At 38.7% G+C, this 118,412-nt stretch overlaps 9 protein-coding genes and 1 pseudogene across 17 annotated transcripts; 3 read left to right on the top strand and 7 right to left on the bottom strand.

The window, feature by feature from the left end:
* The first annotated feature begins 4,722 nt into the window (after positions 1-4,722).
* Positions 4,723-5,757, top strand: LOC121766737 (cyclin-dependent kinase G-2-like). The gene has a single exon (XM_042162993.1). The coding sequence runs from the start codon at positions 4,723-4,725 to the stop codon at positions 5,755-5,757; it is 1,035 nt and encodes a 344-aa protein (XP_042018927.1).
* A 2,077-nt stretch (positions 5,758-7,834) lies between these two features.
* Positions 7,835-10,214, bottom strand: LOC121767987 (annotated as a pseudogene).
* Positions 10,215-18,935: 8,721 nt separating this feature from the next.
* LOC121769187 (translocase of chloroplast 34-like) lies at positions 18,936-21,848 on the top strand. Of its 5 annotated transcripts, none has more exons than XM_042165912.1 (8): positions 18,936-19,029; positions 19,407-19,510; positions 19,674-19,781; positions 19,883-20,007; positions 20,118-20,394; positions 21,108-21,176; positions 21,258-21,419; positions 21,524-21,848. In XM_042165912.1, exons 2-8 carry the CDS (start codon positions 19,412-19,414, stop codon positions 21,599-21,601), a joined length of 918 nt encoding a protein of 305 aa, XP_042021846.1. In that variant the 5' UTR covers positions 18,936-19,029; positions 19,407-19,411; the 3' UTR covers positions 21,602-21,848. The 5 variants fall into 5 exon arrangements, with proteins under 5 accessions (XP_042021846.1, XP_042021845.1, XP_042021847.1 ...); XM_042165911.1 differs by having other exon boundaries at positions 18,942-19,029; positions 19,404-19,510; XM_042165913.1 differs by having other exon boundaries at positions 19,015-19,135; positions 19,404-19,510.
* A 14,042-nt stretch (positions 21,849-35,890) lies between these two features.
* LOC121769063 lies at positions 35,891-44,011 on the top strand. 3 transcript variants are annotated; one of them, XR_006043468.1, is made up of 8 exons: positions 35,891-36,171; positions 36,541-36,658; positions 39,208-40,560; positions 40,637-40,705; positions 40,779-40,977; positions 41,564-41,658; positions 42,046-42,097; positions 43,918-44,011. XR_006043468.1 is itself a non-coding variant. In XM_042165733.1 (7 exons), the coding sequence occupies exons 2-6, from the start codon at positions 36,656-36,658 to the stop codon at positions 41,632-41,634; spliced, it is 1,695 nt and encodes a 564-aa protein (XP_042021667.1). In that variant the 5' UTR covers positions 35,891-36,171; positions 36,541-36,655; the 3' UTR covers positions 41,635-41,658; positions 42,046-42,179. The 3 variants fall into 3 exon arrangements, 2 of the variants coding, with proteins under 2 accessions (XP_042021667.1, XP_042021666.1); XM_042165733.1 differs by lacking the exon at positions 43,918-44,011 and having other exon boundaries at positions 42,046-42,179; XM_042165732.1 differs by lacking the exons at positions 42,046-42,097; positions 43,918-44,011 and having other exon boundaries at positions 41,564-41,843.
* LOC121769064 (WAT1-related protein At2g39510-like) lies at positions 41,968-44,360 on the bottom strand. 3 transcript variants are annotated; one of them, XM_042165737.1, is made up of 8 exons: positions 44,230-44,360; positions 43,952-44,082; positions 43,786-43,848; positions 43,408-43,524; positions 43,089-43,329; positions 42,849-43,010; positions 42,608-42,759; positions 41,968-42,522 (listed from the first exon to the last, which is right to left on the bottom strand). In XM_042165737.1, exons 2-8 carry the CDS (start codon positions 44,029-44,031, stop codon positions 42,351-42,353), a joined length of 987 nt encoding a protein of 328 aa, XP_042021671.1. In that variant the 5' UTR covers positions 44,032-44,082; positions 44,230-44,360; the 3' UTR covers positions 41,968-42,350. The 3 variants fall into 3 exon arrangements, with proteins under 3 accessions (XP_042021671.1, XP_042021670.1, XP_042021669.1); XM_042165736.1 differs by lacking the exon at positions 44,230-44,360 and having other exon boundaries at positions 43,952-44,215; XM_042165735.1 differs by lacking the exon at positions 44,230-44,360 and having other exon boundaries at positions 42,849-43,329; positions 43,952-44,215.
* Positions 44,361-46,469: 2,109 nt separating this feature from the next.
* Positions 46,470-49,582, bottom strand: LOC121769547 (chloroplast processing peptidase-like). The gene is made up of 5 exons (XM_042166387.1): positions 48,927-49,582; positions 47,977-48,114; positions 47,265-47,351; positions 46,896-46,963; positions 46,470-46,815 (listed from the first exon to the last, which is right to left on the bottom strand). The coding sequence occupies exons 1-5, from the start codon at positions 49,350-49,352 to the stop codon at positions 46,683-46,685; spliced, it is 852 nt and encodes a 283-aa protein (XP_042022321.1). The 5' UTR covers positions 49,353-49,582; the 3' UTR covers positions 46,470-46,682.
* Positions 49,583-49,808: 226 nt separating this feature from the next.
* Positions 49,809-59,233, bottom strand: LOC121767596 (nifU-like protein 3, chloroplastic). The gene is made up of 4 exons (XM_042163901.1): positions 59,049-59,233; positions 58,880-58,976; positions 58,405-58,691; positions 49,809-50,194 (listed from the first exon to the last, which is right to left on the bottom strand). Exons 1-4 carry the CDS (start codon positions 59,127-59,129, stop codon positions 50,003-50,005), a joined length of 657 nt encoding a protein of 218 aa, XP_042019835.1. The 5' UTR covers positions 59,130-59,233; the 3' UTR covers positions 49,809-50,002.
* Positions 59,234-80,189: 20,956 nt separating this feature from the next.
* On the bottom strand, positions 80,190-82,785 carry LOC121768621 (glutathione peroxidase 1-like). The gene is made up of 6 exons (XM_042165149.1): positions 82,660-82,785; positions 81,848-81,924; positions 81,660-81,721; positions 81,002-81,120; positions 80,538-80,705; positions 80,190-80,444 (listed from the first exon to the last, which is right to left on the bottom strand). Exons 1-6 carry the CDS (start codon positions 82,696-82,698, stop codon positions 80,412-80,414), a joined length of 498 nt encoding a protein of 165 aa, XP_042021083.1. The 5' UTR covers positions 82,699-82,785; the 3' UTR covers positions 80,190-80,411.
* A 2,773-nt stretch (positions 82,786-85,558) lies between these two features.
* LOC121768620 (probable phospholipid hydroperoxide glutathione peroxidase) lies at positions 85,559-88,082 on the bottom strand. The gene is made up of 6 exons (XM_042165148.1): positions 87,862-88,082; positions 87,187-87,263; positions 86,558-86,619; positions 86,235-86,353; positions 85,862-86,029; positions 85,559-85,769 (listed from the first exon to the last, which is right to left on the bottom strand). Exons 1-6 carry the CDS (start codon positions 87,910-87,912, stop codon positions 85,740-85,742), a joined length of 507 nt encoding a protein of 168 aa, XP_042021082.1. The 5' UTR covers positions 87,913-88,082; the 3' UTR covers positions 85,559-85,739.
* A 15,087-nt stretch (positions 88,083-103,169) lies between these two features.
* Positions 103,170-105,708, bottom strand: LOC121767569 (probable phospholipid hydroperoxide glutathione peroxidase). The gene is made up of 6 exons (XM_042163869.1): positions 105,465-105,708; positions 104,790-104,866; positions 104,229-104,290; positions 103,910-104,028; positions 103,452-103,619; positions 103,170-103,358 (listed from the first exon to the last, which is right to left on the bottom strand). Exons 1-6 carry the CDS (start codon positions 105,513-105,515, stop codon positions 103,326-103,328), a joined length of 510 nt encoding a protein of 169 aa, XP_042019803.1. The 5' UTR covers positions 105,516-105,708; the 3' UTR covers positions 103,170-103,325.
* Positions 105,709-118,412: the final 12,704 nt, after the last annotated feature.

The raw sequence follows: 118,412 nt of genomic DNA, 5'->3' as shown, positions 1-118,412 counted from the left end.
ATGAATGATCATTGTTCCTGAAGTTTTAGGTTTCAAATTTAAGCAATTCAATATATATGCATTATGAGTGTTGTGATTAATGTGTCCGTCGAGTTTGGACGAGGAATCTTGTTATAAGTGTATGTTACAGAGCTCGATTTAAACTTTTCTTACCCAAGTAATGGGTAGGAATGTGTAAAATAATACTATAATCAATTGTTGAAGATGACAAAACACAACGTTGAAACGAAACAATGAGGTTAGGATTTTGCAACCATGTGGCGGATCTACTGCACTGCAGTGACTTGGGTCATTATCGGATCAATTCAATAAGGTTAAACTCTAACTCAATCTAAAATTATCGGGTTCTTATCAGGTTCCAACCCATTAACTTTTTGTGTGTTTGTATCGGGTTATCGTGTAATGTCAAAAATTGTTAGCCCTATCGTTAATGTTAGTAAGTTACTATGCAATTTAGTTGAACGCGACACGATAACGACCAAAACATTACATGATTAAAACCTAGTGTTACACGATAAAATATGGCACAATTAAAACTTATTATAACATGATTAACATATTATCACAATTTAAATCTAAATAATAAAATTAAAGTATAATATTTTTAAATTAATAAAAATAATTAAAATAGTTAATAATTTAATTTCTTAACGAATAACCCGAACCTAACCCAAAATCATTGGGTTTTTATTCAGTTGACCCAACAAAGATTCAAACCCAATAAGACTTGACTCAAAGTCATTAACTTCATGTGTGTTTGTGTCGTGTTAAAAATTGTCAGTAATTTGAACCCCCAACCTTTTCGACCCAATAATAAACCAATAAATTTGACTCAGAGTTATTAACCTAGTGTGTGTTTGTGTTGCATAAAAAAATTATCTGCAATTTGAAGCCCAACAATTTAACCTTTTATTATATGCAAAATGGAGGATTGATATGCTGAGTGCTAGCTTGAGCGACCATCTCTCATCACATTTTTTCCTTTTATTTTTCTAATTTTCAATTTTATAATATGAATATAGTAATATTTTTCACCGCATTTACTGATTCTTATTTACACCGCCTCAATAATGTTTTTTTTATCACAATCATTAGGTAAGGATACACTCAACAATATCTATAATCTCTCTCTACCTCTCTTTTCAAGTTTCGGGACATAATTCTTAGTATTTTTTTTAATCAGCTATAAATACATTCAATAAATTTTCAATCTCCGTCGATAAAAAAGGATGTCAAATTTAAGAAGCAGAAGAAGAATAGAGATTTAATTCGATTGTTGCTTTGCTAATTGGGTGCGCAATTCGTTTGGAAATTTATCACAATTACTAATTCTCTTCTTTCTTGTCCATTTCTAATTCTTGAAAATTTTAAAATCCGTATGCACAAATTTGAGATTCTTGAAAATTTTGGAGAAGCAAGAAATTACAAGATGAGATGTTATGTTGAATTTAAGCTTGGAGAAAATGTCATGGAATCTCAATTTGAAGAAGAAAACAATAAAGAGATACTAGCATATTATTGTATAGTTTGTGATAAAGATTGTGCAGATTAGTTTTTTTGACTAATATAGCTGAAGAATAAGAAATAAGAGGCGATTTCACATTTTATAAAGAAATAAAAAAATAGAACTGAAAAATAGAAAGAAAAGAAGGAAAAATATGAGATTAGAGAAATAGTCGGTCAAGCTAGCGCTCAACAATATATCAATCCTCATGCAAAATGTATTCATAAATTTAGTGACGGAGGCCCATCAGGTCTGAAGGCCCATTATGGTCCAAATATTTTTCACTGTACAATTTTGTACATTCATCTTTGAAAATAGTACTACAGGCTAATTAATAGCAGTTGATTTAAGTTTTGCTTTTCTATCCATATGGTCTACAATTTTAAAATCTTGGTAGTACATTTTTTGTTTCCGTTGCAGCAAAAAAGACGATTCCGTCGCCTTGGCAGCCCTCACACTCCGGTCCGACATCATGTGAGGGGTTCAATCAGGATACGCAGTAGCCCGTTAAGGGGGAGGCCTTAACCCACTGGCTGCCAGAAGCTGGGAGTTGGGCCACGGGACTTGTGCGAAGGCATGGGCTTCTTGGCCCGTAGAGTGGAGGGCACTGCGTTAGGCTGGTTTCACATTTTTTGTTTCCGTGTTTTAAATTTTTGTAACGTTTTCGTACATTTTATTTGATTTTATAACTCACCTCAGTTTTTCGTATTTTACAAATGTTTTATATAGTACTCCAACAATTTTTCTGTTTCATAGTACTATTTCCTATTTATCTATTTCACATTTTTTTTTGTTTCAATGAAAATTTCTTCAGAATTACTATTATTCTTCATAAATTTATAGTATGTGGTGAAAGCTTCAGTTATAAAATTTTCTCCAAATTATCCTTCAACTATATACTACAGTATTTAATGTAGCTAATAGATTAAGTTGCATAAATGATCATAGTATTAAACAATTGATCAATCTTAACAAAAGATTGATAGTAATGATTATATTAAACAAATGTGAGTTTCAATTGATCTTAATTAAATTTAATTGTGAGTTTTGAATCTTTTGATAGTTAAATTAATCTAAGCTTGAAGAAATAAAACACTAAAATGGAGCAACAAGAAGGAAATTGTGCGGTATAAAATTAATGAAAATAGAAAATAAATATTCTTCTTATGACTAATTAAGTGATCATCGTTGGAAAAGACCACAATAATACACTAAAATTTTAATGTAGGAGTAATTTGCACGGTTAAGTTGAACAAAATAAAAGTCTATTTATAAAATCCTTACTTAAATTAAATCTTACTAAAATATACGTAAAACAATTAATTAATAGCTAAATAAATTTAATACATGGATGACATTTTTTGAAAGCAGCCCCCTCAAGTAAGGGAATATAATAATATTAAAATAAGCGTCAATATAATACTCCGAATTCAAATAGAAATTCTAATATCAATCTATAAATATTGATAGACTCCATTATAGGAGTAACATCATAGTCTTTGTCTATAGAGATGGAGTCACTGCCGTCGGAATTGGTGTTGGAGATTCTTTGCGGAACATGCTTGGGAAGTTTGGAAGATTGCAAATCAGTTTGCAAGAAATAATATACGAGCCGAATTTTATCCATCTTCACTCGGAAAGAAGCAATTCCATCTCCGGCTATTTCATCCAAGGCTCGAAAGACCACAGCAAACACCCTTGGGCCTCCGCCGCCCACATCAAAATCCTCGCCTCCTGCGACCAAGGCATTCTCATCTGCGAGAGACGAGTCCGCTTCAACACCCGCCTCTACGCATGCAAGCCCTCCCCAACCCCAAGCTCCGCTACAAAACCGTCTCCATGGCCGTCGTCGTCCTCCACGTTTGTACTGTACGGAGATGCAGGACCACTGCGAGGAGTTGGAAATGGAAAAAGATGGACTGCTGCTGCGCCCTTCCCTGTGGAGACAACGTCACCGCTTTCGATCCTCCTGTCACCACCGCCGGCCGATTCATGCACTGGCTGACGTGGAGCAATAAGGTGGTGACGCTGGACGTTAAGCAGAGGTGTTTTGTTGAATCGTGGAGGCTGCCGGAGAGAGTGAGGTATAAAGAGAAGAGGTTGGTGGAGTATAAGGGGGGATTAGGGTTAATGTGTCAAGGGAAGGATGCCGAGGAGATGGAGCTGTGGGCCAATCCGGAGAAGAAGATGGTTGTACGTGTCAGAGCTGATTTGGATCATCCCACTTTCAAGCACTTTTGCAACAATGACATCGTTTTCGTGACGACTGCGGATGCGGAAGGAGGCGCATTCTATAATCTCTCCAATTCTAGTGTTACTAAAGTGCAACTGCCTTCCCATCTTAGATGTCCCTACAGATTTCACCAACGAGTATTTCCCTTCAAATCCGATGTCAACATCGTTCATCTCAAACCTGTCTCCACATCAAAAACCACATAACTTCCCTTGTATTTTTTGTTTTACTCTATGTAGTTTCATTATGGTTTTGTTATTTTTTGCCAATTGTAATTAGGTCAGATTTCATGTTTATAATATTTGCAAATCGCATTATTTAGAAATTTACATAAAATCATATAGTATAGACATCGATTTTACCAACTCATCAGATCTAAACAATAGTATCCATTAAATTCCCAAAGAATGAGAATATATCGCATTACTTAATTAATCAAGAAATCCACATAATGTAGTTACAAACTAAAAATTGTTTTATGTTGTTGGGCGTGTTGATTTACAATGTTTAATTTTAACTTCTTTATGTACTCCTAGTTAAATATTGATATATATAAAATACGCGACCGATGCTATCCTATATAAAATTTAAATCCAAATCTCGTATTGTAAAATATAGCCTAAATCCAAAGATTAAAAAAGGAAAGGAAGATGAAATTAGTACAACTAAGCGGAATATGAAAATTGTTGCAACCGTTAGTATGTATATTACGTACTACTGTATATCATAACAACTTTTATTATTATTATTATTATTATTATTATCAAATTAATTAATAGTATATGCTGAACAAGGATATTTTTATTTCCTTCTATGTTTCAAATTCCAACGTATAGTTCCAAAAAAAATTGCAATCTTTCATTACCATCGCGTGAACTTTAGATATTGATACACTTTCCAAATATAAAATCTTATTACCTTAATCGACTTTAAGTTATAACTACTTCATCTGCCGCCGACAATCAAGCAAACGCTAGATTTGAGAATGGCAACTCAAATCTTGAACAACGATTCCAAACCCTGCCTTTCCGTTTTCCGTGGAAGAAAGGTTGCTCGCAGATCCAAGGCGCCTAAAGGGATCACAATCAAGAAACCAAACATCTCTTGTTCGGACAACAATGGTAAGAGGAAACCGGAGTCACAAACTACAACAAACGACGTCGGTTTCAAGAAACGAAGGGTGGATGTGTTTCCTGAGTGTGTGAGCGTCGACGAGTACAAGAGCTTGGGGAAAATCAGCTCAGGATCCTACGGCGTAGTCTACAAAGTCGAACACAAGAAAACCGGAGAGATCATGGCGATGAAGGAGGAGTTCGATGGCCTGTCTCCCTCGACAACGGCAGAAATCGACATCCTTAAGTCCCTCGGTGGCCACCCCTCCATTGTGCAATTCAAGGAGGTCGCGGTGGATGAGTACGACGGCGTTTATGTGGTGATGGAGTACATGGACACTGATCTAAGAAGATACATGTCTCTCAACGGAGATCATGGCCTTGCAATGAGCCAAGTGAAGGCGCTTATGAAGCAGTTGATCCAAGGTGTCGACTTTCTTCATCGGAACAAGGTCGTGCATAGGGATCTCAAGCCCGCAAATGTGCTCCTGAGCAAAGGGGGGCGGTTGAAAATATGTGATTTTGGGCTATCGGTTAGGGTTGAGGATGAGGAGGAGGAGTGCAAGGTGGGGACGTTGTGGTACAGGGCGCCCGAGTTGCTTCTTGGGGAGAGGAGGGGTTCGTGTGCTGTCGATATGTGGGCCGTGGGGTGCATATTCGCGGAGATGGTGATAAACGAGGTGTTGTTTCGAGGGGAGTCGGAGGAGGATCAGTTGCACGAGATGTATTGCATTCTTGGCCATCCTAGTGCTAAGAATGTTGAGATTTCTATTTGTTGTGCAAATTTGATGCTTTCAAGAGATGGATTTGATCTGCTTAAAGGGTTGTTGTGTTATGATCCAGTGAAGAGGATGACTGCAGAAATGGCTCTCAATCATGCATGGTTTGAAGATGAAATTACTTCATGATTTTGTTGAGAGAGAGTGAAACTTTCTTAGTTGGTATATACGTATGCATTGTGTTTAATCTCTAATTTTGATACATCTTGTTGTTGGCTTGTTGTAGCTCTGTCACTGTCACTGTCACTGATACAAGACATATCTTTCATATCTCCAATATATTAGTAATTAATATCTTTACAATATATTTTGCTTGGTTAAGATTATATTAGATTTATTTATTTGAGGATTCCACATTATAAATATGTGGGAATATTTCATAATTGACAATCAATCAAGAAATAAAATATTTTCACACTCTATTCTCTTTTTCATCATGCACAACGCACAAACCCTATTTTTCGACACCGGAGTGATCGACTGGCAAAAGCTCCCGCGACGTTCGATGCAGAATCTATCGTTGAGGAACTTCTTCCTTAACAAGTGGTGCTTTCATTCTCGAACTCATGGCCGAAGTCAATCTTCGTTCATGGCCGGAGATATCGCAAGCATCTGAAGGCTTGCAACTGAATTCAACAGCAGCAACGTTGGAGTATATCAACGCTATGCTCGCCCGACTCGAGACCCGATTGGTTGAGCATTAGCGCAGGGTAGCAGCAACGCTCCCTCCATTGCAACCCGAACCTGATCCACCCGATGCTTTGCAATGGCAGCAACCACAATGACCGGAGATACACGATTGGCGGTGGCAACAACATCAGCCCCACACGCAGCCGGTCCAGAGCAGCAGTCATTCCACGCCGATTATCAACAATGGCAGCCAAATTACCATCAGCCGGAAGTGCTGCACATGCAGCCAACGTACCAGCCACCGCAGTTCAACCGATCGCTGAGCCCCTGCACGACGTCTCTGCCTGCCATTACCCAGCCACGATCCGGTTCAACGCACCAGCCTCAACAGTCCCGGGAGTTTATTGATTCGGGCCAGCCGCGATATCTCAACAATATAACCAACCTCTTGGTTTGATCGCCCTCTCCTGCCCAACTTGCTGCCGTAAACGATTACAACGAGAACATTGATGATGAAAATATAGCAGCAGAGAACATTGATAATACTCCACGATGGTATTGAGTGAGGATATTCCTGAAGACATTAACGATGTTTCTAACAATGCTACTCGCAATGATGGTGTTACTCTTGATGTTCTAGACAACGAGCCCTATAAAGATATCCTTGTGAACAAAAATATGATGCCTCAAGTGCTCGTTGAGGCATATGATGACAAGATTGGTGATGGAATTATTGTTCCAACACATAGTGAATTGGAGATAAAATATGATATAGAGACTTTGCTTGAGGAGAATGTTGTCGGCTATGCGGATATCTATCTGTATTCACGTTAAGGGCATATCTAATAGAATTATTGGAGCAACAAATATTAAGAGCTCAAGGTCCTATATAAATATTATGTTCACCAACATAATTGAATCATGGTGCCAGTCTAGCAAGCAAAGTTTGTTCCATTATCGGCACCGACCGTGCACGTTTGATCCAGGAGGTTATGTTCGCGATGCTCTTCATTGTGTCGTGGTTACCACCTTGAGGACAAGGTGGATTTTAACCGCGGGAGAGTTGATACGAGACATATCTTCCATATCTCATATATATTAGTAATTAATATCTTTACAATATATTTTGCTTAGTTGGTTAATATTAGATTAGATTTATTTATTTGAGGATTCCACATTATAAATATGTGGGAATATTTCATAATTGACAATCAATCAAGAAATAAAATATTTTCACACTCTCTTCTCTTTTTCATCATGCACAACGCACAAACCCTATTTTTCGACGCCGGAGTGATCGACGGGCAAAAGCTCCCGCGACGTTCGACGCGAAATCTATCGTTGAGGAACTTCTTCCTTAACAGTCACACTATTTCAATTATGTTAAAATAAGAATCAAGAAAGTGATAGTTGAATCAAAACTTGGAGTATATATATTGATAGTAGAAGTCAACAGCAAATGCCAAACCTCTAAACTACGAAATCTTACAAATGAAGCAAAGAATTCGACTCAAACATATCAAAAGGACTTGTGGTACAAAGATTCACACTAACTTAAAACAAAATAAGACAAAAGTTAGGATCCTTTGGAACCAAACCAAAGGCAATCATCCTTGACAGCCTCATTTGCATATTCCTTAAACCTATACTCTTCTTGTTTTCCTGAACAGCTCACTCTCCCTTCGCTGTAGCACCGGCTGCAAAGGCTGAAGTGATCTTTTGTCTCCTTGAAACGCGGCCCAATTATGGGGTACCGGCAGGTACCACAGACATGCCTGCCATGGCGGCTCCTATCTCTGCCCTCGAGCTTCACCAGGGTCGACATGATGCTAAAGCCCCTTTCTTGATCATCAAACATTGCAAAGATCTCTGTCGAGGAAACCAACGAGTTATCATCTATCTCCCCACGAATTTCTGAGATCTCACTTATGCCATGTGTGGGAATGTAGATCCTCCTCAACAGCTTGATGTATCTCTGAGCGTCGGATTTCTTGACCTGCGCATTGCCTTCGTTCACAAGGCACCATAGGAGTGACTCGTATGAAGTTTGCTTCCGTTTTTCTACAGAGGCTCCGCAGAGAGGGGTGAGGACTGCGAGAAATATCCCCTAATCCACCCTCCCTGACTCGGATTCGTCCAAAACACAAAGGATTTTCTGGTTTATAGCTTTGACAACTCTCACAAAAGCTTCTGGCTTCAGGAAACTAAGCAACTTGTGGAGAATTCCTTCAAGTGAAGCTTTGTGTATGAACCTTTCCGACATGCCACTGTCGGAGTAAGAAATTGGGACATCCCCTTCACTCATTTCCATCTTGATCTTCTCAACCTCACACCGGTTCAATCTAGTGACCCTCTGGAAGTTTATGATGTCAAGCACGATGGCCAGCTCCGGCCTTAACGTGGTTTTCTCGCCCACGGCCTTAAACTTCGAGGGCTCCACAGTTACAAAGGCTGCCTCACCATTGCCATTACCATTCCCCCTCAACTTCCTTTTCTGCAGCTGCTTCAAATGAGCTATAGCATCGTGCAATTCCACTCTGTTTGTCATCTTTAAAGCTTCTTTCAAAGCTTTCATAGCATCCTCGGTTTCTGCAGCTCCTAACAAAGAGACGGCCTTGTTCAACTGTGCCCTCCAATGGCTCGGACAGACAGCCAAAACCCGAGTATACATCTCCGAGGCTCTCTGATACCTTCCCATATCCATGTACAATCCTCCCAAGTTGTACAATGCATTCACATGACCCGGTTTCAGATCAATCGCCTTCTGAAACTCCTTGATCGCGTTCTCATCATCGCCCATGGCATGCAACGCAGAAGCCAGATCACAATGTGCATCTGCATAATCATTGTTCATGTAAATAGCCATTTCTAAGGCCTTCACAGCTGCCCTATACTCCCCTACACCAAACAGGGCACTGCCTAAAAGCTTCAAAGCCCAGAAATGAGTCGGACAGAGGATGGCAGCCTCTCTGTAATGTTCACAAGCACCAAGAACCATACCTTCTCCCTCAAGTGCAATCCCCAAATTCACATGAATCTGAGGTAACAAATAAGCCCACTGATTCCCACCAGCTTCTGCTGCCTCTAAAGCAAGCAAGAACTTTGCTTTCGTCTCACTATGCATACCAAGAACATACAAACAATTCCCTGCTCTAAAATGAGACTTCACATCAAAAGGTGTCAATTCACTAGCCCTCTTGAAACTCACCATCGCCTCACCTCGTTAAACGGGTAATGCTCGTACAACACATGACTGATGGCCATTTGGCCATCAAACGCCTCAGCACACGAACGTACGTTGTCCGCACTCGACCTCAGTACTCCTAACTCCTTAACGAACGCTGCATAATCCGAAGAAGCCTCGTCCCATATCACTCTCTTGTCCGATATCTCACTAGACTGCGGGCCGAGCTCTCTAGACCATCCCTGATGGCCGGAAGAGAGAAAAACGTCTGAATTGTTATTCTTTATCTTCCCATCATTCAAGCTTCATCTGCTTCGTCTTCAACCTATTGATAAGACCCTCCAGATCATCTACGAGGTTCCACGTGTCATCGAACACAATGTTGTGGTTAGGGGAAACAGCCCATGCAGCAGTGCGCTGCTTCTTGTGAGGCTCCATCACGACGGAGGAAGACGACGCCGCCTCCTCCGAAGCTTTGATTTTATCCTCCTCTGACGCCTTCAGCTCGAGGCTGAGGGCTTCGAAATCTCTGTCCACGTCACCGTCGTCGTAGGTGCGGAGGAGTCCGTCAAAGGTGAGGCCTTTCTCGCCGTCGATGAATTCGCCGTAGGTGCGGAAAAGCTCGTCGAGAGTTGCGCTAATCTGTTCGTCGCTGAACCACAGCCACCACAAGCGCCGACATCTCCTCCCGCTTCAGGCCCCCGTCTCTGTTCACGTCGAATTGCTGGAATATTCACCTCACTTTTTCAGATCTGCTCCCTCAAGTCGTCATGGCTCGATCTCGCCCCCAATTTCAGGATATTCAATTGGGAATGCCGGTGGAAAAGTGATTTCGGGGGAATCAAATTGAGTGCAATGATGCTTAAATAAGGGATTGAATTGAGCTAGGCCTTTATACGAAGAATTTAATGAGCTGAAACAGAAGATTTGGGAAATTATAGCTCCTAAATCAGCTCAGAGAATTGAGAAATGGATTCATCCGCTTCTGAAAATGGGAAATGAAATCTATTTAAGGATTTCTCTCATGCGAAGAAGAAAAAGAATTTCTATATATCAATTTTAATTTTTTTACTTTTATTTTATCACTTGTACTACTCCACTAGTTGTTCCCTTATTCGCACTCGGATTAGTTGAAAGTAGCTTTCGATCCTCCTGTCACCACCGCCGGCCGATTCGTGCACTGGCTGGCGTGGAGCAATAAGGTGATGACGCTGGACGTTAAGCGGAGGTGTTTTGTTGAAGCGTGGACGCTGCCGGAGAGAGTGAGGTATAATGAGAAGAGGTTGGTGGAGTATGCCGAGGAGATGGAGCTGTGGGCCAATTTGGAGAAGAAGATGGTTGTACGTGTCACAGCTGATTTGGATCATCCCACCTTCAGGCACTTTTGCAACAACGACGTTGTTTTCTTGATGACTGCGAATGCGGAAAGAGGCGCATTCTATAATCTCTCCAAATCTAGTGTTACTAAGGGCACCCACAGTGGCGGATGATGACGCGCCCGAGCAGAGCTGATTTGGATCATCTCACCTTCAAGCACTTTTGCAACAACGACGTCATTTTCGTGACGACTGTGGATGCGGAAGGAGGCGCATTCTATAATCTCTCTAATTCTAGTGTTACTAAGGGCACCCACAATGGCGGATGATGGCGCACCCGAGCAGAGCTGATTTGGATCATCCCACCTTCAAGCACTTTTGCAACAACGACGTCGTTTTCGTGACGACTGCGGATGCGGAAGGAGGCGCATTCTATAATCTCTCCAATTCTAGTATTACTAAGGGCACCCACAGTGGGGCGGACGATGGGCCACCTGATGTCTTGGGCGCGCTATCGTCCGCCACTGTGGGTGCGCGGACGATGGACGATGCGTCGTCCTCGCCCGACAGATAGTCCGCGGAGGAAGCGCGGACGATGCAACACATTTTTGTTTTTTTTTTGAATTTTGTCTATTTATTAAACCTCGTTTCTCATTCTATTTTTTATACGAACATTTCTCGCATTTCTCATTTCTCTCATCTCTTACATTTCTCCATCTCTCACAAACCAAAGTGAACCACGACGACGACCAGAGTTCCTCGGAGGGCGGTAGTCCGACCTTGACTCAAGCCTTAAATGCAGCCGCTCAAGACGCAATGGCGGAATTCTTAGCCGAAATGCATCGCGAGGCGGCGGCGGCGACGGCGACGGAGCAAATCCCCAGGCCTATTCGACGTCGGACGTTTGTCCTCCGCGAACACGCCGCAGCTCACGAACGTCTAGTTGCAGACTATTTTGCCGGCGCGTCTCTGGTTCAAGGAAGTCCTCGCCGATGTCATGTATGCGTGCATTATCTTGCACAATATGATAGTCGAACATGAAGGTGGGAGCATCAAGGATTGGACCGATGATGAAGGTGCATCTAGCTCCTCCAGCACGGCGACCGTGCCCCTAGCTCGAGGATTATCGATGGGCTTCAATGAGGTTCTATCTAGATAGGCCTCAATGCGCAACCAACAAGACCATGCTCAGCTCATGAACGAAATGATTGAAGAAGTGTGGGCCCGTAACCGTCGTTGTTGAGTTTGCATATTTTTTTAATTCTTATTTTAATATATTAATTTTATAAATGAAATGAAGGTTTTTCCCAAATTTTGTATTTATTTAAATATTCAAATAAAAGAAAATGCTTAGGGCGCCCCTTAGGGCGGCTTATAGGGCGCCCCACTGCAGGTGAAAGGGTAGGAGGATAAAATGCTGACGTGACGGTGCATAGGGCGGGCTTTAGGGAGCCCCACTGCTGATGCCCTAAAATGCAACTGCATTCCCATCTTAGATGTCCCTACAGATTTCACCAACGAGTATTTCCGTTCAAATCCGATATCAACATCGTTCATGTCAAACCTGTCTCCACATCAAAAACCACATAACTTCAATTCCCTTGTATTTTTTGTTTTACTCTATGTAGTTTTATTATGGTTTTGTTATTTATCACTCGTATCATCTGGTACTTTCATCGTGTTCTTATCCTCTATATTTCCGCCATCAAGTCATACACCTACACTGTCTACCACCATCACCAATTCGACGGACAGTTCTCCTTGCCACTGCACATGTCGAGCCCCACATCGTGTTGGTACCCCCAGAGACAAGATGTGCAATTTGGGTACTCCTATTCAGATCCGGAGTACACACTGCCCCTGCAAATCGCACAGCCACACCCGCCAACGTGCTGGGACAATCCATGGCAGCCGCTCCAACAATACCAGCAGCCACCGCAGACCTACCAGCATCCACTCCAACACTTTTCAGTGTCCTATCCGCGCCCCGAACCTGACCCACCCGACGAGCCCCCGATGTACACCGTTGCACAGCCGCCTTACCAGCCCTTCCAGAAGCCATCGCCTCCATACCAACCGCCTTACGACAGTGTCACCGAGCCCCTCGGCATGCCATGTGACTCGGTGATGCCAAATTCGGAACCGAACCTACAGGTGCCACCCTTGGTTTCACAGCTCGAGCGCCTGATTGCAATTGGAAAAAACTTGGAGTCTCGGATGGATGCAAATGAACGCTGCTTGGGTGATCCTCACGCCGCAGCGAGTCCGACGAGCCATTGCCGCACAACCGCTCCATTGCCTGCTGCAGCTGCTGTCCCGTCCTTAAATCTGCCCCCACCAGTTCCTCCATGCAGCTCCGACATTAGTGGAGATAAGGGCGAATTGTTAGATGATGACCCGCCCCCACCAGCCGTGATCTCCCAGCCCGGTGGCCCCAATACCAGTCCAACATTTGTCCCTCATGTTGTACTTGCTACTGTCCCCAGTTTAATAAACATGGAGATTTCAGAGAGTGTGGAACGCGACTGCTCTAGTTCTTCTATCAGCAAGGGAATAGTTACCAAGGATATTCATGAGTTTGATGATATACTTATCCAGGCCGAAGGTCTTCACCAACAAAGAATTGTTATATGCAATGTTGTTGTTATGGCAAAGATCCTGAATGATACTTTTATTCTACTGGTTCTAAAGGAAGTCCATGGTGAATGGCGGTTTTCAACTATTGGGGTATGTGCAACACAACGATAAGGTGCATTTGATCCAGGAGGGTATACCTCGCAAAGATTTGATGGACAAGCCTTCACCGTCAAGAAGCCGAAATTGCCTATGCCCGATAGTCATATCTTGATAACCCTACCTTTGAGACGAGGCATAGAGGATCAAGTAGAAATAATGAATAAGGGAGTGTCGATGATTTTGGGAGGTCGAAGAAGTCTACTCGTTACAATTTCTAATTTCTCTATTGCGAGTTCGTTCGGTTGGACGGATGAGAATGGAGTACCATCTACATGGGATCTAGGGCCTCTTGTTGATAGCTCGTGTTCCTTGCAGGTGGTCGAGAACAATTTGGATAGAGAAGCCGCTCATAAGTCCTTTGTCGCCTCCACAGCTACCCGACCGTGAGAAATCCAATTTCTCGAGAGCATTATGAAAACTCGGAACATCTTGATGGTAGGGATGGTTTGAAGTGGCTTCAATTGGGAATTGCTCCACATGAGTTTCTTATTGCCATTGATGGCAGTTCTATAACTAGTTTTCCCACATATGTTGCCCACTTTGGGAGTGGTTAAGGGGTTGATGAGTTGTCTAAGTGAGAAACTCGAGCACACGTAATATGAATTTGGAGATGTAATTTTATTTGGTCGTGGTCAGAGAATAAAGATTGATGAGCATAAGGAGTTTTATGATGTGTTTCTTGATAGTCGGATTTCGGAGCCGGGATGCCTCATTGCTCTTTTGTTTCCACCTTGAGGACAAGGTGAATTTCCACCGTGGGGGAGTTTATACGAGTATATTCCCAATTATTTCATATATTATTGATTTAGCATATCTTTCCTATTTCTTAATCACTAAGTTAGGTTATTAGGGAGTATTATAAATATGAGTCTTTGTTATCTTTTGACTTAATTATTGAAGGAATACAATTATCTTTTATCGTATTTTACTTTTCTGCAATTTTCTTTTCTCAGTCTTTGTTCATCGGTTGCTCGGCGGAATTCCTTCCACGAACGGACCTCTTTTATCCGGTAATTTCTCGCCATTATTCTCCAATACGAGTTTACTCGTATCAAACTCCCTCCGTCCACGAAAAATAGAGCACATTTGTCATTTTTGGTTGTCTACGAAAAATAGAGCACATTTTAAAAGGGAAAGTTTTCGACAACTTCTCTCTTACTTTTTTTCCTTCTCTCTTACCACCCCACATTCCCCTAACACTACTTCTCTCTCACTTTTTTCCCTTTTATATTATATTTTTTTCCCTTATCTCTTACTAATAATATGGACCTCATATTCCACTAACACTACTCTCTTACTTTTTTTTTCTCTTCTCTCTAACTTTACCAATTTCACATTAAAACCAATGTGTCATATTTTTCGTGGACGAATGGAGCATGATTTTTAGGAGTAATAACATAGGAAGTAAATGACGTGATTACCCTTACCGGAAATATATGTACATTTTTTAGGAGAAACCTGCAGAATTGGTCGACTCCTATCTATTCTCTATCACTCTCCAGGTTTCTCCTTAAACCCTTCATCTTCTTCCCTTCTAGGAATATGTTTTTTCTACCAATTCTGCTTTTTAACAACTGTCAAATTTCCATTGTTTTTATCGGCTTCTTTCTTCTTGTTGTTGTTGGCTTTAGACTTTCATCGATTTCAGTTTCTTCATCCTAATTTTGCGGTTGAATGTATAACTGGAGGTGTTACATGTTAGTATTTCAAAATTAGAGTGGGATTTTAAAACTTGTAGAGATCCTTGTGGGTAGATAAATGTTGTTATAATCTATAATTTGTTGAAATTAAAGTTAGGTTTTCTTGAGATTGTTTTGAATTAAGCTTGCGTTTGGGGAGTTTTATGCTATTGTTTAGTTTTCATTGTATATTCTTCTTTTTTAGGATTTGATTTTTATAATTCTATTCTTTTGAGCAAAAATATTGGTGTGGAGTTTTCCCATTGTGATCCAGCATAAAAAATGGCGGCACAGTTAGTTAAAGAATGGACTGCAATTCAGCAGTTTCCGACAGCCACTCAAGAAAAGTTGGTTAATTTGCTGTCAAAATAAAGATGAAGGTTTGTGATACAGACCAAACAAGAGAACTCATCCCAAAAGACTAGCCTGTTAGGAGAGAGAGCTCATTTAGTCTATATACCCCACAACCGATGTGGGAATTGAGTACGTAACATTCGACCCTCCTTTAAGGGCCAACGTCCTCGTTGGTCACGGCCACGTTGGTCACGACTGGTTCTTTGCCAGGCCACTACTCCGTGGGCCACCACTCCGAGTGGTCACGTCCACGTTGGTCACGGCTGGTTCTTTGCCAAGCCACCACTCCGTGGGCCACCACTCCGAGTTCTCGTTGGTCACGGCCACGTTGGTCACGGCGGATTCTTTTCCCGGCCACCACTCTGTGGGTCACCACTCCGAGCGGCCCCAAACGCACTCGTTGGTCACGGCGAGTTCGTTGCCCGGCCACCACTCCGAGCCGTTTGGGCTCTCAATGAAAGCACCAATTGATACAGACCAAACAAGAGAACTCATCCCAAAAGACTAGCCTATTAGGAGAGAGAGCCCATTTAGTCTATATACCCCACATCAGTTGTTCTCACAACCGATGTGGGAATTGAGTCCGTAACAGTTTGATGTTTTGCTCAAAGCTGTGTGTCTTTGCTGCAATTCAGTCAACAGATTTATAAGATGAGATAAAGCTGATGCAATTGGACTGGTTTATTCTGAATCGATCATTCTCGCAGTTGAGTTTAGATTTCTTCAGATGTTTTAGTGAAACTTTACCATCTTTTGTAGAATGTTGACACTTTAACGATCCTTGTTATGGGGAAAGACGGTGTTGATAAATCTTCAACAGTTAATTCGATCATAGGGGAACGTGTGGTAACTGTGAGCGCTTTTCAGGTAAATGTAGTTTGGTTTTGAAACTTAGCCTTACAATTTGAGATCTATGTCTGATGTGATTGCTGAGTAACTTATAAACTTGTTTTTGCCCTTTACTTCAGTTGGAAACCCAAAGGCCAGTGATGGTTTCACGGTCACGATTAGGTTTTAGTTGAACATTATTGACACCCCTGGACTCAGTGAAGGGGCCTATGTCAACGATCAAGTTCTGGATACCATAAAAAGGTATTTTAATGGTACACATTATTGGTCTTGTTGTCTATAATCAAAAGGCACAGTTAGTGATACATTTATTATGATTGAGTCGTATCTTCCCTGTGGAGACAACGTCACCGCTTTCGATCCTCCTGTCACCACCGCCGGCCGATTCGTGCACTGGCTGACGTGGAGCAATAAGGTGGTGACGCTGGACGTTAAGCAGAGGTGTTTTGTTGAATCGTGGAGGCTGCCGGAGAGAGTTAGGTATAATGAAAAGAGGTTGGTGGAGTATACGGGGGGATTAGGGTTAATGTGTCAAGGGAAGGATGCCGAGGAGATGGAGCTGTGGGCCAATCGGGAGAAGAAGATGGTTGTACGTGTCAGAGTTGATTTGGATCATCCCACCTTCAAGCACTTTTGCAACAACGACGAAGTTTTCCTGACTATTGTGGATGCGGAAGGAGGCGCCTTTCAAATTCTAGTCTTACTAAAGTGCAACTGCTTACCCACCTTAGATGTCCGTACAGATTCCACCAACGAGTATTTCCGTTCAAATCCGATATCAACATCCTTCATCTCAAACCTGTCTCCACTTCAAAAACCACAACTTCTCTTGTATTATATTTTTGTTTTACTCTTCTTTTTGTATGTAGTAGTTTTATCATGGTGTTGTAATTTTTTGCCGACTGTATTAGGTCTGATTTTATGTTTATAAGGCCATCCACAACGCTGTTCCTATACCGTTCCTTAAACTACTATTTGCGGGCCCCACTGTACTTTTTTACTCCATTCCTTAACTAAGGAACGAAACCTGCAACCCTCCGTTTCTTATCCGTTCCTTAACCGTTCCTTAAATTACTATTCATTCAATTTCATTTTTTATTTTTATTTCCAACCCAATTCAATTAAAACAAACACACTTTATTAAATAAAATAAACTTACAACATAAAATTCGTAAAAAAACATAATTTACGTACGGGAGCGTCGTTGGGGCGGCGTGGCTTCTTCCGCCTCCCGTCGTCGATCTTCTTCAAGTGATTGTTCCAATATTTGACGCATTTGTTCAAAAGGATCCATTAGTTTGATTAAATTTGGGAGAAGAAAAACAGAGTTGATTTGAGATGAAAATTGGGGTGGAAATAGAGAGGATTTGAGAGGAATAGATGTGTGTTTGTGAGTGAAATGAGTATGAAATAGAGTATTTATAGAGTAAATAAATTTAAAAAAATAAAAAATAAAAAATAAATAAAAAACGAATACAAAAAACGGTAACAATACCGTTACAAAAAAAATTATTAAATTCGATTTTTTTAAAAAAATGAATTATTGCGTCACCGTGACGAAACCCACTCGCGGGGCAGCGAGTGGGTGTCACGCGTCGAATGAGAGCCTGCCACGTCGCCTCGGCGCGTGGCGGAACGTGTCGTGCCGCAACAACGACACCCGGAACGGCATCGGCACGAAATGGCGACGAAACGGCGGCTGCAACGCGTGCCGCCGCGGAACCGTTCTTCCGGAACGGCTTAGGCACCGCAACGGCACAGCGTTGCGGGTGCTCTAATCTTCGCAGATTGATGGAAAGTTTTATATTAATAATCTCAGCTTTTAATGTAGGGTACATATTAAATAATTGCATAACACGCAAACTATTATATTTTGATTATTTTTAAAATTTTAATGTTGGTCATTTTAAAATATACTAAAACAAAATTACATAATTAGTATCTAATATATTTTCTGCAAAATTTCCTTTTTTCCAAGCAAGATTTAACCCTTCCAACTCCAAAATCCAAGACTAAAGATTTAACTTGATTTATCACCAATTTACTCTCGTCAAATTATCAATTTGAGAAAGGTTTCATACTTTTTATGGAAGAGAAAGCAATAATATGATTAATTGATTGTAAATTACGATTTTTTCTGACTTATTTTGCCCTTTTTATAATTTGAATGACTAATCAGAAAGGTTTAAACAGTGACACAAACTTGTATTGACGAGTACGGCTAAATGTTGTTGAACCTATGAGTCTAAAAAAATAAAAAAATTAAAATTAAATATAGTCACATAAGACAATTAAGATTTTTTAAACTTTATAATTACTATCTTTTAAATTTTAAAATATGAGACAACCTAAAAAGAATCAATTTTTTATAACTTTATAGACAATTAAGTCATAGTAATAATTTTAACAGTGGTAGAACATGAACATTGAACACTATTACAAAAATTGGGGCACATGTTAATAACTGAGAAGTTTATTATTCTCAGAAATAAAGAGTAGACCGGTTTAACCGGGTTTACTATAGATAGGGCAGAAACAGAAGATTAGACCGGTGTAACCGGGTTTTCTATATTTTGGATCGCAGAAATATAGCGGCGGCTGGAGTGGTTGACAGATAACGTTCCCCCCAACTCTCGAAACTATCACTCGCCAGGTATCTCATAAAACCCTTCTCCTTCTTCTCTTAAATTTTTCTACCAAACCTGCTTTCTAACGAGTGTCAGATTTCCATTGTTTTTACTGGCTTCTTTATTCCTGTTGTAAGTTGGCTTTAGACTTTCATCGATTTCAGTTTCTTCATCCTAATTTTGATGGTGAATGTGCTACTGGAGGTGTTAAACGTCGTTAAAATCTATAATTTGCTGAAATTAAAGTTAGGTATTCTTGAGATTGTTTTGAATTAAGCTTGTATTTTGGGAGTTTTATGCTATTGTTTAGTTTTCTTTGTACATTCTTTTTTATTTGATTTTTATAATTCTATTTTCTTGAGCAAAAGATTGATGTGGTGTTTTCCCATTGTGATGACAGCAGAAAAAATGGCGGCACAGTTAATCAAAGAATGGACTGCAATACAGCAGTTTCCGGCAGCCACTCAAGAAAAGTTGGTTAATTTGTTGTCAAAATTGAAGACGCAGGTTTGTAAATTTGCTGCATTTCAATGAACAAAAAAAGAGAACAGGTAGATAAGATAAGATTAACTGATGCAGTAGAACTGGTTTATTCTAAATCGATCAATCTCACAGCCAAGTTTTTAGATTTTTTGCAGATGTTTTAGTGAAACTTTACCATCTTTTGTAGAATGTTGACACTTTAACGATCCTTGTTATGGGGAAAGGCGGTGTTGGTAAATCTTCAACAGTTAATTCGATCATAGGGGAACGTGTGGTAACTGTGAGCGCTTTTCAGGTAAATGTATTTTGGTTTTGAAACTTAGCCTTACAATTTGAGATATATGTCTGATGTGATTGCTGAGTAACTTATTAACTTGTTTTTTCCCTTCACTTCAGTCGGAAACCCCAAGGCCAGTGATGGTTTCACGGTCACGATTAGGTTTTACATTGAACATTATTGACACCCCTGGACTCATTGAAGGGGGATATGTCAATGATCAAGTTCTGGATACCATAAAAAGGTATTGAATGGTACACATTATTGGTCTTGTTGTCTATAATCAAAAGACACAGTTAGTGATAAATTTATTATGATTGAATCGTTCTTATTTATCACCCTTTTCTTGGATAGCTTTCTGGGCAGGTTTCTTATGACGAAGACAATTGATGTCTTGCTTTATGTGGACCGTTTGGATGCATATAGAGTGGATAATTTGGACAAGCAGATTGTAAAAGCTATCACCGAGAGTTTTGGCAAGCATATCTGGCATAAGGCAATGGTTGTCCTTACTCATGCTCAGCTCTCACCTCCAGATGCGTTGAGCTATGAGGAGTTCTTTTCCAAGAGATCAGAATCACTTTTGAAATGTGTTCGACAAGGTGCTCGGATTAGCAAAAAGGAAGTTCAGGTATACTGCCTCTGGGAATAAATTTTCACCTTAATTGTTTTTTATTTAACCCACTCTATTGCGTGCTGAGAAGCCCTTAAGAACGGCTGTATATTTCTATAGTATCCATTTAAGGGACTTATAAAAATGTCTACAATTATTTCTTTTCTCCTGTTATGACTCCGTGAGTCTAGGTTGCTTTAGCTTCTGTGTCAGTTATGGATTGAAAGAGATGTAGGATTGTGATTCTTGATCGACCCTGGCCTGTCAGTTTTGTTATGTATGCTTTATTATTCCCAAAACAATATGATTTCGTTCTGCAAGAGATGTGTTTATTTCGGCCTAGGAATAGAAAGCAAGCTTTTAACTTCATTGGATGAGGAAATAATTCTCATCAGATACCTGTGTCAACTTCTTGTTTTCAACTGCGTCCTCAATGTGCTGTTGATTGGTTTACTGCTATTTAAGTTAATGTCTGGCGATATACAAACTTTGAGCTGCCTTTTCCAACAAAGCTTTATTCGTTTTGAAAGTTCTTTCCAAAATCAAATAGTATTATGATTGACTACTGAACATGTGGTCTCTCAGCCTTTCAGCCGTGATGTTTTCTTATTAATAGTCTACTATTCTGGGATTTGGGTCTCTGTGTCACTGTTATTATTTTTCTTTTACTGGCATTGGCATTCTTGGTTTCCCATTTCCCTCCCTCTAACTATCGTTTCTTCTTATCTTAGAACTTTGCTATTCCCGTTGCACTGGTTGAGAACAGTGGGAGGTGTAACAAGAATGACAGTGATGAGAAGGTAAACTTCTTTCATGTAAAGAAGAGTTTTTCATCGTTTATGTTTGGTTTAGGTTCCTGAGACGAGTTTTGTGGATGTCAGATCCTTCCAACAGGTACTCCTTGGATTCCCAATTTGGTGCATACTATCACTGATGTTGCCTTGAATGGAAAAAGAGGTATTCTCATCGACCAGAAGTTGATTGAAGGGTCTAATGCTAATGACAGGGGAAAGCTGTTCATCCCCTTGATTCTGGCATTCCAAGTAAGCTTTTATCTTTTCTGTGTATTTCTGTAGCACTCTCTTGCTAACTTGCAGGTTCACAAATTTCTAGAGCACAATCTTATGTCTTTCTCCTCGTTGGACAGTACTTGTTTGTCATCAAACCAATTCAGAAGTTGATCAAGAACGATGCTGCTAAAGAGACCAAATCTTCATGGGCATGAATGATTATTCTTCTCTTGCTTGGTTGGTGTCTCTAATTTGAATTAGCCGGTAATCACATCGACCTTAAGCTGTAGAGTTGGTTTCGATTTCATTACGGAACTGTGTTTCTGCTTTAGTTTTTGGATAATATTATGGCTGTAGTAATTTTGTTGCTGCTCTTTGTCCTGGCTGCTACTGGAATGTCGAGGCTTTTGTTTTGAGAATTCATTGTTCTGTTAAATGGGTATTTTGAGGTTTTTATACTTATTTTGCTGCTGATGAAGGTTTATTCTGATAGACTAAATAAATAGCGCTCCCTTGGATGAAGAATACAATTGGTGAATGTAGTTTGAATGTATAAAGTTATTACTAAGAGTCTCATTTTGTATAAACTAGTATCACCACCCGTGCTATGCATGAACCATATAATTTTCACCTATTGATTACAATTTCGCAATAAAATCAACGAAAATAAAAAGCAAGATCATTACGTAAACTTTAAAAGAAATGTATAACAACCTTTTATTTGATAAATAAAAATATGTTTCAATTAATTAAATACTCCTATAAAATTAAAATCACAAAAAAAATGTAGAGTAGAACACTTTAAAACATCTAATACAAACAGAATAATAACATTTTAATAACTATATAATTCAATAGATCCAAGCCTCCTAGCTCAACTGGTTGGGAAGGGAGGCAAGGATATGGCGCCATCCAGGAGGTCCTAAGTTCGAATCCTGGATGGCGAAACTTGGGATTAATTTCCCTGTGGGCCTTGTTGCCTTGGGACTTTGCAAGCATACGGGTCTGGACCAGCCTGAGGGTGGTCTACTTTCAAGCCTGGACCCGCCTGAGGGTGGTCCGCTTACTCTCACGAGACCCGTCTGAGGGTGGTGCAGCAGCTAGTTCGTGGGACCACGAGGGAAAGGGAGAGGCCGGTGCTTGGCCTGGACCCGTCTGAGGGTGGTGCAGCAGCTAGTTCGTGGGACCACGAGGGACAGGACGAGGCTAGTTCGAGGGACCACGAGGGGGAGGGAGAGGCTAGTTCGTGGGACCACGAGGGGCTGGAAAAGGCTGGTTCGCTTGCCAATGTATCTCGAACTCCAATGTGTGTGTGTGTAGGTGTGTGTGTCCGATTTGTGTGTCCGATGTGTGTGTAAAAAAAAAAACCTAAAAAGGAATTGAAAAAAAAATATATATATATAATTCAATAGTAAAACACCGTCAACTTGACTGGCATAAAGATAAGTAATAATTTGACTGTACAAATGAAAATATTATAGAAGGTAAAAAAAGTTAAGTATATAAAAATAAATTTAAATTAAGTCTTAAATTCACATAACTCTCTTGATTTAAATGATATTTTTACAAAATATATATGTCTTTTTTTTCTTTTTATAAATATATATGTCAAATTAAAGATAATTTTATAAGAATTATAACGAGGTCTCAATTGCATAAGTTCGGATAATATTCAAATGATGAAATTTGAGATTTTTGTTTGTAATCTGATGCGAAGCATATGTTCTATGTTTTTCCCCTTAGACTACACACTTTTATGTGAATTGTAACTCACCAAGTCGTGCTTTGAGTGTAGTTTTGGGTGTTAGAAGCTGGAAAGTCGTCGGAAATGCACAGCTGAGAAGGCATTCGGAGTCCAGAGACTTTGCCCGGTCGGGCGATTTTCGTATTGCAAAACGCCCGGTCGGGCGTTTTCAGTTTCGCATGAGGAGAACAGATTATTCGCCCGGTCGGGCGAATTTCTCTTTTAATTCTGCCCGGTCGGGCGTTTGGTGCTGTAACTGCATTTTGGCAGTTTTCTCTCGGGAGTTTTGGGCAATTAAATAAGGAAGAGGTCGTGAGAAACAGGAAGGAGGACGGCTGAGGAAGAAACAAGGAGAAGGAAGAAGAGGAAGGGAGGATCCATACTCCATCCCGGAGGAGATCATCCATCATCTAGAGTTGGAGAACACCACGGAGTTCACGGTTCACGGTTCTTTTGGTGTAATTCATTTTAGTATGTTTGGCTAGATTTCCTTCGTTGCTCCGAATATGTTGTAGGGTGAATTGTTGGATACTTAGATGATTATTATGGTTTGATTTACGTGTGATTCTTGTTTATGAATTGTTTAATTATTCTACAAATCTTGAGACGTCTAGATAGGTAGAACTTTGTAGCCATTATTCTATTGCCTCTTTAGCATAGATTTTGGTCGTACTCATATGCAAGGAACTCGAGATTTGATACTTGTTCAGGGAGATAATCTCGAGTGGATCGATAGTTTTCTTCTATATTTTTGGTTTAGTGTCTGCTGCGCTTCCGCGTGGGCATTAAGTTAAAATGAGCTAATTATCGTGTTTGACAATCATAGAAGCTAAACTAAAGCTTACTGCGCGACCTAGCAGGAGTGATAGGTTAGTGACTAGAACTTGGGAGACGTGTTCAGCTTATCCTAGGTATACAATTCTCTTGAAGTGTTCAGCGGATAGGGAGCGTAAAACAAACTTAATCCTCTTAAGCATAGTCTTGATCGTAGTAATCCATCGAAGTATCCCAATTCGTATGCCCAAGACATATAGGAGCAATGATTTCTTCTTATCCTATTTTCTAGTTTTGTATTTTATTTATCTTTGTTTGTTTTATCCTTTCTTTATTTTTATCTTTCTCTAATTAAATAACCTACGCCTCCCTGTGGTTCGACACTCTTTTACTACAACTACATCTGTACTCTTGCAGAAAGTTGTAATTTTAGAGCTATTTTATTAAGCTTGTGTGTAAGTAATTCATTGATATAAAAGCTCGAAAATTACACATCAAGTTTTGGCGCCGTTGCCGGGGAGGCAACTGGTTATTTAATTTAGGATTCTTTTTGTTTTTATTTTTGTATAGTTTTCTAACATTTTATTTTCTTGTTTCAGAGTTGTAGCTAGAAGACTAAGTCGAGCCAACGACTTTAAACAAAGGCGCTAGTTGGGAGGCAACCCAATGAGTTTTTAGTTTTTTTTTTTTTTCCTCTCTTAATAAATCGAGGGTTTTGTTTGCTCAATTCTTTCCTTCGATGTATTTTTTTTTATGAATTGAGTATTTTGTTTTCTTTTTGTTGTTTTAGTTTTTCTTTTTGTAGGAGCAACATGGAGATAGGATTCACATTCGAGCTTATGAGGAAGCACACCTACAAAGGAAAATACATACATTGAGGACAATGAAGCATTCAAGTTTGGGGGGGTTGTGAATGATTTGGGATGCATGTTTTTTGGGTGTATTATTTGCTAAAGTGTTGTGAATCATGTAATTGACGGGTGCATGCTAGATCTTCGGCTTTCTGGTTGGGAAATCTTGCTTGATCTTACTTGATCTTTGAAGCTTAGGATGGATAGAATCTGTGCATGAATTTATTTGAAAGAGCATGTTGTGATTACATCCGATTTCTTGAGTTGAGGAGAGTATGAAAGTCATATGTCTTGTGGAAATTATCTTGAATTGATTTGCTTTATCGAGTTGCGTGCTTGTATTCATTTGTGTCAACGATATGGGAGGATAAGGCACTAGGATGAACTCTATGGCCAAATGATCACATGCCTAGTCCATCACATGATCCCCTAGAAGCCACCTTGAGCTTACTTCCTTATTCTTTGTGTAAACACTTAGCCAAACACTTAGCCACTGAAAAAAGTCTAATGTTAGCCTCATCAATAGACCTTGCTACTATTTGGGTGCTAAATACAAGTTGAGCTTGGTGTTTTGAGTTGTGAGTGTGGGGGTGGTGGACTGTAAAGAGTAGACTTCTCTAGACTTGATGTAACGTGAAAAGAATGAAGTTCTTAGAAAAAAGAAAAAAAAAAAAAAAAAGACGACCTCCAAATTCGCAAAAGTCGAGGTCTTTACAAAAACAGAAAAAGAAAAAGAAATAATAAGTTGATGAAATAAAGATAGAGCTTCGACAATTGTTTGATGTAATCTTGTCTAGAATAGATCTCAAGTTTGGGGGAGTGTGAGTTGGGTTGTAAAATTTTGGTTGTTCGATCGTTGGAAGGATGTTGTAGGAGGGAAGAATTTGGCACTCAAATGTGTAGCTTTTGAGCTTACTATCCATATTTATCCTACCTCACCCCTAGCCCCATTACAACCTTTAATTAAGACCTTGGACCTTATTGTTGATGCTTGTGGATGCTTTGTAAATAACTTGGTAGAGTTAGTGAAGTTTGATTTGAAATCCGCGAGTCTATGTGGTAAGTAATGCTTGACGAGTCAATGATGACGGTTTGAGTTGTATGATCACATGTTTGGACTTACCTTGAAGTGCACCTTGACTTGAAGTTCTAGGGGGATGAGTGATTGTTCTTGAGAGTGGGAAATCTCGATTGGAAATGTCGGGGGTTTAGATCTTGTCACTCACGTCCCTACATGATTCTTGTTGATGAAAATCTCTTTGCGGGTTAGACTTGGTTGAGTTTTTGTGCTTAAAATGTATCTTGCTCGGGGCGAGCAAGAGCTTAAGTTTGGGGGTATTTGATGCGAAGCATATGTTCTATGTTTTTCCCCTTAGACTACACACTTTTATGTGAATTGTAACTCACCAAGTCGTGCTTTGAGTGTAGTTTTGGGTGTTAGAAGCTGGAAAGTCGTCGGAAATGCACAGCTGAGAAGGCATTCGGAGTCCAGAGACTTTGCCCGGTCGGGCGATTTTCGTATTGCAAAACGCCCGGTCGGGCGTTTTCAGTTTCGCATGAGGAGAACAGATTATTCGCCCGGTCGGGCGAATTTCTCTTTTAATTCTGCCCGGTCGGGCGTTTGGTGCTGTAACTGCATTTTGGCAGTTTTCTCTCGGGAGTTTTGGGCAATTAAATAAGGAAGAGGTCGTGAGAAACAGGAAGGAGGACGGCTGAGGAAGAAATAAGGAGAAGGAAGAAGAGGAAGGGAGGATCCATACTCCATCCCGGAGGAGATCATCCATCATCTAGAGTTGGAGAACACCACGGAGTTCACGGTTCACGGTTCTTTTGGTGTAATTCATTTTAGTATGTTTGGCTAGATTTCCTTCGTTGCTCCGAATATGTTGTAGGGTGAATTGTTGGATACTTAGATGATTATTATGGTTTGATTTACGTGTGATTCTTGTTTATGAATTGTTTAATTATTCTACAAATCTTGAGACGTCTAGATAGGTAGAACTTTGTAGCCATTATTCTATTGCCTCTTTAGCATAGATTTTGGTCGTACTCATATGCAAGGAACTCGAGATTTGATACTTGTTCAGGGAGATAATCTCGAGTGGATCGATAGTTTTCTTCTATATTTTTGGTTTAGTGTCTGCTGCGCTTCCGCGTGGGCATTAAGTTAAAATGAGCTAATTATCGTGTTTGACAATCATAGAAGCTAAACTAAAGCTTACTGCGCGACCTAGCAGGAGTGATAGGTTAGTGACTAGAACTTGGGAGACGTGTTCAGCTTATCCTAGGTATACAATTCTCTTGAAGTGTTCAGCGGATAGGGAGCGTAAAACAAACTTAATCCTCTTAAGCATAGTCTTGATCGTAGTAATCCATCGAAGTATCCCAATTCGTATGCCCAAGACATATAGGAGCAATGATTTCTTCTTATCCTATTTTCTAGTTTTGTATTTTATTTATCTTTGTTTGTTTTATCCTTTCTTTATTTTTATCTTTCTCTAATTAAATAACCTACGCCTCCCTGTGGTTCGACACTCTTTTACTACAACTACATCTGTACTCTTGCAGAAAGTTGTAATTTTAGAGCTATTTTATTAAGCTTGTGTGTAAGTAATTCATTGATATAAAAGCTCGAAAATTACACATCATAATCAAAGGTAACTTTTTGCACACGATGGGCATCACAATCCTAGGTATAAGATATGTTAAGTGAAACCTTCATCCACAAGTCCACAAAAATCAGTCGCGGATATATGATTTTGATACTGGTGGGCTCAAGCCATTGTTAATAATCGTTGCATATTTTTAGTATTAACAATGCTAGAAACAGTTGCGACTTAAAAAATACTATATGTAAATGAGAGAGATGTAGATAAATAATTTGAGAAGAACAATATAAACTAAAGTGTATATAGTGACACTGACGGCATTGAAATAATGGAAGAACATATTTTTTCAAAATAAAACATAAATTTAATTTTAAAGATCATTTTTTTTCTGATTTAACAATAACAATAAAGCAAAGGAGTTATTATAGTTGTAAAGCTAGGAGTATACAAAAATTGAATAAACAATTTGGCAGGATCAGAAACCTGGTACCTAGGTTCTTATGCATAAGGCCATCTACTATGTTGTCTCTATACCGTCCCTTAAATACTATTTGACCACTATTTGAGGGCCCACTGTCATTTTTTCCTCCATCCCTTAACTAAGGGACGGAACCTGCAACGCTCCGTCCCTTAACCGTCCCTTACTTACTATTCATTCAATTTCAGTTTTTATTTTTTTTCCCAATCCAATTCAATTAAAATAAACACACTTTATTAAAAAACACACAACATAAAAAAACACACAACATAATTTAAAATACAAATTTAAAGAAAAATAAAAAAACTACTCCGCCGGCTAATCATCATCCGGAGGCGGTCGAGGTTGAGGGGGAGTCGGAAGGCCAAGTTGTGCTGCCATATGCACAATTCCGTTCCACCAGGCCGTGAATTGGGCGTACGAGAAGCGGGAAGTGTCCGCCATTGTGGCGGTCATGTACGCCACCATAAGTGTGTCCGAGCCTCCCCGCGAGCCCGATCTCGAGGCCGGCTGGCTTGATTCGCCTCGGCCCTTCCTTGCTCTAGCCGCTTTCGCCGCCTTCGTCCCTTGCGGCCGACGGCGCCCACTCGCGGATCCTCCAGCATCGCCGACCGTACCCGCAAACTCCTGGGATTCAGTCTCAGGTTGGCTGATGCCCTCAGCGGTGTCACCACCAGACGAGTATTGGCCACTCGCCGTATGCTTCGTGCGCTTTGAGGTTGAGCCCGAGCTGGAGCGAAAACCGCCGGCCCACCGTTCCTAGTCCTTGACGGCCTGCCAAACATCAACAAATCTGAATTGATGACGTTCGTCCTGGTAGTAGGCGCGCAAATCGGACGTCAAAATGTCGGTTGTCGTGGCGCCGCTTTGGTAGCACGCCTCTTCGGCCGAGTAGATGCCGTAGAATTTTTTGACCTGTCGGTCGACTCGGTCAAAGTGAGAGCGGATCATTTTAAATTTGCGCTTGTGGGAGCCTTTCGGCTTTATCTGGTGGTAGACCTCGCAGACCTTTTCCCAGAAACACTTCCGGGATTGTTGATTCCCGACGATGGGATCGTACACCGCCAGCGTTTCGAGGTTGTTGTACGGATGCCGGCCTAGATCCTCTTCTTCTTCTTCCTCCTCGTCCTCGCCGCCTGGGGTTGTACACCGCCTCGGCCACCTCCATCGCCTCGGCCACCTCCACCGCCTCGGCCTACTCCCGGCGGGTTAAACGGGAAAATCCAGCCGGATCTGGGATAATCCCTGCGAATACCGCGGGGCGGAGGGACGGACATATGCATCAAGGTCAAAATTGGGTGGTTGGTACCCCCCCGGCGTCGCCGAACCCTGGGTCCCCGACGTTGACGAACCGGAACCGCCCAATGTGTTGATCATGGTCTCCCAATCGCCGAAAGCGTTGAGATCCCACCCGCCGGAGCCAGAACCGCCGTAGTTGCTGTCGCCGTCGCCGGACATCTTGAGTTGTTATATGAAAATTTGAGAGAAAATTTAGATGATATGAAGAATAGATGTGTAGTTGTGTGTGAAATGAGGATGGGTTTAGGAGTATTTATAGAGTAAAAAAATTAATTAAAAATAAAAATAAAAATAAAAAAAACAAAAAAACGGTATTATTACCGTTACAAATTTTTTATTTTTATTTTATTTTTTTTAAAATTTGAATTTTTAAAAAAAATATATTTATTGCGTCATCACGTGACGACGCCCACTCGCGGGCCAGCGAGTGGGCGTCACGCACGACGCCGGGTCGCGCCACGTCGCCTAGGCGCGTGGCGAGACAGCCCGTCTCTTGGCTCGACGGGACGGCGCGGGACGCCGGCGAGACCCGTAGTGGATGGTCTAACTCCCAATTAACTGGGCTGTATTTGTTAGGTACTGCTAGTATTTTATAAATATTACTCCATCCATCCCACTTTAGGAGTCCCAATTTACCATTTTTGGGTGTCCCATTTTAGGAGTTCCGGTTAGAATATTCCATAAATGGTATTAGGCCGAACATTCCACTAACATTTTTTCACTCACATTTTAATATAAAACTAATATAAAAGAGTAGGACCCACATTCCACTATCTTTTTTCACCAACTTTCTTTTACATTTCTTAAAACTCGTGTCAAACTAAAATGAGACTCATAAGGTGTGACTGAGGGAGTATAATATATAGATTAATCTCAAATGAGTATGGCCAAAAGCCCAAAAGATCCCTTGTGCCCTTACGTACATCTGGTACGAACAAAAATAATCTACAGAATCACTAACCGATTCTTAGTAAGTACCACAAAACACATTATTTCATTATTGTATTTTTATTGCCAGTCTAGTAATTCTTATACCGTTGTTAAATACAGAATCTATCGATGCGATTTTAGGTAGCAAATCTTTAAAGAGAAAGAAGATCAATGTCGATTTGGTTTTTGTGGAAAAATGAAATTCGAAATGAAAAAGATAATGTGCTACTTGTTAGAGAATGAAAGCAATTCTTCAAATCTTACATTTAGTTGTGGAAAAATGAAATTCGACATAAAACTACATTTATGTCGTTTTCAAATCTTACTGCATCCTGTTTTAGGGCACCCGCAACGCTGTGCCGTTGTGGTTCCTATGCCGTTCCGGCGGAACGGTTCCGCGGCGGCACGCGTTGCAGACTCCGTTCCGTCGCCATTCCGTGCCCATGCCGTTCCTATACCGTGTCGCGTTCCGTTCCGAAGGAACGTGGAACGAAACGTTCCGCCACGCGCCGAGGCGACGTGGCGTCCTCCCATTCGACGCGTGAAGCCCACTCGCTGCCCCGCGAGTGGGCTTTGTCCAGGTGACGCAATAATTCAATTTATTTTTTAAAAATTCGAATTTAATAAATTTTTTTTTGCAACGGTAATGTGACCGTTTTTTTATATCCGTTTTGTATTTTTTTTTTATTTTTTATTTATTTATTTACTCTATAAATACTCCTATTTCATACTCATTTCAATCACAAACACACATCTATTCCTCTCTATTTCCACCTCAATTTTCATCTCAAATCAACTCTGCTTTCCTTCTCCCAAATTTAATCAAACTAATGGATCCTTTTGAACAAATGCGTCAAATATTGCAACAATCACTTGAAGAAGATCGACGACGGGAGGCCGAAGAAGTCGCGCCGCCCCAACGACGCTCCCGTACGTACATCCATCGTAACCGGGAGGAAGCCGCTGCAAGGTTAGTACGCGACTACTTCTGCGATAACCCGGTTTGGGGAGATACGTACTTCCGTCGCCGTTTCCGCATTGGTTCGACGACGAATCCCCCGGAAGCTCAACCGCAAGTAGTCCGCCTCGAAGTGGAGCGCATCCGTCTATACAAGAACGATTATCTATTCGTGCAAGGACACGCAACTCTAGTGCCCACACCCAACTCCAACAGGATCTAATTGAGCACATTTGGGCAAATTTTGGCGGATGAAATTATTAAAATTGTGTACTTTTATTTTTTTAGGATTTTAATTGTATGCTTTTTATTTTTTTAGGATTTTAATTGTGTGCTTTTTATTTTTTTAAGTTTAAGTTGTAATTTTTTTTAATGTTGTGTGTTTTTTAATAAAGTGTGTTTGTTTTTTAATTGAATTTAGTTGGAAATAAAAAAAATGAAATTGAATGAATAGTAATTTAAGGAACGGAGGGTTGCAGGTTCCGTTCCTTAGTTAAGAAATGGAGTAAAACAGTACAGTGGGGCCCTCAAATAGTGGTTTAAGGAACGGTATATGAACGGTATAGGAACAGCGTTGTGGATGGCCTTAAAAATCATTAATGTCGTTATTATCTGATGTTTGTAATACTTAATCTAATTAAATTTTATTTCGGGTTTATTACAGATAAAATCACATCACCAATTACAACTGCTACCATTCTCATCCTGTGTTGTCATACTTTTATATTGGGCTAACTGTCATTAAATCAATGAAGCGATATCTATATTTCGGTTTTAAATTAATTCGGTTTTTCAAATAGTACATAAAGTTTTTTTTTTTAATTTGATGAGTCCGAATTTTGTTTCCTAACTAACAGCACAAACTATTAGAGTTTGATGAACAATCTAATCATTGGAAAAATCTACACGGATTATTGTTTTAATCTATAAATTGTTAAACTGTCTGATATTGTTTTAAAATCATGTACTATATATTTAATATGGATTCTACACGGATTATTTAATAGATGCACACATAATTTAAAAATCCATTCATTATCATTGTTAGTTTATTTATTCTAAATTACTTGAGTTGAGTCGTATTTTATTTGGATCATTTTTTTCAGTGGCGGAGGGAGAGGGGACAATGGAGGTACAAGTGTACCCCCAATTTTTTTTAGTAATATTATATATTTAAAATAATTTGTTATAGGAATTTTATAAGTTAAGAAAATGCATTCTTTCTTTCCAATTCCTTTTTTTCCCTGAAGTTCGACAGCCACACCTCCTCAAAACCTTCATACCTTATTTCTTTTAAATTCTCAAGTTCATCACCGGTTTCACGGTTTGTAAAAGTAATCACGAAATTGGAAGGTTATCAAGGTAGCTCTTCTTTACTGAATTGTTTTTGAAGATTGAAAATTTATATATCTTAGGGTTTATGGTTTTTGTGGTTAGATGTTCCTGATTGATGAAATAAATGATTTCAGAGATGATTAACATGAATTGAGATAGAGTTTGAGATAAAATCTTGAGGAGAACTAATCTCTTTGTTCTGTCTCCTCCTAGTTTGGATTATTAAGCATGAATGCACAACATTAGAATTGAATGGTCAATATTTATTTTGACAAATTTTGTAATGACATCGTGTGCAGGAAATAAAATAAAAAGTAATGAGAAAACAATCCGATCTTCGACAATTTATGTCCAAAAGGAGAAAAACTCATGATAGTTCAAGCTCTCCGGCTTCAAGCACTCCACTTTCAAGCTCTCCACCTTCAAGCTCTCCGGCTTCAAGCTCTCTACCTTCAAGTTGAGAAATAGAATGGGTGATCAACATTTGAACGATTGTTTGGTCACTTTCATTGAGAAAGATGTGTTTCTACAAGTATCCGATGATGATATAGTGAATCGTTTTGAAGAAATGAAGACTCGTCAAAAAATAAATTAGATATAATGTAGTTTATTTTTGTATTTTGAAATGTATGACTCTAAAATTTGTATATTTCAAAATATATTGCTTTTAGTATTAGTTTTTATTTTTGGTATGTTATATAATGATTTATCATATGACTCGCACTCCCGAATATAAATTCCTGGATCCGCCACTGATTTTTTTAATAAAAAAACAAAACATATAAAATATCATTTACTATTCTCTTATTTTAGTTTCTATTTCTTTCCTACTTCATTATCTCATCTACTCATTTTATTTATATTTGACTAATAAAATATAACTACTCTTTTATAAAAAAAACACCTCAAGTAATATGAGTCAAAAAGAGTACGTCTAATTTTTTATATGTTTACCAAATTATGTCTATACTAGTAATATTTATCTATATATTAATGAACACTTATATAAATCGATATAGTTTATTACTATAAAGTAATTAATTTGGCTATAAGTAACTAATTTACTAAATTACATATTGTCATATTTGGAATTTGTTCTGGGAGAAAACCTAGTTTATCCTTTAGGTCATGATTTTCGGATTTTTTATATACTCCATAGTCCATATATCTATCAATATAATTTACATAAGTAATTAATATTACCTATAAATAATTGATTTACTATAATCCTTGGAATAGTAATTGGACTTGTTTTGGACGCGGACAGCTGCAACAGAAATCTGTGGCCTCAGGGTCCGTTTGGTGTCCATGTTGGCCCAACATATGTTAGGAGATAGTAACCTCCAATAGCAGGTTTGGCGTTTGGGATAGTAATCTTTGCTGTGTGTTTGGTTGTACAGACCCAAATCAACACCCTTTCAATAATCCGTTTGGTAAGCCGCATCGAAAGTATAGATACAAAATCTGATACCCGAATTTATCCTCGGTTAAATTCCTTATTACCTAAAGTACCCTCATTCTCATTTTTTGGCGGTGAACTCAAATCCTTCGTGAACCCTAGAGTCCGCCCCCCCAAATTTCATATATCCCCCAATTTGTGAATTCGACGGAGCGAATTGTGGAGCCATAGGGTTCGTCTGAAGTTCAACCCACACGTAAATATCAGGTAAGTCTGTCGGGTGTGCGATTGTACAATGACGAATTCGTCGCCGCTGAGAAATCACAGATGTTTCCATTTCGGCAATGGGTTTAGTTTAGGGTGCTGTCAATTGCTTTGTTGCCAATTAATCATGCGCGTAGTGTTTGATGAATGTTGAGCGAATTCGCAGCCATTTGATAGGTAAACGAGTTATCTTTGTTTTGGGTTGCAGCTATCATAGGCAGTCATGGCGTCTCAACATCACAGCGGTAATGAAACCGACGGCAGTCCAGTACCGGAGGGTATTGCCTACATCTTATCCCTTTACTCTTCGTCGTATCTATAGATGTCAAAGCTAAATACAGTTTATGGGCAGGTTGCTCTGATATGTTAACGAACAAAGGAGTAGTTGCCGCAGGCGCTAGACGGGTGTGGACTGAACGCGAGGAGGCCATCCTTTTGGCAGCTTTGAAGGAGTTGGCGGCCACCGGCTGGAAGTCGGATAATGGTTTTCGTTCAGGGTATCTAACCCGTGCTCTGGAGGCACTAAAACGTGAATTTCCCAAAACTGATATCGTCGTGCATCCTCACATAAAGTCGAAAATCACATCTTGGAAGAAGAATTACTATTCGCTAATGCAGATACTTGACCGTAGTGGAGTTGGTTTCAATGCGGATGGTGAGTATAAGATAGATATCGACGATGAGCAATGGGCACAAGTCGTGCAGGTAATACAATTCGTTCATTAAATTGGTGATTGATTTGGTTATATAGCTTATATGTATTTGTGAAATAGTCAATTGTTTAATCTAATTGCATACTTATACTGATTTGTGATAGGCATGCACCTAAAGATTTTCTGGTATAAGCCCTCTGACCATATGCATGCTTCTATTTGGTGTAAGTTATGTAAACTGTGTTTGTTTACATTGCATTGGCAGAAAGACAGCAATGCCAAGTACATGAGGAATAAGTCGTGGCCTATGTTGAATGACTGGAAGGAGCTTTTTGGGAAGGACCGTGCAGAGGGTCTTAAGGGCATGGACACTGGCGAGGCGGTTCAAAAGATTTATGGTCCAAGGGTTGCTGTGGGTGAAAGTTCAGCGAGGTCTTCCCCAATTACATTAGAGGAACTCTTCCCTGATGAAGTTTTCCCGAACGGTGTTCTGCCTGAGATGGTTGATGAGAGCACTTCCGCACCGCCCCATATACGTGTACCTCCAAGGTTGCAGAACAAAGCACCGAAGAAGAGGAAGCCTGAGGACAAGATGAGCCACAAATCCTATAGGCCATTACGGCTCTATATTCTATTACGAAGTTCTGTACGACATCTGATAAATGCGGAACTTACCTGCTTAGTTGCGTCGTTGTCGGACATTGATCGTCGGCGCAAGCTATGGCTTAGACGGTTGGACTGCAATCTACCTAAATACGAAACTGCGGTTTGAATACCAAACCCACTGCCCCCAAATGACTCAATTGAACACAAGCGATTCAATCCAACAACGACGACTAGCCGTTTTCACTCAAGACACCGCACGAAACGCCGCCGTGAATAGCAATTGGTGGTAGAATGTGGAGTAAAGTATGGATGTGAAATCATAGAACGGGGTATTGAAGTAAATTGGGTGAAATTTGAAATCTTCAAACACAATTACTCCTCCCTATCGCATGGTGGAGTGGAGACAGAGTTATCTCTGTTTTGGCTCGCCATATCCACGATGGAGTCGGGTTGTGAGATGTAAGGACCGGGTCTATGAGATAGCTAACATGGAAACCAAACAGAGAAGTTAGGGTAAATAGGGTGGAGTATCTATGCCTAACACGGATAACAAACGAGCCCTAATAAGATTGGTTATAGTATTATATTACGCTGCGCCCGCAGCTGATTATTCCCCGGCTTGAAATAGTGAGCGCGATTTCGCTCTGCGCCACGTGGCGGGAAAATCTAGGGGGTGCCTATGGTAGTCCGCGCCGCAGATGACTCATCGTCTCAGTTTAAAGCCTCACTCAATTTCTCTAAGCACAGCGTGTTTCTTTTCGCACTTTTTTTGTGAGAATTTCATATCTAATTTTTTAAAAAACCCAAAAACGTTTCTTTTCTTCTCCGACTTGGCGTGGACGGAAAATCTGGCCGCCGATCAGTGGAGATTAGTTTCAGAAAAAGGTAGTACGATTGCTAGAGCAAAAAATGATTTGATATTTAATACTAGTACTCTTGTTGTTGCTTGTGACTTTTAGTCCCTTTTTTTAGGGTTATGAACTCCATTTTGATCAATTTTTTATGATTCTCAGTCTCATTGTTCATTCATTGTATGTGAATCATTTCAATGTTTATTAGCATGTTTTGTTTTTGTGTAAATGTTTGATGTTTTTAGGGGTTTAAGAACATTGTGTTGGTTGAGACTGAGTTAATCTATTTTGTTTGCTTGGTTGAATAGATGTTAATTTGGATGGAATGCAGGAATGTTTTGGTTTTTAATTCATGTTATTTTCTGATATTCTGTTGACAATTGTCTTTCTATTGCATGGGCAGCCAGCCAGCCACAGAAGAAATTAGGCGCGATGATGCATTTATTCTGATTTTTTGCTTTTGAAATGGGAGTTCTTCCGTGACCTGAGATTTTGCAATTTCAAACGGAAGGTTCTAGATGGTAAAACTCTATATTTGCTCAGTTGAATTAAATTTGGTTCAATTGTTGAAGGGTTATTTTAGTGGCCGACTGTTCTTGTGTTGTATGAATATCGTTTGGGGTGCCTCATTGTGTTAAATGTTGTTAATCGTTATTTATAAACCCCTGCTATTGCAACCTATCAATGTATGCTTTCATTTTTGGATAAATGAATTTTAAAATGCTTAAAAGAGTTTGTTCTTGTAACATGTTTCTTAGTCAATGATTGACTTTGATATGATGATGAAAGTCTTGCTTGAGTAGTTGATACACTGATAGGACCTACTTCCTGTTGTGTATGTGTGGAATGTGGATATATTCTTACATAGGTGTAGATCTGCTTAAAGTCCAGCATATATGTTTTTTTGCTTATTTATAGAGGTTGACATCAAGAAATGTTGGGAGTTCCGAGTAGGCATAGTTTCTTCTCATGGTGTCCAGATGTAACTATTTATTAATTTGAATCAACTTGCTGGTTACCAAGATTATTAATATCCAGTAGAGATTATATCGTTGTGGCTATTAGGTCAGACAATTGTTAGTGAATGAATAAGTTAATGATTGGTCAATGATTATGACTAACGAACATGATTTAGATATTTTATTTTTTGCACTGTAATGCAGAAAAACCAGATGTTATTATATGCATGTGTTTTCATGTTGTGTGTACAATACATTAAAGTAATGAAAAAAGATGCATGGTATCCACAAAAAGCGATGCACGAAGAATAAGGGTTTATCACATTGCTTAATTTTTGTGGTATATGAGGGTTGAATATCAATAACTCTCAAAGTTAAAAACTACCTTTAGCTGAATTTCTTGAAATTTTTATGTTTGTAGATATCTTACCCCCTCATATGTTAGTATGATCTCAACTGGGAAGTTAGTAATGAAATCTTTACATGATAGCTCCTCGGTGCCATCATTTTCATAGTATTTCTTAATTTTACGCAATGCTCTACGAAATAAGCAAATATTCTGTGTCATCGTCCTTGATGTATTTCTCCCTCATCAAGAATATCAATTTATGAAAGCACAAAATTTTCTTTAAAGTTATTTTTGTGTACTTTTATAAGGGGTCTAGGCGTCTAGCTAGTATTCATCATCAATTGAAGCTAACCTTAGCAGTCATATGCATTTAGTTTCCGTCATGTAGATAGTATATACTGGCACATATCCTTCACATTGTAGGATACTTTGTGTTCAGCTTGAGCATGCTGTCCTTCGTTACAGGAATTTCCTAAACAGACCCATATCTCAGGCTTGTCGTTTAGGTTCACATGTTAAACAGTGTATTTCAGTTGAAGAAAGTATCCCTGATAAGTACTGTAAGTATGTAACAAAATTTTTCTGCCAAATATGTTGCCTTGTCCCGAAGCTTGTACAACGTTGAGAATGTGCTTCATAAACACTATTCACTATATTTTCTTTCTTCTTAGTCACTCACAGAATATAATTATTTGCATTATAATTATAGGCATCTTAACTTGGGTGTCTATTGAGATATTCAAAAACCCTTCTTCCGAATTGATATTGTGCTGTTGTCTGTAATCACTGATTCACTATTATCCTCAATTCTCTTCAGTTATGTTTTATTCAGTTTAATGTCAACAAGACGTGTTTGCATTAAATTCCATTGTATTTATATAGATTTTTGAGTCAATCAGGGTTTTCTTTCCATTTAGAGATTTATGAATAATATTGGAACCTCATGATAGCAATCGTTGCGGTAGTGAATTATTGTTGCACTGTTGCAGTTAGTAGTTAGAGTTTATTCGAGTCGGGATTTATTATTAATTTGTTTCAGATTAGGAGTCAGGTCCATTTTGCTTGCAATGGGCTTTAGAGATTAGGGTATTATTATTTATATTTCCTCACTGAGCTAGTAGTGTGTCTTTTTTCTTGGCGAGTTCTTTATGGATTTTTCCAGAGGCCTTGTTAAAGGATTCCTTTTGCAGGTCAATTCATTATTTGGGCTTTTTTTCTTTCTTTCTGTTCTCATGGCTTTGACTCTATCAAATTGGTTTGTGTAATAAACATCCGCACCAATTTATCGAATAAAGATGATGACTGACGAGAACATAAAGAAATCCAAGTAATTGAATAGAACTGTCCAGAACTGACAGAGATAAATGACGTGCTCCTAGCTTATTGATGAACTACATATAATAAAACCCTAATCTCTAAAGCCCATGCAAGCAAAACGGACCTGACTTCTAATCTGAAACAAATAATTTTCGACTCCTAAATAATTAGTCACTGCCACGATCACTATCACTTCCCTTGCTTGTCAATCTTACCGTAGTACGCCTTCCTCGTTAGTGAGTTGCTATGCATTTTGCATCATATATTTATTTGTTTAATTGATGATTCCTTATCCCAAACAATATAGAAACTTTTTTCCCCCATGTGAGTAACATTTTCCAAACTTAAAGTATCTGTGGCATTCAATGTTCTCTTACTCTAATTGGTTGGTATTTTTATTGTTGTTTACCTTTTAGTAAATAAAAGTCTCTCTTGGTGGTGGCAGTCTTTTCAGAACAACATCTTTTGGTTGCCCAATGGCTCTGGTTCTGTGGCTAATGGGGAGATCTGTTATGAAACTTCAACAAGAATAGATCAGAAACGTCCTCATCAGTATTTTATGGATTCTTCTGAGCAGGAGTTAGTTGTTAGCAAGAAGCAAGCAGTAGAGCCTTTTAAAGGAACTTCAGGACCTGTAGTTATGGAAAGTTCTTTTTGGCATGATGGTTCCCACTTTCAGTCTGAAAGTCTAATCCCAAGCCTGTTCACCCCCAAGCCGGTGCAGAGTTCTAATTTTTCTGATAATAATAATCCCCCCGTTACGGCTTCCATGAATATGGAAAGGAAGGAACCAGGGAACCAATTCGGAAATGACTCATCGGTTTGTTTAACCATGTCTCATGCAGTCAATGACACTTTGTGTCTGAACTCTGGACCTAGGAAAGTAAAAGTCAATGAGGTAAGGATACCAGAGAATTGTTTGCCTGAGTTTGTTGGAAGTACCTTTACCCGTGGTGAGAAGAATGATGCTATGACAAGCACATTTCAAAGGACTAGCAATAACATGTTTACTAGACCTAGTTATAATACTGAATTGGGAAATGCTATTTCAGTGGATCCTGCTTACAGTAAGCTAGACAAAAATTTTGTTTCAGTTGGGAACTCCTCCAGCAAGAGAGATGGAAATTTTATACTCTCCAGTCAGTACTACAATGGGATAGATAACAATGTGCTGTCTATTGGTCAGGCCTTCAACAGAGGGAATTACAACATTAATGCCCTTGGAGAGCAGTATGAAAAGGAAAATGGAAATTTTTCATCAGTTTGTCCTACATACAATGGTGGCCAGGAGAATCTATTTGCATTGGAGCCTTTCTACAGTAAAGTAAATGAGACTTTCATATCTGCAGGTCCCAATAAGGGGGAGACTCATATTGCTTTTCAAGGTGAGCAGGATGCAACTGTTGCTTTAGGAGCTCTCTACAATAAAGAAAATTCGAGCATCCTTTCAATGGTTGAGCACTCTAGAAAGGGCGAGGAAACTACCATATCTTTCGGAGGCTTTCAGAATAATGTTGAAGAGAGGGATAACTCTGGAAGGCTCATAAGTAGCTATGATGTTTTGCTAAATCAATCCTCTGCTCAGTCTTCCGGGGCACTGGGGCAAAAAGATTCTACAGATCAGCTAAGTGACAATGCTATCTCGGCGTCTTCGTTGCAGCCTGATGGTGCGCCTAAGAATAAGGATCAAAAGACCAAAAAAGGATCGTCAAATAATTTCCCTTCAAATGTTAAAAGCTTGTTGTCCACTGGCATTCTTGATGGGGTTCCAGTGAAATATGTTTCATGGTCAAGAGAGGTAAGGGGAGATTATCATTCTTTTTCCATTTTATTCTAGGTTACATTATCTTAACCATAAACATGTTTCCCTGTAGAAAAATCTTAGGGGAGTGGTAAAAGGGACTGGTTACTTGTGTAGCTGCCAGGATTGCAAGCTTTCTAAGGTTAACATCTTTCCTTTGTCATATGCTGAATTTTCCCTACTGCTAACTTTGTTTCCCAACTTATGATGTGCAGACTATCAATGCATATGAGTTTGAGCGCCATGCTGATTGCAAAACCAAACACCCTAACAACCATATTTACTTTGAGAACGGGAAAACAATTTACGCAGTGGTCCAAGAACTGAAGAGCACCCCTCAGGAAATGCTCTTTGACGTGATACAAAATGTAACAGGATCTGCAGTCAATATGAAAAACTTCAATATTTGGAAAGGTGAGACTCATCCATTTATTTAGAGCATCCGCAATGGGGCGGACGATAGGCCGCCCGATGCCTCGGGCGCTCCCAATAGATCGTCCGCGGACGATAGGGCATCGTCCGCCGACTGTGGGCGGAGCGGACGATGCAAAGCGTTTTTGTTTTTTTTTAATTCCGAAAAATTTATTTATATAAATACCCCCTACCCCACCTTCATTTGTAACCTTTCCATTCACTTTTCCACACTCAAATTACACTATAAAATGGATTCCGGTGAATACTCCTACCCCACCTTCATTTGTAACCTTTTTTATAATCAATGTAGGATTTGCCTTTTTTAATTAATCGTTGTATTTTGTAATTATTTTGCATTGACATATTTGAAAACATTTAAATTAATTAACAAAACAATAGTGAAACCTATAGGGCGTCCACTGCAGGTGGAAGGGTAGGAGGATAAAATGCTGACGTGGCGGTGCATAGAGCGGGCTTTAGGGCGCCCCATTGCTAATGCTCTTATACAAGATTTAGATTAGGTCATAGTGCTGTTTTTATTTTTACCTCTGGCCTGATCTGATTGAGCTGTATAATTTCATTTCAGCATCATATCAAGCTGCAACCCGAGAACTTCAACGTATTTATGGGAAGGATGACTTGATCGTGCCATCCTGATATGTTATCTTTCATGTTATCAAGGTCTGTTGATTAACTGTTGTCCACCTAGCTTGTCTAAATGACAGTAGGAATCGATCAACTCTGGAACATAAGATTTGTTGATCGTGAATCTATGTTGTATTTTGGATGTGTAACTTGTTTTTAACAGTACTGTTCAGCTTTATTTAATGCATATCCTCTTTCATGGGAGATCTTTTAAGTGATCATTAGATGCCTATTGTTCTGCTTTAACCTCATCTAGCTTAAAATTTTGTGCCCATTTTACATCTTGAAGACTTGCATCACATTTCTCTCCAGGTTGGATCATAAATCCACGTGCTTGCACTGTGATTGCAATAGTAATCTAATATTTGGATTACTTAGATATTCTGTTTCTAAGTTTAGATATTAATGTCTGTCTCAATGCAGCTCTTGTTACAATCTGCAAACTGGGTAGATCAGAAGAGCTGATCTCCATCAGGTACAGCGTATCTATCTAAGCATTTTCTGTCGTTTAGATGTGCAATCTTGCAATCCTCGTTTTTCTGTTTGAAGCTATTGTAGGCAGAACCTCTAGCAGCAACATGTTCGTTTCTGTCACATTAGTATCTTAAAACTGTTGCTGGAAAATCTCGTTGTTACGTTCTCCATAAATGTTTGATTAAGCCTGGTGTATTTATTTTCTTAATCTACATATATGGTATATATCTATTTTATTACAAAACTTGTTCCTCTTAAACAACACTGTCGCCAGAAATTGCCTTGGTGACAATCGTGTTGGAGGTCTGATTCTCTAGTGATTGATGGTTAAGCTCCGACTGAGGATAGGTCGATATGCTCTGATCTCGTGTCTTCCCCCATATAACTAGATACAGCCCAATTACAATCACCGTGGCTCCTGTTACCCTGCATTTTCATCACCCCTCTTTTAGCATACAAGTTAGATTTCCCAGATAAACCCTGGTAAAATTGGAATACCAAAATTACGTACTTCCCAACGTTGAGCTGCTCTGCGAGGATGAAAGAACTCATGACTGCAACAATCACCATGTTTAGAGGATTGAATGAAGTAACAAAAACAGGGCCTTTCTCCTTCATGATCACTCCTGATACATAGTAGCCAACTCCAGAACAGATCAGCCCCTACACACACACACACACACTTGTCAAAAAGTTATTATAAACAATTAGTTTATAAGGTGCAGAAAAATGCATATCCATTGTGTTCTTACAGAGTAAACAGAAGCTAGAAGTGTGGTGTCCCATCCAATAGACCAGATCTGAGCATTGCCTCTCGTGACCACGAGAGTGAGCACTGTCCCTTGCAATGCTCCGAGCATGCATATCAGGCCGGTGAGGGAAAGTCCAGCTGGGTACGACTTCAATGTGATCGCCTGTAATGAAACAAAGATAAAATTAAAAAAAAAAATTAAAATAAAATGAAAGATGATGGATGATATATCTATGTAGACCTGTAGAATGTAAAAAAAGGACCAACAGACACAAGCAGCTCCGATCATCATAGCTCCTTTGATAAATTGTTGGGGATCATTGTCTTGAGCAATAGATGTGGAGTTGGTGTTTCCTTTGGTCCATGGCAATTCTATAATTGAGCCTTTTACAATAGTCATTATCATTGCTCCACCTACAGTTACTATAGTTCCCATAATCTTTGCCTGGCTGTGCAGTCTTCTCACGTTCACGCTTTCGAGCCTGTGCCAACAATGTCGGAATGGGTTGATAAACCTTATATTCTACGTTGGCAAGTGTTGTTTAGTTCAAAATTGGTACCTCATGAGCCATGCTAATAGAAAGGTGAGGGCTGGAACAGTGTTACACATAGCCGCTGCAAATGTAGCTGTTGTGATTTTCAGCCCAATGTAGTACAAGTTTTGATCTATCACAGGCCTGCACTTGCACATGTACAGTATTACATAAAAAAACATGCAACCTTAAACATCATACTCCCTCAGTCCCACCATAAGCGAGACGCTACGTTTAAACACTCGTTTTGAGAAAATGATATTTAATAGAGAAGAGTTTCTCTACATTATTGTCTTCTTACCTCATTCTCATATCATTTTCTCAAAAAGAGTGCTTAAAGGAAGCGTCTTGCTTATGGTGAGATGGAGGAAGTATTAACATAAAGGAACTAGCTAGAGTAGTTACTCCAATAGAGCAAGAAGGAATATTTTGACGAAAATGGAGAGCGTCATTCTTGGCCTGATTTTCCTGTTTAAAACCAATAAACTCTCAATAGTAAGCTTCAACTGATACATGTATCATCTGATCTGAATATAGAGAGTGGAGAGGAAGAGAAAGATGGGAATCGAACCTCTCGAAGGCAAAGGCAAAAGGTGCTACAACAACCGCAGCGGCGATATTTCTGTAGACAGCAAAGGTGTAATGACTCATTCCCTTGTCCAGAGCTGACTTTGCTATTATACCTAAACCTGCATACCCAAACTGCAACAATATTACAGCCAAATATGGTCTCAGCTTTCTCACTAATTTACCATCCATCTCTGTGTGTGTATGTGTTTGTGTTCAATGTTAACTCCTCTAAGGTTTAATGATATTGATACATGTATGTATAAGTGTGTGTGTGTGTACCTTATGTATATATATATATACATATTTTGGTTTGGAGTTGTGTGTTGTAGTTTGGTTTCTGTCAGGGAATGAGAGGGGCGATGGAAGAACACGACAGCATTGAATCAATGGATTCCACTACTAGATGTATAACAGTGTGACAAACTAATACTTTTACAACAAGCATGTTAAAGTGAAACGTGAAAAGAAGCTTTAATTGTGAATATATATATCCCATTTCAATTATTTTAATTTCTTGCGGATTTGGATTATATGAACTGTCCTCCTTTAACAAGGATACAATCCTCATTTCAATTCCGTTAAGACTTACTAAACAGGCCGGTTATGGATATCATCGCGATATATAAGGTCCTACTCCGGTATACATGACTTGGTCGATATTGCCATAAATTCAGACTTAGCGCATTAGGTACTTTTCACGGGGTGCTCAGTTACTTAGATAATTGCCCAAAATTATTTGAAAGAGATTAATTTTGTTTTATTGGGAGATTTTTAGTAATATGACATGGAGATTGTACCATATATCACGACTCTACTAACATTGGTTTGAACTAAGCAAGGAGTAGTAAAATATTTATAAAATAAATTCAAGGCTGAGAACTGGTATGGACTGGTCCCCCTGAAACTGCTTAATTGGGTCTTAATTGCATCAAGGTATAATATAAACATATAAAAAACAGATCCACCAAATAAGCATAGGAGTAGTGATAATTGAAACCTGGTGCACATAAGAAGTATGACATCCTAATCAGATCTCACTAACAGCAAATTATAATGCATGAAGCACCATTAATTACGTGGTTGTGAATTATCTGTCCAAATAAGCGAATCAATTTGCCATCTCCAAATATAATATTAGTTGTACACAAGAAACATATTTTTTCTTGAAAAAGAAATCATATGTTGAACACTCAAAGTTGATGTAGCTGGACACAAATTAATATAATTCCGTTTTTTATGACAATTATTAATTCATGTCATGACAAATTTTAAACGACTCTACTATAATTTGGAATTACAATTTGTTTAAAATTTTAAATATACTTAATGTTAGCTGTTGTTAGTCAGAGATGTAAGTATTTCGTAATAGGTTGTAAGAGTGATTAAAATTGTTTAATTAGCCAATCAACAAGACGTTTTTTATTTAGTTACTTTTTTTGGTTTAATAGTTTAGTGCCAAACACGTATTCATTCTTAGCTAATGAAATTATTTCCAAACATCTAGCACAGCCCATTGTTGTGTTGTTGGTGTCGAAATAGTAGAAATTACATACATCATATAAATAGATAGATTATTATAATATATAAATTAATAACAAAGGGTGCTATGAATTCTGGTTTTTGATGGTGGCAGTAGCCAAATTTTTTGAGCAACTCCATGTGTAGCCATGTAGGCTTCGTTTATTAGTTATTACTACCACATAACATCAATAACCACTTTAGTTTGTTATACCCATGAAAATATTTCTCTTTCATTTCACCATCCTATTTTTTCTGTGTCTTATGATTTCAATTTGACCACCCACCGCATGTATGATTTGATGTCATTAATCTCACTATTTCTTTTATACTTGTTTCAAATTCATTACGTATTATAAGTATTGTAGTATAAAATTTTATACTTACTCATTTACTTTTGTAATATATACTTACATAATCAATTTCTTAAAGCAAAAACTTTGGTGCGGCCATCTCACGCAATTATTCCCATACAAATTAAATATAACTAAAAATGAATCAAAGAATCTCGAACAAGTTTAGTACAGTGTTAACAGGTGCCAATGCCAAACATGATTGCCAATTTAGTTGGGACCTAAATAAAAATATGGTAAAGTAACTGAATTTGACACATACAAAAGTCATAATTCAGAAATGATGTGTTTGTTCGGTTCTCCAATGAACTTTGTTAGAATGGAAAACTTTTTCTAGTGTATTTCTCTTCTTGTTGAGAGACATGTATACTATTGGAAGTGACTAGATTACAACATGGTTTTAATTTTCAATGTGTGCATCAACATTTATTAAATTAGAGAACTAATGTAATTAGTTTGTTGTTCTTTTCTAAAAAAGTTAGTTTGTTGTTTTATATCATGAATTTCGGAACATTTTATGTTGCTTTTGAGATAGATAGGTAGTTCCACATTTTGATCTTGTGGCAATTTGCCTTTTGTTTTTAATACAAGTATGGTGCATTAAGCTGAACTCAGCAGTCACTCTTTGAATATGGTTGGCTGGATTAATTACAACTAAATAGGTCTTAATTAAGATTTCAATTAGAATGATACATATTCGAATTTATTAATCTACAAATAGAGTGGTTGCACATTGCAATCAGGTGTACAAAACTTAGACCTATCTTTTTTTAAGATAAAACAGAATGAATGGAGGTCTCTTTAGAGACAAGAATTAGTTTCACCAATATCTAATTAAATAACAATCTTAGAATCGCACTTTCATTGACTAGCTACACTAGTGTCCTTCCTGTCAATGGCACAGCCCTCCGGGGATATCGTGCCACCGGCTCTAGTAGGAGGCCAGTAACGGAACACAGATCTTCCGATTATATTCTTTGAAGGAAGGGGGCCCCTGAGAAAGCATTCATTCATAAGAAAATGTTAACTGAGCAAGTATTTCCATCTCAATGTTTGAATGCAAGAAACTATTACCAGACATGTGAGTCATAGCTATTGTTGCGATTATCGCCCATAACAAAAACTGAGTTCTCCGGTACACGCTGCAAGGAAATATACTTATATGAGACCAAGTACACTTAGGAATAAACTATGCAGGTCAAAGTTCTAACGAACAAATTCTGTAAATGTTTCAGTTTTAAGTGTCCTAATGTCATATTCCTAATGGTATAACGTATTCGGCACAAATAACCTCATATTGCCACTTCTTGACTTACTTGAATATAAAAGCCTACAAAGATTGGACTAATTAACTCGTTAAGTACAGTATATTTATTTATTTGGCTGGTTTCAATAGCGAATGAGGTTGACAGGAAACAGTTAAATATGTGAAACCAACCATACCATTTGTGTCATTTCATATTTTGGTGCTTCAAGAATATAGTCTTCATTTCGCACAACTCCATTGACGATCAATTTCCCGTCATGAACCTGCATTAGAAAATAAACATGAACAGCTGCCTAAATGGAATAGGAAATACACTGGATGCCAAGAGAAATATATCACTACTGATTGTCAAATCATTGAGTTTGCAGCAACAAGATAAGAATGTTAAACGAAGACAATAGATTTAAAGTAGTATTACGATTTCATGCAATAAGGTTGCTCTATAGAATTGTAGCATCAAACTAATATCTGGAAACTAATAGCAAATGGAGATCATGTCCATCCTCTAGTGATGTTACCTAAAGGTTTAATAGAATAAATCGACGACAATATTATGCCTTATACATTTGGTGTATTAAGATTCCATTGCCAGCACTCAGCAGAGCAATTTAACTATATCAATAGAATATTCTCTTTAACATTCCCACATGTGCACAATCAAGCAACCAACAAGCTCAAGTTTGCTTTTACAACACCAGTCTATATAGATTCTCATATTTAAGAAAATCATAGGGAGCAGAACTACAGCAGTGGTTTTATCCAAGCAAATAAATTCAGGAATTTTAGCAATGCTCTACTAATTTAGCAGATAATTCAAATTACATTATTGGGATTCCAGCAACCAGAACTTAAATCCTTACCAAAAAAGAGGACATTTTCAAGTCTCACCTCAACAGTATCACCTTCTTTTGCAACTATCCGCTTGATAAAAACATCATCATCTGTGTAGCCAACTTCTTGCAGCACGGGTGGGCTTTTAAAAATTACAACGTCATTTGGACAGGGTTTTCGAAAATAATATGAGACCTGGAAATGGAGAATAGCTAAGTACTAATAGAAAAGGGGGCTCTGCGGTGGAATGCAAATAAAGAGTCAAGGAAGTAGTTCCATCAGAGAATTTAAACCCTTAAACCCAGAGGGCCTCATTAGTACACAACTGATTATGTGCACTAATCCGAGTATAAGGGATGACAGAGCATTTTTAGACAGGAAGATTTCATGGTAGCACACTACATTCTAGAGGGATGAATCAAGTAAATGACACGAGTTAAAAAGGCAAACACATGATACAGAGTTAGAAAAACTATTGGCAATGCATAAGACTGAAAATAACTTTTTTATACACTAGAATACAATAGCTATATAATTTGATCATCTGAAATTTTTTATCAACATTGAAGGATAAGTGATATGGGACTAGCCTACAAACTTTGATTTTGTACAGCATTAGGAGTTTAGAACTAGCCTAATCCTATAGATACACATTTTTTAACTACAGAACGTATCCTGTAAGAACCAAAACTCAGACAAAAACAAGATGCAGAAAACAAAGAGTGCCTCAATGTACACAATTGATTGAAAACTTCCTCTTACTTCTACATTATTTAAGCGAGTAAATTTTGAAATTTTAACCGTATGAGTCATACATTGCAAGATAAGTGATGGCAGAACTACAAATTCTCCACTATTTCCTTCATCGTGCTTCTTTTCTCTGTTTGTGCAATGGTAAAATGCTCTTTTAACATGAACAAGGCAAATCAAAATTTCAAGCTATAGCTGAGTAGTAATCACGAACAACACTAAAATTTAAATTGAACGAAACTTGTGAAGAATTATACCTTTTCAGCTATAAGTCTATCTCCAACATCAAATGTAGGATACATAGACAAGGAAGGAATATATCGAGGCTCAGCCACAAACGATCTGAACGCCAGCGATATGGCGACCACCGCAATAACAGTTTTGAAGTCGTCTGAGCTGAAATTCAACCATTCTGGCAAGAGACTATCACTCTCTCCTGTTCCGTCATCATCTCCATTGCTGCCGCCGCCGCCGCCTCCACCGCTGCTCCCAGTCTCAGGCGTAGTTTTGGCAGTGTCCTTATTGGAGACATTACAACGCAGGGGCTGCAAGCGATGTCTTCTAGGGTTAGGAGATGGGCAGCTGGGGGGGAGTTTAAATGGAGTTTGGGTGGTCGAAAATGGTGAGGTTAGGGTTCTCTGGAAAGAGAGTTGGGGGATTAGCCCAAGCTGCAAACTCATCATCTGAATTTGATTTTCCCCTCTCTCTCTCTCTCTCTCAAATTAATTGAAAGCAGAAGAAATTGACTTGGCTGAGTTGCAAGCTACACTATCCAATTTAGGTATTTGAGATATCAATCACAATAAAAAAACTCATCTTTTTGGAATTCAGCAGCTCTAAACTGTAAATAATCGTTTTTTTTTTGGTTTTGCGAAAATTTTGTGAGATGAAGGGCTTGGCTTGATTATTCTTTCATCTAATCGATCATAAAGATTATAATGATGGATGTATTTTGATAAATTTTGTATATCATGAGTTATATTTTACATCAAAAATTACAAGAGTATAGTAAGTTTGCTTCTACTAAAGTGCACTTGTAAATTCTGTAAATTTTTCTCATAATGATCGTATCAATATCGCATTAATAGTTGCTAATTTGTGGGGGTAAGTAGGTAAGCTCTAAAGCTACTAAATGAACCTTTCGAGCATGATTTTCCTCAATATAAATCAACAAAGCTCAACAGTCAATAAGAAGAATTCAGTTTCAGTAGAGAAAATATACATTTGTATCACTAGTCTAGTGTACATAGCTTTTCCAAAGAATATTAAAAAACTTGTGTGAGAAATAGAATCACAAATTCTCTCTGCTTAATTTGGTTTCTTCCATAACTCTTTAGTCTACCAACTGCACAGCTGCAATGACTGGTATTTTTTCTCTCAATTTCTGTGTGAGGGCTACACGAACTGTCATCACGCCAGCTGCAGGTCCGCTTAGTCTAACCTTTACGACAAGGTCGTTGATATGAACGAGCTCCAATTCTCCACCGCCTGTGCCTGAGAGGTACGGTCTAATCTCCGATAGAACCTGCAATATCCGATACATGATTGGGTATTATTATCTTCGTCACTGGGATTATAGTTTGAATTCCTTCATTTGGATACTAATCAACAAAGTTATCCCATACTGTTTTGTAAAAATTATCAAGAGCTTTAGCAATATCTGAGAGTTCCAATCCATTTAATGTCATTCGGTTGTTATGACTCATTATCATATGATTATCTATCTAGGATTAAGTTTTGAGATTATTTTAGTTGGAGATGGTGCCTATGACTTATTATCATATGATTATTTACCCACAATCAGCGTTTGCTACTTTAATGTATATAGTTTAATCAATGTGGATCACATTCCTAGCTATATATGTGATGGAGCTGCGAATTTTCGATGATGATGAATGCTCGTAAAAATAAATTACGACACAGAGAATTACGTGGTTCGATTTACTGAGGTAAATCTACGTCCACGGGAAGAAAAGAGGGCAGAGTTGTATTGCTTGATCTGATTTCTACAGCTTACAAATACAAACTTGCTATATGGTGTTTTATCTCTAGAGAGCTTAACCTTTTTTCTACCAGATCTAAGTTCTATTTATGTATTGAACTGAGATCGTGGCTTGCATCACCACCTTAAGTCGTGGAGGTCACGGAGGTCATGAGATCCTGCATGGCCACTAACTAGGCGGTGGCTTACATCATCAGTAATTATGTCGTGGATGTCGTGGATGTCGTGGAGGCTGCATGGGTCCACCACTGGATAGATCGTGTCTCCCAGTTCGGTATTGCCGAGCAGCTTTTGCCGATGCTGAGACCGAACTGCTGAACTATTGCCGAGCAGCTTTTGCCGATCTGAGAGTAGAGCTTGATGCCGACCTGAGGGCAGAGCTTGAATGGTTGGCTTTTACCGAGCTGTAGGCTGAGGCCGAACTCTTTGGTTGTGCCGAACCGAACTCTTAGCCGAACTCTTTGGTCATGCCGAACTGATACTCTTTCTTGGGCTTTGTGCTGGCTTGTTTAGTACGTACTCCATCACTACCCCCCCCGAAAAGCGAAGTGAATCACTTCGGCATTCTGGATAAAGGTACGGGGTAAGTTGATGTTTGTCTTTGGTCTTATGAAGTGAACTCTTCTTTGACCAGACTTGGTCCTTGGTCTTGACGAAATAAACCTCTTTGATCGGACTCGTCTGTGGTCTGATGAAATAAACATCTTTGACCGGACTCGTCTTTGGTCTGATGAAATAAACATCTTTGACCGGACTCGTCTTTGGTCTGATGAAATAAACATCTTTGACCGGACTCGTCTTTGGTCTGATGAAATAAACATCTTTGACCGGACTCGTCTTTGGTCTGATGAAATAAACATCTTTGACCGGACTCGTCTTTGGTCTGATGAAATAAACATCTTTGACCGGACTCGTCTTTGGTCTGATGAAATAAACATCTTTGACCGGACTCGTCTTTGGTCTGATGAAATAAACATCTTTGACCGGACTCGTCTTTGGTCTGATGAAATAAACATCTTTGACCGGACTCGTCTGGTGTCCTAATTTGGCGAGCTTTATCGCTCGGATCGGACTTTCCGCTGTCCTAATTTGGGGATCGGACTTTCCCTTGTCCTAATTCGGCGAGTTTTATCGCGTGGATCGGACTTTCCCTAGTCGTAATTCAGGCAAGTTTTATCGCGAGAATCAGACTTTTGTTGCAGTTCGTTTCAGACGAAGTGCTTGATTCTTAAGCCGAATTGTGGTCTTGTATCCTCTTTAGAAGCTTGGACTTCACAATCGTTGGCTTATTGCAGCTCGTTTCAGACGAACTGCTTGTTTAAGCTGAATTGTGGTCTTGTATCTTCTGTAGAAGCTTTGACTCACAATCGTGGGCTTGTATATGTTCTAAAAAGGGGATCAGCCTTCGAAGAACAAGATACCTCAGTTACATTTGTAAGAGACGACACTCACATAGATAGACACAACGCACGTAAGACAAACAAAAACGCACATAGGCAAAGAGAGCAAAGAGAGCAAATAAAAAACAAGGAAAGCACATAAGACTGACTGACTGACTGACCGGACTGTCTCTTACAAATGGAACTTCTTGAGGTTGGAAATGTGCCATGTTCGGGGTACCTGTTCTCCTGACATGTGAGCCAATTTGTAAGACCCTTTGCCGAGGACTTCTGACACCCGATACGGACCTTCCCATGTGGGTTCGAGCTTGCCCAGCTTTTCTGCTCGGCTTACTTCGTTGTTTCTCAGGACGAGATCTCCCACTTGAAATTGCAGCTTCTTCACCCTTTGGTTGTAATACCGGGCTACTTGCTCCTTGTACTTGGCTGCTTTTATGCATGCCAATTCTCTTCTTTCTTCGGCAAGATCTAGCTCAGCTCTCAGTCCGTCGTCATTCATTTCTGGGGAGAAATTTAGAGTTCGGGGACTGGGTACGCCGATCTCCACCGGAATTACGGCTTCAGTGCCGTACACAAGGCTGTACGGAGTTTCACCGTTGGAGGTTGTGGGTGTAGTTCGGTAGGACCATAGGACTTGAGGGAGATTTTCTACCCATTGTCCTTTGGCTTGTTCTAACCGAGCTTTTAACCCTTTCACCAGGATACGATTTGTTACCTCCGTTTGTCCGTTTGCTTGTGGATGAGAGACCGAAGTGAACCGCTGTTGAATATTCAGCTCTTGGCACCAATTCTTGAACGTCTTGTCGGTGAACTGAGTCCCGTTATCCGAGATGAGGATGTGGGGTATGCCGAATCGGCACACTATGTTCTTCCAGACGAAATCCAATGCCTTCGAGCTCGTTATCGTAGCTAATGGCTCAGCTTCCACCCACTTCGTAAAGTAGTCCACGGCAACGATTAGGAATTTCATTTGCCGAGGAGCTTGAGGAAGTGGTCCCACTATGTCTATGCCCCATTGCATGAAAGGCCAAGGGCTCTGCATAGTGGATAGATCGGTCTGCGGCATCTTTGGGATATTTGCATGGATTTGGCACTTCGGGCAGGTCTTGACGAGCTGCACTGCTTCTTGTACCAAGGTTGGCCAATAATATCCCCATCTCAGAACTTTTTTAGCTAAAGCTCTGGCTCCGATGTGGCTACCGCACGATCCTTCATGAACTTCTCTGAGGATGTAGTCCGTCTCTTCTGGTCCTACGCACCGCAATAATGGCTGGAGGTAAGACTTTCTAAAGAGGACTCCTTCATGAAGTTCGTACCGAAGTGCTCGGCACGTGATCTTCCGAGCTTCTCTCCTATCCTCGGGCAATTGTCCTTGATCCAGATACTGCAAGATCGGCGTCATCCAGTTCGGCGAGCTGGATACTGAATGTACCTCGGCTTCATCAATGCTTCGATGCATTAATTCTTCCGCCTTTGAGCTTGGATCTGAGGCCAACTTGCTTAAGGTATCTGCTCGGCTATTTTCCGCTCTGGGAACGCGGATTATCCGAAAATAGGAGAAACTTCGGCTGATGCTTTGCGCTTTGTCCAAATACTTCTTCATTCTCTCGTCACGAGCTTCACTTGTACCCAACATGTGATTTACTATGATTTGTGAATCACAATGGACTTTGAGAGATTTGACGAGCAGACTTTGCGCTAACTGGAGTCCGGCCAGGAGGGCTTCGTACTCGGCTTCATTGTTAGTAGTGGGGAATAGGAACCGAAGTGAGTAGGTTACCTCGTGTCCATCGGGAGCGATAAGCAGAATACCAGCTCCACTTCCCGTTTTATTCGAAGCTCCATCTACGAATCCGCTCCAGCAGTCCGGCGGCTCTTCTTCGGATTCCAAGGGCTGTGCTAGTTCGGCATTGGCAGAATTTTTCTGTTCGGCAATGACAGGGATTGCTTGATCGAACTTGGCCTCTGCAAGAAAATCTGCCAAGGCTTGTCCCTTGATGGCTTTCCGAGGTAGGTACTCGATTGAGTGTTCTCCTAGCTCTATGGCCCATTTGGCGATTCTGCCTGATGCTTCTGGCTTGGTCAAAACTTGCCGAAGAGGCAGATCAGTTAAGACGCGTACCTTGTGAGCATAGAAGTATGGCCGCAGTCTCCTTGCTGCATTTACTAACGCCAGAGCAATTTTCTCCAGAGGTTGATACCTTGTTTCTGGACCTCTTAATGCTCGGCTTGTAAAGTAGATGGGAAACTGCTTTAGGCATTCTTCTCGTACAAGCACCGCGCTGATGGTTTGATCCGATGCCGCTAAGTATAAGAGTATTACTTCGGCTTCGGTTGGAGCAGAGAGAATAGGAAGCTCGGCTAGATAACTTTTGAGCTCGTCAAAGGCCTTTTTCTGCTCGGCTCCCCACTCGAACTTTGGTGCCTTTTTCAACACCTTGAAGAACGGCAGTTGCTTTTCGGCTGCTTGGGAAAGGAATCGATTCAGTGCGGCTAGACATCCGGTTAGCCTTTGCACGTCATGTATGGACTTCGGCATCGCCATGTTCTGAATGACTTGAACTTTTGAGGGATTGGCCTTGAGTCCGTCCTTTGAAACCCAACAACCCAGAAACTTTCCCGAATCTACCAAAAAGGTACACTTTTGGGGATTAAGTTTGAGGTTGGCTTTCTTGAGCACGTTGAGAGTGGACTTGAGGTGGTCTTCGTACTCCGAAGTGCTTTTGCTTTTGACAACTATGTCGTCGACATACACTTCAACCTGCTTTCCGATTAGGTGCCGAAAAAGCTTGTCTACCATCCTTTGATAAGTGGCTCCGGCGTTCTTTAAACCGAATGGCATCTTTTTATAAGCGAAAATGCCGAAATCGGTAATGAAAGCTGTTTTCGGAGCATCACTGTCATCCATCAACACTTGGTGATATCCTTTGTATAAATCAAGAAAACAGAAAATTTCGAAGCCGATCAAAGCTTCTACTTTTTTATCTATATTCGGAAGGGGATAGCAATCTTTAGGACAGTGCTTGTTTAGATCGGTAAAATCTATGCACATCCGCCATCCTCCTTCTTTCTTCTTGATCATCACAGGATTGGCCACCCAAGAAGGATATTTCACCTCGAATAGTACATCCGCTTTTAGTAATTGGCGGACTTCGTCATGGATGACTTGGTTTCTTTCTGCCGCAAAGAGTCTTTGCTTCTGTTTTACTGGCCGAATTGAAGGATCAATATTTAACCGATGAGTGATTACCTCGGGGGGCACTCCGGTCATATCCAACGGAGACCATGCAAAGACATCTTTGTACTCCTTGAGGAGCTGAATGGTCTTTTCCCGGAGTAGAGGCGTTCCTGCGAAGCCGATCTTGACCGTTCTGGATGGATCATCTTCGTATAACTGAACGGTCATTGAGTTCGGCCCTGGAGTGACTTCGGTCATCTCGCTTGCCTCTGACTCCGGTTGCTGTGATTGCTATGCTTGATGGTGCCGAACTGATTGCTCGGCACTTCTAAGCGCAATCTGCAGACATTCTCTTGCTCTCTTTTGATCACCTCGGATGACCGCTATCCCACCTTTAGTGGGGATCTTGATGGTGAGGTGATAAGTAGAGCAAACGGCCCGAACTGTGTTGAGCCAGTCTCTCCCCAGGATGATGTTGTACGGGGACCGAGCTTTCACCACAAAGAACTCGATCATCGTACTGGAGCTAGTAGGCGCTTTTCCCACCGTGATCGGAAGGCTGATAATACCTTCAGGGCGGGTGTCTTCCTGGGCGAAACTTTTCAGAGGAATTGGAGCCGGACTGAGCCGAGCTGGATCCAATTCCATTTTATCGAAACATTCTTTAAAAAGAACGCTGACTGACGCTCCTGTATCCACAAATACTCTGTGGATCAGTTTGTTTGCCACTCCGGCTTGAATGACAATAGCGTCTTGGTGAGGAGAGATGGCTGGGACGGGATCGGCATCTGAAAATGTAATCACTTCGTCTTTCTTCAGCCTTTTATGTGTTGGCTCCTCTTGATTGGAACCTCTGCGTTCTGCTTTTAGGGACGACTTAGTCTTCCCGGCAGGGAGAGCATCAATAGTCTGGATTACTCCATCATATTGCGGCTCGTCGTCGTTTTCAGGATCCTCATGCCTTTTCGGATCCTGAGGATTGCAGTTCGCACCTCTCTGCCTTTTGTTCTTTTTCGGCTGCTTGCTTTGGTATTTTTTTAACGTTCCTGTTTTCACAAGAGCATCAATACCTGCAGCCAAATTTCGGCACTCCTCGGTGTCATGACCGTGGGCTTGATGGAAGGAGCAATATTGATCCTGAGGTCGCCGCGCGGCCGATTTCGTCATCCGCTTTGGCTTTTCGAACATATCGGAATGTAGTTCGAAAATTTCCGTTCTTGACTTGTTCAATGGTACGAACTGAGCGGGCGGCTTCTCAGGATTGAGACGTGGTCCCAATCTGCCTTGTACCGGTGCCCTTTGAATTCTTTCAAAAGGAGTTCGGCGAGGAAACCTCTGATCGCTATGATCGGGCTTCTTTTCGTCTCCTCTAGATGAGCTGTCTAAAGACCGTTTTCGACGGTCTGCCTCATCGGCACGGGAGAACTGGTCCGCAATGTCCCACATCTCTTGAGCTGTTTGCGGACTGCATTCCACGAGCTTTCTGTAGAGAGCTCCGGGCAGGATTCCATTTTGGAATGCCGAAATGACAAGTAGATCATTGAGATTATCTACTTGTAGGCATTCCTTATGGAATCTCGTCAGGAAGTCGCTGATCTTTTCGTCGCGACCTTGACGTATAGAAAGCAGCTGAGCCGAAGTGATCCGGGCTTCCGCTTTCTGAAAGAACCTCCTGTGGAAAGCATCCATTAGATCTCGGTAGGATCTAATGCTGCCTTGAGTGAGGCTGTCGAACCACCTTCTGGCGTTCCCGATGAGCAGCTCGGGGAACAGCTTGCACATATGGACCTCATTGAGACCCTGGTTCGCCATATTATATTGATAGCGTCCCAAGAAGTCATGAGGATCCTCTAGCCCGTCATAAGTCATTGACGGTGTCCGGTAGTTCCGCGGCAAAGGAGTTCGGGTGATATCGTCCGAAAACGGAGTCTTTAATGCTCCGTACATGGCGAACCCGATATCTCTTTGGTACGGAGGAGATGGAGTTCTCCTGTGGTTCCGGTACCGAAGAGGAACGGGAACATGTCGGGGTTGAGGATTCTTCCTCCTGGAAGACACGTTACTACTGCGGTAGTGACTTTCATGTCTGGATGAGGAGGGAGAATCCGCCGTTGTCTTCTCCGGCTGTTGGCTCTTCTGCAGGAAGGTTAAGAACTCCTCCTGCTTCTCGGCTAAGAACAGCTTGACAGCTTCATTTAAATCGGGCTGCTGGGAAGACTCGGTGCGATGACTCCTGGAGCGGCTTGTTCCTTCTTCGTGAGAACTGGAGACAGATTTCTCACGAGGCTGCTTTCCAGGCCTATGGGCTGCTGGATTAGCTTCCTCATGGTTATCACGGACGGAGGCACGGGTGTTATGTGATCTGGTATGCATTTTTTTGGGGTGGAAAAAGGGTCAAAAATTCGCTTTATCACAAATTTGGTTCTCTGTTTCCCACAGACGGCGCCAGTGATGGAGCTGCGAATTTTCGATGATGATGAATGCTCGTAAAAATAAATTACGACACAGAGAATTACGTGGTTCGATTTACTGAGGTAAATCTACGTCCACGGGAAGAAAAGAGGGCAGAGTTGTATTGCTTGATCTGATTTCTACAGCTTACAAATACAAACTTGCTATATGGTGTTTTATCTCTAGAGAGCTTAACCTTTTTTCTACCAGATCTAAGTTCTATTTATGTATTGAACTGAGATCGTGGCTTGCATCACCACCTTAAGTCGTGGAGGTCACGGAGGTCATGAGATCCTGCATGGCCACTAACTAGGCGGTGGCTTACATCATCAGTAATTATGTCGTGGATGTCGTGGATGTCGTGGAGGCTGCATGGGTCCACCACTGGATAGATCGTGTCTCCCAGTTCGGTATTGCCGAGCAGCTTTTGCCGATGCTGAGACCGAACTGCTGAACTATTGCCGAGCAGCTTTTGCCGATCTGAGAGTAGAGCTTGATGCCGACCTGAGGGCAGAGCTTGAATGGTTGGCTTTTACCGAGCTGTAGGCTGAGGCCGAACTCTTTGGTTGTGCCGAACCGAACTCTTAGCCGAACTCTTTGGTCATGCCGAACTGATACTCTTTCTTGGGCTTTGTGCTGGCTTGTTTAGTACGTACTCCATCAATATGCAAATGGAATATGACTAAATGAACACAAAAGCTTACCTTCTCCACATTTTCTTCATTCAAATCAAGACCTGTTTCTGTGTCAAGAATCTGCTCGACTGCTTCGATTTCAGGGATCTTATCGGTGAGACGGGTCTCGATCCCCATCTTAAGGGTCATGGTGGAGCTGGGGCAGGAGCCGCAAGCCCCTTGGAGCTTGAGCACAACAACAAGACCATCAATCTCATGAAGAGCCACATTGCCTCCATCAGCCATGAGCCCTGGCCTCACTTCATCCAACACCTTCTCCACATTCTCCTCAGTCAGTGGCAGCACACACACGACACCTTCAAATTCCAATCATATTTATCCATTCAATTCATGCTTAATTGCTGATAATAGCAAAAACAATTTCTTATGAAACGTGTTGGTAACCAAAATCTTATCAAAGTTGGGATCTTGTTTACCAATTACTACTATTAAGCTAACCCTTGATTTCAATTCAACACAATTAAACACAGGTATGTGAAATCACCAGCGCGATTCTTGATTGGGGGGGCAGGATTGAATCTAACAAAGTGTTTGGTGTGAAACTGGCCCCTGAAAAATGGGCTCCTCTCTGAAATGAGATTCTGTAATAGCAATCAACAAATATTAATAATAATGTGATGCAGAATTCATGATTTAGAAGCGTTTATACATACATGTGAGTGGGAAGAAGCAAAGCGCTGCAAAGGGAAAAACTGCGTCTTGATGAAATGGGTTTGTGCGGAAAGTGCTCCCATTTCCGTCAAATTTCAGGGAAGGATGAAAAACCCATGAAATTCTTAAAGCCCAGAAATGGAAAAGTGAGTATCTGGTTGAAGATGGTTGGCGGGGAATGATGCGATTTGTTGATGATAGGCTGAACACTAGGATTTAGTTTGTGGATAGCAAAATCTAAGATTCGTACGGATATTTTAAGTACTCCCTCCGTCCCGGACCACTTGCACTTATTTCCTTTCTGGGCGTCCCAAGTTATTTGCACTATTTCCGTTTTTAGTAAAAATTTTCACCTACAGCCGTAATATTTGACTTTGCTATACACTCATTCCTTAATCTCCGTGCCGAAAATGAAACGTGCGAGTAGTGCGAGACGGAGGGAGTATTTAATTACGAATATTTTAAGTATTTAATTAGGTAATCATGAAATATGGAAGGTAAATCAAATGCAACATCTCTTGAATATTATACAAACTCCAAACTATGATCTCAACATTTAAAAAATATCAACAGATGATAAAATAGTAACAAAAGAAAATGTCAACACAGTGTGAACTATTGATGTTGTGTTGATACTGTGTTGACATTTTCTGTTGCTACTATTTTGTCATCTATTAATATTTTTTAATGGTTCAGATCATAGTTTGAAGTTTGTACAATATATGAGTTTGCATTTTATCACTATCCACTAATGAATATTGTGTCTAATATCACAAATATTTTCTTTCTATTAAGTGTTATTTAACTTTATTCATCGAATATTTCGGCTTATAATATTATTTAAGCCTATACAAAATATTTTAGATTTAAGTTTAACAATATTAATTACTATTTTCTATCAAAAATATCTTTTCTCATAATAACATAATATGGAGTATTTATTATTTTTAAAATCAATTTAAATTAGCTATACACACTTATTATATTTAATACTAGTAAATATAATCGGTGTGATTTCTAAAGTAGCAGATTTTGATAGTTAAAATAATTATTGTTTCTGTTTTACTGAATATATGTTTCTATCAAACAGACGATAAAAAATAAATATGTTTTTATCAGACACACAATATAAAATAAATACCCGTGTTTAATGGAGATATGATAAAATAGAAAGTAGAATAAATTAGAAAAATAGATAAAGAATCAAATTATAAGGATAATAACTTATAGTATACAAAAGAGTAAAATACAAAGTTTGGGTGATTGTTTTTGTATTTAAAAAAAAAAGAAGACACATAGACTTTCTGAATTTTAATGGTTGAAGATCATGCTAGTTTTTGTTCGAAACTATGAGTTATTTTTTTATGTTGTTGTTATCAAAAAATTAAAAGAAATAATTTTTATAATAAGTAATACTACCTCCGTCCCATAATAGGAGTCACATTTGGTGTGAGCACGAACTTTAAAAAATGTAAATAACAGTGGATTGAAAAAGTTAGTGGAATATGAGGTCCACTTTATTGTATTAATTTTATAGTAGAATGTGAGTGAAGTGAGTTAGTGGGATGTGAGACATACTTGTCATTTATGGTAAAAGTGAAATGTGACTCTTATTGTGGGACGGACCACGGACCAAAATGAAATGTGACTCTTATTGTGGGACGGAGGTAGGGCATTTACTCCTCCCAAACTCAAGATCCACCCATGTTTACTAATGGGCCATATAGAATCTGGTTCAGAGAAGAACTTAGTAGTTCAATTCATTCTCGGATAGTGCGTGAATGGAAAACCTAGTCGTGGAACCATCAAGGAAGCTCAGCAAAATTTAACTTGTCAAGAGAAACAACCACAAGGTATTAGAATTATGCAAAACAACAACAAAACAAAGGTGATCCATCCATTTACAAAATGGTAATAAGTGTAGACAGTTCAAAACATAATAACAACAACAAAACAAAGGTGATCCATCCATTTACAAAATGGTAATAAGTGTAGACAGTTCAAAACATTCATTCAACTTGATGCCACATTCTTCCAAGTCTACATGTTTCTAAAAGATGCACTATTAGAAGTTGTTAAAAATAATGGGAAGAAATTCTCAAGCCGTGTACAGGCGGTACTCTAACTATTACAATCGAAAGGAAACTTTGCAACAAAAAGAGGAATGAAAATTACAATGGAAATAAAGCAAACCAAATTTATAAGTCGAGTCGAGGAAAGCCCTCTTTCCGCAAGACAAATTACGCCCCGGCTAGTGCTCACGGAATGGCGTATTGCCCCCAAAGATAAAACGACTTCCTCCTAGCGTGTAGAAGCACCTCAAACCCGCTAGGCACCGGCGAACTTGATGGAGTTCCGAGAATCGAGCTATGCAATGCTCCTATATGTGAACTAGGATGTAGAGAGCTAGAGAAGAGAGAATGCTTGTTGTGGTGTTCGTATGTTTTCCATCTACCACTCCATGCCTTATATAGGCTAAAGATGGAGACATGAAAGATCAAAGCATAAAGACACTACATAAATTATTTGGGGGTGAAAGGCCAAAGGACTTAGCCACATGAAAGGCCAAAAGTCTTGCCTTTATCACACGTGTATCAAACGTTTTTTTTCCAACAATCCCCCACATTGGTTAGAGCGCTGCAAGCTCAAACCAACACCAGACATGTATGCATGTATGCAGACTCTTTGCTCAATTCTCGAGAAATAATATTGCATTTGGAATAGTAGCTTGGGGCTTTGAACTTTCCATAGTCAACACTATCGGGCATACCGGCGGCCTGGTGGACGTGATGCCTTGAATCATTCCTCCTTGGTGTATACCGAGACAATAATATTGACACAATATTATTTACAAACTCATCAGTTCTCACGTTTGTGTCATTTACTGGCCATGGAACACCACTTTGGATTCATAAGTGATTCACATGTTGAAGTGGCCCACACTTCTTCACTTATATAGGTGATTCTTTTCTAGGTATCCTGCAATACCCACCTCCTCGAGGTTTCTAAGAATCATTAAAAGTCAAAACTTAGCCTCTTACCACATGCAGGTTACAACACTCAATGCTTTCTAAAGAATAGGCGAAGATTAAAAATCTTCCGAGTGTTACAACTAGATTCATATAGCTTCGTTTTCCCATTGAACCAAGCCCATGGGATCTCCAATCATATGGTTGGGTTACCACTATAATCATCTTTTAAGATGTGGTTTTCAGTCCCATTCCTTTTAGCAATTTATGCAATTGATCACGGTTTAAACCTTTCGTTAACGGATCCGCTAAGTTATCAACTGACCTTACATAGTCAACTGTGATAACACCACTTGTGATCAATTGTCTGACGGTATTATGTCGCCGACGAATATGTCGAGACTTACCGTTGTATAAGCCACTATGTGCTCTCCCTATAGCTGCTTGGCTATCACAGTATATCACTACTGTCGGCACTGGCTTCTTCCAACATGGAATACATTCTAGGAAATTTCTGAGCCACTCGGCTTCTTCCCCTGCTTTATCCAATGCGATAAACTCAGATTCCATGGTGGATCGAGCTATACACGTTTGTTTTATCAACTTCCACGAAACAGCACCACCCCCCACAGTGAACACATAACCACTGGTCGAGAACGAGTCTTTTGAATCAGAGATCCAATTTGCATCACAGTACCCTTCAAGTACTTGGGGATATCTTGTGTACTGCAGCTCAAAGTTAAGAGTATACTTCAAGTATCTCAAAACCCTACGCAGAGCTTTCCAATGTTCCTTGCTTAGGTTGCTCGTAAATCGGCTCAGCTTATTCACCGTACACGCAAGATCTGGTCGGGTGCAGTTTGTGATAAACATCAAACTCCCTATGATCTTTGCATATTCTTCTTGAGCTATAGGCTCACCCGTGTGCTTACTCAAATGCACGTTGGGTTCCAATGGAGTCTTAGCTGGCTCACAATCGAACGAGTGAAATTTCTTTAGCACTTTCTCAATATAATGAGATTGTGTCAGAGCAATTCCCTCATGATTCCTTTTAATTTTGATTCCGAGAATCACATCATCTAAACCCATATCTTTCATGTCGAAATTTCTCTTCAACATATTTTTGGTTTCGTTGATAATGGCACTATTGCTGCTTGTAATCAACATATCATCTACATAAAGACACACAATAACAAAACCGTTATCTGTGTTCTTAATGTAAACACACTTATCGCACTCATTGATAGTGAATCCATTTGCCAACATCACGTTGTCAAATTTTAAATGCCATTGTAATGGTGCTTGCTTCAACCCATATAATGACTTTACCAGTTTGCATACTTTACGCTTTTGCCCAGGCACAACAAACCCTTCGGGTTGTTCCATATATATTTCTTCTTCCAGATCACCTTTCAGAAACGCAGTTTTCACATCCATTTGGTGAATATCGAGATTGTGCAAAGCAGCAATCGCAAGAAGCACCCGAATGGAAGTGATTCTCGTAACAGGTGAATAGGTATCAAAAAAGTCATACCCTTCTTTCTGCTTAAAGCCTTGGACAACTAGGCGAGCTTTGTACTTATCTATAGTACCATTTGGCTTATATTTCCTTTTCAGAATCCACTTGCACCCTAAAGCCTTACAGCCTTCAGGCAAGTCTACTAACACCCAAGTGTTATTTCTCATGATGGATTCAATTTCACTGTTGATAGCTTCTTGCCACCACGCTGCATCTGGGCCAGACAGAGCTTCCGCCAATGACTTTGGTTCGTCATCCAACATAAAAGTTATGAAGTCGGGAATTACCACGTCTTGGTTCAACATCCTCAGGACTTGACCTCGTCCTTTTTGGAGGATTAGAACTAGTGGATTCATCCATCATTCTTTCACTAGAACGATCCTCTTGCCTCTTGCAAGGGTAAACATTCTCAAAGAATATAGCATTCCTTGACTCAATCGTTGTTCCTTCAGCCACGCCAGGCACAGCTGATCTATGGACTAGGAAACGATAGGCACTACTATTAAGTGCATGGCCAATAAAGATGCAATCGACTGTTTTAGGGCCTATTGCAACTTGTTTCGGAGGTGGCACTTCTACCTTCGCTAAACACCCCTACACTTTGAGGTATGAATATGAAGGTTTCTTCCCTTTCCACAACTCATAAGGAGTCACATCCCTATTTTTTAGTGGAATTTTATTCAGGATATGATTCGCTGTTAACACAGCCTCCCCCCACATGTTCTGGGATAAACCAGAATTAATCAACATAGCATTCATCATCTCTTTAAGTGTTCGATTTTTTCGTTCAGCAACTCCATTTGACTGGGGAGAATATGGAGCTGTGGTTTGGTGAATTATACCACTTGCATGGCATAATTCTGCAAACGGCGCTACATACTCACCACCTCTATCACTTCGAACACACTTAATTCGACAATTAAGTTGATTTTCGGCTTCATTTTTGAAGTCTTTAAACGCTTCAATTGCCTCATCTTTACTTCTTAATAAGTAAAGGTAACAATACCTTGTGCAATCATCTATAAATGTGATGAAGTACTTTTTACCACCTCTTGTTTGCACAAATTTCAAATCACATATGTCTGTATGGATCAATTCAAGAGGTTTTGTGCTTCGCTCTACCGAATGGAACGGCAGTTTAGCCATTTTGGCTTCAACACACACTTAACATCTTTCTTGTGAGTTAAACTTATCTACTTTTAGTAAATTAAGATTTACTAGTCTTTTATAGCATTTAGATTTACATGTCCCAATCTATTATGCCATAAATCAGAGCTCTCAAGCAAATAAGAGAACGTGTCATCTTCCTTATTGCTTATTCCTTTTCCACGGTGAATGACCGTAACATTCAGCTCAAAAAGTCCATTCACTAGGTGGCCTTCACCTATGAACTTTCCATACTTAGTCAATAAAACCTTTTCACACTCAAATTCTAGTGAAAATCCATGATTTACTAAAAGTGAGCCTGACACCAAATTATTTCGGATGTCTGGGACATGCAGTACATCCTTAAGGGTAAGAACTTTTCCAGATCCTAATTTTAGGAACACATTACCCACACCAACCACCTTAGAAGAGGCTTGGTTTCCCATACGTACTTTTCTACCTCCAACAGATTTGTAGGTAGAAAAAACACTTCTCTCGGAGCACACATGACATGTGGCACCCGTATCAACAAACCATTCATTTGGATTGTTACCATGGTTCACGTCGGAGACCATTGCGACCACCTCGTGATCTTTGTAGTTTATAACAACACGTTCAAATAATTTGCACAATATTGTCTCCACCAATAAGTACACAATTATATTGAACCATATGTGCATTGGTATATTCAACAACCCATGCATCCCAATTACTACTACCAAGTCTAAATTGGTCTTGCTTGTCAAATGACAAACGATAAACACAATTCTCAAGAGAATAGATCTCAAGGAATTAACCATTTCGTAGCCCATGAACATTGGTACTGTTCGTTTCTTCATTCCAGTTTTGGAGCTCATGTTTCCTCCAACTTTAATTGGTATAATCCTGTCTTAGAATAGTACACTAATTTGTCTTGCGAATGTTAGAAATAATGGGAAGAAATTCCCAAGCCGTGTACAGGCGGTACTCTAACTATTACAATCGAAAGGAAACTTTGCAACAAAAAGAGGAATGAAAATTACAATGGAAATAAAGCAAACCAAATTTATAAGTCGAGTCGAGGAAAGCCCTCTTTCCGCAAGACAAATTACGCCCCGGCTAGTGCTCACGGAATGACGTATTGCCCCCAAAGATAAAACGACTTCCTCCTAGCGTGTAGAAGCACCTCAAACCCGCTAGGCACCGGCGAACTTGATGGAGTTCCGAGAATCGAGCTATGCAATGCTCCTATATGTGAACTAGGATGTGTAGAGCTAGAGAAGAGAGAATGCTTGTTGTGGTGTTCGTATGTTTTCCATCTACCACTTCATGCCTTATATAGGCTAGAGATGGAGACATGAAAGATCAAAGCATAAAGACACTACATAAATTATTTGGGGGTGAAAGGCCAAAGGACTTAGCCACATGAAAGGCTAAAAGTCTTGCCTTTATCACACGTGTATCACACGTTTTTTTCCAACAGAAGTTTAGTTGTTGGATTAAAATAGAGTAAAAGCAGAGTATGGAGATGATTGCATAGTGGGTTGATTAGGATATTTGGCTTGATTTACTGTCTTGTTTAACAGTTATTGATATGGAGAGAGGTTAGAGATGAACGGTGTTGATATCGGATTTGAAGGGAAATATCGGTTGGTAGAATCTGTAGGGATATCCAAGGTGTGAAGGAAGTTGCACGTAGAATTAGAGAGATAACAGAAGGCGCCTCCGAAGTAGTCATGAAAATTACGTTGTTGTTGCAAAACCTCGTCGGATGATCCATGTCAGCTTTGATACGTACAACCATCTATCTGATTGGCCCACAGCTCGATCTCCTCGGCATCCTGAACTTGACACATTAACCCTAATCCTCCATCATGCTCCACCAGCCTCACTCTCCCAAGGTCACTGATGGGGTGCGTACTAAACAAGCCCAACAGCAATGACGGCCCATCAGCCCAAAGCCCAAGGAAGAGTATGAGTTCGGCATTACCAAAGAGTTCGGCCTCAGCCTACAGCTCGGTAAAAGCCAACCTATCAAGCTCTGCTCTCAGATCGGCAACCAAAGCAGGAGTATGAGTTCGGCATTACCAAAGAGTTCGGCCTCAGCCTACAGCTCGGTAAAAGCCATCCAATCAAGCTCTGCTCTCAGGGCGGCATCAAGCTCTACTCTCAGATCGGCAACCAAAGCAGTTCGGTCTCAGTATTCGACCGAACAAGGAGTTAGTGGACCCATACAGGATGTCCAACACACCCACTACCACGTGATGTCAACTCAGGCCACGATCGTAGGCCATGACCTACGCTACATCCACGATCTTAGGCCATGACCTACACGACATCCACGACTTAGGGTGGTGATGCAAGCCACGATCTTAGTCCAAGATATAAATAGAACTTAGATCAGATAGAAGAGGGTTAAGCTCTCTAGAGATAAAACACCATATAGCAAATAGCAAGTTTGTATTTGTAAGCTGTAGAAAACAGATCAAGCAATACAATCTTGCCCTCCCTTTTTCCCGTGGACGTAGATTTACTTCAGTAAATCGAACCACGTAAATTCTTTGTGTCATAATCTTCATTCTCTACCAGCATTTACAAACATCAGAAATTCGCGGATTCATCACTGGCGCCGTCTGTGGGAAGCAGAGAACAAAATTTGTGATAAAGCGAATTTTTGATCCATTTTTTCCACCCAAAAAATGCATACCAGATCGCAGAGTACCCGCATTCCTGCCCGTGAGAACCAGGAGGAAGCCAATCCATCCCATAGGTCTGGAAAACAGCCTAGGGATAAATCCACCACCAGTTCTCATGGCGAAGGAACAGGCCGCTCCAAAAATCGTCCCACTGAGTCTTCCCAGCAGCCTGATTTGAATGAGGCTGTCAAGCTGTTCTTGGCTGAGAAGCAGGATGAGTTCTTAGCCTTCCTGCAAAAGAGCCAAGAGCCGAAGACGAAAACGGAGGATTCTCCTTCCTCATCCAGACATGAAAGTCACTACCGCAGTAGTGCCGTGTCTTCCAGGAAGAAGAATCCTCAACCCCGACATATTCCTGTTCTTCCTCGGTACCGGAATCACAGGAGAACTCAATCTCCTCCATACCGACGAGATATCGGATTCGCCGTGTACGGAGCACTGAAGACTCCGTTCTCGGACGACATCACCCGAACTCCCCTACCACAGAACTACCGAACTCCGTCGATGACTTACGACGGGCTCGTGGACCCTCACGATTTCTTGGGGCGCTATCAGTATAACATGGCGAACCAGGGTCTCAACGAGGTCCACATGTGCAAGCTGTTTCCCGAGCTGCTCATCGGGAACGCGAGAAGGTGGTTCGATAGCCTCCCCCAGGGCAGCATCAGATCTTACCGAGATCTAATGGATGCCTTCCACAGGAGGTTCTTTCAGAAAGCGGAAGCCCGAGTCACTTCGGCTCAGCTGCTTTCCATTCGTCAAGGTCGCGACGAAAAAATCAGCGACTTTATGACAAGATTCCACAAGGAATGCCTGCAAGTGGACGATCTCAACGATCTGCTTGTCATCTCGGCATTCCAAAATGGAATCTTGCCCGGAGCTCTCTACAGGAAGCTCGTTGAGTGCGGTCCGCAGACAGCTCAGGAAATGTGGGACATTGCGGACCAGTACTCCCGGGCCGATGAGGCAGACCGTCGCAAACGGTCGTTAGACAGCTCATCGTCCCGAGGAGACAGGAGGAAGCCCGATCATAGCGATCAGGGACATCCTCGCCGAACTCCTTTTGGCGATCAGGGACATCCTCGCCGAACTCCTTTTGAAAGGATTCAAAGGACTCCGGTGCAAGACAGATTGGGACCCCGTCTCAATCCCGAGAAGCCGCCCGCTCAGTTCGTACCGCTGAACAAGCCGAGAGCGGAAATTTTCGAACTACACTCTGACCTGTTCGAAAAGCCAAAGCGGATGACGAAATCTGCCGCGCGCCGACCCCAGGATAACTACTGCTCCTACCATCAAGACCACGGTCACGATACCGAGGAGTGCAGAAACTTGGCTGCAGGTATCGATGTTCTTGTGAGGGCAGGGACATTGAAAAAATACCAAAGCAAGCAGTCAAAGAAGAATAAGAAGCAGAGAGGAGCGAACTGCGCCCCTCAGGATCCGAAAAAGCAGCCGGATCCCGAAGACGATGACGAGCCGCAATATGATGGAGTAATCCTGACTATTGACGCTCTCCCTGCTGGGAAGACCAAGTCGTCCCTGAAGTCAGAGCGCAGAGGCTCCAATCGAGAGGAGCCAACGCATAAAAGGCTGAAGCAGGACGAAGTGATTACGTTCTCGGATGCTGATCCCGTCCCGGCCATCTCTCCTCACCAAGACGCCATTGTCATCCAAGCCGGAGTGGCAAACAAACTGATCCACAGGGTGTTTGTGGATACAGGAGCGTCAGTCAGCATTCTTTTTAAGGAGTGCTTCGACAAACTAGAAGTGGACCCAGCTCGGCTCAGCCCGGCTCCGCTTCCCCTGAAGAGCTTCGCCCAGGAGGACACCCGCCCTGAAGGTATTATCAGCCTTCCGATCACGGTGGGGAAAGCGCCTACTAGCTCCAGTACGATGATTGAGTTTTTCGTGGTGAAAGCTCGGTCCCCGTACAACGTCATCCTGGGAAGAGACTGGCTCAACACAGTTCGGGCCATTTGCTCCACTTATCACCTCACCATCAAGATCCCTACTAAAGGAGGGATAGCGGTCATCCGAGGTGACCAAAAGAGAGCAAAGGAATGTCTGCAAATTGCGCTTAGAAGTGCCGAGCAGTCAGATCGGCACCACCAAGCATAGCAATCACAGCAGCCGGAGTCAGAGGCGATGACCGAAGTCATACATGAGCCGAACTCGATGACAGTTCAGCTGTACGAAGGCGATCCATCCAGAACGGTTAAGATCGGCTTCGCTGGAACGCCTCTACTTCGGGAAAAAACCATCCAGCTCCTCAAGGAGTACAAAGACGTCTTTGCATGGTCTCCGTTGGACATGACCGGAGTGCCCCCCGAGGTAATCACTCATCGTTTAAATATTGATCCTTCGGTCCGGCCGATAAAACAGAAGCAAAGACTCTTTGCGGCAGAACGAAGTCAAGTCATCCATGACGAAGTCCGTCAATTATTAAAGGCGGATGTGTTATTCGAAGTGAAGTACCCTTCGTGGGTGGCCAATCCTGTCATGATCAAGAAAAAGGAAGGAGGATGGCGGATGTGCATAGATTTCACCGATCTAAATAAGCACTGTCCCAAAGATTGCTATCCCCTTCCGAACATAGATAAAAAAGTAGAAGCTCTGATAGGCTTTGAAATTTTTTGTTTTCTTGATCTATACAAAGGATACCATCAGGTTTTAATGGATGAGATTGACGCTTCAAAAACGGCCTTCATTACTGACTTCGGCATTTTCGCTTATAAAAAGATGCCATTCGGTTTAAAGAATGCCGGAGCCACTTATCAAAGGATGGTAGACAAGCTTTTTCGGCACCTGATTGGAAAGGAGGTCGAAGTGTATGTTGACGATATAGTCGTCAAGAGCAAAAGCACCTCGGAGTACGAGCACAACCTCAAGTCCACTCTCAACGTGCTCAAGAAAGCCAACCTCAAACTTAATCCCCAAAAATGTACCTTTTTGGTAGATTCGGGAAAGTTTCTGGGTTGTTGGGTTTCAAAAGACGGACTCAAGGCAAACCCCTCAAAAGTTCAAGTCGTTCAGAACATGGCAATGCCGAAGTCCATACATGACGTGCAAAGGCTAACCGGATGTCTAGCCGCACTGAGTCGATTCCTTTCCCAAGCAGCCGAAAAGCAACTGCCGTTCTTCAAGGTGTTGAAAAAGGCACCAAAGTTCGAGTGGGGAGCCGAGCAGAAAAGGGCCTTTGACGAGCTCAAAAGTTATCTAGCCGAGCTTCCTATTCTCTCTGCTCCAGCCGAAGCCGAAGTACTATTCTTATACTTAGCGGCATCGGATCAAACCATCAGCGCGGTGCTTGTACGAGAAGAAGGCCTAAAGCAGCTTCCCATCTATTTTACAAGCCGAGCATTAAGAGGTCCAGAAACCAGGTATCAACCTCTGGAAAAGATTGCTCTAGCATTAGTAAATGCAGCAAGGAGACTGCGGCCATACTTCTATGCTCACAAGGTATGCGTCTTAACTGATCTGCCACTTCGGCAAGTGTTGACCAAACCAGAAGCATCAGGCAGAATCGCCAAGTGGGCTATAGAGTTGGGAGAGCACACAATTGAATATCTACCTCGGAAAGCCATCAAGGGACAAGCCTTGGCGGATTTTCTTGCAGAAGCGAAGTTCGATCAAGCAATTCCTGTTATTGCCGAACAGAAGAATTCTGCCAATGCCGAACTAGCACAGCCCTTGGAATCCGAAGTAGAACCGCCGGACTGCTGGAGCGGATTCGTAGATGGAGCTTCAAACAAGATGGGAAGTGGAGCTGGTATTTTACTTGTCGCTCCCGACGGACACGAGGTAACCTACTCACTTCGTTTCCTATTCCCCACTACTAATAATGAAGCCGAGTACGAAGCCCTCCTGGCCGGACTCCAGTTAGCGCAAAGTCTGCTCGTCAAATCTCTCAAAGTCCATTGTGATTCACAAGTCATAGTAAATCACATGTTGGGTACAAGTGAAGCTCGTGACGAGAGAATGAAGAAGTATTTGGACAAAGCGCGAAGCATCAGCCGAAGTTTCTCCTATTTTCGGATAATCCGCATTCCCAGAGCGGAAAATAGCCGAGCAGATGCCTTAAGTAAGTTGGCCTCAGATCCGAGCTCAAAGGCGGAAGAATTAATGCATCGAAGCATTGATGAAGCCGAGGTACATTCAGTATCCAGTTCGCCGAACTGGATGACGCCGATCTTGCAGTATCTGGATCAAGGACAATTGCCCGAGGATAAGAGAGAAGCTCGGAAGATCACGTGCCGAGCTCTTCGGTACGAACTTCATGAAGGAGTCCTCTTTAGAAAGTCTTACCTCCAGCCGTTATTGCGGTGCGTAGGACCAGAAGAGACGGACTACATCCTCAGAGAAGTTCATGAAGGATCGTGCGGTAGCCACATCGGAGCCAGAGCTTTAGCAAAAAAAGTTCTGAGATGGGGATATTATTGGCCAACCATGGTACAAGAGGCAATGCAGCTCGTCAAGAAGTGTACGAAGTGCCAAATTCATGCAAATGTCCCAAGGATGCCGCAGACCGATCTATACACTATGCAAAGCCCGTGGCCTTTCATGCAATGGGGCATAGACATAGTGGGACCACTTCCTCAAGCTCCTCGGCAAATGAAATTCCTTATCGTTGCCGTGGACTACTTCACGAAGTGGGTGGAGGCTGAACCATTAGCTACGATAACGAGCTCAAAGGCATTGGACTTCGTCTGGAAGAACATAGTGTGCCGATTTGGCATACCCCACATCCTCATCTCGGATAATGGGACTCAGTTCACCGACAAGACGTTCAAGAATTGGTGCCAAGAGCTGAACATTCAACAGCGGTTCACTTCGGTCTCCCATCCCCAAGCAAACGGACAAACGGAAGTAACGAACCGGATTCTGGTGAAAGGGTTAAAAGCTCGGTTAGAACAAGCCAAAGGACAATGGGTAGAAAATCTCCCTCAAGTCCTATGGTCCTACCGAACTACACCCAAAACCTCCAACGGTGAAACTCCGTATAGTCTGGTGTACGGCACTGAAGCCGTAATTCCGGTGGAGATCGGCGTACCCAGTCCCCGAACTCTAAATTTCTCCTCAGAAATGAATGACGACGGACTGAGAGCTGAACTAGATCTCGCCGAAGAAAGAAGAGAATTGGCGTGCATAAAAGCAGCCAAGTATAAGGAGCAAGTAGCCCGGTATTATAACCAAAGGGTGAAAAAGCTTCAATTTCAAGTGGGAGATCTCGTCTTGAGAAACAACGAAGTAAGCCGAGCAGAAAAGCTGGGCAAACTCGAACCCACATGGGAGGGTCCGTATCGGGTGTCAGAAGTCCTCGGCAAAGGGTCTTATAAATTGACTCACATGTCAGGAGAACAAGTACCCCGAACATGGCACGTCTCCAACCTCAAGAAGTTCCACTTGTAAGAGACAAAGTCCGGTCAGTCTGTCTTGTGTCTAGTTCGGTCATAGGGGTACATGTTTTTATTTGTTTGTTTTTTACTTGTGCTTTTTACTTGTCGTTTTATAAAAAGTTTAAAGTTTTTTTTCTTTCGTCTTTTTCATTTTTTCTCTATGTGTTTTGTCTCTATGTGCTTGTCGTCTCTTACAAATGGTACCGAGGTATATCGTTCTTTAAAGACTGATCCCCTTTTTAGATCGATTATTAAAGACTATTGTGAGTCCAAGCTTCTAAGGAGGATATAAGACCACAATTCAGCTTAACAAGCAGTCCGTCTGAAACGAACTGCAATAAGCCAACGATTGTGAGTCCAAGCTTCCAAGGAGGATACAAGACCGCAATTCAGCTTAATAAGCACTTCGTCTGAAACGAACTGCAATAAGGGAAAGTCCGATCCACGCGATAAACCTCGCCGAATTAGGACGACCGAGTTCGGTCAAAGAAGTTTACCTCATAAGACCGAGGACGACCATGTCTAGTCAAAGAGGTTTACTGCATAAGACCACTTCGGTTAACTGGGAAAGTCCGATCCACGCGATAAAACTCGCCGAATTAGGACAAGGGAAAGTTCGATCCCGGCGACAAAAATCGCCAAATTAGAACACAAACCAAGTTCGGTCAAAGATGTTTATTTCATCAGACCGAAGACGAGTCCGGTCAAAGATGTTTATTTCATCAGACCGAAGACGAGTCCGGTCAAAGATGTTTATTTCATCAGACCGAAGACGAGTCCGGTCAAAGATGTTTATTTCATCAGACCAAAGACGAGTCCGGTCAAAGATGTTTATTTCATCAGACCAAGGACCAAGTCCGGTCAAAGAAGTTTACTTCATAAGACCGAGGACAAGTACGATGAAATTTTTTCGCTAAGCTGTAAATACAGTGTTAGAAGCGAAAACAAAATTTCATTTATCAAATCTTGTTCGGCATACAACTCCGCTACCCTACAAAATGGCGTTACGCTATTACAAAGGACTATTCTACTGTCCAGGGTTGCTGAAGTTAAGCCACCTATCTGCAAAATCCTCTGGAAGCCGAGTTCGGTTGTTCCGAGCAGATGAAGAATAAGCAGGTCGACGAGATGCTATCCTCGACCCAACGCCTCTTCCCCGAGCCCGAGAAGTCCTAACACCTCGGCGATGAAGAGTCTCTGCAATAAGCATCTGCTGATCTTGCTCGCTCATAGTCACAACTCCTCGGCGAATTTCAGTCCGTCCCCGTCTTGACGATTCCGGTTGCTCCTGAGCCCGTTCTCGTCTTGACGTTTCCGGCTGTTCCGGAGTTCGTTGTTGGCTGGGAGTAGGATTTTGAACAAGGGAACCAGAGGTTTGATCTGGAGTGCGAGCATCTGTTGGCGCGATATGCCGGAGGAATCTCTCAATTGAGGGACGCCGGGCAAGAACAATGTCGTACCGAGAAGCCCAGCGCCGCAATGATTTCACGACTTGTTGGCAAGCCGAGCTCTCCAGCGCATTGTTCCTCCGGAGTACATTATACTCCTCCCACAGTTCGTCAACTCGTTCCTGAACTTCTGATACGGTCATTCCCCCGCGCACACGGATGTAATCCTCATACGCAGTCCTCTCAGCAATGGCCGTATTCAGCTCGGCCTCCAGATCTTTCTTATCGGACTCTAAGTCCTTGACATCGGCATCCAGCTTCACTAAACGAGCCAGAAGCTCGTCATTTTTCGTCTGATCGGCTATAGCTCTTCTCTCAGCTTCGTCCAAAGCCGAAGAGTACAGCCGTTTCCAGTGAAGTATCTCCATCTCCTTGGGTACAAAGCAGCTATATTAGTTCGGCAGCTGTACCGAGCAGATAGTAAAATACAACAGGAATAAAGGCGAGTACGAAAAGCTATACGAAGACAAGTATAGAGAATTTTTCATTCACAAGGAAAATTTTACACTAGGAGGGCATCAAGGCCATTTTACAAGGAAGAAACTAGACTAAGAGAAGGGAGACGAAATCATACTCCGCCAGCTTCGTCTCCGGCTCCTCGGTCTGGTACAGCTTCTTTCTCCTGGGCTACCTCAGCCTCAGCCTCGCCTCCTGCCGGCCTCGCCTCCGCCTCCTGATCGGCCTCCTTCTCCGGATGCCCGGCCCGCTCGACTTCGGCTTCCTTCTCCGGATGCCCGGCCTGATCGACTTCGGCCTCCCGCTCCAGCGGCTCGGCCTCACCCTCTCCGTTGTAAGTCGAAGCGGGTGAAACGGGTCCCACGGAGGCAAAGATAGCCTCCAGGTTCTCGTCCCGATCAGCTCGACAACTCCGGACTCGGTCTGCAGAAAGCAGGACCGAGGATGAAGCGAGCTCCTCAAGGAGCGGCAGATTCTGAAGCCGAGCTGCTATCTCTCGGCTGTACAGAGGCAGCACGACGTCGGCCCCCTGCTCGCCCTTATCGGTAATTAGCCTTACCAGACTACCGACAAAGGCCGAGAACTGGCTGCTCAAAAAGAGTTTCTCCGTGTAAACACGGAGAGCCTCCCCTTGGGCAACCACGGCAGCAGCATCGCTCCGCTTCGCCTGCTCTCGCTGGATGACGAGCTGGTTTTTGGCAAACTGAGCTTCATCCTGGGCCGAAATCCTAGCAGCTCTGGCCTTCTCAAATTTAGCCTCAGCCTGTTCGGCCCGATGACAAGCAGCCGCCAACTTCCTCTGCATCTCGGCATAGTCATTGGACGCTTTGGAGAGTTCGACGGCGACGAGCTTGGAGAGCATATCGTTCCTCTGAAAATGAATAAAGAAAAAGTCAACAAAGGGACCACAAAAAGTACAGGAAAAAAGCAGGGCCAGAAAATCAAGAAGAGAATTCACCTCGGCGAAGTCCGTGGGCCATAAAAACGGCTCACAGATATGTTCCGAAGGAGGCGCCAAGACCACGTCTTTCTCTGGCGCTCTCGGGGGCTTCTGGGCCTTCCCCCTCCCCTTTGCCGAAGTTGACTCCGGCTTCTTCGGATCCGAAGAGGTTTTTTGCCTTTTCGGAGTCCTCTCGGCATCAGACGCCGAGCTGGTGGTTTTCGGCCTCTCCGGCTCCTTGGACTCCGAAGATTTTCGGGTAGCCTTGTTCAGCATGAACACTGCCAAAAAGCAAGAAAGCAAGGTTAGTTTTCTTCGTTAAAGCAGTAGAACATAAAGGTAAAGAGAAATCCTCACCCTCGGCCTCTTCGTCCGAAGACGAGATGTCGAACACGACGTCGCCCTTGACGAGCTCAGACTCCGTGTATTGTTTCCTAACTATGGGAATCTTGTTGAGCTCGTCATCGAGCTCGGCCAATGGTTCTAACCGAGGGTGAGGAATCACGGACTTCGGCCCTCTCCAGGGGAAGCCCGGAGCCGCTGTCCTATTATAAAAAAAGAAGCGGTTTTGCCATTTCGGCCACTTGGTTTTGCAGAATGCCCTAAAAGGCTGTAAGGGGATCAAGTAAAACCAAGATCCCTTCCTTTTAAATTGGAAAAAATTAAGGATTGCCCGCAGAGACAGATCCTTATCTAACCTACGGAGTTCGGCAGCAAAAGCCGACAAGTGCCTCCAAGAGTTCGGAGTCACCTGACCTAAAGGGAGTTGAAAAAAATCAAGAAGCTCTACAAAAGGTGGGGGAAGAGGGAAACGAAGCCCGCATTCTAAGCAGGCTTCGTAAACGGTGGCATAACCCTCCGGCGGGTCGTTAGCCCTATGATCATCGTCGGGAACCACCGCCTTCCCCCAGGAAAAGAGTATTTTTCGTAAAGGGATATCACAGTATCCTTACTCAAGATACTGTGAAAATACTCTACGGTCTTCTCCCCGGATTCTTTCCGGCTAGAAGACCCCTTACCCCCTTTTCTACCGCTACCAGACTCAGACGAAGAAGAAGCAGACATGGTTCTTACTCTTTGAAAGTTTGAAGAAATCCTGAGGAAATTTTTGAAAGCGGAAGGAAATTTTTCACGCAAAAGATAGAGAGTACAGAAGAAGCCAATAGCAAAGGTGTTCAAATGATGAAGAAAGACGGTATTTATCAGATTTGGAAAAGATTTCAAATCATCGCACCGTTTCATATCCCACCTTTTCAGGATTCGACGGCCGGATTTTACTGTCGCATTTAATGCCGCATTTAATGCAGTCACGCGCAGGGCACGTCCCCTGACTTCAGCCTCCCCCGTCCCCTTTTCAGAATGCCGAAGTGACTCGCTTCGCCGAAGTGATTCACTTCGCTTTTCGGGGGGGGTAGTGATGGGGTGCGTACTAAACAAGCCCAACAGCAATGACGGCCCATCAGCCCAAAGCCCAAGGAAGAGTATGAGTTCGGCATTACCAAAGAGTTCGGCCTCAGCCTACAGCTCGGTAAAAGCCAACCTATCAAGCTCTGCTCTCAGATCGGCAACCAAAGCAGGAGTATGAGTTCGGCATTACCAAAGAGTTCGGCCTCAGCCTACAGCTCGGTAAAAGCCATCCAATCAAGCTCTGCTCTCAGGGCGGCATCAAGCTCTACTCTCAGATCGGCAACCAAAGCAGTTCGGTCTCAGTATTCGACCGAACAAGGAGTTAGTGGACCCATACAGGATGTCCAACACACCCACTACCACGTGATGTCAACTCAGGCCACGATCGTAGGCCATGACCTACGCTACATCCACGATCTTAGGCCATGACCTACACGACATCCACGACTTAGGGTGGTGATGCAAGCCACGATCTTAGTCCAAGATATAAATAGAACTTAGATCAGATAGAAGAGGGTTAAGCTCTCTAGAGATAAAACACCATATAGCAAATAGCAAGTTTGTATTTGTAAGCTGTAGAAAACAGATCAAGCAATACAATCTTGCCCTCCCTTTTTCCCGTGGACGTAGATTTACTTCAGTAAATCGAACCACGTAAATTCTTTGTGTCATAATCTTCATTCTCTACCAGCATTTACAAACATCAGAAATTCGCGGATTCATCAGTCACCACCTTATTGCTCCAGGTGAGCCAGTGCACAAATCGGCCAGCGGTGGTGATGGGAGGATAGCTATTGATGAGGTCACCTACAGAGAGTGGGGCCCAGTCGAGCGATGAGGTAGCGCATGGGTTGGGACTGGAGGACGACCACAGTGCTGGCGACGGTTTCATAGTGGAGCTTGGGATTGGGGAGGGCTTTCCACTGGGCGGTGGCGGCCTTGCATGATCAAGAATTGGTTGTTGAAGGGAATTAGTCTCTCGCAGATGACAATGCCTTGATCGCAGGAGGCTAGAATTTTAATGTCGTCGGAAGGCCATGTTGATTTGATGGAGGCGGTGGCGGTGGCGGAGATGAAGTCCCAAGGGTATTTACCGTGAGCCTTGGATGAAATAACCGAAGATGGAATTGCTTCTTTCCGAGTGAAGATGGATAAACCTCGGTTCGTATATTATTTCTTTCCAATTCTTGCAAACTGATTTGCAGTCTTCTATACTTTCAAATGCTGTTCGGCTCAGAATCTCCAACACCAATTCTGACGACAATGACTCCATCTCTCCCAACTCGCAATCGATCTCTCACTATTTATCTTTGTTATGCTCTAAACAATTGATCTATTGAGAAAGAGTATTATAATTGTGTCAATATATATAGAGAGCAAAAATTCCATGGACTAGGTATACCAAAGTGGCAATCTTACTTGGTATGTCCTTTCATTCATTTTTTGACATGTGGAATTATATAAAAAATTCCCTTCCCGCTAGATGGACACACACAATGTGATATTTATGGAAATTTTCTTGAATCCTATTTATAATAATTTTCGACCATATTTACACAATACATGTAGTATATATTTGCAATGAGAAGCTCCATCTATTATGTAAAATTCATTGAGTACTTTTTTTAACAGGACTAAACTTTTTGATTGGTGATATCTTTGATTATAGTAGTTTTATGTTTTTAATTTAATTGTCATTTTCTAATTTTATCTACCGTATTTTGTTTCAAGAGAATTTTAGTAGTAGTTTTTATTAAAAAAATTTATCATTTACTGTATTTTGTTTTCAAATAATTTCCATTTTTAGTAGTTTTATTTTTATTAAATTTAATTGTCATTTTCTAATTTTCAAATCATCTTGTTAGTATTAACTACTCATAATTAATAATTATAATATAATTAATTAATGTGTATAGTAAAATAAAACAAGAATTATATTATATACGTAGTAATAATTTATTTATGTGCAACATAGCAATTAATACAAAAATATAGCAATTAATACAAAGGGAAAGCAGTCTCATCATATAAATTAAAAATGTAATATGATAGTAATTTTTTTTAGTATCAACGTGAAAATCTCATATTTTTAGGTAATACTATGTACTAATGTATATCATGCCCAAATTTGTTTATAGTATAATTACCTAGAAGTATGGGATTCTTTTCAAATAACTCGGGATATTATTGCAGTTACCATATTTACCACACTTTGCGTGGACATCTAGTTGGAAGGTGATATTTATACGATTCCACAAGTCAAAAAATAATTGATATGACATACCAAGTAAAATTGACACTTTGGTATACCTAGTCCATGGAATTTTTTCTCATATATATATAGATACTATTAGAATACATGTTTCGTATTATACCTTGTTTGAGTCATGTTGAAATTGGAATATTACCTTATTTGAGAAAACTTAGAATTGGACTATTACCTTGTTTGAGTCGTGTTTACCATTAGAGTTAATTATAAAATAATAGACTAATACCATCGTGTAATATCAAATATTAGTAGGTCTAATTTACTGTATTTATTCAATAGATGTCATTGATAAAAAAAATAACGAATTTTAACATATTTTTTTATATTCAACTACGTTTCACCAATATAAGGGCATGGCCGCATGAGCTATGGCCCATGGGGCTGGGCTGTGCGCAGTTTGCAAAATAAGGCAATATTGAGAGTTTACTCTATAGGATTTCGTGAGGGTATAGAAGGCAATAAGCGTATTATTGTTCAATTGGTTAGTTTCTTTAATTTCTTCATGCTGTAAGGGTTGAATGTTCTATTCAACTTAGCAGTATCAATTTATCTCATTAATTTGAACATCCAATATTGGAATTTGAAATAAAATCATAATCCACATATGTAAGCCTACTAACATAATGCTCGTGATGATAATTTTCTTATTAACACACAGTACACATTGCCAATGGCATCAATTGGCCTTCTCTTTTTTTTGGTAAATGAATTGATCTCTCTACCCCTTGGTCAACTCACACACACGGTTGGCTGAAAGGGCTGAAACCTAATTTTGTTTGTAGTCCTTTGCTGAAGAGGGTCCCTCCTCCGATTTGCTATCTTATGATTTATTTCCTCTTTTTGTTTACTGCTATTTTGAGTATTGGGTGATTACTAAGCATTATCTGCTGTTTCTTAAAATTTTGCCACTAATTTACATTTTCAATCAATTCAAAACTAAATTAACATTATAACATCATGCATAATGGAATTGCAAAGTGCGAACGCATGAACATCTGATTGAAAAGGAATTGCAATCAACTTTTATCCAAGTTCATGAGTCATTTCGGTGGTCAATATGCATAACAGGGAACTGGGACATCGAACTCACCATCAAGGGTTCGGCAGTAGTACCTTCCAGGAGCATGGATTTCTCATCGGTCATGGAAGCCCCAAGAGCTGTTTAACATCCCTCTGCAATCAAGAAGATGGTTACAGTGGCATCGTATCACATGTACAATGCAGTAGAGAAAAGGTTAGTAGATACAGAACACGTTCATTTGATACCTCAATTGTAAGAGGTGATGTTGTGGGGTAATAGCGATCAACAGGGTGTCCAGTCTTGTCAATCAAGAACTTTGCAAAATTCCACTGAATGTCATCACCGAAGATCCCCCACTTTCCCAACTTCAAGAACTTGTACAACGGGGCAGTATTATTACCATTCACCTCAATCTAAACCAAGCAAACCAACCGTTAAAGATACTAAGTCGTTTGACTATGCAGCTTAGATTGATATGCTTTGCAGTGAAACTTCCTACAGTGGAGTAACAATAAGGGTACCAGACGCTCTCAACTGGATAGATGGTATAAATAGACATGAATGATGTCAAAGCATGGAAAATAAACATTGAGGAAACAGATTATACTGATGTTAATGAAGTGTAAACACAAATTGAGCAGACTAATGGTAGAATAGGTTAAAGGCTAGATCTCAAGTACCTATATTTACGAACTAGTCCAAATTTTACCTTATCAAAGATGGGAAAATCTGACTTGAATCTAGTGCAGACAAAGTCCATGATTTCATCATTGCTTCCAGGTTCTTCTTCACCGAATTGATTACAAGGGAAAGCCAGAATCACCAGGCCTGTAATGAATAGGCCGCCAGAAGAATTCTTATCATTTAAAGCAAATAGAATATGCTTGAAGCCTCACTCCTAAATCTGAACTTTACAAAGACGTAATACGAAGTTAGACCAACAAAGATAAGTGTTTGTGTTTATAGCTTACTTAAATCACGATCTTGATTTCTACAATGCAAGCTAGATAATTTTACCAAAAATCAAAATACTAATCCTACAAACAAACTATCTTGTCCACTAACGCTTGTCATTACGGAAAGTGCCGTGCCTCCCTCCCCACCTTTACAAACTCACGGAAGAAATGTTCCCATAGATTTAGGTAATATTTTAACATGGTGGATATTATTTTAGGTATGAAAAGCTCATTTACGATTCAGCAAGTGAGATAGCAGAGTTCTTCCTCATCTTAAATGTTCCTTTTAGTAACTGCTTTTCCGATTTTTCTTTAAACATATCACTTTGAGTTGATTTCCTTGTCCTGACCCTTGAGTCTACCAATACCACACTAGTAGATTAGTACATGTCTACATCAGCAAAATCATACCTTGATCTTTGTACTTCACGTACAATTGATTTAGCTCAGTGTAGTTCGAATTGGTCATCCCGCTAATATTGAATTAGAAAAGACAGACAAAAAGCAGTTATTAAAAGGCAAGGGTTTAGCATCCTGAGTAAATGCTAAATCAGAGGACACGAATACAAAGACAAAACAGAAAGTAAAGTAAATGCTACCATTTTGAGGCAACATTCACAATCAGCAACACTTTGCCTCTGTAAATGCCTAAGTCCACTTGATTTCCTTTAGCATCCTGAAAGCAAAAAGCAATGTGTTTTCAAACAGAAGTTATATACAGCGAGCCAAATATGTGATGTGAAGTGCTATATAGCTCCTTTCAAAGGTTAAGGTCTTAATATGGTTATAAAAGAAAACCTAAATGAGATGCTTCACCTGAGCCAAATAGTTTTACAGATCAAGCCATCTAGGGAGCAACTCCAAGGTCACATAAAAGGCTTTTTGCTTCATTTTTAACAGACGTTGAGGAAATCGCGCTATCAAATATTTATGCTAGAATGAAAATGAAAATTAAAATCACTGTCAACTGCACTGTGGAAAGCTTAATCCAAGTGTCACATGTGATTTTTTCACAAACAGGTAGTGAACATTAATGGAAACAATTATCGCGAGGTTCCAGCAGTTGGCTAAAGTCATCAAAACATGAATTGATTTCACATCCATACATGTACGACAGTATGAGCAGAATGACATGCTCAAAGCGATTGTGAACTCGAGATTTAAAACCCCATAAATTCGTAGTATAATTGCACGAATCGTTCGTAGGGGAATTGGATCAAACGCCTAGTGGATTCTAGTACAGCTTAAGCATAAACAGCAGAAACCTAAGTAAACGGTACAATCTGCAGAATCAACAAGCATAGATAGAAGTGATCATCAACAAGCACGTGACATGAATTGGTTTGATTTGGGGATTTCGAATCCAGGAATGTTAATTCAGAGCAGGAAAAAGAAGTATGGAGCAGCTGACCTTGACGGTGAAATCAAACACAGTCTGCGACGACGCCATTCAAATTTTACGAATATTATGTGCAGAATTGATTCGAAATCTAAATTCAGAGGAGTATGGTGAGTTGAATTCTTAGTTAAAGGTTGAACTTCAAACTAGTAACATAGTACCCCTCCTCCAACTAGTAACATAGTACCCCTCCTCCGTCCCAACTTAATTGTCACTCTTGGAGTGATCACAGGTTTTAACGAATATAAAAAAAAGTTGGTTGAAAAAGCTAGTGGAAGGTGAGACCACTTTTTTTATATTGATTTTATAATAAAATGTGAGTAAAGTGAGTTAGTGGAATGTGATATGTACTTACTAGAGCATCCACAGTGGATATCCGCTCGTAGGGATGTCAATTTAGCCCGCAACCCGTGGGCTGGCCCGAATAGCCCGCCAAATTTATAGGGTTAGGGCTGAAAATTTCCAGCCGGATAAAATTACAGCCCGATTAACCCGCAACCCGTTACGGCCAGACCCGAAAACCCGATGGGCTGGCCCGAAAACCCGATAAAAATTCTATTGTTCTATTTATTTGACTCTAATTCGACACTTCATTGATTATTTTATAATATAGATTACTAAAAAATAACTTTACATTTTATATATTAAATATATAAATTATATATTAAATTTTTATTAATATAATAATAGAGAAATGAATTAGAAACTTCAAATTTACTAAAAAATATATTTAAATTTCTAAACATGCTTTAAAATTTCTTGATGTTTATGTTTAATTTTGCATAAATCTCAAATATTAGTATTTGATCATGTTTATGTTTGAGTTTAAGCATGTATCTCAAATTTATCATAATTAAATATTTTACATTTTATAAATATAACTCATTTTCACCATTATTTATTGGATTGATCGCATGTTAATTTTATCAGTAGCAACCCGATTAACCCGATGGGCTAGCCCGAAACCCGAGCTTTTAGGGTTATGGTTGAACTTTTATAACCCGGAAAAATCACAACCCGATTAGCCTGCACCCGATTGACCCGCAACCCGAATAGGGTTGGCCCGAAACCCGGTGGGCTGGCCCGATTGACATCCCTACCCGCTCGCACACTCGATCGCCCGAGATCGGGCTCGAGCGTCCTCGAGCATCCACTGCAAACGCCCGAGCCAGAGTGGTGCGACCGAAAGATCGATCATCCGAATCTCGAGCCTGATCGGGCATCCATTGCAGCATCGAGCCAGATGACGCGGATACCCGATGATGCGTTGCCCCCATTTTTTATTTGTTATTTATTATTTATTTTCTATCTATAAATATACCTTATTTTCACTCATTTTTTCCACATCTCTCAACCCTCACACAACATCTCTCCAATCCAATTTCTCTCTTTCACTCACTTTTCCAGTATGGCCGGAGAAGATATAAGTCGGGCTATGGAACGCGCAATGTTTGCTTTCAGAAACCAGATTCTCACAGGTATTCGTGCAATACAAGAGCAAGAGCAGGCCGAACAACAGGTCCCGAGGCCCATTCGACACCGGACATCCATCCGTCAAGAGCATGACCTAGCTCATCAACGTCTGTTCAAGGACTACTCCACGGAAGGACGTGGAGCGAGGATTCGGTGTGCTTCAAGCACGTTGGGCAATAGTGAAAGGCCCGGCTCGGTCCTGGTACAAGCATCATATCGCCAATGTCATGTACGCGTGCATCATCTTGCACAACATGATTATTCACGATAAAGGTGCAACAGTTGACGATTGGACCGACGATGAAGTTGAATCGATCGCAGGTCATGCAACCCCCCGGTCGTTCGATGTTTACCCTATGGAGTCAGTGAGAGATTACAAGCTCAGGAGACCATGCGCAACCAACAAGCTCATCTTCAACTCATGAACGACATGGTTGAAGAAGTTTGGACACGTAGTGGTCGTTGAAATTGTACCTCTTTTTAAATTTTTTCGTTGTAATTTTTTTTAAATTAAGTAATGTATGTTTTTTTTGCTAGTTCTTTAATTTAGAGTTCAATTTTACTATTTAATAATGTGTAAACATAAAAAAATAATATTAAAATTGAAATGAAAAATGGATAATAGATCGGGCATCCACTAGTGCTCCACCATTGCAGAAAGATAGGACATGCTGATGTGGCAACCACTAGGACTCCCACAAGGGCATCCATTGTGGATGCTCTTACCATTTATGGTAAAAATGAAGTGTGATAATTAAGTTGGGATAGACCGAAATGGAAAAAAGTGACAATTAAGTTGGGACGGAGGGAGTATATAATAGTATTATATAGTAGGAGTACTACTCACTAAGTTGAGTCATTTCATTTTTTAACAAAAAACAAAATATCCAGTCACACTTATTTTATTACACTATCTACTTTACATTCTCTTTATCTTTCTTATTTTATTCCTCTCTCGTACTTTTCAACACAATATCTTAATCTCCATGTCCAAAAATTTTATCTCAACTTAGTTGGAACAGAGGAGCTTTTCAACACAATATCTTAATCTTCATGTCCAAAAATTTTATCTCAACTTAGTTGAAACAGAGAGGAGAGAGTACTATATCTTTTTTTCGTTTTGAATCCCATCTATTTATGATAATTTTTTCAATCTCATATTTTCTTTTACAATACTTAAGCCACTTTGTTCTGTATACATCTATACTATTTTATCAAATTTATATTAAAACTTCTATTATCAAGATTTGAATTCTTATTTTATTTTTATAACAAAAAAGAGCCATTGTTAGTGGAAATGTTATCTGATACTGCCACCTCTCTCCGAATAACCAAGTTATATACTCTTGACTCGGAAGTGTATTGTTCACAAATATTTTTACATGAAAGGTTAAGTACTCTGATTCTTAGATTTCAAGACTACAATACACAATGCAAGAATATTAAACCCATGCACACACTAGGATAAAGAAGTATTTAAAGTAGAACGGTACAAATAAGTATACTGAAGAAGGAATATTGCAAAACCCCAGAAAGTAATACTAGTACATCAGTATGCAAACATATGGTGCTGCTTATTCACTCCGGGGTGGTTATTGGCGATAAGCCGTCGACTCCATTCACATACCTAAGAGCTTCTTTATATCCTTCTGCAAAAACCAAACCCCAACCAATTTCAGACTCTTTACCTCGATGGTAATAATCCCACAAAACATATTCAGACAAATGTTTCTTTCTTTACCTCTATGCTGAGAGGAGATGTGGTGGGCGCATAGCGATCGACAACATTACCCTCTTTGTCCACCAAGAATTTGGAGAAGTTCCACTTTATGCTATCCCCAAAAAGCCCTCCTTTCACAGACTTCATGTACTTGTATATCGGAGCAGCATTCGCCCCATTCACCTCCACCTGCACGCATCCAACACCACTTTCCTCAAACATCAATCAATTCTCTCTTTACTTCTCCAGGTCAAACACCCATTGTTTAGTTTGCTTGACATGATATGACAAGTTAACATTCAAATAATTCAGCCTAGTAACCCAAGACTAAATCTGTTTCCCCTAAAAAACGAAGTAACGCCAGCCATCTCATTCAAAACATGGGCCTTCATACCTTGTCGAATATTGGATACTCAGCCTTAAAACGAGTGCAAGCAAACTCCTGAATCTGTTCATTGGTTCCAGGCTCCTGGGAACCAAACTGATTGCAAGGAAATGCCAATATCTCCAAACCTAAGTTATAACATAATAATAAGACAGAAGGAAATCCGTACATATATTCGAACTTAGCACAATATATATCTTAGCACCATCTCAAAACCTGCTAGTCTCAAGAGCAGGGAGGACAGAATATCAAATTTAAATGCCTAACGGAACACAACTCATGAACTCATCTAAAGGAAAGCACTCGGAACCAAAAACAAACATGAATCATACCTTGATCCTTGTATTTCTCGTACAGCTTCGTCAACTCTGTGTAATTTGAGTTCGTCAGGCCACTGCAACATGCAACAGCGCACACAACTCAGTTATTTCTCCGAAACATGAAAACGGCTTGAAGACGTTCCAATATCATTAATGGAAAATTTTCCAAATATGTATGCAACTATGCATTGCCAGATTGAATCGTGCATCTCCAAATGTATTAGTCAAGCAACCTATCTACCAGAGATATGGCTCAAGACTGAAAAATATGAACGTCCTCATCTTGTTTACACAATAAGAATCCAAAAACTCTTAAACATGGTCACCATACATGAGGAGATTCTCCTCCTTTCGAAAATTCCTTTGCAAAAACCAAAATCTCAACAAAATTAATTCAAATTATCTGCTCGATCTCTCACAGGAACAAATCATAGATTGACTGAGCTGTAAAGCCTCTGTACTATCAATTATAACAAATCACACACTCATATTCCGGAAATACAGAAAGAAATAAATTCCACGATCAAACTACCAAAATAGAATAAGCCATTCTCTTTTTAGCACAACCAGTCAAGCTAGAAATGATGGAGCTAGCATTTGCATTTACAGCAGAGAAAAGTTCATCTGAACTTAACACATACCACTGTGATGCAACATTCACAATTAGCAGGACTTTCCCTTTGTAAATGCTCAAATCCACGTCATTCCCTTTGGCATCCTGCACATACATATCCAAGATTGTAACTACAGCAGACATGATGCAAAAACCTCATTTTAAACCATATTATCAACAATTGAACAACCATACATTGAGAACATGTTTCAAAAAGTTGATCACACATTGGAAACTTAGGCATTGTACACCCTCCGGGAAACTGTGTTATCAATTCAGATTGACAAGAAAAATGAAAACAAAATTTATGAAGTACATAAAAAGTGCCTTTTGTTCAAAAAGATAATTTGAACGATTCTTACCAAAAAGAGCTAAAACCTCGCTTGGTTATTTCGGCTTTCAAATAGTCCACTCTTATTTCTAATGAAGTGGTTAATTACATGTTATTTTAATCTCAAATGGCCTTGGTTAATTTTCTCCCAACAACCTTCTCCTATAGATCAACGATTAAATTAACAATTCCAATAGGGCTTTGCCTTTCTTAATTCCAATTCATGCTTGGAACATACTTCAATTTCTGCTTAATTTCACAAGTAGAAAACAACACAATTCAATCGAGAAAATAGTAAGATCCCATCATCCATCAAATTAAGAAAAGAATATATAAATTAGCACGTCAATTTTAAATCAACGAAATCGATACCTTCACAGTGAATTCATGGATAGATTTAGGCGGCGCCGATTGAGTTGCCATCGCACGACTGAGAAGCAGATTTTCTCTTGGAACAACAACCGCTGAAGAATTAAAAAGCGTTTTTTTTTTCTGGTGAAAACGCAAACGATTCGTGAGAAACAGAGATGAGTTGAAACGAGTGGGTTTATTAGAAATGGAAGAAAAGTTTGTGGACTTGAATTTGAAGAGATTTCTTGCGTAACGGGACATGGTGTATTTAGAGCACCCGCAACGCGTGCCGAAACCGTTCCGCGTGCCGTTCCGCCGGAACGGTTTCGCCGCGGAACGCGTTGCGGCGCTGCATTCCGCTCCCGTCCCGTTCCCATTCCGTGCCGGGTGCCGACGGCACGTAACGCGGCACGGAACAAGCCGCCACGCGCCTGGGCGACGTGGCCGATCCCCGTGCGTGCGTGCTTCCCACTCGCCGGCCCGCGAGTGGGACACGTCAGCAATGACGCAATAATTATTTTTTTTTATAAAAATCGAATTTAAAAAAAAAAAAAAATTTTTTTAAACGGTAACATTACCGTTTTTTTTAACTTTTTCTTAATTTTTTTAATTTTTATTTTTATTTTCTTATTCTATAAATACACCTAATTCATTCATTTTATACACAACTACACATCTATTCTTCCTACATCAACATCAATTTCTCTCCAATTTTCATATTCTATCTCTTCAAAAAATGTCCGGCGACGGCAATTACGGTGGTGGCGGCGCCGGAGGGTGGGATCTCAACGCGTTCGGCGATTGGGAGACCATGTACAACACACTTGGTGGTTCTGGGTCATCGACGCCGGGCACGCAGGGGTCGGCGACGCCGGGTGGGTACCAACCACCCACTTTCGATGTGGATGCCTACGCTCGAGGCTCCGGCTCGCGGCTTTCCCAGGGTTTGTCCCAGATTCGGGAGGATATCCCCGTTGAACCCACTCAGGGAGGAGGCCGAGGCGGTGGAAGCTACAGGGCTGCGTCTGAGGCACCCGAGGAGGATGAGGAGGAGGAGCCGGAGGATCTGGGCCGGCATCCCTACACCAACGAAGAAACAAAGGCGGTGTACACCGCCTGGCTCACCGTCTCATATGATCCCATCGTCGGCAACCAACAAGCCGCCAAGTGCTTCTGGGAAAAGGTCCGTGATGTCTACCACGAGACTAAGCCGAAAGGGGCCCGGAAGCGCAAATATACAATGCTTCGTGCTCACTTTGGCCGAGTCGATTTACAGGTCAAAAAATTCTGCGGGATCTACTCCTCCGAAGCGGCGCACTACCAAAGCGGAGCTTCGGGCGCCGACATACTGAGGGCGGCTATGCGCGCCTTCCACCAGGACACCGGTGTACAGTTCAAATATGTTGATATTTGGCAGCTCGTCAAGGACGAGGAAAGGTGGGCCGGTGGTGTCCGCTCCAGCTCGGGATCAACCTCAAAGCGGACGAAGCACACGACGAGCGGCCAGTACTCGTCTGGTGACACCGATGCGCCCAGTGATCGTGGCACGCAGGAGGTTGGGGTTACGGCCGCCGAGTACGAGGGATCTAGCCGTGGGCGCCGTCGTCCGCAAGGGACGAAGGCGGCGAAAGCGGCTAGAGCGAGGAAGGGCCGAGGAGAATCAAGCCAGTCGGCCTCGGGATCGGGCTCACAAGGAGGCTCGAACACACTTATGGTGGCGTACATAACCGCCACAATGGCGGACACTTCCCGCTTCTCGTACGCCCAATTCACGGCCTGGTGGAACGGAATTGTGCATATGGCAGGACTACTTGGTCTTCCCCCTCCCCCTAAACCTCGACCGCCTCCGGAGGATGATTCGCCGGCGGAGTAGTTTTTTTATTTTCCCACGTTTAATTGTGTGTTTTTTATTGTGTGTTTTTTATTTTTTTAGGATTTGAATTGTGTGTTTTTTTTTAATTTTTTTAAGTTTAAGTTGTAATTTTTTTAATATTGTGTGTTTTTTAATAAAGTATGTTTGTTTTTTAATAAAGTATGTTTGTAGTGTGTTTATTTAATTTAATTTAGTTGGAAATAAAAATAAAAATTGAAATAGAATGAATAGTAATTTAAGGAACGGTTAAGGAACGGTTAAGGAACGGAGGGTTGCAGGTTCCGTTCCTTAGTTAAGGAATGGAGTAAAAAAGTACAGTGGGGCCCTCAAATAGTGGTTTAAGGAACGGTATAGGAACGGTATAGGAACGGTATAGGAACAGCGTTGTGGATGGCCTTAGGATATTAAATAGTTGAATATATGTGAAAATGGGGCCACCTAGATTTGCGTAATTAATCTGACGGAGATGTTACAGCTGCAAATGCTATGTTTGCTACCGCACAATCGGTGGCTCAGGGCGTGTACGAAGATGCCGGTTTCCACGTGGCAGATGCTCTGGATGCCTCGTCAAGGTTCTAGATTCTAGAAAGTATTAGCATGCAGCACGCGTGAATTAACTACATCAAGTGTGAACACACTCAATAGGATGTTGACTATAGGTGGTTCAATAACCATCCCTCTCCAAACAATGACAAATTTTTAAATTGCACAATTTTTAATAGATACTTCCTCCATTTCAAGGAAGATGACCCTTTTCTTGGACGACATACGTGTAGAATGAAGAGAGTAAAATAAGATATATGAAATAAAATAGAGATAAATGTGTTTTCATTTTTAATAATGAATCATCTTAGTTGAGACAAACTAAAAAATAAAATGGGTCATCTTAAGGGGTGGAGGAAGTAATTTTTTAAGTAAAAGAAAGATATTAAGGAAAAATAATTATAACATTATTAATAGAGAATAGGATATCAGAAAGGAAAAATTTCCTTATTTAAAATATACTATATGAAATCAAAAGACTAATAAAAATACAGTAAATTTTAGACCGTGGAATTGTTATTCATTTTTTCTTAAAATGACAAATGATTTGTAGAAATTAATGACAACGTCCTTCTCAATCACCTTCTTTCTCCTATTTCACTCTTTACTGTGTTCAATTGTATTAAATTATTTTTAAAAAGAATTGCAATAGTTAAAATAAATCAAATGGGAGTGCCGCAAATTATGTGAAGAAATAGGCAAACTTAAATATGCAAAAAATCTATCACATTAATGGTATATAATTATTTCAATTAAGTTCATTAATTATAGTTTATTTTAACTTTGGTTATCATTAGGGAGGTCAATGTAGTCCGCGACCCGTGGGCTGGCCCGAATAGCCCGCCAATTTTATAGGGGTAGGGCTGGAAATTTCTAGCCTGATAAAATTAAAACCCGATTAACCCGCACCCGTTAGGGCTAGACCCGAAAACCGGATGGGCTAGCCCGAAAATCCGATAAAATTTCTATTATTCTATTTTTTACTCCTAATTCGACACTTCATTGATTAATTTTATAATATAGATAACTAAAAAAATAACTTTCAATTTTATATTAAATATACAAATTTTATATTGAATTTTTATTAATATAATAATTGATAAATAAATTAAAAACTTCAAATTCACTTAAAAAATATTTAAATTTCTAAAACATGCATTATAATTTCACGAAATATCTCAAATATTAGTATTTGATCATGTTTATGATTGAGTTTGACCATGTATCTCAAATTTATCATAATTAAATATTTTACATTTTATGAATATAATAAATTTTCATCATTATTTATTGGATTGATCGCATGTTAATCTTATCGGTAGCAACCCGATTAACCCGCTGGGCTAGCCTGAAACCCGAGCTTTTAGGGTTAGGGTTGAACTTTTACAACCCGAAAGAATTCACAACCCGATTAGCCCGCACTCGATTGACCCGCAACCTGAGTAGGGCTGGCCCAAAACCCGATGGGCCGGCCCGATTGACATCCCTAGTTATCATTAATAATAATTTTCTAATTTGCATATTTAAATATGAAGAATTTAGACTATATAGCGATTTCGTGAACTGAGAGTTTTAAACTTCAAGTTTAATTTAAGTAGTAGTATTACACATGTGCAATGAATAAATTATTGTTTTATTTTTATATTAATTTAAATTTTTTAAATTATATAATATATACCTAAAATAAAAAAAAAGTAACAATATGCATACAATAACAATTTAGTCTTGTAACAATTAGTAATAAAAATTCACAGTACAAGTTACGGTGACAATTTTGATAAACTTGAACTTTAGTTAAACAATGTATGTAGCATTAATTAAAGAAATTTCAGTATTTTAACAAAAACAACTTATTATCGCACCATATCTATACATATATAAAAGATGAGTTTTGACCATCATTTTGAATATTTATAAATTTTAGGGTAAATTTTCAAATATTTATAATTTTTGGGCAATATATTCAATATTAGGAACTTAGTTTCTACTCCCTCCGTGCCAAGGAAGATGACCCCTTCCTTGGGCGGCACGAAGTTTTATGCACCTTTATTTTGTGTGTTGAGTGGAGAGAGTAAAGTAAGACAGATGGAATAAAGTTGAGATAAATGTGTTTCCATTTTTAGTAATAAGTCATCTTGAATGAGACAAATCAAAAAATAAAGTGGGTCATAGGGAGTATCAAATAGTAAATGAAAGGGGTGAGCAAAGAAATCGGAAACCGAATATCCAAACCAAACCAAACCAAACTGAAATTTAAAATTCAGTTCGATTTTTTCAGTTTTTCAGTTCGATTTGATTTTGAAAATATAAAAATTTCAATTTTTCAGTTCGGTTCGGGCGAAGAAAAAAAACCGAAAAACCGAATTACTATATTTAAATATAATATTATATATTCTATTAATTTAATATATAATACTTTATAATATATATATATATATATATATATATATACATTCTATTAGTATATATAGAATAAAATAAATTACATATATATAATTAATATATATATATAGGGATGTAGAGTCGTGATCATATGATAACCCCTAAATATCGTAATAACCCTATAACCAAATCTGGACCACACATATTTCTAATCATGCGGTTGAGATTCAAACTTAGATTTACTTCATAAAAAAACGTGGGGGTAAAACTGTCATTTCTCTCATTTAATTTCTGAATTTTGCCAAATATCACGTAAAATGATAAAATGATAAAATGATAGGTTTATTCCATAGAATGATAGTTTTGAGATTCAAACTTAGATTTACTTCATAAAAAAAAGCGCGGGGTAAAACTGTCATTTCCCTCATTTAATTTCTGAATTTCGCCAAATATCACGTAAAATGATAAAATGATAGGTTTATTGCATAGAATGATAGTTTTGCCGGATAGAATGATACTCTGAGTTGATAAAATGATACTTTTGACTGACTGATAAAATGATAAAATGATAGGTTTATTGCATAGAATGATATTTTTGCCGGATAGAATGATACTCTGAGTTGATAAAATGAGACTTTTGACTGACTGATAAAATGATAAAATGATAAAATGATAGGTTTATTGCATAGAATGATAGTTTTGCCAGATAGAATGATACTCTGAGTTGATAAAATGATACTTTTAGCTTATAAATGTTAGGTTTACTGCATAAAATGATAGTTTTGCCGGATAGAATGATACTTTCAGCCGATAGAATGATAGTTTTGCCGGGTAGAATGATACTTTCAGCCGATAGAATGATAGGTATTTTTGGTGTATAAAATGACATTTTTTTTAATAAAATGATACTTTTACCTGATAAAATGATAATCTAAGCGGATAAAATTACAGAAACCTTATAAAAATGATAGTTTTTCCGGATAGAATGATACTCTAAGTTGATAAAATGATACTTTTAGCTTATAAATGTTAGGTTTACTGCATAAAATGATAGTTTTGCCGGATAGAATGATACTTTCAGCCGATAGAATGATAGTTTTGCCGGGTAGAATGATACTTTTAGCCGATAGAATGATAGGTATTTTTGGTATATAAAATGACATTTTTGTTTAATAAAATGATACTTTTACCTGATAAAATGATCATCTAAGCGGACAAAATGACAGTAACCTTATAAAAATGATACTCTGAGTTGATAAAATGATACGTTTACTACTTTGTAGGTTTGTATATTATGTATTGTGCCGATTCTATTAGGTTTATTGCATAGAATGATAGTTTTGCCGGATAGAATGATACTCTGAGTTGATAAAATGATACTTTTGACTGACTGATAAAATGATAAAATGATATATGTTAGGTTTATTGCATAGAATGATAGTTTTGCCGGATAGAATGATACCCTGAGTTGATAAAATGATACTTTTGACTGACTGATAAAATGATAGGTTTATTGCATAGAATGATAGTTTTGCCTGATAGAATGATACTCTGAGTTGATAAAATGATACTTTTGACTGACTGATAAAATGATAAAATGATATATGTTAGGAAAATTGCATAGAATGATAGTTTTGCCGGATAGAATGATACTCTGAGTTGATAAAATGATACTTTTGACTGACTGATAAAATGATAAAATGAGCGAAATTCAGAAATTAAATGATCGAAATTTGGATACGTAAATTTTATCATGAGCGAAATGACATATTTACCCCCGCGCTTTTTTTTATGAAGTAAATCTAAGTTTGAATCTAGACCACATGATTTTAAATATGTGTGGTCCAGATTTAGTTTTAGGGTTATTACGGAAATTGGGGTTATCATTATAATGCACCCCTAGGGATGTATTCATATCTTTTTTCCATTTTTTTTCTGTTGTCCAACTGAATCTCGGCCCTTCATTTTCAAAATTTGATGGCCGAAAATAATGCCTCGTGAATTTAATTTAAATGATTAAAAAATCGAAAAGGACCTTCTTGGTATACCCATTTGAGTTGGTTATGGTAAGTTGCTTGATTTTCTCCATCAAAAGATTGCAGCGGTTTTTGTTCTGGAATCACACAAATCTTTCTTCTCTTTCATCGTTTCTTCTCCAAACATTTTCCACTGAAGACAACCGCTGTTCTACACATTCTCTCTAAAATTTCCTCATTTTTTTTCCTCGTACAAAATCGCTTTTATTGGAGCAGTCGTGCATCCTTTTCGTTTTCTTCAACAATGGAATAAGGTAATTTAATTTGTTCTTATGTTGATTATTAAACTGATTTGTTCACTTAAAACCTATTTGGTGGAGTAATCGTTCATTGCAATAAGGTTTTCTGGGCCTTTTTGTTTATATGTGTTATACAATTTCAGGGTTTAGTTTAAGATTGACCGTATTTGATTGTTCGGCGCACGTTTCATATATTCCCCAAGGGTTTAGCAATCCTTGGGGCTAGGGTCTAGTGTGTAGTAAGTAACATAGTAGTCATCAAAGCCCACGAGTTTAAGGCATCCCGTTAGGGTTTAGATATCATCTCGGCTAGGGAGTAGTTTTAATTGATAAACATAATGTACAAATATTACTGGGTAATGGATGTTATTGACTCTGTAATGGACGATGTGTGAACTGCAATGTATATGTTTTATGAGCCTTTTAGTTTGGTTGTGTTACACAATTTATTGAGTAATATAAGATTGGCAGTTTTTTATTATTTGGTGCACGTTTCATTTATTCCCCAAGGAATCCTTGGGGCGAGGGTGTAGTACGTAGTAAGTAACACAATCGTCGCCAAAGTGAACGAGTTTTAGTCATTCCTTTAGGGTTTAGATATCATCTCGGCTAGGGAGTAGTTTTAACTGACAAACATAATGTACATATATTACTGTGCAATGGTTTTAATTGACTCTTTAATGGACGATTTCTGATCTGTAATGTATATGTTATTATTCCAGTACAGTTCATTAATAAGCACATCTGACTAAGGGCCACACTAGCAGCTCCGTGAGCCGTCTGATTTCCAAGAGAGAAAAGGCTATAAAGGAGGCTACTAGGCCTTTTAGATGGTGTAAGGCGTACGATGAGATGAGCTATCACGACTCTAGAAACTGTCCAATGCTTGAAGAGATGGCGAAGGAGAAAGAGCTTCGTAAGGGCAAGAGGAAATGTTGATGTATTTTGTTTTTCAGTTTAGTCTTATTATTCAGCTCGTTGTCTTAGTCTTATTAGTCCTACCACTGTCAACATTTTATACATAATAATTTTACATTTTTAATCTGTTAATGTACATTATTATTTACAACCACTAAACTTACTGCACACAATTATTCGAGTATAGTTCACTATTAGACACATTATGTACATTATACATAATAACATTGCATTATGAAACTGTTACCGTACATTATTATGGGTTCAGTTTCAATCACCAAGGTGGTGATCCTTCTTTCCACCGTCTCATGTGCTCTTACTACCTCTAACCGTATCTTACCAAACTCACGTATCAGATCTTCATTATGTGTGAGAAAAGTGTTTTGCGGACGCTCTTAAAGTGTTTTGTTTGGTCTTGCATAGAGTACAAGGATAGGATGCAGAGGCTGTTTTTTTTTTGAGGGGGAGGAGGTGCAGGCATTGACTTGCCCCTTTTGGGTAAGTCCTTGGTCTACTTTACTAAAGAGGGGTTGTCTCTTCTCTTAGTTTAGATTTTCCTTGATTCCTTGTGTCTTTACTCATTAACTTTCGTTTGTATCATGCAGGTTGGGAAAGGCTTGGCTGGCCCTTAGCTAGCCGAGACATGGGCCTGCTGCCCGGGCCCGACGGTTGCTCGGATACGGGCCGTGGTGGGAGTGAGATTTTGGGCTCGGGAATGGAGGCCCAAAGTGTAGATAACAAATAGCTTCTAGTTTCTTAGCCCTCCTCGGCTCATTCATGTATATTTTGTAAAAGTATAGTGTCACATATTCTTTCCTTTTCATTCCAAGATCACCCATGAGATGATCATGTAAATTAAGTTATTATTTGGGATGATTTACATTCTTTCCCAAGGTTTCTTATCTTTCATAAATATATATTAGATCGTTTTAGTTCGATTATCGTATTAGCTTTTGTTTTGCGAAACAAGAGAGCGATAAATCTCTAGTTCGCCATTAAACATAACAAAAGAGGGTAAAAAGGGGCGGGTATTACAAATAATGTACAAATGGCAGCAAATAATGCACAAATGAATATAACATTCACTCAATTACAAGCATTTTATGAAACCGATTGATGTAACTTCAAACAAAAAACCCGATGTATACTACTCCCTACAATAATGTACAAATACTTCAAGAATTCAAAAGGCAAATGCAAGAGATTGCTCACCTGCAGTCTGGGTGGATTGGCTTTTGAAAGGTCGACCTCTTTTCGTCATTCTGGATCTGTGAGGCGAACCAAAAATCAAAACCAGATAAGATTTTCTCTACCAAATCGCCCAATACACAATTGTAAACTATTAATTACCTAAACTTCAATAATGGACAGAACCCTAGCAAAAATGCACATGATTTCATGCTTTACAGAAAAATCGACAACATATGTTAAAAAATCGTAAGAGTGTGTCGGATAACTAAAATCGACCAATACACACATCTAAAGCAACAATGAACTAGGGGTAAATAATGAAGAGAAACCTACAACAAATGAACAAGCTGTTATGATTTACCAATCAAATCGACCAAATGTTTGCCAAAATAGTGACCGCGTTTATTAGAAAACTCTGAATCGTAGACTATATGGTATTTTTACAGCTAAAATCGACTCCCGGACTGCTCTATTACCAAAAATTGAAACTTTGGAACCCTACCTTGTTGTCGATTGCAAATCTTCCACCGATTAAAACGTTGCTGCATCGAACGAAGGGCGTTAATCCGGCAGAAATTGACTTCTCCAGTGAAGTTTCTCCGTTTTTGCAGCGGCTAGAGTTTAAAAATGGGAGAGAAATGGTTTTGATCGTGGGTTGAGGGATGAGAGAGGTATTGTGTGAGAGAGAGGTATTGGATGGAAGGTCAATCGGTTTCAATGAATATCCCGCTGAATTATTGCTCCTTCCGTTTTGAAACGTGTGGAATCCTCTATTTGTTTACAGTTATACCCTTATAATGTATAAAATTGAACTAATAATGCAACACGAGATCACATATCTCCTCTTAATTTAGTTCGTCCATTCCATCAATCTAATGATGGTTGATATTAAGTAGGAACTTAACACTAAGGAGGCAATAGGACCTTAATGCTCCCATATATATATATATATATATATATATATATATATAGGGTTGTGATCAATTGAGATTTTTTAGCCTAATTGAGAATTGAGATGCATTATAAGCCACTCATTTTTATTAAATGAGTGGTCCAGAATTTGCCACATGGAAAATATTTTTACATTAATTAATTAATTGTGAAAGGGCATATTTGTAATTTCATCATATATTTTATTTAATAAATATTTTTTTTTATTTTTTTTAAAAAAATTATTTTTTTTTCGATTTTTTATTTTTTTATTTATTTATTTTATTTTTGTCAACTACATATACAATTCATGTCAACTACACACATGTAATGTCAACTACATATACAATTCATGTCAACTACACACATATAATGTCAACTACATATACAATTCATGTCAACTACACATATATAATGTCAATTATAAGCTGTTGACATTTGATGTGCAGAGCTATTGACATTTGATGTGCAGACTACACATCGTAGTTGACATAATGTCTCAGTAGTTGACATCGCGCGAAAATTTAAAAAAAATTTAAAAAAATTTAAAAAAAATTAAAAAAATTAAAAAAATTAAATTTTTTTTAGTTGTTGACATTTTAATACGAGTTGTTGACATTTGATATTCTGGCTATTGAAATGAAATGACGATAATACCCCTTAGTTGACATAATCTACTTGCAGTTGACATTTCAAAATGAGTGGCTGAAAATGCATCTCAATTCTCAATTAAGCTAAAAAATCTCAACCTAACAAGACCCTATATATATATATATATATATATATATATATATATATATATATATATATATATATATATATATATATATATATGTGTGCTGTTAGGTTGAGATTATTTAATTAAATTAAGAAATGAGATGCAATCTCAGCCACTAATCCACAAGATTAATGAAATGTCAACAACTATTACATTATGTCAACACGGGGGTATAAGTGTCATTTCATTAATAATATGGCAGAAAAAAATAAAATTGTATTTGAAATCATTTTCTAAAACCCTCTCCAAAAGTCTCTCTGAAAAATCTGTTGATCTTCATACAATTCACACAATTGTGCAAAATCGAAAACCTTCAAAATCTATGAAGTATACAGAAGCTGAAGCTGAAGCTGAAGAATTTGAGCAATACCGTTTTCCCCCAAATTGAAGCTGAAGAATTTGAGCAATTGAAACATGAATATAGGAAGTAAACAGAAGAGGAGAATACAATTACGATGGCGAGAAGGTAGGGGATGAAGACGAGCGTGTTGGCGATTAGGTAGGAGGAGAGGCGGTAGACGCCGCTGGAGGCTTCTCGGAGGAGGATTGGGCGCTCGTTGATGAAGATCGGGAGGGTTTCGGTGGTGGAGGAGAGAAGGAAGGTGAGTGTGAACGCGAAGAGACCTAATCGCTTCTCGATCCCCAATTTGTCTAATCCGATGTTGATGTAAATCTTGCCGAGCACGATTCCGACTCCTACGGCTTGCAGTGTGTTGGTGACGAGCAATTGCTTCGTTCTGTAAATGATTTTCCAGAATCGGAAGGATAGGAGTGTGAATTCGTGGATTCTCGAGCTTCCAGATCTGATTTTGTGTTCAATTGGAGGAGGAGAGATGGATTCAATTGACATCTGCTGTATACTGCCCAAAGAACAGTAGTTATTTTGATGTTGGTACATCTGTTGTTCAAATTTACCATGCTTTCTCTAGGTTAAGCTAGTTATTATCCATCCTTTTGTCCTATGAATATCGTTAGAGAAGTTTAAATGCAGTTTATACCATGCTTCCTTTGGTTTGCTTTCTTGAGTTTGGTCCTTGTTTTCATGTTCCCATGAAAGTGCAGTTTATTGAATCTAAATATTTCTATTTTCTTTAAAACTATGCTTCTTTTCTTAAAAATATTTGTATGGCAGAGCATGTTGATATATATTTGAGATAAAGGATACTAACATAATAAAGAAATCCTCATGTAAATTTTGGATGTCTTGTTTCTTGATCATAACTTTCCTTTTGTGATGTATCCCCTACCACCCTCCACCATGTCATATCATTTTCCTGCTCCTGCTCCGGCTGTTCCGGTGGTTGGAGGTTGGTGAGGATTTCCATGGAGAATTCGAGGGGATCGAGCTGAGGGGGACGGTGAAGCCGTTGGAGAGGAGGAAGGCTTTGAGGGAGAAGATGTCGTCGTGGTGGATCTCGAAGCAGCAGCAGCCGTCGCAGGGCGTGACGCCGGAGCTCTTCTCTGTGCTGCAGTAGGTGAAGAGAGCGCCGGTGTCGTTCCGGAGCCACCAGCAGCACAAGGAGACGGCGGAGGTGGTGGAGCTCGATCGGATTCTCCAGGTCTTTGATGAATTGATTCAGAAGGTGTGTGTGTTTGTGCGTGTCAAAGTTTAGAGTGATTTGTATGGCTAATCTAATTATTAAGATTCGATTTTTTTTCCAGAAAAAAATGTTCTTTTTTCTTGTTTATAGTGATGGTTGAATGTGTTATGTTTTTCTAGCAAATGTTTCCTTTCTTTTAAATGAGGGATTTTTTTTGGTGGATTGTTTTTCTTATTCTTGAGCTGAAATTGTTCTTAATGGAGTTGTTGTCTTAGTTAATTCTGCTGATTTTTTTATTGGTCTTGATATTTTACCATAGGTAATCTCTCTCTCTCTGTTTGCCTCTTGAGCTAAGATTTCCATAGCTTCTTGGTTCTTGTAAGAAACATATTGATCTATTTGAGAGAAAGAGTGAGAATGAGAGTGAGAGTGAGAGAGAGAGTGAAAAACATCTTGATCTTATGTCAACTACAATGTCAACAGCAAACGTTATTCGTGTCAACTATGATGTCAACATCAAACGTTATTTATGTCAACTACGATGTCAACATCAAACGTTATTTATGTCAACTATTATGTCAACAACAACTCATTCAGGAGATAGAAAAGATTGATTTCTGGAAAAGGATAGAAGAAGATACTGTTGATGCTGCTGCAATGGGGGAGGGTTCCTAATTGAAGATCTTGGCTCTCAGCTACCTTTACTTGCCCGCTAGACTTCAAGGTTGTTTCCTTTACCTGGGTGCATTCCCCAAAGATTGTGAGATACGTGCCTCTAAACTCATCAAACTTTGGGTTGGTGAAGGCTTCTTCCTAAAACCTGCACTACCCACACAAACCATGAACAACTATTGTGGTTTCTGACTTTTGAACTTAGCAGTATGTAATATATATGAAATGTCAACCAGTTCAACAACTTATATTGAAATGTCAACAACGCAAAAATAATTCTTATAATTAAAAAAGAACAACTATTTTGTCTTAATTTTTTTATTTGAAACAAGTTCTGGTATCATGATCATGCAATACATGTCAATTGCTTTCGTATCAAATATCAACAACTTATATGAAAATATCAACAGCTTGTATATCAAATGTTAACAACTTGTCAACAATTTGTATATAGTGTCAACAACTCAAAAACAATTCTTGTAATTTAAAAATAACAACTATTTTATCTTCAATTTTTATTTGACACAAGTTTTGACATCATGATCATACAACACATGTCAATAGCCTGCATATCAAATGTTAACAATTTATAGCAAAATGTCAACAGCTTGTCAACAACTTGTATATAGTGTCAACAACTCAAAAACAATTCTTGTAATTAAAAAATAACAACTATTTTATCTTAATTTTTTTAATTGACACAAGTTCAGGCATCATGTTCATACAATATATGTCAATAGCATGCATATCAAATGTCAACAACTTATAGCAAAATGTCAACAACATGTTAATAGTCTGTATATAAAATGTCAACAGCTTGTCAACGACTTGTATAAAGTGTCAACAGCTCAAAAACAATATCAATAGCGAGAATATCAAATGTCAACAACTCTATTAAAATGCCAACAACTAAAAAATAACACTTATAATTCACATATCAATAGCGATAATATCAAATGTCAACAACTCTATTAAAATGTCAACAACTCTATCAAATTCAGAAACATAGCAGAGCTTCCACCAACATACACAAAATCTATTAGTCAATTAAAAAATCTAACAATTTCGACATGAGGATTCAATATCTCACAAATCTTATTGTTCAAATTTTTAGATCTACAAATTCCAATTCAGGAAAAATGAGTAAAATCGCAGATCTCACTACAAAATCCAACAAAGAGTAGAAATCAATGATGTCGGCGAGGAGCTCGGGATCCATCTCGAAATCAGGCAAAACATCGCTCTCGTCGATTCCGAGGAAGAGATCGTCGAAATCAATACTGTCGAACAGATTGACGCCGGAGAAATAGGGGAACTCGGCAGCGTCGATCGAGAAGCCTTCCATTTCGCCTTCCAATTCGGAGGCGCGGCAATGGCGGCGGCAGTGGAGGAGGATGTGGAGTCGTGCGACAGCGGTGGAGATGAAGTGCGGCGGAGATGAGGAGCGGCGGTGGTTGACGAGGAGGAGATTTTTTTAGTGAAATTGGGAAAATTATTGATGGCAAAGAAGATAAAACATGAAATTACCATTCTGCCCTTTTATAATAAATTAATCTAAAAATATTTTTTTGTGGCAAAATCTGGACCACTCATTTAATAAAAATGAGTGGCTGATGTTGCATCTCATTTCTCAATTAGCCTAAAAAATCTCAATTGATCATGGACCTATATATATATATATATATTCAGTTTTTCGAGTTTTTTTCGGTTATTTCGATTTTTTAAGTTCGGTTTCTGTTTTTCGAGTTCAGTTTGGATTTTGAACTAAATTCAATTTTTCGATTTTGGTTCGATTTTGGTTCGATTTTGGCAAAAAACCGAACTGAAACTCGAATGCTCACTTCTAGTAAATGACATCAATTTTAGCTACCATTAAAATCAAGCTAATTAGTATACATAATCATCAATTATTATTAGTATAAAAGTAATATGAAACTATTTATTATAGAAATTGAATGTTTGACTATCAAATTATGTGTATGAATGATTAGAGAGCAATTCATTTGTACTCACTATGTGCATAATTAAACACTTATATTAACCCTTGGATCAATAAATTGATGAATGAGATTGAAGGAAATACATTGCATAATAATGGCCAAACATTCTCATTATATTTGGTGTGGATAAAAAGGGTACGTTCGAAAAAATAGACGCCATAACATGGTGCATCATATCACGATTTTGAAGACGATTGATCATACTCAACTTCTACGCACACAATTGTTTGATGCAAAAGTCACGAACCTTGTTATTCATCTTACGATAAAGTGGTATTAGGAGTACATCATATAACGAGTTGATTTTTATCATTCAGTAATATTATTTTTCATCGTACAACAAACAGAGAAGAGAACCTGTGCACATCAAGTAGCTCATCGGTCATGGAAGCCCCAAGAGCTGTTTAATATCCCTCTGCAATCAAGAAGATGGTTACAGTGGCATCGTATCACATGTACAATGCAGTATAGAAAAGGTTAGTAGATACAGAACACGTTCATTTGATACCTCAATTGTAAGAGGTGATGTTGTGGGGTAATAGCGATCAACAGGGTGTCCAGTCTTGTCAATCAAGAACTTTGCGAAATTCCACTGAATGTCATCACCGAAGATCCCCCACTTTCCCAACTTCAAGAACTTGTACAACGGGGCAGTATTATTACCATTCACCTCAATCTAAACCAAGCAAACCAACCGTTAAAGATACTAAGTCATTTGACTATGCAGCTTAGATTGATATGCTTTGCAGTGAAACTTCCTACAGTGGAGTAACAATAAGGGTACCAGATTAAATGAATGTGTGGAAAGCTCTCAACTGGATAGATGGTTTAAATAGACATGAATGATGTCAAAGCATGGAAAAATCAACATTGAGGACACAGATCATACTGATGTTAATAAGTGTAAACCTGTTTCCCCTAACAAACGAAGTAATGCCATCTCATTCAAAATATGGGCATTCATACCTTGTCGAATATTGGATACTCAGCCTTAAAACGAGTGCAAGCAAACTCCTGAATCTGTTCATTGGTTCCAGGCTCCTGGGAACCAAACTGATTGCAAGGAAATGCCAATATCTCCAAACCTAAGTTAATAAGACAGCAGGAAACAAATATTATGATTATCCGTATATATATTCGAACTTAGCACAATATATATCTTAGTAACAGCTCAAAACCTGCTAGTCTCAAGATCAGGGAGGACAGATAATCAAATTTAAATGCCTAAAAGAAATCAACTCATCCAAAGGTAAGCACTCGGAACCAAAAACAAACATGATCATACCTTGATCCTTGTATTTCTCGTACAGCTTCGTCAACTCTGTGTAAATTGAGTTCGTCAGGACACTGCCACATGCAATAGCGCACAATACAGTTACTAATCTGAATAATGAACACGGTTTTGTGTACTAGAAGCTAGGTAACGAACATGTTGACCAACTTGAAGAGGTTCCAATATCATTTATGGCAAAATTTTCCAGAATATGCATGTATTTCCAGATTGAATCGTACATTTCCAGATGTATCAGTCCAGCAGAACCATAATCCAGCAGACCTATGGCTAAAGACTGAAAATTTAAACTTCCTCGTCTTGTTTACACAATATACAGAACGAGATTCTGATCCGTTTTAACACATTCCTTTGCAAAAACCAAAATCTCAACAAAATTATAAATTTCAAATTATCTGCCCGATCTCACAATCCAAAATGAGAATACAGGAACAAATCATAGATTGATTGAGCTGTAAAGACTCTCTTTTTAGCATAACCAGTCAAGCTAGAAATGATGAAGCTAGCATTTTACATTTACAGGAGATAAAAGTTTCATCTGAACTTAACACATACCACTGTGATGCAACATTCACAATTAGCAGGACTTTCCCTTTGTAAATGCTCAAATCCACGTCATTCCCTTTGGCATCCTGCACAAACAAATCCAAGATTGTAATTACAGTAGACATGATGAAAAAACCTCATTTTAAACCATATTATCAACAATTGAACAACCATACATTGAAAACATGTTTAAAAAAGTTGATCACACATTGGAAACTTAGGCACAGCACACCCTCCGGGAAACTGTGTTATCAATCCAGATTGACAAGAAAAATGAAAACAAAATTTATGAGTACATAAAAAGTGCCTTTTGTTTAAAAAGATAATTTGAACGATTCTTGCCAAAAAGAGCTAAAACCTCACTTGGTTATTTCGGCCTTCAAATAGTTCACTTCTTATTTCTAATGAAGTGGTTAATTACATGTTATTTTAATCTCAAATGGCCTCGGTTAATTTTCTCCCAACAACCTTCTCCTATAGATCAACGATTAAATTAACAATTCCAATAGGGCTTTGCCTTTCTAAATTCCAATTCATGCTTGGAACATACTTCAATTTCTGCTTGATTTCACCAGTAGACAACAACACAATTCGATCGAGAAAATAGTAAGATCCTGCCATCCATCACATTAAGAAAAGAATAGATAAATTAGCACGTCAATTTGAAATCAACGAAAGCGATACCTTCACAGTGAATTCATGGATAGATTTAGGCGGCGTCGACTGAGTTGCCATCGCACGACTGAGAAGCAGATGTTCTCTTGGAACAATAACCGCTGTAAAAAACGTTTTCTTCTGGTGAAAACGCAAACGATTCGTGAGAAACAGAGATGAGTTGAAAACTTGAAACGAGTGGTTCTATAAGAAATGGAAGAAAAGGTTGTGGATTTGAATTTGGAGAGATTTCTTGCTCAACGTGACATTGTTTTGGCCTTAATTTGAATATTTATACACACGTAAAAGGCAGGTTTTGGCCTTAATTTGAATATTTATAAATTTTGGCCATAAATTTAAATATTTATATGTTTTGGGGAAGATTTTCAATAATTTAGAATTAGGTTGATTTGTAATGCGTATCATTAAGGGATTTTAGGCTGGACATTAAATTTCAAATGTTAAATGTGGCCATTAAATTTTCAAATGACTGAATAATGTTAATTTTGAGTGGACATTAAAGATATAAATAAATTATGCACCTGCCATTAGGCCCATTACATTAATGTGATTAAGGGTGCATACGGGAGAATATTTAACCTTATTAAGGGATGTTGTATGATTGTATCAACAAATTAGCAGATAGTTACATTTGTGCGTATTTTCCATAGAGTTACATTATCAATTAAGAAATTAATGCCCATCATTCGTTTACCGTTACTTTTTTACTATCATGAATTCTCTATGAGAATAGAAAAAAAATTAAAATATTAAATTCATCTTATAAAGAAAAAACGTGTGTCCTTATATAGTTTCCACCCGCCAATCAATTTTTAAATTAATTATTCAAATTTTTAAGCTTATTATTCATATTTTGATTTGGAGAAGTTAAACCATTTCATGGTTATTTTTTTACCTATAAATATGGCATTTGATCCACATATTCCTACTTTAACTTACAAAAGTCAAGTTTAATATTGTTCATCATAGGAAAAAAGTTCAACATCATGGACCTATTTCACACATTGCTTATTGATATGGAGCCTTCCACTATTCGGTTATCAAAGTTCGTTTCATTCAAGTTTATGAAGCTACCGATCATGTAGCCAAAACCAATGTCCTCAGTTTATAGTGTGTTTTTCATTACTGTGTGGTATGTTATTTTATGTTTGTATGCAAATTATATAAAATTATTAATTATAAACTTTTTTTCCTCAGGGCATTAGTATTCAAGCAACGTTTCTGTGAAGTTTACACGAAAGGTTTGATGCAATACTTAAAAGTGAGGATTTTTTGTACAATTTCAAGTTTATCGTTTGTTGCATTTTCGTTGCGATTGTGTGTTTTTTCTCTCGACGACAAATTGTATCCAAGAATGAGGAAGTGAGGATATTCTTACTTATTTACAAGCCAAAGTACCCAACTGTCCGCTTTATATTCTAATTTCTAACTGCCCATAGTCATAGGGTTTTAAAATAATGTATTAATTCTAATTTTAAAAAATTTAAGTAATTAAATATTAGGATAATTGTGATGGGTAACTTATGAATTTTATATTTATAAAAGTTTGTAGTTATTTTCTCTTAAATACTATTACAAGTTTGTATTAATGCGAACTACATGTTTGCATTTCTGAAAGTTTATATTTAATATTTTTAAAAAAAGTCAAAATCGAATTTGAAATTGGGACTAGATACCCGATTATTCGGGATTGGATACCCAAAATCAAAATTGGATCGGGTATCCGCGGATACCCAATTTGACAGGCCTAATTATACATAATTTTTACAATTTTTATAATAATTTATTATCTAAAATTAATACATATTTTAATCTATGCATCGCACAGGATACTAGTTAAATATAATATAATACTTCGTATATATGAAAATGGGGCCAGCTAGATTTGCGTAATTAATTTGACGGAGATGTTACAACTGCAAATGCTATGTTTGCTACCGCACAATCGGTGGCGCAGGGTGTGTACGAAGATGCCGATTTCCACGTGGTAGCTGCTCTGGATGCCACGTCAAAGTTCTAGATTCTAGAAGGTATTAGCGTGCGAAAAAATATTTAGTGGACCTTCCATACCAAAGTGTGAGGTGGTGTAGTTAACCATTTAATTTTTGACAAATGAAAAAATGAAAACGTAAATGACTAGACATGCCAACTAATGAAGGTATTTTTAGAAGATATTTATTAAACCACTTTTATAGAATATTGCATAATCTTAATTCTTAAAATATAAAAATTGTCAATATTTTTTCATTCCTATATATAAATATATTGACACACTTGTATAGTTATTAATTTAATTTTTATTTTCATATTAAGTTACTAAGTAAATATATAACCTATTTAATGCATTAAAATCTTAAAAATTTATTGAACCACTTTTATGTAATATTGTATAATCTTAAAATATAAAAATTGCTAGTAATATATTTTCGTCCTATATATAAATATATTTACGTACTTTCATAGTGATAATTTAATTTTTACGTGAAATTACTAAGTACATACACAACTCTTTAAATACACTAAAAAATAGAAAAATTAAATTATGATCATACTTTTTGTTTGTGTGTATTTTCACTTACATACATATTTTTATGTGTAAATATATAAAACAAAGAAAATTATAATCATTAAATTTAAATAATACTAACAAAGTGTTGTACTCAGTGATTATACTTATTTTTTTATTGTTGCCAAAAGATGACGAATGCATATAAAATATTATATATATATATATATATATATATATAAAAGTATGTAGTCTATATGTAGGAGGCAAAAAAATATTCATAATTTCAATATTAAAAATTATGTATTATTCTATAAAAGTGATTTAATGAACATCTTCTAAAAACAACTCTACTAGTTGGCATGTCTAGTAGAATGTGTGAGCTATTTATGTTTTTATTTGTCAAAAATTAAACTAGTTGGATGAGAGCTATATATGTTTCCATTTGTCAAAAATTAAATGGTTGAATACATCATCTCATAATGACACTTTGGCGTGGAAGGTCCACAAAATATTTTGTGATTAACATGCAGCACGCTTGATTAGGTGGGGATTAACTACACCAAGTGTGGACACACTCAATAGGATGCTGACTATTGGTGGTTCGTTACCCATCACTCTCCAAATAATGACGAATTTTTAAATTGCACAAATTTTAATGGATAATTTTTTAAGTAAAAGAAAGATATAAAGAAAAAATAATTATAACATTATTAATAGAGAATAAGGTATCAGAAAGAAAAAATTTCCTTATTTAAAATATATATGAAATCAAAGACTAATAAAAGACTGTAAATTTTAGAACGTGGAATTGTTATTCATTTTTTCTTAAAATGACAAATGATTTGTAGAAATTAATGGGTCAGTTTTGAAGAAAATGGTCACCGAAAAAATTTTCTAAAACATTTCCATAAAGAAAACCATCTTGCTCCTATTTCACTCTTTACTGTGTTTAATTGTATTAATTATTTTTAATAAGAAATGCAATAGTTAAAATAAATCAAATGGGAGTGCAGCAAATTTTGTGAAGAAATAGGCAAATTTAAATATGCAAAAAATCATCACATTAATGTAATTATTTATTTCAATTAAGTTCATTAATTATTGTTTATTTTAACTTTGGTTATCATTATTAATAATTTTTCAAATTTACATATTTAAATATGAAGAATTTAGACTGTATAGTGATTTCGTGAACTGAGTTTTAAACTTCAAGTTTAAATTTAACTAGTAGTATTTTTTTTCTTAAAAAATTAACTCCTATATAAGGGAGGAAATTACAAAGAAACTCCTATACTATAGATAGGAGAAAATTACAACTGATGTCAAGAGGGTTCGAACTCAGCACAGTATTATACATGTGCATTGCATAAATTATTATTTTATTTTTATATTAATTTAATTTTTTTAATTATATAATATCTACCTGAAATAAAAAATAATAACAATATATATGTATACAATAACAATTTAGTCTTGTAAAAATAAGTAATAAAAATTCACAAATATACAGTATAAGTTACTGTGACAATTTCGATAAACTTGGACTTAAGTTAAACAGTGTACTCCATCTGTTCCGCGATAGCTGAGTCATTTCATTTTCTGAACTCGTTTTAGAAAAATAATAATAAATAGTTAAAGTGAAGAAAAAAAAGTAAGAGGGAGAGTAATGTAGACAAGACTATTATCTACCTTATTCTATCACATATTTTACTCTCTTTCCATTTTAACTATTTATTATCATTTTTCCAAAACGAGTGCAGAAAATGAAATGAATCAACTACCGCGGAACGGAGGAAGTATGTAGTATTAATTAAAGGAATTTTTGTATTTTAACAAAAACAACTTATTATCAAACAATATCTATCTATACATATATAAAAGACGAGTTTTTGGCAATTATTTTGAATATTTATAAATTTTGGGGTAAATTTTCAAATATTTATAATTTTTGGGCAATATATTCATTATTAGGAACTTAGTTTCTATCAAATAGTAAATGACATCAATTTTAGCGACCATTAAAATTAAGCTAATTAGTATAAATAATTATCAATTATTATTTGTATAAAAGGAATATGAAGCTATTTGTTATAGAAATTGAATATTTGACTATCAAATAGTCAATTTTGAACAATTTTGTATAGTTTTCAATAAAATTAAAGACAATTAAATTATACATTCAATCTACCATATTGCGACATTTCATTTCTCACAACCATGTTAAAGTATTTTTTTTATGTAGCGAAAAGGCTTTTTCGGGCACGTATCTAGCTTTGAACGACGCCTTCATCATTTGGGTGGGTTGGTGGGATGTGATGTTTCTCTCTCTATGGTGGGAATCTAGGTTATTGGACAACTGCTAGAGAGAGATAGATGAGGCGCGAGTTATGTTTGTTTGAAGGAGTAATTGTTTTCAGCTTTCCCAAAGTCGTCTTGTTTCATTCAACTTTTTGGTCGAAAGTCGCTATAGTCTCACCAGAATTAGGGAGGTCTAAACTAGTACTCCCTCCGTCCATGGAATATTATCCAAGTTTGACTCGACACGAGTTTTAAGAAATGTGAAGAAAAATGGTTGACAAAGTTAGTGGAATGAGAGTCTCACATTTATATATTAGTTTTGTATAGAATGTGAGTGTAAAGAGTTAGTGGAAAGTTGAGATCATTTAACTAGTAGTATTACACATTGCAATTGCATAAATTATTATTTTATTTTTATATTAATTTAATTTTTTTTAATTATATAATATCTACCTGAAATAAAAAAAATAACAATATATATATGTATACAATAACAATTAGGTCTTGTAAAAATAAGTAATAAAAATTCACAAATATACAGTATAAGTTACTGTGACAATTTTGATAAACTTGGACTTAGAGCATCCACATCCGTGCTCTTGCCAACGAGCACGGATGTGGGCCCGGACCCACTTTTACTCCCTGCTCTTAGGCAAGAGCACAACACCCACATATGTGCTCTTCCGCAAGGACAAGCTCAAGGGTCCCACCATTCTATTATTCAATTTAAATAAAAACATTTCCGCAATATTAAAATGCATTAAAATTACCCGGAATAATATTACAAATTATAAAAAAATTAAAAAATTACATAATTAAAATCCTAAAAATTTAAAATTACATAATTAAAATCCTAAAAATTTAAAATTACATAATTAAAATCCTAAAAATTGAGATTGAGAGAGTTGTTTGGTATAGTGTCATTTTTTTGTGTTTGAAATGAGAGTATTTATAGATGAAAGTATGAATTTTGGGGTAAAAATAATGAAAAAATAAATTAAAAGTGCGGAAAAAATGGATATATTTTATTAGGAAGTGGGAAAATATTTTTTTTTTAAATCTGAATTTTTCAGATTTTTTCGATTTTTTAAAAAAATAATAATAAAAATGATAAACCAACGGACCAATCAGAGCATGCCACGTCGACGCCTTGTGCTCTTGCCGTTGGCATGGACGTGCTCTATGCATAGAGTAGCGCCCTGCCGTCGGTAAGAGCACAGCGGCGGACAGGGTTTGTCCTTGCCGACGGCAAGAGCACGTCCGTCGACAAGGACACCGTTGTGGATGCTCCTAAGTTAAACAATGTATGAAGTATTAATTAAAGAAATTTTTGTATTTTAACAAAAACAACTTATTATCAAACAATATATATCTATACATATATAAAAGGTGAGTTTTGGCCATTATATTGAATATTTATAAATTTTGGGATAAATTTTCAAATATTTATCATTTTTAGGCAATATATTCATTATTAGGAACTTAGTTTCTATCAAATAGTAAATGACATCAATTTTAGCAACCATAAAAATCAAGCTAATTAGTGTACATAATTATCAATTATTATAGGTATAGAAGGAATATGAAGCTATTTGTTATAGAAATTCAATATTTGACTATCAAATAGTCAATTTTGAACAATTTTGTATAGTTTTCAATAAAATTAAAGACAACTTAAAGTATACATTCAATCTACCATATTGCGACATTTCATTTCTCACTACCATGTTAAAGTATTTTTTTTATGTAGCGAAAAGGCTTTTTCGGGCTCGTATCTAGCTTTGAACGACGCCTTCATCATTTAGGTGAGTTGGTGGGATGTGATGTTTCTCTCTCTATGGTGGGAATCTAGGTTAATGGACAACTGCTAGAGAGAGATAGATTAGGCACGAGTTATGTTTGTTTGAAGGAGTAATTGTTTTCGGCTTTCCCAAAGTCGTCTTGTTTCATTCAACTTTTTGGTCGAAAGTTACTATAGTCTCACCAGAATTAGGGAGGTCTAAACTAGTACTCCCTCCGTCCATTAAATATTATCCAAGTTTGACTTGACACGAGTTTTAAGAAATGTGAAGAAAATTGGTTGAAAAAGTTAGTGGAATGAGAGTCTCACATTTATATATATATTAGTTTTATAATAGAATGTGAGTGTAAATAGTTAGTGGAAAGTGGATCATTTAACTAGTAGTATTACACATGTGCATTGCATAAATTATTATTTTATTTTTATATTAATTTCATTTTTTTAAATTATATAATATCTACCTGAAATAAAAAATAATAACAATATATATGTATACAATAACAATTTAGTCTTGTAAAAATAAGTAATAAAAATTCATAAATATACAGTATAAGTTACTGTGACAATTTCGATAAACTTGGACTTAAGTTAAACAATGTATGAAGTATTAATTAAAGAAATTTTTGTATTTTAACAAAAACAACTTATTATCAAACAATATATATCTATACATATATAAAAGGTGAGTTTTGGCCATTATATTGAATATTTATAAATTTTGGGATAAATTTTCAAATATTTATAATTTTTAGGCAATATATTCATTATTAGGAACTTAGTTTCTATCAAATAGTAAATGACATCAATTTTAGCAACCATAAAAATCAAGCTAATTAGTATACATAATTATCAATTATTATAGGTATAGAAGGAATATGAAGCTATTTGTTATAGAAATTGAATATTTGACTATCAAATAGTCAATTTTGAACAATTTTGTATAGTTTTCAATAAAATTAAAGACAAATTAAACTATACATTCAATTTACCATATTGCGACATTTCATTTCTCACAACCTTGTTAAAGTATTTTGTATGTAGCGAAATGATTGATTCAATCGCTTTGAATCGAAAAGAACAGTTATAAAAGGTTTGTCAAAGAAGAAAGGCTTTTATTTTCCATTTTTGAATCATTTATTTTGAATCTTGCATTTTCTTGATTCTCGTTGATATTCATTAGATAAGACTCTTCAGAAACGCGTCTATTTTTAGAGTCTGTCTCTTAAATCGAAAGTGGAATTCATTTTCCTTTCCATTCACTCGGATTTCTTCCGTTTTATCGATTTTGTTCGGATCCGCCTTTTCTTCCGAAAAAAAGGAAGGAGAAGGATCTTCTTCGGTGGATCCCTCTAATACTTTCATATGACTCAATCCACTTATAGTCTAGATATGTATAAAAAAAATTAGCCAATTATAATTTCTAACATAAATTTTTTAACATGGATCAACTATAGATAGACTAAAAATCTAATCATTACTATTGGAAAAAAATTATAATTATTGTAACATCCCTAACCCATATTATATATCTTTTGCATAATTATATATTTCTTGCCATTGTATACATATCAGAGTATTATAAAAAAATAATAATAATTAAACAATATAGTCATATATATGTATTCGGGATCTTTATTATAGTTAAATATAGACATGTAAGGTTAAATATTGTTTAGCATATAATTACATATAGTTAAGCTTTAAAAATGATATATAGTGATATAGTAGCATGTTAGTTGTTAGTACTTGTTACATATGTGTACGTATGGAATACGTATGGAATGAGAATAGGAAGATAAATAGTCTTCCTATAACTAATTATTAAATACTACAATAACTATATGCAAATATGATATGTAGTCATTAAAATAGAAATTGAAGGAAATGAGAATAGGAAGATAAATAGTCTTCCTATAACTAATTATTAAATACTACAATAACTATATGCAAATATGATATGTAGTCATTAAAATAGAAATAGAAGTAGAAGGAAATAGTCTACGTACTATACCCTAGCCCCTAAGCTTATTAAACCCTTAGGGGAAACAAGAAACGTGTGTCAAACATCATAACATGGTACATCTTATTCGTATGCATTGCAGTTCACATATTGTGCATTATATAGTTAATAACATCCATTAGTCGTGACAATTTGGTGAATTATTCGTATCGTTTTATAATTTGTTATTAATGCGTACGTACTATACCCTAGCCCCTAAGCTTATTAAACCCTTAGGGTAAACAAGAAACGTGTGTCAAACATCATAACACAGCACATCTTGTTCGTATGCATTGCAGTTCACAAATTGTGCATTATATAGTCAATTATATCCATTACTCGTTACCATGTGAAGATTACATACGTGTCTACGTACTATACCCTAGCCCCTAAGCTTATTAAACCCTTAGGGGAAACAAGAAACGTGTGTCAAACATCATAACACAGCACATCTTGTTCGTATGCATTGCAGTTCACATATTGTGCATTATATAGGCAATTATATGCATTACTCGTGACCATGTGGTGCATTATTCGTAGCGGTTTCCAGCCATTATTAGATTACTATTGTACCCTCATAATGCACAAAATAGGACAAATAATGCAACACGGGATTAATTACCCAATGTTGATCTTGACCGTCCATTTCTCTAATCTAATGGCTGATATTAAGAAGGAAAAAGGAGGAAATATAGGAAAAGGAAATGAATACATCCCTAATATATATATATAGGGGAGCATTATTCTCCTTTTCATCCCTAAGATCCTTTTTCCTTCTTAATATTAGGCGTTAGATCTTATGCATCAACGGACTAGATTGATGCTACAAATCTAATTCTGCGTTGCATTATAGGGGAAGCCATTATGCATTACATGGGTAATATAGTCACTCCGTGGAAAGTGAACCGCCAGATTTTGGTAATTGCGAAATTCATGGGATTTGAAACAATCCGTCTATTCATCCATTCTCATTCATTACTCACACCTCCAAAACCACTCTCTCCACTACGGAAAACCCTAGCTCTCGCCGCCATTCGCCGTGTTTGAAGGTTTAGCAGCAACTTTCCAAGAGATCGGCGACAACTATCCACCGGTGCTAAAATCTACCCCAAACCACCTACCCCTTTCGACTAGGTATTTTTGAAAATTGATTTCGGCACCTATTTTTCGTGATTATGTTACCCGAAAATTAAAAATTGAATCTTGGAGTATTCCGCGGCTCATATAATGCAGAAATAACTTGTTGTGTGTTTATGGTTTTCTCTGAATCTGTCGTGTAGACATTGGGTCGGGTTAAATAGGCATGAATTCCGGTTTCTAATGTTTTTAGTTTTCTGCCAGATCCAAAATGCCTAAGAGAGGTCGACAGCGCATTATCCATTTTAAAAATGGAATAACTGGACCATGTTCTCCAGTGTTGTTGATGAAAAGTGGTGTGTTAAAAATCTGTAGGTGTTTATGGTTTTTGAATATGCAGTGCATTATGTACATGTGTAATGTAATTATTTGCAGTATAGCAAGCATTTTAGGGGTGTTTTATGTAGTGCTTGTGCAGTTTAGTCAAGAGTACATGCGTATATTGTTTGGTTTGATTAGTGCATTATGAGTATTTATATGTTTAAAGAGTCATTATATGCATTATATTATGCATTATTGGGGGTATTATGTCTCTGGCTTAATCAACTAAATTTCATCATAAATATGTGCATTATTTACCCGAGTCTGTGCATTATGTATCAAGTAGTTATTTGTCTAGGGTTGTCTCTGATTAGCACTGGTAGTCATTGTGTTAGGTTAAAAAGGCATGGATTCAGGTATCTTATCTTTTTGGTTTATGCCAGATCCAAAAATGCCGAAAAGAGGTCGTCCGCGCTCTCAAGCAGCACATGATGCAGGTATATTTCCGTCGTTACTTGTGCATTTCAATATAGTATTTGTTGAGTGTGAGGAATGGTATTTGCATGTCTGTTTGTTGCTCATTATGCATTGTAAGATTTCTGTGTGCATTTTTTAGGCAAGACTGTGCATTATGGACCATGATGTATGCATTATGTTGCTTTTAAAATTGGGTAATGTTTGTATTGGTTTGTTGCCTCAGATTGTTACAGAGAATTCAGTTTCATGATTAGATAGAAAATGTTTAAATGTGAATTAACAATGATTATTATTTGCTTTAGCTTATGCATTATGGGTAAGGTTTTATGCATTAATAGTTCTTACTGCATCATGTTGTTCTTGCTGTACGTATTTATCCCCACTGATCTCATCTCATGTTGTCTGTTTAATATGCAGTGCATTATATCAAAGTATAATAGCATACTTTGCAGTATATGTTGCATTTTAGAGGTGTATGTAGTGTATTGTGTGTTTTAGAGACTAAAATCATGACAATTTTTTATGTGCATTATTTTACTTAGACTTTGCATTAGTTGTTGAACATTATGCATTATTTGATGAACATTATGCATTATTTCCCAATGAGTTTTACAGTATTTTCAATGTCATTACAGTGGGCATGAGAATTTCGTCTAGTGAATTTCATTGGTATATTAGGCAAACCAGATGTAGTGTTTGTATCTGTGTGCATCCCCAGATAATAACATAAATACCAGTTTGTTTTGCCAGATTTAAAATGCCTAAACGAGGTCGTCCGCGCTCCCAACCTTCACAAGCTGTAGGTATATTTGTGTCGCTAATTGTGCAATTCAAAATCATATGTGTTGAGTGTGTGGAAGGGTAACTGCATGTCTGTTAAGTGCGCATTAGGCCATATTAAAACCGCATTGCAGATGCACTGGGTTGCATTATTGGAAAAAAATTTGATTAATGTACCCGGATTTGTTGTTGTTGTGCGAAAAAGTGGTTCCTGAATGAATTTTATATGCATTATTTTGATTTGTATGTGCATTATTTTGTTTATGAAGTGCATTATGAACATGTTTTTTTGTCATAATCTGCAGTATATCATGCATTTTAGGGATATTGTGTGTATTGTTTACGCAACTCAGTCAAGAGTACATGTATATATTATTTGGTTTGAGTAGTGCATTATGTATATATTTAAATTGTCATTATGTCCAGTAAATTATGCAATATGTAGGGTATTGTGTGTTTTAGTGACTAATCACAGGAAATATTATATATGTGCATTATTTAGTTTAAACTGTGCATTATATACAATGATTTATGTATTATGTTGAGTATATTATGCATTAATAAGGGTACTGGCTGTGTTGGTTAAGCAACTCAGTCAAGATTAAATATGTTTATTATTTGGTGTGGGTAGTGCGGTATGGATATGTAATTATGCATTTGTTGGAGTATATTGTACATTTCGAGTGGTATTCTTTATATGGGTTAATAACTTTTGTATGTAATACATGTGAATTTTTGGGTTTAGACATTGCATTATGTACCATGATATTTACATTAAGTGAAGTAAATTAAATATTATCAAAGGTAATTTGTATCTGTACTTACATTGTGAAGCAAGTAGTGTATGTATCAAATGTGCATTACTTGCCTTGTCCGATGCATTATGAGTCATTTTTAATTCATAATTTCGTATGATTTATGCATTATTTGATATGATATATGCATTAATCCTTAAAAAGCTAATAGCTTTATGTATTCTGATTAATTGATAATTTTCTGATGTATTATTTTGTTTGTTCCATATCAGAGAAGCAGCTTAGATTAGATATAGACGATGCCGTGGACGACGTTATTCCCGTTGCGCTGGCGAAAAAGTTTAGGGATAGGTTGGCCGTGGGAGGCCCTAGTACGTCTGGAGATGATGGTGCGCAGACACAGACTAAAGGACGAAAGGGTGATCGACTGTAATGTCGACGGACCCCGTCGGAATAGTTTATGGATAGTTTATGGTACTTTTGCACTTCGGAGATTAGCCGTGACTTTGCAATATTTATGTTCTGTGATACATTGTTTGTCAAAATTGGATGTAGCTAAGGGATATGGAAATGTGCATTATTTGAATTAAACCTTTCATTATTCTTCGAGCAATTATCATTATTCAGCAATATACATTGTGCATTGCGTTTTTTTAGCTCTGCATTATGTATAATTAAATTGTCATTATTTGCAATATATTATGCATTATAGGAAGTATGGGGTATATGGGTGAATTGGTTTAATATTAATTACCATGCGTGTGTTTTTGTATTGTTTATTAGGTACTTTTGGTAATTGGGATATTAAAGTAGTTAACTACCATTGTGGGCATCAGTCAAACAAACGTGTACATTATTTATGTTCAGGGATGCATGGTATATTAAAAGTGAATATAAATTCATCAATAGACAGATAAGTGCATTATTTGACTAAAACGTT

This window comes from Salvia splendens, chromosome 15 (genome assembly GCF_004379255.2).
Source record: "Salvia splendens isolate huo1 chromosome 15, SspV2, whole genome shotgun sequence".
Lineage (NCBI taxonomy): Eukaryota > Viridiplantae > Streptophyta > Magnoliopsida > Lamiales > Lamiaceae > Salvia > Salvia splendens.
The sequence above is the reverse complement of the archived record's forward strand: the minus strand, read 5'-3'. Positions and strand labels throughout refer to the sequence as shown.

What these genes read in the sequence shown, in the direction of transcription:
- LOC121768621 (XM_042165149.1), bottom strand. Translation starts at nt 82,698, where the DNA reads ATGGCGTCGTCGCAGACTGTGTTTGATTTCACCGTCAAG. An exon ending in TGTTTGATTTCACCGTCAAG is followed by an intron (nt 81,925 to 82,659) that starts GTCAGCTGCTCC and finishes TTTTGCTTTCAG; the next exon opens with GATGCTAAAGGAAATCAAGT. An exon ending in ATTTTCCCATCTTTGATAAG is followed by an intron (nt 80,706 to 81,001) that starts GTAAAATTTGGA and finishes TGCTTGGTTTAG; the next exon opens with ATTGAGGTGAATGGTAATAA.
- LOC121769063 (XM_042165733.1), top strand. An exon ending in AGGATTGCAAGCTTTCTAAG is followed by an intron (nt 40,706 to 40,778) that starts GTTAACATCTTT and finishes TATGATGTGCAG; the next exon opens with ACTATCAATGCATATGAGTT. An exon ending in AAACTTCAATATTTGGAAAG is followed by an intron (nt 40,978 to 41,563) that starts GTGAGACTCATC and finishes ATTTCATTTCAG; the next exon opens with CATCATATCAAGCTGCAACC.
- LOC121769547 (XM_042166387.1), bottom strand. Translation starts at nt 49,352, where the DNA reads ATGATGAGTTTGCAGCTTGGGCTAATCCCCCAACTCTCTTTCCAGAGA. An exon ending in ATAGACTTATAGCTGAAAAG is followed by an intron (nt 48,115 to 48,926) that starts GTATAATTCTTC and finishes CTCCATTTCCAG; the next exon opens with GTCTCATATTATTTTCGAAA. An exon ending in AAGAAGGTGATACTGTTGAG is followed by an intron (nt 47,352 to 47,976) that starts GTGAGACTTGAA and finishes TTTCTAATGCAG; the next exon opens with GTTCATGACGGGAAATTGAT.
- LOC121767569 (XM_042163869.1), bottom strand. Translation starts at nt 105,515, where the DNA reads ATGGCAACTCAGTCGACGCCGCCTAAATCTATCCATGAATTCACTGTG. An exon ending in TCCATGAATTCACTGTGAAG is followed by an intron (nt 104,867 to 105,464) that starts GTATCGCTTTCG and finishes TTGTTTGTGCAG; the next exon opens with GATGCCAAAGGGAATGACGT. An exon ending in CGAGAAATACAAGGATCAAG is followed by an intron (nt 104,029 to 104,228) that starts GTATGATCATGT and finishes TTATTAACTTAG; the next exon opens with GTTTGGAGATATTGGCATTT.
- LOC121768620 (XM_042165148.1), bottom strand. Translation starts at nt 87,912, where the DNA reads ATGGCAACTCAATCGGCGCCGCCTAAATCTATCCATGAATTCACTGTG. An exon ending in CGAGAAATACAAGGATCAAG is followed by an intron (nt 86,354 to 86,557) that starts GTATGATTCATG and finishes GTTATAACTTAG; the next exon opens with GTTTGGAGATATTGGCATTT. An exon ending in CATCTCCTCTCAGCATAGAG is followed by an intron (nt 85,770 to 85,861) that starts GTAAAGAAAGAA and finishes TGGTTTTTGCAG; the next exon opens with AAGGATATAAAGAAGCTCTT.
- LOC121769064 (XM_042165735.1), bottom strand. Translation starts at nt 44,139, where the DNA reads ATGGATGGTAAATTAGTGAGAAAGCTGAGACCATATTTGGCTGTAATA. An exon ending in TTCCTTCTTGCTCTATTGGA is followed by an intron (nt 43,525 to 43,785) that starts GTAACTACTCTA and finishes GTGCAAGTGCAG; the next exon opens with GCCTGTGATAGATCAAAACT. An exon ending in TTCTAGCTTCTGTTTACTCT is followed by an intron (nt 42,760 to 42,848) that starts GTAAGAACACAA and finishes GTGTGTGTGTAG; the next exon opens with GGGCTGATCTGTTCTGGAGT.
- LOC121767596 (XM_042163901.1), bottom strand. Translation starts at nt 59,129, where the DNA reads ATGGGAGCACTTTCCGCACAAACCCATTTCATCAAGACGCAGTTTTTC. An exon ending in TTGCTTCTTCCCACTCACAT is followed by an intron (nt 58,977 to 59,048) that starts GTATGTATAAAC and finishes TTGCTATTACAG; the next exon opens with AATCTCATTTCAGAGAGGAG. An exon ending in ATGAAGAAAATGTGGAGAAG is followed by an intron (nt 50,195 to 58,404) that starts GTAAGCTTTTGT and finishes CGGATATTGCAG; the next exon opens with GTTCTATCGGAGATTAGACC.
- LOC121766737 (XM_042162993.1), top strand. Translation starts at nt 4,723, where the DNA reads ATGGCAACTCAAATCTTGAACAACGATTCCAAACCCTGCCTTTCCGTT.
- LOC121769187 (XM_042165909.1), top strand. Translation starts at nt 19,187, where the DNA reads ATGGTGAATGTGCTACTGGAGGTGTTAAACGTCGTTAAAATCTATAAT. An exon ending in TTTGCTGAAATTAAAGTTAG is followed by an intron (nt 19,254 to 19,403) that starts GTATTCTTGAGA and finishes TTGTGATGACAG; the next exon opens with CAGAAAAAATGGCGGCACAG. An exon ending in CCTTGATTCTGGCATTCCAA is followed by an intron (nt 21,420 to 21,523) that starts GTAAGCTTTTAT and finishes CTCGTTGGACAG; the next exon opens with TACTTGTTTGTCATCAAACC.